Raw genomic sequence first — 144,179 nt, 5'->3', positions numbered from 1 at the left:
GGTATGCCACAACCACTTGGTGGACACTCCGGAATCATCTGCCAGACACGCCAGAACCAGCTCTCAGAACCACCAGAACCATGTGCCAGACACGCCGGAAGCACCTGCTGAGCATGCCTGAGCCAAATGCTCGACTTGCAAGAAACACCTGCCAGACACGCCAAAATCACCTGCCGGGTACGCCAGAACCACGTGGCGGACACTCCGGAATCACCTGTCGGGCATGCCGGAACCAACTCTCAGACGTGCCAGAACCTCGTGCCGGTCACGCCAGAACCACCTTCCGGACACGCCGGAACCACCGGCTCGACTCGCCGGAACCACCGCCGGACATGCAAAATGACCTGCAGGCTACGCCAGAACCACTTGGCGAACACTCCGGAATCACCTGTCGGGCATGCCGCAACCGCCTCTCAGACTTGCCAGAACCATGTTCCGGACACGCCGGTACCACCTGCAGAGTATGCCGGAACCACCTGATCCACTCCTCAGAACCACCTGCTGGACACGCCACAATCACCTGCCGACTACGCCAGAACCACTCGGCAGACACGCCGGAACCACCTGCCGGGCATGCCGGAACCACCTGTCGGACATGCCGGAACCAGCGGCTCGACTCGCCGGAACCATTGCCGGACATGCAAAATCACCTGCCGGCTATGCCAGAACCACTTGGGGAACACTCCGGAATCACCTGCCGGGCATGGCGGAACCACCTCTCAGACATGCCGGAACCACATGCCGATGACAACGGAAGCCCCTGCCGAGCACGCCAGAACCACCTGCTCGACTCGCCAAAACCAACTACTGGACATGCCAAAATCAACTTCCGGCTACTCCACAAGCATTTGGTGAACACTTCGGAATCACCTGCCGGGCTGACTGGAACCACCTGCCGGTCACGCCAACATCACCTGCCAGCTATGCCAGAACCACTTGGCGGACACCATGGAAACACCTGTCGGGCCGGCCGGAACCACCTATCAGACATGCCAGAACCATGTGCCTGAGATGCCGGAACCACTCCCCGAACAGACCGAAACCACCTGCCAGAACCGCCTGAACCACCTGCCGAGCACGCCGGAACCACCAACTCGACTCGCCGGAACCACCTACCTGACACGCTAAAATCACCTGCCGGGTATGCCACAACCACTTGGTGGACACTCCGGAATCATCTGCCGGACATGCCAGAACCAGCTCTCAGACACACCAGAACCACGTGCCGGACACGCCAGAACCACCTGCCGGAAAGACCGGAAACACCTGCTGGACACGCCAGAACCACTCGGCAGACACTCCGGAATCACATGCCAGGCATCCCGGAACCACCTGTCAGAGGTGCCAGAACCAAATGCCGGACACTGTGGTATCACCTTCCGGGCATGCCAGAACAACCTCTCAGAGGTGACAGAATCACATGCCGGACACTCCGGAATCACCTGCCGTGCCTGCCGGAACCACCTGATCCACATCTCAGAACCACCTGCTGGACATGCCGGAATCACCTGCCGGACATGCCGGAACAACCTCTCAGACATGCCGGAACCACATGCCAATGAAACCGCAAGCACCTGCCGAGCACGCCAGAACGACCTGCTTGACTCGCCAAAACCACCTGCAGGACACGCCGAAATCACCTGCCAGCTAGGCCACAACCATTTGGTGAACTCTTCGGAATCACCTGCCGGGCTTTCTGGAGCAACGTGCCGGTCACACAAACATCACCTGCCAGCTATGCCAGAACCACTTGGCGGACACCATGGAAACACCTGTCGGGCCGGCCGGAACCACCTATCAGACGTGCCAGAACCATGTGCCTGAGACGCCGGAACCTCACCCCGAACAGACCGAAACCACCTGCCAGACCCGCCTGAACCTCCTGCCGAGCATGCCGGAACCACCTACTCGACTCGCTGGAACCACCTACCTGACACGCTAAAATCACCTGCCGGGTATGCCACAACCACTTGGTGGACACTCCGGAATCATATGCCAAAGATGCCAGAACCAGCTCTCAGACACACCAGAACCACCTGCAAGACACGCCGGAAGCACCTGCTGAGCATGCCTGAGCCAAATGCTCGACTTTCAAGAAACACCTGCCAGACACGCCAAAATCACCTGCCGGGTACGTCAGAACCACGTGGCGGACACTCCGGAATCACCTGTCGGGCACGCCGGAACCAACTCTCAGACGTGCCAGAACCTCGTGCCGGTCACGCCAGAACCACCTGCCGGACACACCGGAACACCAGCTCGACTCGCGGAACCACCGCCGGACATGCAAAATGACCTGCCGGCTACGCCAGAACCACTTGGCGAACACTCCGGAATCACCTGCCGGGCATGCCGGAACCACCTGCCGGACATGCCGGAACCAGCGGCTCGACTCGCCGGAACCATTGCCGGACATGCAAAATCACCTGCCGGCTATGCCAGAACCACTTGGGGAACACTCCAGAATCACCTGCCGGGCATGGCGGAACCACCTCTCAGACATGCCGGAACCACATGCTGATGACACCGGAAGCACCTGCCGAGCACGCCAGAACCACCTGCTCGACTCGCCAAAACCACCTGCCGGACATGCCAAAATCAACTTCCGGCTACTCCACAAGCATTTGGTGAACACTTCGGAATCACCTGCCGGGCTGTCTGGAACCACCTGCCGGTTACGCCAACATCAAATGCCAGCTATGCCAGAACCACTTGGCGGACACCATGGAAACACCTGTCGGGCCGGCCAGAACCACCTATCAGACGTGAAAGAACCATGTGCCTGAGCTGCCGGAACCACTCCCCGAACAGACCGAAACAACCTGCCAGACCCGCCTGAACCACCTGCCGAGCACGCCAGAACCACCTGCTCGACTCGCCAAAACCACCTGCTGGACACGCCAAAATCACCTGCCGGCTACGCCACAACCATTTGGTGAACTCTTCGGAATCACCTGCCGGGCTTGCTGGAACCACCTGCTGGTCACGCCAACATCACCTGCCAGCTATGCCAGAACCACTTGGCGGACACCATGGAAACACCTGTCGGGCCGGCCGGAACCACCTCTCAGACGTGCCAGAACCATGAGCCTGAGATGCCGGAACCACTCCCCGAACAGACCAAAACCACCTGCCAGACCCGCCTGAACCCCATGGCGAGCACGCCTGATCCACCTGCTCAACTAGCCGGAACCACCTTCCTGACACGCCAAAATCACCTGCCAGGTATACAAGAACCGCTTGGTGGACACTCCGGAATCATCTGCCGGAGATGCCAGAACCAGCTCTCAGACACACCAGAACCACGTGCCAGAGACGCCGGAAGCACCAGCTGAGCATGCCTGAGCCACCTGCTCGACTCGCAAGATACACCTGTCGGACAGGCGTAAATCACCCGCCGGGTACGCCAGAAACACTTGGCAGACGCTCCGGAATCACCTGTCGGGCGTGCCGGAACCACCTCTCAGACTTGCCAGAACCATGTTCTGGACACGCCGGTACCACCTGCCGAGTATGCCGGAACCAGCTGATCCACTCCCCAGAACCACCTAGTGGACACGCCAAAATCAACTGCCGGCTACGCCAGAACCACTCGGCAGACACTCCGGAATCACAGGCCAGGTATTCCGGAACCACCTCTCAGAGGTGCCAGAACCAAATGCCGGACACTCCGGTATCACCTGCCGGGCATGCCGGAACCACCTCTCAGAGGTGCCAGAACCACATGCCGGACACTCCGGAATCACCTGCCAGACATGCTGGAACCACGTGCTGGACATGCCGGAACCACCTGCCGGACATGCCGGAACCACCTGCCGGACATTCCAGAACCACCGGCTCGACTCGCCGGAACCATTGCCGGACATGCAAAATCACCTGCCGGCTACGCCAGAACCACTTGGCGAACACTCCGGAATCACCTGCCGGGCATGGCGGAACCACCTCTCAGACATGCCAGAACCTCATGCCAATGACAACGGAAGCACCTGCCGAGCCCGCCAGATCCACCTGCTCGACTCGCCAAAACCACCTGCTGGACACGCCAAAATCACCTGCCGGCTACGCCACAAACATTTGGTGAACTCTTGGAATCACCTGCTTGGCTGGCTGGAACCACCTGCGGGTCACGCCAACATCACCTGCCAGCTATGCCAGAACCACTTGGCGGACACCATGGAAACACATGTCGGGCCGGCCGGAACCACCTATCAGACGTGCCAGAACCATGTGCCTGAGATGCCGGAACCACACCCTGAACAGACCGAAACCACCTGCCAGACCCGCCTGAACCACCTGCCGAGCACGCCGGAACCACCTACTCGACTCGCCGGATCCAGCTACATGATACGCTAAAATCACCTGCCGGGTATGCCACAACCACTTGGTGGACACTCCGGAATCATCTGCCGGACATGCCAGAACCAGCTTTCAGACACACCAGAACCACGTGCCAGACACGCCGGAAGCACCTGCTGAGCATGCCTGAGCCAAATGCTCGACTTGCCAGAAACACCTGCCAGACACGCCAAAATCACCTGCCGGGTACGCCAGAACCACGTGTCGGACACTCTGGAATCACCTGTCGGGCATGCCGGAACCAGCTCTCAGACGTGCCAGAACCTCGTGCCGGTCACGCCAGAATCACCTGCCGGACAGACCGGAAACACCTGCTGGATACGCCGCAACCACCGGCTCGACTCGCCGGAACCACCGCCGGACATGCAAAATGACCTGCCGGCTACGCCAGAACCACTTGGCGAACACTCCGGAATCACCTGTCGGGCATGCCGGTACCACCTCTCAGACTTGCCAGAACCATGTTCCGGACACGCCGGTACAACCTGCCGAGTATGCCGGAACCACCTGATCCACTCCACAGAACCACCTGCTGGATACGCCAGAATCACCTGCCGGCTACTCCAGAACCACTCGGCAGACACTCCGTAACCAACTGCCAGGCTTGCCGGAACCACCTCTCAGAGGTGCCAGAACCACATGCCGGACACTCCAGAATCACCTTCCGGGGATGCCGGAACCACCTCTCAGAGGTGCCAAAACCACATGCCGGACAATCCGGAATCACCTGCCGGGCATACCGGAACCACCTGCTGGACATGCCAGAACCACCGGCTCGACTCGCCGGAACCAGTGCCGGACAGGCAAAAGAACCTGCCGGCTACGCCAGAACCACTTGGCGAACACTCCGGAATCACCTGCCGGGCATGGCGGAACCACCTCTCAGACATGCCGGAACCGCATGCCAATGACACCGGAAGCACCTGCCGAGCACGACAGAACCACCTGCTTGACTCGCCAAAACCACCCGCTGGACACGCCAAAATCACCTGCCGGCTACGCCAGAACCACTCGTCAGACACTCCGGAATCACCTGCCGGTCTGGCTGGAACCACCTGTCGGTCACGCCAACATCACCTTTCACCTACGCCAGAACCACTTGGAGGACACTCCGGAAACACCTGTCGGGCCGGCCAGAACCACCTCTCAGACGTGCCAGAACCATGTGCCTGAGATGCCGGAACCATTCCCCGAACAGACCGAAACCACCTGCCAGACCCGCCTGAACCCCCTGTCGAGCACGCCTGATCCACCTGCTCAACTAGCCGGAACCACCTTCCTGACACGCCAAAATCACCTTCCAGGTATACCAGAACCACTTGGTGGACACTCCGGAATCATCTGCCGGACATGCCAGAACCAGCTCTCAGACACACCAGAACCACGTGCCAGAGACGCCGGAAGCACCAGCTGAGCATGCCTCAGCCACCTGCTTGACTCGCAAGATACACCTGTCGGACAGGCGAAAATCACCCGCCGGGTACGCCAGAAACACTTGGCGGACGCTCCGGAATCACCTGTCGGGCGTGCCGGAACCACCTCTCAGACTTGCCAGAACCAAGTTCTGGACACGCCGGTACCACCTGCCGAGTATGCCAGAACCAGCTGATCCACTCCCCAGAACCACCTAGTGGACACGCCAAAATCAACTGCCGGCTACGCCAGAACCACTCGGCAGACACTCCGGAATCACATGACAGGCATTCCGGAACCACCTCTCAGAGGTGCCAGAACCAAATGCCGGACACTCCGGTATCACCTGCCGTGCATGCCGGAACCACCTCTCAGAGGTTCCAGAACCACATGCTGGACACTCCGGAATCACCTGCCGGGCATGCTGGAACCACGTTCTGGACATGCCGGAACCACCTGCCGGACATGCCGGAACCACCTGCCGGACATGCCGGAACCACCGGATCGACTCGCCGGATCCATTGCCGGACATGCAAAATCACCTGCCGGCTACGCCAGAACCACTTGGCGAACACTCCGGTATCACCTGCCGGTCATGCCGGAACCACCTGCCGGACATGCCGGAACCACCGGCTCGACTCGCCGGAACCATTGCCGGACATGCAAAATCACCTGCCGGCTACGCCAGAACCACTTGGCGAACAGTCCGGAATCACCTGCCGGGCATGGCGGAACCACCTCTCAGACATGCCGGAACCACATGCTAATGACACCTGAAGCACCCGCCGAGCACGCCAGAACAACCTGCTTGACTCGCCAAAACCACCTGCAGGACACGCCAAAATCACCTGCCGGCTAGGCCACAACCATTTGGTGAAATCTTCGGAATCACCTGACGGGCTTTCTGGAACCACGTGCCGGTCACACAAACATCACCTGCCAGCTATGCCAGAACCACTTGGCGGACACCATGGAAACACCTGTCGGGCCGGCCGGAACCACCTATCAGACGTGCCAGAACCATGTGCCTGAGATGCCGGAACCACACCCTGAACAGACCGAAACCACCTGCCAGACCCGCCTGAACCACCTGTCGAGCACGCCGGAACCACCTACTCGACTCGCCGGATCCAGCTACATGACACGCTAAAATCACCTGCCGGGTATGCCACAACCACTTGGTGGACACTCCGGAATCATCTGCCGGACATGCCAGAACCAGCTTTCAGACACACCAGAACCACGTGCCAGACACGCCGGAAGCACCTGCTGAGCATGCCTGAGCCAAATGCTCGACTTGCAAGAAACACCTGCCAGACACGCCAAAATCACCTGCCGGGTACGCCAGAACCACATGTCGGACACTCTGGAATCACCTGTCGGGCATGCCGGAACCAGCTCTCCGACGTGCCAGAACCTCGTGCCGGTCACACCAGAATCACCTGCCGGACAGACCGGAAACACCTGCTGGATACGCTGCAACCACCGGCTCGACTCGCCGGAACCACCGCCGGACATGCAAAATGACCTGCCGGCTACGCCAGAACCACTTGGCGAACACTCCGGAATCACCTGTCGGGCATGCCGGTACCACCTCTCAGACTTGCCAGAACCATGTTCCGGACACGCCGGTACCACCTGCCGAGTATGCCGGAACCACCTGATCCACTCCACAGAACCACCTGCTGGATACGCCAGAATCAACTGCCGGCTATGCCAGAACCACTCGGCAGACACTCCGGAATCACATGACAGGCATTCCGGAACCACCTCTCGGAGGTGCCAGAACCAAATGCCGGAGACTCCGGTATCACCTGCCGTGCATGCCGGAACCACCTCTCAGAGGTTCCAGAACCACATGCCGGACACTCCGGAATCACCTGCCGGGCATGCTGGAACCACGTTCTGGACATGCCGGAACCACCTGCCGGACATGCCGGAACCACCTGCCGGACATTCCGGAACCACCGGATCGACTCGCCGGATCCATTGCCGGACATGCAAAATCACCTGCCGGCTACGCCAGAACCACTTGGCGAACACTCCGGTATCACCTGCCGGTCATGCCGGAACCACCTGCCGGACATGCCGGAACCACCGGCTCGACTCGCCGGAACCATTGCCGGACATGCAAAATCACCTGCCGGCTACGCCAGAACCACTTGGCGAACACTCCGGAATCACCTGCCGGGCATGGCGGAACCACCTCTCAGACATGCCGGAACCACATGCTAATGACACCTGAAGCACCCGCCGAGCACGCCAGAACAACCTGCTTGACTCGCCAAAACCACCTGCTGGACACGCCAAAATCACATGCCGGCTAGGCCACAACCATTTGGTGAACTCTTCGGAATCACCTGCCGGGCTTTCTGGAACCACGTGCCGGTCACACAAACATCACCTGCCAGCTATGCCAGAACCACTTGGCGGAAACCATGGAAACACCTGTCGGGCCGGCCGGAACCACCTATCAGACGTGCCAGAACCATGTGCCTGAGACGCCGGAACCACACCCCGAACAGACCGAAACCACCTGCCAGACCTGCCTGAACCACCTGCCGAGCACGCCGGAACCACCTACTCGACTCGCTGGAACCACCTACCTGACACGCTAAAATCACCTGCCAGGTATGCCACAACCACTTGGTGGACACTCCGGAATCATCTGCCGGACATGCCAGAACCAGCTCTCAGACACACCAGAACCACGTGCCAGAGACGCCGGAAGCACCAGCTGAGCATGCCTGAGCCACCTGCTCGACTCGCAAGATACACCTGTCGGACAGGCGTAAATCACCCGCCGGGTACGCCAGAAACACTTGGCAGACGCTCCGGAATCACCTGTCGGGCGTGCCGGAACCACCTCTCAGACTTGCCAGAACCATGTTCCGGACACGCCGGTACCACCTGCCGAGTATGCCGGAACCACCCGATCCACTCCACAGAACCACCTGCTGGATACGCCAGAATCACCTGCCGGCTACTCCAGAACCACTCGGCAGACACTCCGTAACCAACTGCCGGGCTTGCCGGAACCACCTCTCAGAGGTGCCAGAACCACATGCCGGACACTCCGGAATCACCTGCCGGGGATGCCGGAACCACCTCTCAGAGGTGCCAAAACCACATGCCGGACAATCCGGAATCACCTGCCGGGCATACCGGAACCACCTGCTGGACATGCCAGAACCACCGGCTCGACTCGCCGGAACCAGTGCCGGACAGGCAAAAGAACCTGCCGGCTACGCCAGAACCACTTGGCGAACACTCCGGAATCACCTGCCGGGCATGGCGGAACCACCTCTCAGACATGCCGGAACCGCATGCCAATGACACCGGAAGCACCTGCCGAGCACGACAGAACCACCTGCTTGACTCGCCAAAACCACCCGCTGGACACGCCAAAATCATCTGCCGGCTACGCCAGAACCACTCGTCAGACACTCCGGAATCACCTGCCGGTCTGGCTGGAACCACCTGTCGGTCACGCCAACATCACCTTTCACCTATGCCAGAACCACTTGGAGGACACTCCGGAAACACCTGTCGGGCCGGCCAGAACCACCTCTCAGACGTGCCAGAACCATGTGCCTGAGATGCCGGAACCACTCCCCGAACAGACCGAAACCACCTGCCAGACCCGCCTGAACCCCCTGTCGAGCACGCCTGATCCACCTGCTCAACTAGCCGGAACCACCTTCCTGACACGCCAAAATCACCTTCCAGGTATACCAGAACCACTTGGTGGACACTCCGGAATCATCTGCCGGACATGCCAGAACCAGCTCTCAGACACACCAGAACCACGTGCCAGAGAGGCCGGAAGCACCAGCTGAGCATGCCTCAGCCACCTGCTTGACTCGCAAGATACACCTGTCGGACAGGCGAAAATCACCCGCCGGGTATGCCAGAAACACTTGGCGGACGCTCCGGAATCACCTGTCGGGCGTGCCGGAACCACCTCTCAGACTTGCCAGAACCAAGTTCTGGACACGCCGGTACCACCTGCCGAGTATGCCAGAACCAGCTGATCCACTCCCCATAACCACCTAGTGGACACGCCAAAATCAACTGCCGGCTACGCCAGAACCACTCGGCAGACACTCCGGAATCACATGACAGGCATTCCGGAACCACCTCTCGGAGGTGCCAGAACCAAATGCCGGAGACTCCGGTATCACCTGCCGTGCATGCCGGAACCACCTCTCAGAGGTTCCAGAACCACATGCCGGACACTCCGGAATCACCTGCCGGGCATGCTGGAACCACGTTCTGGACATGCCGGAACCACCTGCCGGACATGCCGGAACCACCTGCCGGACATTCCGGAACCACCGGATCGACTCGCCGGATCCATTGCCGGACATGCAAAATCACCTGCCGGCTACGCCAGAACCACTTGGCGAACACTCCGGTATCACCTGCCGGGCATGCCGGAACCACCTGCCGGACATGCCGGAACCACCAGCTCGACTCACCGGAACCATTGCCGGACATGCAAAATCACCTGCCGGCTACGCCAGAACCACTTGGCGAACACTCCGGAATCACCTGCCGGGCATGGCGGAACCACCTCTCAGACATGCCGGAACCACATGCTAATGACACCTGAAGCACCTGCCGAGCACGCCAGAACAACCTGCTTGACTCGCCAAAACCACCTGCTGGACACGCCAAAATCACCTGCCGGCTAGGCCACAACAATTTGGTGAACTCTTCGGAATCACCTGCCGGGCTTTCTGGAACCACGTGCCGGTCACACAAACATCACCTGCCAGCTATGCCAGAACCACTTGGCGGACACCATGGAAACACCTGTCGGGCCGGCCGGAACCACCTATCAGACGTGCCAGAACCATGTGCCTGAGACGCCGGAACCACACCCCGAACAGACCGAAACCACCTGCCAGACCCGCCTGAACCACCTGCCGAGCACGCCGGAACCACCTACTCGACTCGCTGGAACCACCTACCTGACACGCTAAAATCACCTGCCAGGTATGCCACAACCACTTGGTGGACACTCCGGAATCATCTGCCGGACATGCCAGAACCAGCTCTCAGACACACCAGAACCACGTGCCAGAGACGCCGGAAGCACCAGCTGAGCATGCCTGAGCCACCTGCTCGACTCGCAAGATACACCTGTCGGACAGGCGTAAATCACCTGCCGGGTACGCCAGAAACACTTGGCAGACGCTCCGGAATCACCTGTCGGGCGTGCCGGAACCACCTCTCAGACTTGCCAGAACCAAGTTCTGGACACGCCGGTACCACCTGCCGAGTATGCCAGAACCAGCTGATCCACTCCCCATAACCACCTAGTGGACACGCCAAAATCAACTGCCGGCTACGCCAGAACCACTCGGCAGACACTCCGGAATCACATGACAGGCATTCCGGAACCACCTCTCGGAGGTGCCAGAACCAAATGCCGGAGACTCCGGTATCACCTGCCGTGCATGCCGGAACCACCTCTCAGAGGTTCCAGAACCACATGCCGGACACTCCGGAATCACCTGCCGGGCATGCTGGAACCACGTTCTGGACATGCCGGAACCACCTGCCGGACATGCCGGAACCACCTGCCGGACATTCCGGAACCACCGGATCGACTCGCCGGATCCATTGCCGGACATGCAAAATCACCTGCCGGCTACGCCAGAACCACTTGGCGAACACTCCGGTATCACCTGCCGGTCATGCCGGAACCACCTGCCGGACATGCCGGAACCACCAGCTCGACTCACCGGAACCATTGCCGGACATGCAAAATCACCTGCCGGCTACGCCAGAACCACTTGGCGAACACTCCGGAATCACCTGCCGGGCATGGCGGAACCACCTCTCAGACATGCCGGAACCACATGCTAATGACACCTGAAGCACCTGCCGAGCACGCCAGAACAACCTGCTTGACTCGCCAAAACCACCTGCTGGACACGCCAAAATCACCTGCCGGCTAGGCCACAACAATTTGGTGAACTCTTCGGAATCACCTGCCGGGCTTTCTGGAACCACGTGCCGGTCACACAAACATCACCTGCCAGCTATGCCAGAACCACTTGGCGGACACCATGGAAACACCTGTCGGGCCGGCCGGAACCACCTATCAGACGTGCCAGAACCATGTGCCTGAGACGCCGGAACCACACCCCGAACAGACCGAAACCACCTGCCAGACCCGCCTGAACCACCTGCCGAGCACGCCGGAACCACCTACTCGACTCGCTGGAACCACCTACCTGACACGCTAAAATCACCTGCCAGGTATGCCACAACCACTTGGTGGACACTCCGGAATCATCTGCCGGACATGCCAGAACCAGCTCTCAGACACACCAGAACCACGTGCCAGAGACGCCGGAAGCACCAGCTGAGCATGCCTGAGCCACCTGCTCGACTCGCAAGATACACCTGTCGGACAGGCGTAAATCACCTGCCGGGTACGCCAGAAACACTTGGCAGACGCTCCGGAATCACCTGTCGGGCGTGCCGGAACCACCTCTCAGACTTGCCAGAACCATGTTCTGGACACGCCGGTACCACCTGCCGAGTATGCCGGAAGCAGCTGATCCACTCCCCAGAACCACCTAGTGGACACGCCAAAATCAACTGCCGGCTACGCCAGAACCACTCGGCAGACACTCCGGAATCACAGGCCAGGTATTCCGGAACCACCTCTCAGAGGTGCCAGAACCAAATGCCGGACACTCTGGTATCACCTGCCGGGCATGCCGGAACCACCTCTCAGAGGTGCCAGAACCACATGCCGGACACTCCGGAATCACCTGCCAGGCATGCTGGAACCACGTGCTGGACATGCCGGAACCACCTGCCGGACATGCCGGAACCACCTGCCGGACATTCCAGAACCACCGGCTCGACTCGCCGGAACCATTGCCGGACATGCAAAATCACCTGCCGGCTACGCCAGAACCACTTGGCGAACACTCCGGAATCACCTGCCGGGCATGGCGGAACCACCTCTCAGACATGCCAGAACCTCATGCCAATGACACCGGAAGCACCTGCCGAGCCCGCCAGATCCACCTGCTCGACTCGCCAAAACCACCTGCTGGACACGCCAAAATCACCTGCCGGCTACGCCACAAACATTTGGTGAACTCTTTGGAATCACCTGCTTGGCTGGCTGGAACCACCTGCGGGTCACGCCAACATCACCTGCCAGCTATGCCAGAACCACTTGGCGGACACCATGGAAACACCTGTCGGGCCGGCCGGAACCACCTATCAGACGTGCCAGAACCATGTGCCTGAGATGCCGGAACCACACCCTGAACAGACCGAAACCACCTGCCAGACCCGCCTGAACCACCTGCCGAGCACGCCGGAACCACCTACTCGACTCGCCGGATCCAGCTACATGACACGCTAAAATCACCTGCCGGGTATGCCAGAACCACTTGGTGGACACTCCGGAATCATCTGCCGGACATGCCAGAACCAGCTTTCAGACACACCAGAACCACGTGCCAGACACGCCAGAAGCACCTGCTGAGCATGCCTGAGCCAAATGCTCGACTTGCCAGAAACACCTGCCAGACACGCCAAAATCACCTGCCGGGTACGCCAGAACCACATGTCGGACACTCTGGAATCACCTGTCGGGCATGCCGGAACCAGCTCTCCGACGTGCCAGAACCTCGTGCCGGTCACACCAGAATCACCTGCCGGACAGACCGGAAACACCTGCTGGATACGCCGCAACCACAGGCTCGACTCGCCGGAACCACCGCCGGACATGCAAAATGACCTGCCGGCTACGCCAGAACCACTTGGCGAACACTCCGGAATCACCTGTCGGGCATGCCGGTACCACCTCTCAGACTTGCCAGAACCATGTTCCGGACACGCCGGTACCACCTGCCGAGTATGCCGGAACCACCTGATCCACTCCACAGAACCACCTGCTGGATACGCCAGAATCACCTGCCGGCTACTCCAGAACCACTCGGCAGACACTCCGTAACCAACTGCCGGGCTTGCCGGAACCACCTCTCAGAGGTGCCAGAACCACATGACGGACACTCCGGAATCACCTGCCGGGCATGCCGGAACCACCTCTCAGAGGTGCCAAAACCACATGCCGGACAATCCGGAATCACCTGCCGGGCATACCGGAACCACCTGCTGGACATGCCAGAACCACCGGCTCGACTCGCCGGAACCAGTGCCGGACAGGCAAAAGAACCTGCCGGCTACGCCAGAACCACTTGGCGAACACTCCGGAATCACCTGCCGGGCATGGCGGAACCACCTCTCAGACATGCCGGAACCGCATGCCAATGACACCGGAAGCACCTGCCGAGCACGACAGAACCACCTGCTTGACTCGCCAAAACCACCCGCTGGACACGCCAAAATCACTCGCCGGCTACGCCAGAACCACTCGGCAGACACTCCGGAATCACCTGCCGGTCTGGCTGGAACCACCTGTCGGTCACGCCAACATCACATTTCACCTACGCCAGAACCACTTGGAGGACACTCCGGAAACACCTGTCGGGCCGGCCAGAACCACCTCTCAGACGTGCCAGAACCATGTGCCTGAGATGCCGGAACCACTCCCCGAACAGACCGAAACCACCTGCCAGACCCGCCTGAACCCCCTGTCGAGCACGCCTGATCCACCTGCTCAACTAGCCGGAACCACCTTCCTGACACGCCAAAATCACCTTCCAGGTATACCAGAACCACTTGGTGGACACTCCGGAATCATCTGCCGGACATGCCAGAACCAGCTCTCAGACACACCAGAACCACGTGCCAGAGACGCCGGAAGCACCAGCTGAGCATGCCTCAGCCACCTGCTTGACTCGCAAGATACACCTGTCGGACAGGCGAAAATCACCCGCCGGGTATGCCAGAAAAACTTGGCGGACGCTCCGGAATCACCTGTCGGGCGTGCCGGAACCACCTCTCAGACTTGCCAGAACCAAGTTCTGGACACGCCGGTACCACCTGCCGAGTATGCCAGAACCAGCTGATCCACTCCCCAGAACCAACTCTTGGACACGCCAAAATCAACTGCCGGCTACGCCAGAACCACTCGGCAGACACTCCGGAATCACATGACAGGCATTCCGGAACCACCTCTCAGAGGTGCCAGAACCAAATGCCGGACACTCCGGAATCACCTGCCGGGCATGCTGGAACCACGTTCTGGACATGCCGGAACCACCTGCCGGACATGCCGGAACCACCTGCCGGACATTCCGGAACCACCAGCTCGACTCGCCGGATCCATTGTCGGACATGCAAAATCACCTGCCGGCCTCGCCAGAACCACTCGGCAGACACGCCGGAACCACCTGCCGGGCATTCCGGAACCACCTCTCAGAGGTGCCAGAACCACATGCCGGACACTCCGGAATCACCTGCCGGGCATGCCAGAACCACCTGCCGGACATGCCGGAACCAGCGGCTCGACTCGCCGGAACCATTGCCGGACATGCAAAATCACCTGCCGGCTATGCCAGAACCACTTGGGGAACACTCCGGAATCACCTGCCGGGCATGGCGGAACCACCTCTCAGACATGCCGGAACCACATGCCGATGACACAGGAAGCACCTGCCGAGCACGCCAGAACCACCTGCTCGACTCGCCAAAACCACCTGCTGGACATGCCAAAATCAACTTCCGGCTACTCCACAAGCATTTGGTGAACATTCGGAATCACATGCCGGGCTGACTGGAACCACCTGCCGGTCACGCCAACATCACCTGCCAGCTATGCCAGAACCACTTGGCGGACACCATGGAAACACCTGTCGGGCCGGCCGGAACCACCTATCAGACGTGCCAGAACCATGTGCCTGAGATGCCTGAACCACTCCCCGAACAGACCGAAACCACCTGCCAGACCCGCCTGAACCACCTGCCGAGCACGCCGGAACCACCTACTCTACTCGCCGGAACCACCTACCTGACACGCTAAAATCACCTGCCGGGTATGCCACAACCACTTGGTGGACACTCCGGAATCATCTGCCAGACACGCCAGAACCAGCTCTCAGACACACCAGAACCACCTGCCAGACACGCCGGAAGCACCTGCTGAGCATGCCTGAGCCAAATGCTCGACTTGCAAGAAACACCTGCCAGACACGCCAAAATCACCTGCCGGGTACGCCAGAACCACGTGGCGGACACTCCGGAATCACCTGTCAGGCATGCCGGAACCAACTCTCAGACGTGCCAGAACCTCGTGCCGGTCACGCCAGAACCACCTGCCGGACACACCGGAACCACCGGCTCGACTCGCGGAACCACCGCCGGACATGCAAAATGACCTGCCGGCTACGCCAGAACCACTTGGCGAACACTCCGGAATCACCTGTCGGGCATGCCGGTACCACCTCTCAGACTTGCCAGAACCATGTTCCGGACACGCCGGTACCACCTGCCGAGTATGCCGGAACCACCTGATCCACTCCACAGAACCACCTGCTGGATACGCCAGAATCACATGCCGGCTACTGCAGAACCACTCGGCAGACACTCCGTAACCAACTGCCGGGCTTGCCGGAACCACCTCTCAGAGGTGCCAGAACCACATGCCGGACACTCCGGAATCACCTGCCGGGCATGCCGGAACCACCTCTCACAGGTGCCAGAACCACATGCCGAACACTCCGGAATCACCTGCCGGGCATGGGGGAACCACATCTCAGAGGTGCCAGAACCACATGCCGGACACTCCGGATTCACCTGCCGGGCATGACGGAACCATCTCTCAGCCGTGCCAGAACCATGTTCCGGACACGCTGGTACCACCTGCCGATCTCGCCGGAACCACCTGCTGGACACGCCAAAATCACCTGCCAGCTACGCCAGAACCACACGGCAGACACTCCGGAATCACCTGCCGTGCTGGCTGGAACCACCTGCCGGTCACGCCAACGTCGCCTTTCACCTACGCCAGAACCACTTGGCGGACACTCCGGAAACACCTCTCCGGCCGGCCGGAACCACCTCTCAGACGTGCCAGAACCATGTGCCTGAGATGCCGGAACCACTCCCCGAACAGACCGGAACCACCTGCCAGACCCGCATGAACCACCTGGCGAGCACGCCTGATCCACCTGCTCAACTAGCCGGAACCACCTTCCTGACACGCCAAAAGCAACTGCCTGCTACGCGGCAACCATTTGGTGAACTCTTCGGAATCACCTGACGGGCTGGCTCCAGAACCACTCGGCAGACACTCCGGAACCACCTGCCGGGCATGCCGGAACCACCTCTCAGAGGTGCCAGAACCAAATGCCGGACTCCGGTATCACCTGCCGGGCATGCCGGAACCACCTGCCGGACATGCCGGAACCACCGGCTCGACTCGCCGGAACCATTGCCGGACATGCAAAATCACCTGCCGGCTTCGCCAGAACCACTTGGCGGACACTCCGGAAACACCTGTCGGGCCGGCCGTAACCACCTCCCAGACGTGCCAGAACCATGTGCCTGAGATGCCGGAACCACTCCCCGAACAGACCGAAACCACCTGCCAGACCCACCTGAACCGCCTGGAGAGCACGCCTGATCCATCTGCTCAACTAGCCGGAACCACCTTCCTGACACGCCAAAATAACCTGCCGGCTACGTCTCAACCATTTGGTGAACTCTTAGGAATCACCTGCCGGGCTGGCTCCAGAACCACTCGGCAGACACTTCGGAACCACCTACCGGGCATGCCGGAACCACCTCTCAGACATGCCGGAACCACATGCCAATGACACCGGAAGCACCTGCAGAGCACCCGAGAACCACCTACTCGACTCGCCAAAACCACCTGCTGGACACGCCAAAATCACCTGCCGGCTACGCCACAACCATTTGGTGAACACTTCGGAGTCACCTGCCGGGCTTGCTGGAACCACCTGCCGGTCACGCCAACATCACCTGCCAGCTATGCCAGAACCACTTGGCGGACACGATGGAAACACCTGTCGGGCCGGCCAGAACCACCTCTCAGACATGCCAGAACCATGAGCCTGAGATGCCAGAACCACTCCCCGAACAGACCAAAAGCACCTGCCAGACCCGCCTGAACCCCCTGGTGAGCACGCCTGATCCACCTGCTCAACTAGCCGGAACCAACTTCCTGACACGCCAAAATCACCTGCCAGTTATACGAGAACCACTTGGTGGACACTCCGGAATCATCTGCCGGAGATGCCAGAACCAGCTCTGAGACACATCAGAACCACGTGCCAGAGACGCCGGAAGCACCAGCTGAGCATGCCTGAGCCACCTGCTCGACTCGCAAGATACACCTCTCGGACAGGCGTAAATCACCTACCGGGCACGACAGAAACACTTGGCGGACGCTCCGGAATCACCTGTCGGGCGTGCCGGAACCACCTCTCAGACTTGCCAGAACCATGTTCCGGACACGCCGGTACCACCTGCAGAGTATGCCGGAACCACCTGATCCACTCCTCAGAACCACCTGCTGGACACGCCACAATCACCTGCCGACTACGCCAGAACTACTCGGCAGACACGCCGGAACCACCTGCCGGGCATGCTGGAACCACCTCTCAGAGGTGCCAGAACCACATGCCGGACACTCCGGAATCACCTGCCGGGCATGCCGGAACCACCTGCCGGACATGCCGGAACCAGCGGCTCGACTCGCCGGAACCATTGCCGGACATGCAAAATCACCTGCCGGCTATGCCAGAACCACTTGGGGAACACTCCGGAATCACCTGCCGGGCATGGCGGAACCACCTCTCAGACATGCCGGAACCACATGCCGATGACACCGGAAGCACCTGCCGAGCACGCCAGAACCACGTGGCGGACACTCCGGAATCACCTGTCGGGCACGCCGGAACCAACTCTCAGACGTGCCAGAACCTCGTGCCGGTCACGCCAGAACCACCTGCCGGACACACCGGATCCACCGGCTCGACTCGCGGAACCACCGCCGGACATGCAAAATGACCTGCCGGCTACGCCAGAACCACTTGGCGAACACTCCGGAATCACCTGTCGGGCATGCCGGAACCGCATCTCAGACTTGCCAGAACCATGTTCCGGACACGCCGGTACCACCTGCCGAGAATGCCGGAACCACCTGATCCACTCCCCAGAACCACCTGCTGGACACGCCAGAATCACCTGCCGGCTACGCCAGAACCACTAGGCAGACACTCCGGAACCACCTGCCGGGCATGCTGGAACCACCTCTCAGAGGTGCCAGAACCACATGCCGAACACTCCGGAATCACCTGCCGGGCATGGGGGAACCACATCTCAGAGGTGCCAGAACCACATGCCGGACACTCCGGATTCACCTGCCGGGCATGACGGAACCATCTCTCAGCCGTGCCAGAACCATGTTCCGGACACGCTGGTACCACCTGCCGATCTCGCCGGAACCACATGCTGGACACGCCAAAACCACCTGCCAGCTACGCCAGAACCACACGGCAGACACTCCGGAATCACCTGCCGGATTGGCTGGAACCACCTACCGGTCACGCCAACGTCGCCTTTCACCTACGCCAGAACCACTTGGCGGACACTCCGGAAACACCTCTCCGGCCGGCCGGAACCACCTCTCAGACGTGCCAGAACCATGTGCCTGAGATGCCGGAACCACTCCCCGAACAGACCGAAACCACCTGCCAGACCCGCATGAACACCCTGGCGAGCACGCCTGATCCACCTGCTCAACTAGCCGGAACCACCTTCCTGACACGCCAAAATCACCTGCCAGGTATACCAGAACCACTTGGTGGACACTCCGGAATCCTCTGCCGGACATGCCAGAACCAGCTCTCAGACACAGCAGAACCACGTGCCAGAGACGCCGGAAGCACCAGCTGAGCATGCCTGAGCCACCTGCTCGACTCGCAAGATACACCTCTCGGACAGGCGTAAATCACCTACCGGGCACGACAGAAACACTTGGCGGACGCTCCGGAATCACCTGTCGGGCGTGCCGGAACCACCTCTCAGACTTGCCAGAACCATGTTCTGGACACGCCGGTACCACCTGCCGAAAATGCCAGAACCAGCTGATCCACTCCCCAGAACCACCTAGTGGACACGCCAAAATCACCGGCCGGGTACGCAAGAACCACGTGGCGGACACGCCGGAATCACCTGTCGGCATGCCGGAACCAACTCTCAGACGTGCCAGAACCATGTGCCTGAGATGCCGGAACCACTCCCCGAACAGACCGAAACCTCCTGCCAGACCCGCCTGAACCACCTGCCGAGCACGCCGGAACCGCCTACTCGACTCGCCGGAACCACCTACCTGACACGCTAAAATCACCTGCCGGGTATGCCACAACCACTTGTTGGACACTCCGGGATCATCTGCCGGACATGCCAGAACCAGCTCTCAGACACAGCAGAACCACGTGCCAGACACGCCGGAAGCACCTGCTGAGCATGCCTGAGCCTAATGCTCGACTTGCAAGAAACGTTTGTCAGACACGCCAAAATCACCTGCCGGGTACGCCAGAACCATTCAGCAGACACTCCGGAATCACCTGCCGGGCATGCCGGAACCATCTCTCAGATTTGCCAGAACCATGTTCCGGACATGCCGGAACCACCTGCCGAGCTCGGGGGAACCACCTGCTGGACACGCCAAAATCACCTGCCGGCTACGCCAGAACCACTCGGCAGTCACTCGGGAATCACATGCCAGGCATTCCGGAACCACCTCTCAGAGGTGCCAGAACCAAATGTCGGACACTCCTGTATCACCTGCCGGGCATGCCGGAACCACGTCTCAGAGGTGCCAGAACCACATGCCGGACACTCCGGAATCACATGCCGGGCATGCCGGAACCACCTGCTGGACATGCCGGAACCACCGGCTCGACTCGCCGGAACCATTGCCGGACATGCAAAATCACCTGCCGGCTACGCCAGAACCACTTGGCGAACACTCCGGAATCACCTGCCGGGCATGGCGGAACCACCTCTCAGACATGCCGGAACCACATGCCAATGACACCGGAAGCACCTGCCGAGCTCGCCGGAACGACCTGCTGGACACGCCAAAATCAGCTGCCGGCTACTCCAGAACCATTCAGCAGACACTCCGGAATCACCTGCTGGGCTGGCTGGAACCACATGCCGGTCACACCAACATGACCTTTCAGCTACGCCGGAACCACTTGGCGGACACTACGGAAACACCTGTAGGGCCGGCCGGAACCACCTCTCAGACGTGCCAGAACCATGTGCCTGAGATGCCGGAACCACACCCCGAACAGACCGAAACCACCTGCCAGACCCGCCTGAACCACCTGCCGTGCCCGCCGGAACCACCTACTCGACTCGCCGGAACCACCTACCTGACACGCTAAAATCACCTGCCGGGTATGCCACAACCACTTGGTGGACACTCCGGAATCATCTGCCGGACATGCCAGAACCAGCTCTCAGACACACCAGAACCACGTGCCAGACACGCCGGAAGCACCTCCTGAGCATGCCTGAGCCAAATGCTCGACTTGGAAGAAACACCTGCCAGACACGCCAAAATCACCTGCCGGGTATGCCAGAACCGGGTGGCGGACACTCCGGAATCACCTGTCGGGCATGCCGGAACCAACTCTCAGACGTGCCAGAACCTCGTGCCGGTCACGCCAGAACCACCTGTCGGACACGCCAGAACCACCGGCTCGACTCGCGGAACCACCACCGGACATGCAAAATGACCTGCCGGCTACGCCAGAACCACTTGGCGAACACTCCGGAATCACCTGTCAGGCATGCCGGAACCACCTCTCAGACTTGCCAGAACCATGTTCCGGACACGCCGGTACCACCTGCAGAGTATGCCGGAACCACCTGATCCACTCCTCACAACCACCTGCTGGACACGCCACAATCACCTGCCGACTACGCCAGAACCACTCGGCAGACACGCCGGAACCACCTGCCGGGCATGCTGGAACCACCTCTCAGAGGTGCCAGAACCACATGCCGGACACTCCGGAATCACCTGCCGGGCATGCCGGAACCACCTGCCGGACATGCCGGAACCAGCGGCTCGACTCGCCGGAACCATTGCCGGACATGCAAAATCACCTGCCGGCTATGCCAGAACCACTTGGGGAACACTCCGGAATCACCTGCCGGGCATGGCGGAACCACCTCTCAGACATGCCGGAACCACATGCCGATGACACCGGAAGCACCTGCCGAGCACGCCAGAACCACGTGGCGGACACTCCGGAATCACCTGTCGGGCACGCCGGAACCAACTCTCAGACGTGCCAGAACCTCGTGCCGGTCACGCCAGAACCACCTGCCGGACACACCGGATCCACCGGCTCGACTCGCGGAACCACCGCCGGACATGCAAAATGACCTGCCGGCTACGCCAGAACCACTTGGCGAACACTCCGGAATCACCTGTCGGGCATGCCGGAACCGCATCTCAGACTTGCCAGAACCATGTTCCGGACACGCCGGTACCACCTGCCGAGAATGCCGGAACCACCTGATCCACTCCCCAGAACCACCTGCTGGACACGCCAGAATCACCTGCCGGCTACGCCAGAACCACTAGGCAGACACTCCGGAACCACCTGCCGGGCATGCTGGAACCACCTCTCAGAGGTGCCAGAACCACATGCCGAACACTCCGGAATCACCTGCCGGGCATGGGGGAACCACATCTCAGAGGTGCCAGAACCACATGCCGGACACTCCGGATTCACCTGCCGGGCATGACGGAACCATCTCTCAGCCGTGCCAGAACCATGTTCCGGACACGCTGGTACCACCTGCCGATCTCGCCGGAACCACATGCTGGACACGCCAAAACCACCTGCCAGCTACGCCAGAAACACACGGCAGACACTCCGGAATCACCTGCCGGATTGGCTGGAACCACCTACCGGTCACGCCAACGTCGCCTTTCACCTACGCCAGAACCACTTGGCGGACACTCCGGAAACACCTCTCCGGCCGGCCGGAACCACCTCTCAGACGTGCCAGAACCATGTGCCTGAGATGCCGGAACCACTCCCCGAACAGACCGAAACCACCTGCCAGACCCGCATGAACACCCTGGCGAGCATGCCTGATCCACCTGCTCAACTAGCCGGAACCACCTTCCTGACACGCCAAAATCACCTGCCAGGTATACCAGAACCACTTGGTGGACACTCCGGAATCATCTGCCGGACATGCCAGAACCAGCTCTCAGACACACCAGAACCACGTGCCAGAGACGCCGGAAGCACCAGATGAGCATGCCTGAGCCACCTGCTCGACTCGCAAGAAACACCTGTCGGACATGCCAAAATCACCTGCCGGGTACGCCAGAAACACTTGGCGGACGCTCCGGAATCACTGTCGGGCGTGCCGGAACCACCTCTCAGACTTGCCAGAACCATGTTCTGGACACGCCGGTACCACCTGCCGAGTATGCCGGAACCAGCTGATCCACTCCCCAGAACCACCTAGTGGACACGCCAAGAGCAACTGCCGGCTACGCCGGAACCACCGGCTCGACTCGCCGGAACCACCGCTGGACATGCAAAATGACCTGCCGGCTACGCCAGAACCACTTGGCGAACACTCCGGAATCACCTGTCGGGCATGCCTGAACCACCTCTCAGAGGTGCCAGGACCAAATGACGGAGACTGCGGAATCACCTGCCGGGCATGCCGGAACCACCTGCCGGACATGCCGGAACCACCGGCTCGACTCGCCGGAACCATTGCCGGCCATGCAAAATCACCTGCCGGCTACGCCAGAACCACTTGGCGAACACTCCGGAATCACCTGCCGGGCATGGCGGAACCACCTCTCAGACATGCCGGAACCACATGCCAATGACACCGGAAGCACCTGCCGAGCACGCCAGAACCACCTGCTCGACTCGCCAAAACCACCTGCTGGACATGCAAAAATCAGATTCCGGCTACGCCACAACCATTTGGTGAAAACTTCGGAATCACCTGCCGGGCTGGCTGGAACCACCTGCCGGTCACGCCAACGCCACCTGCCTGCTATGCCAGAACTACTTGGCGGACACCAAGGAAACACCTGTCGGGCCGGCCGGAACCACCTATCAGACGTGCCAGAACCATGTGCCTGAGATGCCGGAACCACACACCGAACAGACGGAAACCACCTGCCAGACCCGCCTGAACCACCTGCCGAGCACGCCGGAACCACCAACTCGACTCGCCGGAACCACCTACCTGACACGCTAAAATCACCTGCCGGGTATGCCACAGCCACTTGGTGGACACTCCGGAATAATCTGCCGGACATGCCAGAACCAGCTCTCAGACACACCAGAACCACGTGCCGGACAGGCCGGAAGCACCTGCTTATCATGCCTGAGCCACATGCTCGACTTGCAAGAAACACCTGCCAGACACGCCAAAATCACCTGCCGGGTACGCCAGAACCACGTGGCGGACACTCCGGAATCACCTGTCGGGCATGCCGGAACCAACTCTCAGACGTGCCAGAACCTCGTGCCGGACACGCCAGAGCCACCTGCCGGAAAGCCCGGAAACACCTGCTGGACACGACAGAACCACTCGGCAGACACTCCGGAATCACATGCCAGGCATCCCGGAACCACCTGTCAGAGGTGCCAGAACCAAATGCCGGACACTGTGGTATCACCTGCCGGGCATGCCAGAACAACCTCTCAGAGGTGACAGAATCACATGCCGGACACTCCGGAATCACCTGCCGTGCCTGCCGGAACCACCTGATCCACTTCTCAGAACCACCTGCTGGACATGCCGGAATCACCTGCCGGACATGCCGGAACCACCGGCTCGACTCGCCGGAACCATTGCCGGACATGCAAAATCACCTGCCGGCTACGCCAGAACCACTTGGCGAACACTCCGGAATCACCTGCCGGGCATGGCGGAACCACCTCTCAGACATGCCCGAACCACATGCCAATGAAACCGCAAGCACCTGCCGAGCACGCCAGAACGACCTGCTTGACTCGCCAAAACCACCTGCAGGACATGCCGAAATCACCTGCCGGCTAGGCCACAACAATTTGGTGAACTCTTTGGAATCACCTGCCGGGCTTTCTGGAACCACGTGCCGGTCACACAAAGATCACCTGCCAGCTATGCCAGAACCACTTGGCGGACACCATGGAAACACCTGTCGGGCCGGCCGGAACCACCTATCAGACGTGCCAGAACGATGTGCCTGAGACGCCGGAACCACACCCCGAACAGACCGAAACCACCTGCCAGACCCGCCTGAACCACCTGCCGAGCACGCCAGAACCACCTGCTCGACTCGCCAAAACCACCTGCTGGACACGCCAGAATCACCTGCCGACTACGCCAGAACCACTAGGCACACACTCCGGAACCACCTGCCGGGCATGCCGGAACCACCTCTCAGAGGTGCCAGAACCAAATGCCGAACACTCCGGAATCACCTGCCGGGCATGGGGGAACCACATCTCAGAGGTGCCAGAACCACATGCCGGACACTCTGGATTCACCTGCCGGGCATGACGGAACCATCTCTCAGCCGTGCCAGAACCATGTTCCGGACACGCTGGTACCACCTGCCGATCTCGCCGGAACCACCTGCTGGACACGCCAAAATCACCTGCCAGCTACGCCAGAACCACACGGCAGACACTCCGGAATCACCTGCCGGGCTGGCTGGAACCACCTACCGGTCACGCCAACGTGGCCTTTCACCTACGCCAGATCCACATGCCGGACACTCCAGAATCACCTGCCGGGCATGCCGGAACCATCTCTAAGACGTGCCAGAACCATGTTCCGGACACGCTGGTACCACCTGCCGAGCTCGCCGGAACCACTTGCTGGACACGCCAAAATCACCTGCCGGCTACGCCAGAACCACGTGGCAGACACTCCGGAATCACCTGCCGAGCTGGCTGGAACCACCTGCTGGTCATGCCAACATCACTTTCAGCTACACCAGAACCACTTGGCAGACACTCCGGAAACACCTGTCGGGCCGACCGGAACCACCTCTCAGACGTCCCAGAACCATGTGCCTGAGATGCCGGAACCACTCCCCAAACAGACCGAAACCACCTGCCAGACCCGCCTGAACCCCCTGGCGAGCACGCCTGATCCACCTGCTCAACTAGCCGGAACCACCTTCCTGACACGCCACAATCACCTGCCAGGTATACCAGAACGACTTGGTGGACACTCCGGAATCATCTGGCGCACATGCCAGAACCAGCTCTCAGACACAAAAGAACCACGTGCCAGAGACGCCGGAAGCACCAGCTGACCATGCCTGATCCACCTGCTCGACTCGCAAGAAACACCTGTCGGACATGCCAAAATCACCTGCCGGGTACGCCAGAAACACTTGGCGGTCGCTCCGGAATCACCTGTCTGGCGTGCCGGAACCACCTCTCAGACTTGCCAGAACCATGTTCTGGAGACGCCGGTACCACCTGCCGAGTATGCCGGAACCAGCTGATCCACTCCCCAGAACCACCTAGTGGACACGCCAAGATCAACTGCCGGCTACGCCAGAACCACTCGGCAGACACTCCAGAATCACAGGCCAGGCATTCCGGAACCACCTCTCAGAGGTGCCAGAACCAAATGCCGGAGACTCTGGTATCACCTTCCGGGCATGCTGGAACCACGTGCTGGACATGCCCTAACCACCTGCCGGATATGCCGGAACCACCTGCCGGACATTCCGGAACCACCGGCTCGACGCGCCGGAACCATTGCCGGACATGCAAAATCACCAGCCGGCTATGCCAGAACCACTTGGCGAACAGTCCGGTATCACCTGCCGGGCCTGCCGGAGCCACCTCTCAGAGGTGCCACAACCACATGCCGGACACTCCGGAATCACCTGCCGGGCATGCTGGAACCACCTGCCGGACATGCCGGAACCACCTGCCGGACATTCCGGAACCACCGGCTCGACTCTCCGGAACCATTGGCGGACATGCAAAATCACCTGCCGGCTACTCCTGAACCACTTGGCGAACAATCCGGAATCACCTGCCGGGCATGGCGGAACCACCTCTCAGACATGCCGGAACCGCATGCCAATGACACCGGAAGCACCTGCCGAGCACGCCAGAACCACCTGCTCGACTCGCCAAAACCACCTGCTGGACACGCCAAAATCACCTTCCGGCTACGCCACGACCATTTGGTGAACACTTTGGAATCACCTGCTTTGCTTGCTGGAACCACCTGCCGGTCACGCCAACATCACCTGCCAGCTATGCCAGAACCACTTGGCGGACACCATGGAAACACCTGTCGGGCCGGCCGGAACCACCTATCAGACGTGCCAGAACCATGTTCCTGAGATGCCGGAACCACACCCCGAAGAGACCGAAACCACCTGCCAGACCCGCCTGAACCACCTGCCGAGCACGCCGGAACCACCTACTCGACTCGCCGGATCCAGCTACATGACACACTAAAATCACCTGCCGGGTATGCCACAACCACTTGGTGGACACTCCGGAATCATCTGCCGGACATGCCACAACCAGCTCTCAGAAACACCAGAACCACGTGCCAGACACGCCGGAAGCACCTGCTGAGCATGCCTGAGCCAAATGCTCGACTTGCCTGAAACACCTGCCAGACACGCCAAAATCACCTGCCGGGTATGCCAGAACCACGTGGCGGACACTCTGGAATCACCTGTCGGGCATGCCGGAACCAACTCTCAGACGTGCCAGAACCTCGTGCCGGTCACGCCAGAATCACCTGCCGGACAGTCCGGAAACACCTGCTGGATACGCCGCAACCACCGGCTCGACTCGCCGGAACCTCCGCCGGACATGCAAAATGACCTGCCGGCTACGCCAGAACCACTTGGCGAACACTCCGGAATCACCTGTCGGGCATGCCGGTACCACGTCTCAGACTTGCCAGAACCATGTTCCGGACACGCCGGTACCACCTGCCGAGTATGCCGGAACCACCTGATCCACTCCCCAGAACCACCTGCTGGATACGCCAGAATCACCTGCCGGCTACTCCAGAACCACTCGGCAGAAACTCCGTAACCGACTGCCGGGCTTGCCGGAACCACCTCTCAGAGGTGCCAGAACCACATTCCGGACACTCCGGAATCACCTGCCGGGCATGCCGGAACCACGTCTCAGAGGTACCAAAACCACATGCCGGACACTCCGGAATCACCTGCCGGTCATACCGGAACCACCTGCTGGACATGCCGGAACCACCGGCTCGACTCGCCGGAACCATTGCCGGACATGCAAAATCACCTGCCGGCTACGCCAGAACCACTTGGCGAACACTCCGGAATCACCTGTCGGGCATGCAGGAAACAACTCTCAGACGTGCCAGAACCTCGTGCCGGTCACGCCAGAACCACCTGCCGGACACTCCGGAACCACCGCCTCGACTCGCCGGAACCACCGCCGGACACGCAAATTGACCTGCCGGCTACGCCAGAACCACTTGGCGAACACTCTGGAATCACCTGTCGGGCATGCCGGAACAGCCTCTCAGATTTGCCAGAACCGCATGCCGGACACTCCGGAATCACCTGCCGGGCATGCCGGAACCACCTATCAGAGGTGCCATAACCACATGCCGGACACTCCGGAATCACCTGCCGGGCATGCCGGAACCATCTCTCAGACGTGACAGAACCAAGTTCCGGACACGCTGGTACCACCTGCCGAGCTCGCCGGAACCACCTGCTGGACACGCCAAAATCACCTGCCAGCTACGCCAGAACCACTTGGCGAACACTCCGGAATCACCTGCCGGGCATGGCGGAACCACCTCTCAGACATGCCGGAACCACATGCCAATGACAACGGAAGCACCTGCCGAGCACGCCAGAACCACCTGCTCGACTCGCCAAAACCACCCGCTGGACACACCAAAATCACCTGCCGGCTACGCCAGAACCACTCGGCAGACACTCCGGAATCACCTGCCGGGCTGTCTGGAACCTCATGCCGGTCACGCCAACATCACCTTTCACCTACGCCAGAACCACTTGGCGGACACTCCGGAAACACCTGTCGGGCCGGCCGGAACCACCTATCAGACGTGGCAGAACCATGTGCCTGAGATGCCGGAACCACTCCCCGAACAGACCGAAACCACCTGCCAGACCCGCCTGAAACCCCTGGCGAGCACGCCTGATCCACCTGCTCAACTAGCTGGAACCAACTTCCTGACACGCAAAAATCACCTGCCAGATATACCAGAACCACTTGGTGGACACTCCGGAATCATCTGCCGGACATGCCAGAACCAGCTCTCAGACACACCAGAACCACGTGCCAGAGACGCCGGAAGCACCAGCTGAGCATGCCTGAGCCACCTGCTCGACGTACAAGAAACACCTGTCGGACATGCCAAATCACCTGCCGGGTACGCCAGAAACACTTGGCGGACGCTCCGGAATCACCTGACGGGCATGCCGGAACCACCTCTCAGAGGTGCCAGAACCACATGCCGGAAACTCCGGTATCACCTGCCGGGCATGCCGGAACCACCTCTCAGAGGTGCCAGAACCACATGCTGGACACTCCGGAATCACCTGCGGGGCATGCCGGAACCACCTCTCAGACTTGCCAGAACCATGTTCCGGACACACCGGTACCACCTGCCGAGTATGCCAGAACCAGCTGATCCACTCCCCAGAACCATCTGCTGGACACCCCAGAATCACCTGCCGGCTACGCCAGAACCACTCGGCAGACACTACGGAACCACCTGCTGGGCATGCCGGAAACACCTGCTGGACATGCCGGAACCACGGGCTCGACTCGCCGGAACCATTGCCGGACATGCTAAATCACCTGCCGGCTACGCCAGAACCACTTGGCGAACACTCCAGAATCACCTGCCGGGCATGGCGGAACCACCTCTCAGACATGCCGGAACCACATGCCAATGACACCGGAAGCACCTGCCGAGCACGCCAGAACCACCTGCTCGACTCGCCAAAACCGCCTGCTGGACACGCCAAAATCACCTGCCGGCTACGCCAGAACAACTCGGCAGACACTCCGGAATCACCTGCCGGGCTGGCTGGAACCACCTGCCGGTCACGCCAACATCACCTGCCAGCTATGCCACAACCACTTGGCGGAAACCATGGAAACACCTGTCGGTCCAGCCGGAACCACCTCTCAGACGTGCCAGAACCATGTGCCTGAGATGCCGGAACCACACACTGAAAAGACCGAAACCTCCTGCCAGACCCGCCTGAACCACCTGACGAGCACGGCGGAACCACCTACTCGACTCGCCGGAACCACCTACCTGACACGCAAAAATCACCTGCCGGGTATGCCACAACCACTTGGTGGACACTCCGGAATCATCTGCCGGACATGCCAGAACCAGCTCTCAGACACACCAGAACCACGTGCCAGACACGCCGGATGCACCTACTGATCATGCCTGAGCCAAATGCTCGACTTGCCAGAAACACCTGCCAGACACGCCAAAATCACCTGCCGGGTACGCCAGGACCACGTGGCGGACACTCCGGAATCACCTTTCGGGCATGCCGGAACCAACTCTCAGACGTGCCAGAACCTCGTGCCGGACACGCCAGAACCACCTGCTGGACACCCCGGAAACACCTGCTGGACACGCCGGAACCACCGGCTCGACACGCCGGAACCACCGCCGGACATGCAAAATGACCTGCCGGCTACGCCAGAACCACTTGGCGAACACTCCGGCATCACCTGTCGGGCATGCCGGAACCACCTCTCAGAGGTGCCAGAACCACATTCCGGACACTCCGGTATCACCTGCCGGGCATGCCGGAACCACCTCTCAGAGGTGCCAGAACCACATGCTGGACACTCCGGAATCATCTGCCGGAAATGCCAGAACCAGCCCTGTGACACACCAAAACCACGTGCAAGACACGCCGGAAGCACCTGCTGAGCATGCCTGAGCCAAATGCTCGACTTGCAAGAAACACCTGCCAGACACACCAAAATCACCTGCCGGCTACACCAGAACCACGTGGCGGACACTCCGGAATCACCTTTCGGGCATGCCGGAACCAACTCTCAGACGTGCCAGAACCTCGTGCCGGTCACGCCAGAACCACCTGCCGGACACACCGGAACCACCAGCTCGACTCGAGGAACCACCGCCGGACATGCAAAATGACCTGCCGGCTACGCCAGAACCACTTGGCGAACACTCCGGAATCACCTGTCGGGCATGCTGGAACCGCCTCTCAGACTTGCCAGAACCATGTTCCGGACACGCCGGTACCACCCGCCGAGAATGCCGGAACCACCTGATCCACTCCCCAGAACCACTTGCTGGACACGCCAGAATCACCTGCTGACTACGCCAGAACCACTAGGCAGACACTCCGGAACCACCTGCCGGGCATGCCGGAACCACATCTCAGAGGTGCCAGAACCACATGCCGAACACTCCGGAATCACCTGCCGGGCATGGGGGAACCACATCTCAGAGGTGCCAGAACCACATGCCGGACACTCCGGATTCACCTGCCGGGCATGACGGAACCATCTCTCAGCCGTGCCAGAACCATGTTCCGGACACGCTGGTACCACCTGCCGATCTCGCCGGAACCACCTGCTGGACACGCCATAATCACCTGCCAGCTACGCCAGAACCACACGGCACACACTCTAGAATCACCTGCCGGGCTGGCTGGAACCACCTACCGGTCACGCCAACGTCGCCTTTCACCTACGCCAGAACCACTTGGCGGACACTCCGGAAACACCTCTCCGGCCGGCCGGAACCACCTCTCAGACGTGCCAGAACCATGTGCCTGAGATGCCGGAACCACTCCCCGAACAGACCGAAACCACCTGCCAGACCCGCATGAACCCCCTGGCGAGCACGCCGGATCCACCTGCTCAACTAGCCGGAACCACCTTCCTGACACGCCAAAATCACCTGCCAGGTATGCCCGAACCACTAGGTGGACACTCCGGAATCATCTGCCGGACATGCCAGAACCAGCTCTCAGACACACCAGAACCACGTGCCAGAGACGCCGGAAGCACCAGCTGAGCATGCCTGAGCCACCTGCTCGACTCGCAAGAAACACCTGTCGGACGTGCCAAAATCACCTGCCGGGTACGCCAGAAACACTTGGCGGACGCTCCGGAATCACCTGTCGGGCGTGCCGGAACCACCTCTCAGACTTGCCAGAACCATGTTCTGGACACGCCGGTACCACCTGCCGAGTATGCCGGAACCAGCTGATCCACTCCCCAGAACCACCTAGTGGACACGCCAAGAGCAACTGCCGGCTACGCCGGAACCACCAGCTCGACTCGCCGGAACCACCGCTGGACATGCAAAATGACCTGCCGGCTACGCCAGAACCACTTGGCGAACACTCCGGAATCACCTGTCGGGCATGCCTGAACCACCTCTCAGAGGTGCCAGGACCAAATGACGGAGACTGCGGAATCACCTGCCGGGCATGCAGGGAACCACCTGCCGGACATGCCGGAACCACCGGCTCGACTCGCCGGAACCATTGCCGGACATGCAAAATCACCTGCCGGCTACGCCAGAACCACTTGGCGAACACTCCGGAATCACCTGCCGGGCATGGCGGAACCACCTCTCAGACATGCCAGAACCACATGCCAATGACACCGGAAGCACCTGCCGAGCACGCCAGAACCACCAACTCGACTCGCCGGAACCACCTGATGGACATGCAAAAATCAGATTCCGGCTACGCCACAACCATTTGGTGAAAACTTCGGAATCACCTGCCGGGCTGGCTGGAACCACCTGCCGGTCACGCCAAAGTCACCTGCCTGCTATGCCAGAACCACTTGGCGGACACCATGGAAACACCTGTCGTGCCGGCCGGAACCACCTATCTGACGTGCCAGAACCATGTGCCTGAGATGCCGGAACCACACACCGAACAGACCGAAACCACCTGCCAGACCCGCCTGAACCACCTGCCGAGCACGCCGGAACCACCAACTCGACTCGCCGGAACCACCTACCTGACACGCTAAAATCACCTGCCGGGTGTGCCACAACCACTTGGTGGACACTCCGGAATCATCTGCCGGACATGCCAGAACCAGCTCTCAGACACACCAGAACCACGTGCCAGACACGTCGGAAGCACGTGCTGAGCATGCCTGAGCCACATGCTCGACTTGCAAGAAAAACCTGCCAGACACGCCAAAATCACCTGCCGGGTACGCCAGAACCACGTGGCGGACACTCCGGAATCACCTGTCGGGCATGCCAGAACCAACTCTCAGACGTGCCAGAACCTCGTGCCGGACACGCCAGAACCACCTGCCGGAAAGACCGGAAACACCTGCTGGACACGCCAGAACCACTCGGCAGACACTCCGGAATCACATGCCAGGCATCCCGGAACCACCTGTCAGAGGTGCCAGAACCAAATGGCGGACACTGTGGTATCACCTGCCGGGCATGCCAGAACAACCTCTCAGAGGTGACAGAATCACATGCCGGACACTCCGGAATCACCTGCCGTGCCTGCCGGAACCACCTGATCCACTTCTCAGAACCACCTGCTGGACATGCCGGAATCACCTGCCGGACATGCCGGAACCACCGGCTCGACTCGCCGGAACCATTGCCGGACATGCAAAATCACCTGCCGGCTACGCCAGAACCACTTGGCGAACACTCCAGAATCACCTGCCGGGCATGGCGGAACCACCTCTCAGACATGCCGGAACCACATGCCAATGACACCGGAAGCACCTGCCGAGCACGCCAGAACGACCTGCTTGACTCGCCAAAACCACCTGCAGGACACGCCGAAATCACCTGCCGGCTAGGCCACAACCATTTGGTGAACTCTTCGGAATCACCTGCCGGGCTTTCTGGAACCACGTGCCGGTCACACAAACATCACCTGCCAGCTATGCCAGAACCACTTGGCGGACACCATGGAAACACCTGTTGGGCCGGCCGGAACCACCTATCAAACGTGCCAGAACCATGTGCCTGAGACGCCGGAACCACACCCCGAACAGACCGAAACCACCTGCCAGACCCGCCTGAACCACCTGCCGAGCACTCCGGAACCACCTACTCGACTCGCTGGAACCACATACCTGACACGCTAAAATCACCTGCCAGGTATGCCACAACCACTTGCTGGACACTCTGGAATCATCTGCCAGACATGCCAGAACCAGCTCTCAGACACACCAGAACCATGTGCCAGACACGCCAGAAGCACCTCCTGAGCATGCCTGAGCCAAATGCTCGACTTGCAAGAAACACCTGCCAGACACGCCAAAATCACCTGCCGGGTACGCCAGAACCACGTGGCGGACACTCCGGAATCACCTGTCGGGCATGCCGGAACCAACTCTCAGACGTGCCAGAACCTCGTGCCGGTCACGCCAGAACCACCTGCCGGACACGCCAGAACCACCGGCTCGACTCGCCGGAACCACCGCCGGACATGCAAAATGACCTGCCGGCTACGCCAGAACCACTTGGCGAACACTCCGGAATCACCTGTCGGGCATGCCGGAACCACCTCTCAGACTTGCCAGAACCATGTTCCGGACACGCCGGTACCACCTGCAGAGAATGCCGGAACCACCTGATGCACTCCTCAGAACCACCTGCTGGACACGCCACAATCACCGGCCGACTACGCCAGAACCACTCGGCAGACACGCCGGAACCACCTGCCGGGCATGCCGGAACCACCTCTCAGAGGTGCCAGAACCACATGCCGGACACTCCGGAATCACCTGCCGGGCATGCCGGAACCACCTGCCGGACATGCCGGAACCAGCGGCTCGACTCGCCGGAACCATTGCCGGACATGCAAAATCACCTGCCGGCTATGCCAGAACCACTTGGGGAACACTCCGGAATCACCTGCCGGGCATGGCGGAACCACCTCTCAGACATGCCGGAACCACATGCCGATGACACCAGAAGCACCTGCCGAGCACGCCAGAACCACCTGCTCGACTCGCCAAAACCACCTGCTGGACATGCCAAAATCAACTTCCGGCTACTCCACAAGCATTTGGTGAACACTTCGGAATCACCTGCCGGGCTGACTGGAACCACCTGCCGGTCACGCCAACATCACCTGCCAGCTATGCCAGAACCACTTGGCGGACACCATGGAAACACCTGTTGGGCCGGCCGGAACCACCTATCAGGCGTGCCAGAACCATGTGCCTGAGATGCCGGAACCACTCCCCGAACAGACCGAAACCACCTGCCAGACCCGCCTGAACCACCTGCCGAGCACGCCGGAACCACCTACTCGACTCGCTGGAACCACCTAGCTGACACGCTAAAATCACCTGCCGGGTATGCCACAACCACTTGGTGGACACTCCGGAATCATCTGCCAGACATGCCAGAACCAGCTCTCAGACACACCAGAACCACCTGCCAGACACGCCGGAAGCACCTGCTGAGCATGCCTGAGCCAAATGCTCGACTTGCAAGAAACACCTGCCAGACACGCCAAAATCACCTGCCGGGTACGCCAGAACCACGTGGCGGACACTCCGGAATCACCTATTGGGCATGCCGGAACCAACTCTCAGACGTGCCAGAACCTCGTGCCGGTCACGCCAGAACCACCTGCCGGACACACCGGAACCACCAGCTCGACTCGCGGAACCACCGCCGGACATGCAAAATGACCTGCCGGCTACGCCAGAACCACTTGGCGAACACTCCGGAATCACCTGTCGGGCATGCTGGAACCGCCTCTCAGACTTGCCAGAACCATGTTCCGGACACGCCGGTACCACCCGCCGAGAATGCCGGAACCACCTGATCCACTCCCCAGAACCACCTGCTGGACACGCCAGAATCACCTGCTGACTACGCCAGAGCCACTAGGCAGACACTCCGGAACCACCTGCCGGGCATGCCGGAACCACATCTCAGAGGTGCCAGAACCACATGCCGAACACTCCGGAATCACCTGCCGGGCATGGGGGAACCACATCTCAGAGGTGCCAGAACCACATGCCGGACACTCCGGATTCACCTGCCGGGCATGACGGAACCATCTCTCAGCCGTGCCAGAACCATGTTCCGGACACGCTGGTACCACCTGCCGATATCGCCGGAACCACCTGCTGGACACGCCAAAATCACCTGCCAGCTACGCCAGAACCACACGGCACACACTCTGGAATCACCTGCCGGGCTGGCTGGAACCACCTACCGGTCACGCCAACGTCGCCTTTCACCTACGCCAGAACCACTTGGCGGACACTCCGGAAACACCTCTCCGGCCGGCCGGAACCACCTCTCAGACGTGCCAGAACCATGTGCCTGAGATGCCGGAACCACTCCCCGAACAGACCGAAACCACCTGCCAGACCCGCATGAACCCCCTGGCGAGCACGCCTGATCCACCTGCTCAACTAGCCGGAACCACCTTCCTGACACGCCAAAATCACCTGCCAGGTATGCCCGAACCACTAGGTGGACACTCCGGAATCATCTGCCGGACATGCCAGAACCAGCTCTCAGACACACCAGAACCACGTGCCAGAGACGCCGGAAGCACCAGCTGAGCATGCCTGAGCCACCTGCTCGACTCGCAAGAAACACCTGTCGGACGTGCCAAAATCACCTGCCGGGTATGCCAGAAACACTTGGCGGATGCTCCGGAATCACCTGTCGGGCGTGCCGGAACCACCTCTCAGACTTGCCAGAACCATGTTCTGGACACGCCGGTACCACCTGCCGAGTATGCCGGAACCAGCTGATCCACTCCCCAGAACCACCTAGTGGACACGCCAAGAGCAACTGCCGGCTACGCCGGAACCACCGGCTCGACTCGCCGGAACCACCGCTGGACATGCAAAATGACCTGCCGGCTACGCCAGAACCACTTGGCGAACACTCCGGAATCACCTGTCGGGCATGCCTGAACCACCTCTCAGAGGTGTCAGGACCAAATGACGGAGACTGCGGAATCACCTGCCGGGCATGCCGGAACCACCTGCCGGACATGCCGGAACCACCGGCTCGACTCGCCGGAACCCTTGCCGGCCATGCAAAATCACCTGCCGGCTACGCCAGAACCACTTGGCGAACACTCCGGAATCACCTGCCGGGCATGGCGGAACCACCTCTCAGACATGCCAGAACCACATGCCAATGACACCGGAAGCACCTGCTGAGCACGCCAGAACCACCAACTCGACTCGCCGGAACCACCTGATGGACATGCAAAAATCAGATTCCGGCTACGCCACAACCATTTGGTGAAAACTTCGGAATCACCTGCCGGGCTGGCTGGAACCACCTGCCGGTCACGCCAAAGTCACCTGCCTGCTATGCCAGAACCACTTGGCGGACACCATGGAAACACCTGTCGGGCCGGCCGGAACCACCTATCAGACGTGCCAGAACCATGTGCCTGAGAAGCCGGAACCACTCCCCGAACAGACCGAAACCACCTGCCAGACCCGCCTGAACCACCTGCCGAGCACGCCGGAACCACCAACTCGACTCGCCGGAACCACCTACCTGACACGCTAAAATCACCTGCCGGGTATGCCACAACCACTTGGTGGACACTCCGGAATAATCTGCCGGACATGCCAGAACCAGCTCTCAGACACACCAGAACCACGTGCCGGACAGGCCGGAAGCACCTGCTGATCATGCCTGAGCCACATGCTCGACTTGCAAGAAACACCTGCCAGACACGCCAAAATCACCTGCCGGGTACGCCAGAACCACGTGGCGGACACTCCGGAATCACCTGTCGGGCATGCCGGAACCAACTCTCAGACGTGCCAGAACCTCGTGCCGGACACGCCAGAACCACCTGCCGGAAAGACCGGAAACACCTGCTGGACACGCCAGAACCACTCGGCAGACACTCCGGAATCACATGCCAGGCATCCCGGAACCACCTGTCAGAGGTGCCAGAACCAAATGCGGTCACTGTGGTATCACCTGCCGGGCATGCCAGAACAAACTCTCAGAGGTGACAGAATCACATGCCGGACACTCCGGAATCACCTGCCGTGCCTGCCGGAACCACCTGATCCACTTCTCAGAACCACCTGCTGGACACGCCACAATCACCTGCCGACTACGCCAGAACCACTCGGCAGACACGCCGGAACCACCTGCCGGGCATGCCGGAACCACCTCTCAGAGGTGCCAGAACCACATGCCGGACACTCCGGAATCACCTGCCGGGCATGCCGGAACCACCTGCCGGACATGCCGGAACCAGCGGCTCGACTCGCCGGAACCATTGCCGGACATGCAAAATCACCTGCCGGCTATGCCAGAACCACTTGGGGAACACTCCGGAATCACCTGCCGGGCATGGCGGAACCACCTCTCAGACATGCCGGAACCACATGCCGATGACACCGGAAGCACCTGCCGAGCACGCCAGAACCACCTGCTCGACTCGCCAAAACCACCTGCTGGACATGCCAAAATCAACTTCCGGCTACGCCACAACCATTTGGTGAAAACTTCGGAATCACCTGCCGGGCTGGCTGGAACCACCTGCTGGTCACGCCAACGTCACCTGCCTGCTATGCCAGAACCACTTGGCGGAAACCATGGAAACACCTGTCGGGCCGGCCGGAACCACCTATCAGACGTGCCAGAACCATGTGCCTGAGATGCCGGAACCACACACCGAACAGACCGAAACCACCTGCCAGACCCGCCTGAACCACCTGCCGAGAACGCCGGAACCACCAACTCGACTCGCCGGAACCACCTACCTGACACGCTAAAATCACCTGCCGGGTATGCCACAACCACTTGGTGGACACTCCGGAATAATCTGCCGGACATGCCAGAACCAGCTCTCAGACACACCAGAACCACGTGCCGGACAGGCCGGAAGCACCTGCTGATCATGCCTGAGCCGCATGCTCGACTTGCAAGAAACACCTGCCAGACACGCCAAAATCACCTGCCGGGTACGCCAGAACCACGTGGCGGACACTCCGGAATCACCTGTCGGGCATGCCGGAACCAACTCTCAGACGTGCCAGAACCTCGTGCCGGACACGCCAGAACCACCTGCCGGAAAGACCGGAAACACCTGCTGGACACGCCAGAACCACTCGGCAGACACTCCGGAATCACATGCCAGGCATCCCGGAACCACCTGTCAGAGGTGCCAGAACCAAATGCCGGACACTGTGGTATCACCTGCCGGGCATGCCAGAACAAACTCTCAGAGGTGACAGAATCACATGCCGGACACTCCGGAATCACCTGCCGTGCCTGCCGGAACCACCTGATCCACTTCTCAGAACCACCTGCTGGACATGCCGGAATCACCTGCCGGACATGCCGGAACCACCGGCTCGACTCGCCGGAACCATTGCCGGACATGCAAAATCATCTGCCGGCTACGCCAGAACCACTTGGGGAACACTCCGGAATCACCTGCCGGGCATGGCGGAACCACCTCTCAGACATGCCGGAACCACATGCCAATGAAACCGCAAGCACCTGCCGAGCACGCCAGAACGACCTGCTTGACTCGCCAAAACCACATGCAGGACATGCCGAAATCACCTGCCGGCTAGGCCACAACCATTTGGTGAACTCTTCGGAATCACCTGCCGGGCTTTCTGGAACCACGTGCCGGTCACACAAACATCACCTGCCAGCTATGCCAGAACCACTTGGCGGACACCATGGAAACACCTGTCGGGCCGGCCGGAACCACCTATCAGACGTGCCAGAACCATGTGCCTGAGACGCCGGAACCACACCCCGAACAGACCGAAACCACCTGCCAGACCCGCCTGAACCACCTGCCGAGCACGCCGGAACCACCTACTCGACTCGCTGGAACCACCTACCTGACACGCTAAAATCACCTGCCAGGTATGCCACAACCACTTGGTGGACACTCCGGAATCATCTGCCAGACATGCCAGAACCAGCTCTCAGACACACCAGAACCACCTGCCAGACACGCCGGAAGCACCTGCTGAGCATGCCTGAGCCAAATGCTCGACTTGCAAGAAACACCTGCCAGACACGCCAAAATCACCTGCCGGGTACGCCAGAACCACGTGGCGGACACTCCGGAATCACCTGTCGGGCATGCCGGAACCAACTCTCAGACGTGCCAGAACCTCGTGCCGGTCACGCCAGAACCACCTGCTGGACACGCCAGAACCACCGGCTCGACTCGCCGGAACCACCGCCGGACATGCAAAATGACCTGCCGGCTACGCCAGAACCACTTGGCGAACACTCCGGAATCACCTGTCGGGCATGCCGGAACCACCTCTCAGACTTGCCAGAACCATGTTCCGGACACGCCGGTACCACCTGCAGAGTATGCCGGAACCACCTGATCCACTCCTCAGAACCACCTGCTGGACACGCCACAATCACCTGCCGACTACGCCAGAACCACTCGGCAGACACGCCGGAACCACCTGCCGGGCATGCCGGAACCACCTCTCAGAGGTGCCAGAACCACATGCCGGACACTCCGGAATCACCTGCCGGGCATGCCGGAACCACCTGCCGGACATGCCGGAACCAGCGGCTCGACTCGCCGGAACCATTGCCGGACATGCAAAATCACCTGCCGGCTATGCCAGAACCACTTGGGGAACACTCCGGAATCACCTGCCGGGCATGGCAGAACCACCTCTCAGACATGCCGGAACCACATGCCGATGACACCGGAAGCACCTGCCGAGCACGCCAGAACCACCTGCTCGACTCGCCAAAACCACCTGCTGGACATGCCAAAATCAACTTCCGGGTACTCCACAAGCATTTGGTGAACACTTCGGAATCACCTGCCGGGCTGTCTGGAACCACCTGCTGGTCACGCCAACATCACCTGCCAGCTATGCCAGAACCACTTGGCGGACACCATGGAAACACCTGTCGGGCCGGCCGGAACCACCTATCAGGCGTGCCAGAACCATGTGCCTGAGATGCCGGAACCAGACACCGAACAGTCCGAAACCACCTGCCAGACCCGCCTGAACCACCTGCCGAGCACGCCGGAACCACCAACTCGACTCGCCGGAACCACCTACCTGACACGCTAAAATCACCTGCCGGGTGTGCCACAACCACTTGGTGGACACTCCGGAATCATCTGCCGGACATGCCAGAACCAGCTCTCAGACACACCAGAACCACGTGCCAGACACGCCGGAAGCACCTGCTGAGCATGCCTGAGCCAAATGCTCGACTTGCAAGAAACACCTGCCAGACACGCCAAAATCACCTGCCGGGTATGCCAGAACCACGTGGCGGACACTCCGGAATCACCTGTCGGGCACGCCGGAACCAACTCTCAGACGTGCCAGAACCTCGTGCCGGTCACGCCAGAACCACCTGCCGGACACACCGGAACCACCGGCTCGACTCGCGGAACCACCGCTGGACATGCAAAATGACCTGCCGGCTACGCCAGAACCACTTGGCGAACACTCCGGAATCAGCTGTCGGGCATGCCGGAACCGCATCTCAGACTTGCCAGAACCATGTTCCGGACACGCCGGTACCACCTGCTGAGAATGCCGGAACCACCTGATCCACTCTACAGAACCACCTGCTGGACACGCCAGAATCACCTGCCGACTACGCCAGAACCACTAGGCAGACACTCCGGAAACACCTGCCGGGCATGCTGGAACCACCTCTCAGAGGTGCCAGAACCACATGCCGAACACTCCGGAATCACCTGCCGGACATGTGGGAACCACAACTCAGAGGTGCCAGAACCACATGCCGGACACTCCGGATTCACCTGCCGGGCATGACGGAACCATCTCTCAGCCGTGCCAGAACCATGTTCCGGACACGCTGGTACCACCTGCCGTTCTCGCCGGAACCACCTGCTGGACACCCCAAAATCACCTGCCAGCTACGCCAGAACCACACCGCAGACACTCTGGAATCACCTTCGGGCTGGCTGGAACCATCTACCGCTCACGCCAACGTCGCCTTTCACCTACGCCAGAACCACTTGGCGGACACTCTGGAAACACCTCTCCGGCCGGCCGGAACCACCTCTCAGACGTGCCAGAACCATGTGCCTGAGATGCCGGAACCACTCCCCGAAAAGACCGAAACCACCTGCCAGACCCGCATGAACCCCCTGGCGAGCACGCCCGATCCACCTGCTCAACTAGCCGGAACCACCTTCCTGACACGCCAAAATCACCTGCCAGGTATACCAGAACCACTTGGTGGACACTCCGGAATCATCTGCCGGACATGCCAGAACCAGCTCTCAGACACACCAGAACCACGTGCCAGAGACGCCGGAAGCACCAGCTGAGCATGCCTGAGCCACCTGCTCGACTCGCAAGAAACACCTGTCGGACATGCCAAAATCACCTGCCGGGTATGCCACAACCACTTGGTGGACACTCCGGAATCATCTGCCAGACATGCCAGAACCAGCTCTCAGACACACCAGAACCACCTGCCAGACACGCCGGAAGCACCTGCTGAGCATGCCTGAGCCAAATGCTCGACTTGCAAGAAACACCTGCCAGACACGCCAAAATCACCTGCCGGGTACGCCAGAACCACGTGGCGGACACTCCGGAATCACCTGTCGGGCATGCCGGAACCAACTCTCAGACGTGCCAGAACCTCGTGCCGGTCACGCCAGAACCACCTGCCGGACACGCCAGAACCACCGGCTCGACTCGCCGGAACCACCGCCGGACATGCAAAATGACCTGCCGGCTACGCCAGAACCACTTGGCGAACACTCCGGAATCACCTGTCGGGCATGCCGGAACCACCTCTCAGACTTGCCAGAACCATGTTCCGGACACGCCGGTACCACCTGCAGAGTATGCCGGAACCACCTGTTCCACTCCTCAGAACCACCTGCTGGACACGCCACAATCACCTGCCGACTACGCCAGAACCACTCGGCAGACACGCCGGAACCACCTGCCGGGCATGCCGGAACCACCTCTCAGAGGTGCCAGAACCACATGCCGGACACTCCGGAATCACCTGCCGGGCATGCCGGAACCACCTGCCGGACATGCCGGAACCAGCGGCTCGACTCGCCGGAACCATTGCCGGACATGCAAAATCACCTGCCGGCTATGCCAGAACCACTTGGGGAACACTCCGGAATCACCTGCCGGGCATGGCAGAACCACCTCTCAGACATGCCGGAACCACATGCCGATGACACCGGAAGCACCTGCCGAGCACGCCAGAACCACCTGCTCGACTCGCCAAAACCACCTGCTGGACATGCCAAAATCAACTTCCGGGTACTCCACAAGCATTTGGTGAACACTTCGGAATCACCTGCCGGGCTGTCTGGAACCACCTGCCGGTCACGCCAACATCACCTGCCAGCTATGCCAGAACCACTTGGCGGACACCATGGAAACACCTGTCGGGCCGGCCGGAACCACCTATCAGGCGTGCCAGAACCATGTGCCTGAGATTCCGGAACCAGACACCGAACAGACCGAAACCACCTGCCAGACCCGCCTGAACCACCTGCCGAGCACGCCGGAACCACCAACTCGACTCGCCGGAACCACCTACCTGACACGCTAAAATCACCTGCCGGGTGTGCCACAACCACTTGGTGGACACTCCGGAATCATCTGCCGGACATGCCAGAACCAGCTCTCAGACACACCAGAACCACGTGCCAGACACGCCGGAAGCACCTGCTGAGCATGCCTGAGCCAAATGCTCGACTTGCCAGAAACACCTGCCAGACACGCCAAAATCACCTGCCGGGTACGCCAGAACCACGTGGCGGACACTCCGGAATCACCTGTCGGGCACGCCGGAACCAACTCTCAGACGTGCCAGAACCTCGTGCCGGTCACGCCAGAACCACCTGCCGGACACACCGGAACCACCGGCTCGACTCGCGGAACCACCGCCGGACATGCAAAATGACCTGCCGGCTACGCCAGAACCACTTGGCGAACACTCCGGAATCACCTGTCGGGCATGCCGGAACCGCATCTCAGACTTGCCAGAACCATGTTCCGGACACGCCGGTACCACCTGCCGAGAATGCCGGAACCACCTGATCCACTCCACAGAACCACCTGCTGGACACGCCAGAATCACCTGCCGACTACGCCAGAACCACTAGGCAGACACTCCGGAAACACCTGCCGGGGATGCCGGAACCACCTCTCAGAGGTGCCAGAACCACATGCCGAACACTCCGGAATCACCTGCCGGGCATGGGGGAACCACATCTCAGAGGTGCCAGAACCACATGCCGGACACTCCGGATTCACCTGCCGGGCATGACGGAACCATCTCTCAGCCGTGCCAGAACCATGTTCCGGACACGCTGGTACCACCTGCCGATCTCGCCGGAACCACCTGCTGGACACGCCAAAATCACCTGCCAGCTACGCCAGAACCACACCGCAGACACTCTGGAATCACCTTCGGGCTGGCTGGAACCACCTACCGGTCACGCCAACGTCGCCTTTCACCTACGCCAGAACCACTTGGCGGACACTCTGGAAACACCTCTCCGGCCGGCCGGAACCACCTCTCAGACGTGCCAGAACCATGTGCCTGAGATGCCGGAACCACTCCCCGAACAGACCGAAACCACCTGCCAGACCCGCATGAACCCCCTGGCGAGCACGCCTGATCCACCTGCTCAACTAGCCGGAACCACCTTCCTGACACGCCAAAATCACCTGCCAGGTATACCAGAACCACTTGGTGGACACTCCGGAATCATCTGCCGGACATGCCAGAACCAGCTCTCAGACACACCAGAACCACGTGCCAGAGACGCCGGAAGCACCAGCTGAGCATGCCTGAGCCACCTGCTCGACTCGCAAGAAACACCTGTCGGACATGCCAAAATCACCTGCCGGGTACGCCAGAAACACTTGGCGGACGCTCCGGAATCACTGTCGGGCGTGCCGGAACCACCTCTCAGACTTGCCAGAACCATGTTCTGGACACGCCGGTACCACCTGCCGAGTATCCCGGAACCAGCTGATCCACTCCCCAGAACCACCTAGTGGACACGCCAAGAGCAACTGCCGGCTACGCCGGAACCACCGGCTCGACTCGCCGGAACCACCGCTGGACATGCAAAATGACCTGCCGGCTACGCCAGAACCACTTGGCGAACACTCCGGAATCACCTGTCGGGAATGCCTGAACCACCTCTCAGAGGTGCCAGGACCAAATGACGGAGACTGCGGAATCACCTGCCGGGCATGCCAGAACCACCTGCCGGACATGCCGGAACCACCGGCTCGACTCGCCGGAACCATTGCCGGCCATGCAAAATCACCTGCCGGCTACGCCAGAACCACTTGGCGAACACTCCGGAATCACCTGCCGGGCATGGCGGAACCACCTCTCAGACATGCCGGAACCACATGCCAATGACACCGGAAGCACCTGCCGAGCACGCCAGAACCACCTGCTCGACTCGCCAAAACCACCTGCTGGACATGCCAAAATCAGATTCCGACTACGCCACAACCATTTGGTGAAAACTTCGGAATCACCTGCCGGGCTGGCTGGAACCACCTGCCGGTCACGCCAACGTCACCTGCCTGCTATGCCAGAACCACTTGGCGGACACCATGGAAACACCTGTCGGGCCGGCCGGAACCACCTATCAGACGTGCCAGAACCATGTGCCTGAGAAGCCGGAACCACTCCCCGAACAGACCGAAACCACCTGCCAGACCCGCCTGAACCACCTGCCGAGCACGCCGGAACCACCTACTCGACTCGCTGGAACCACCTACCTGACACGCTAAAATCACCTGCCGGGTATGCCACAACCACTTGGTGGACACTCCGGAATCATCTGCCAGACATGCCAGAACCAGCTCTCAGACACACCAGAACCACCTGCCAGACACGCCGGAAGCACCTGCTGAGCATGCCTGAGCCAAATGCTCGACTTGCAAGAAACACCTGCCAGACACGCCAAAATCACCTGCCGGGTACGCCAGAACCACGTGGCGGACACTCCGGAATCACCTGTCGGGCATGCCGGAACCAACTCTCAGACGTGCCAGAACCTCGTGCCGGTCACGCCAGAACCACCTGCCGGACACACCGGAACCACCGGCTCGACTCGCGGAACCACCGCCGGGCATGCAAAATGACCTGCCGGCTACGCCAGAACCACTTGGCGAACACTCCGGAATCACCTGTCGGGCATGCCGGAACCACCTCTCAGACTTGCCAGAACCATGTTCCGGACACGCCGGTACCACCTGCAGAGTATGCCGGAACCACCTGATCCACTCCTCAGAACCACCTGCTGGACACGCCACAATCACCTGCCGACTACGCCAGAACCACTCGGCAGACACGCCGGAACCACCTGCCGGGCATGCCGGAACCACCTCTCAGAGGTGCCAGAACCACATGCCGGACACTCCGGAATCACCTGCCGGGCATGCCGGAACCACCTGCCGGACATGCCGGAACCAGCGGCTCGACTCGCCGGAACCATTGCCGGACATGCAAAATCACCTGCCGGCTATGCCAGAACCACTTGGGGAACACTCCGGAATCACCTGCCGGGCATGGCGGAACCACCTCTCAGACATGCCGGAACCACATGCCGATGACACAGGAAGCACCTGCCGAGCACGCCAGAACCACCTGCTCGACTCGCCAAAACCACCTGCTGGACATGCCAAAATCAACTTCCGGCTACTCCACAAGCATTTGGTGAACATTCGGAATCATATGCCGGGCTGACTGGAACCACCTGCCGGTCACGCCAAAATCACCTGCCAGCTATGCCAGAACCACTTGGCGGACACCATGGAAACACCTGTCGGGCCGGCCGGAACCACCTATCAGACGTGCCAGAACCATGTGCCTGAGATGCCGGAACCACTCCCCGAACAGACCGAAACCACCTGCCAGACCCGCCTGAACCACCTGCCGAGCACGCCGGAACCACCTACTCGACTCGCTGGAACCACCTACCTGACACGCTAAAATCATCTGCCGGGTATGCCACAACCACTTGGTGGACACTCCGGAATCATCTGCCAGACACGCCAGAACCAGCTCTCAGACACACCAGAACCACCTGCCAGACACGCCGGAAGCACCTGCTGAGCATGCCTGAGCCAAATGCTCGACTTGCAAGAAACACCTGCCAGACACGCCAAAATCACCTGCCGGGTACGCCAGAACCACGTGGCGGACACTCCGGAATCACCTGTCGGGCACGCCGGAACCAACTCTCAGACGTGCCATAACCTCGTGCCGGTCACGCCAGCACCACCTGCCGGACACACCGGAACCACCGGCTCGACTCGCGGAACCACCGCCGGACATGCAAAATGACCTGCCGGCTACGCCAGAACCACTTGGCGAACACTCCGGAATCACCTGTCGGGCATGCCGGAACCGCATCTCAGACTTGCCAGAACCATGTTCCGGACACGCCGGTACCACCTGCCGAGAATGCCGGAACCACCTGATCCACTCCACAGAACCACCTGCTGGACACGCCAGAATCACCTGCCGACTACGCCAGAACCACTAGGCAGACACTCCGGAAACACCTGCCGGGCATGCTGGAACCACCTCTCAGAGGTGCCAGAACCACATGCCGAACACTCCGGAATCACCTGCCGGGCATGGGGGAACCACATCTCAGAGGTGCCAGAACCACATGCCGGACACTCCGGATTCACCTGCCGGGCATGACGGAACCATCTCTCAGCCGTGCCAGAACCATGTTCCGGACACGCTGGTACCACCTGCCAATCTCGCCGGAACCACCTGCTGGACACGCCAAAATCACCTGCCAGCTACGCCAGAACCACACCGCAGACACTCTGGAATCACCTTCGGGCTGGCTGGAACCACCTACCGGTCACGCCAACGTCGCCTTTCACCTACGCCAGAACCACTTGGCGGACACTCTGGAAACACCTCTCCGGCCGGCCGGAACCACCTCTCAGACGTGCCAGAACCATGTGCCTGAGATGCCGGAACCACTCCCCGAACAGACCGAAACCACCTGCCAGACCCGCATGAACCCCCTGGCGAGCACGCCTGATCCACCTGCTCAACTAGCCGGAACCACCTTCCTGACACGCCAAAATCACCTGCCAGGTATACCAGAACCACTTGGTGGACACTCCGGAATCATCTGCCGGACATGCCAGAACCAGCTCTCAGACACACCAGAACCACGTGCCAGAGACGCCGGAAGCACCAGCTGAGCATGCCTGAGCCACCTGCTCGACTCGCAAGAAACACCTGTCGGACATGCCAAAATCACCTGCCGGGTACGCCAGAAACACTTGGCGGACGCTCCGGAATCACTGTCGGGCGTGCCGGAACCACCTCTCAGACTTGCCAGAACCATGTTCTGGACACGCCGGTACCACCTGCCGAGTATCCCGGAACCAGCTGATCCACTCCCCAGAACCACCTAGTGGACACGCCAAGAGCAACTGCCGGCTACGCCGGAACCACCGGCTCGACTCGCCGGAACCACCGCTGGACATGCAAAATGACCTGCCGGCTACGCCAGAATCACTTGGCGAACACTCCGGAATCACCTGTCGGGCATGGCGGAACCACCTCTCAGACATGCCGGAACCACATGCCAATGACACCGGAAGCACCTGCCGAGCACGCCAGAACCACCTGCTCGACTCGCCAAAACCACCTGCTGGACATGCCAAAATCAGATTCCGGCTACGCCACAACCATTTGGTGAAAACTTCGGAATCACCTGCCGGGCTGGCTGGAACCACCTGCCGGTCACGCCAACGTCACCTGCCTGCTATGCCAGAACCACTTGGCGGACACCATGGAAACACCTGTCGGGCCGGCCGGAACCACCTATCAGACGTGCCAGAACCATGTGCCTGAGAAGCCGGAACCACTCCCCGAACAGACCGAAACCACCTGCCAGACCCGCCTGAACCACCTGCCGAGCACGCCGGAACCACCTACTCGACTCGCTGGAACCACCTACCTGACACGCTAAAATCACCTGCCGGGTATGCCACAACCACTTGGTGGACACTCCGGAATCATCTGCCAGACATGCCAGAACCAGCTCTCAGACACACCAGAACCACCTGCCAGACACGCCGGAAGCACCTGCTGAGCATGCCTGAGCCAAATGCTCGACTTGCAAGAAACACCTGCCAGACACGCCAAAATCACCTGCCGGGTACGCCAGAACCACGTGGCGGACACTCCGGAATCACCTGTCGGGCATGCCGGAACCAACTCTCAGACGTGCCAGAACCTCGTGCCGGTCACGCCAGAACCACCTGCCGGACACACCGGAACCACCGGCTCGACTCGCGGAACCACCGCCGGACATGCAAAATGACCTGCCGGCTACTCCAGAACCACTGGGCGAACACTCCGGAATCACCTGTCGGGCATGCCGGAACCACCTCTCAGACTTGCCAGAACCATGTTCCGGACACGCCGGTACCACCTGCAGAGTATGCCGGAACCACCTGATCCACTCCTCAGAACCACCTGCTGGACACGCCACAATCACCTGCCGACTACGCCAGAACCACTCGGCAGACACGCCGGAACCACCTGCCGGGCATGCCGGAACCACCTCTCAGAGGTGCCAGAACCACATGCCGGACACTCCGGAATCACCTGCCGGGCATGCCGGAACCACCTGCCGGACATGCCGGAACCAGCGGCTCGACTCGCCGGAACCATTGCCGGACATGCAAAATCACCTGCCGGCTATGCCAGAACCACTTGGGGAACACTCCGGAATCACCTGCCGGGCATGGCGGAACCACCTCTCAGACATGCCGGAACCACATGCCGATGACACAGGAAGCACCTGCCAAGCACGCCAGAACCACCTGCTCGACTCGCCAAAACCACCTGCTGGACATGCCAAAATCAACTTCCGGCTACTCCACAAGCATTTGGTGAACATTCGGAATCATATGCCGGGCTGACTGGAACCACCTGCCGGTCACGCCAAAATCACCTGCCAGCTATGCCAGAACCACTTGGCGGACACCATGGAAACACCTGTCGGGCCGGCCGGAACCACCTATCAGACGTGCCAGAACCATGTGCCTGAGATGCCGGAACCACTCCCCGAACAGACCGAAACCACCTGCCAGACCCGCCTGAACCACCTGCCGAGCACGCCGGAACCACCTACTCGACTCGCTGGAACCACCTACCTGACACGCTAAAATCATCTGCCGGGTATGCCACAACCACTTGGTGGACACTCCGGAATCATCTGCCAGACACGCCAGAACCAGCTCTCAGACACACCAGAACCACCTGCCAGACACGCCGGAAGCACCTGCTGAGCATGCCTGAGCCAAATGCTCGACTTGCAAGAAACACCTGCCAGACACGCCAAAATCACCTGCCGGGTACGCCAGAACCACGTGGCGGACACTCCGGAATCACCTGTCGGGCACGCCGGAACCAACTCTCAGACGTGCCAGAACCTCGTGCCGGTCACGCCAGAACCACCTGCCGGACACACCGGAACCACCGGCTCGACTCGCGGAACCACCGCCGGACATGCAAAATGACCTGCCGGCTACGCCAGAACCACTTGGCGAACACTCCGGAATCACCTGTCGGGCATGCCGGAACCGCATCTCAGACTTGCCAGAACCATGTTCCGGACACGCCGGTACCACCTGCCGAGAATGCCGGAACCACCTGATCCACTCCACAGAACCACCTGCTGGACACGCCAGAATCACCTGCCGACTACGCCAGAACCACTAGGCAGACACTCCGGAAACACCTGCCGGGCATGCTGGAACCACCTCTCAGAGGTGCCAGAACCACATGCCGAACACTCCGGAATCACCTGCCGGGCATGGGGGAACCACATCTCAGAGGTGCCAGAACCACATGCCGGACACTCCGGATTCACCTGCCGGGCATGACGGAACCATCTCTCAGCCGTGCCAGAACCATGTTCCGGACACGCTGGTACCACCTGCCGATCTCGCCGGAACCACCTGCTGGACACGCCAAAATCACCTGCCAGCTACGCCAGAACCACACCGCAGACACTCTGGAATCACCTTCGGGCTGGCTGGAACCACCTACCGGTCACGCCAACGTCGCCTTTCACCTACGCCAGAACCACTTGGCGGACACTCTGGAAACACCTCTCCGGCCGGCCGGAACCACCTCTCAGACGTGCCAGAACCATGTGCCTGAGATGCCGGAACCACTCCCCGAACAGACCGAAACCACCTGCCAGACCCGCATGAACCCCCTGGCGAGCACGCCTGATCCACCTGCTCAACTAGCCGGAACCACCTTCCTGACACGCCAAAATCACCTGCCAGGTATACCAGAACCACTTGGTGGACACTCCGGAATCATCTGCCGGACATGCCAGAACCAGCTCTCAGACACACCAGAACCACGTGCCAGAGACGCCGGAAGCACCAGCTGAGCATGCCTGAGCCACCTGCTCGACTCGCAAGAAACACCTGTCGGACATGCCAAAATCACCTGCCGGGTACGCCAGAAACACTTGGCGGACGCTCCGGAATCACTGTCGGGCGTGCCGGAACCACCTCTCAGACTTGCCAGAACCATGTTCTGGACACGCCGGTACCACCTGCCGAGTATCCCGGAACCAGCTGATCCACTCCCCAGAACCACCTAGTGGACACGCCAAGAGCAACTGCCGGCTACGCCGGAACCACTGGCTCGACTCGCCGGAACCACCGCTGGACATGCAAAATGACCTGCCGGCTACGCCAGAATCACTTGGCGAACACTCCGGAATCACCTGTCGGGCATGGCGGAACCACCTCTCAGACATGCCGGAACCACATGCCAATGACACCGGAAGCACCTGCCGAGCACGCCAGAACCACCTGCTCGACTCGCCAAAACCACCTGCTGGACATGCAAAAATCAGATTCCGGCTACGCCACAACAATTTGGTGAAAACTTCGGAATCACCTGCCGGGCTGGCTGGAACCACCTGCCGGTCACGCCAACGTCACCTGCCTGCTATGCCAGAACCACTTGGCGGACACCATGGAAACACCTGTCGGGCCGGCCGGAACCACCTCTCAGACGTGCCAGAACCATGTGCCTGAGAAGCCGGAACCACTCCCCGAACAGACCGAAACCACCTGCCAGACCCGCCTGAACCACCTGCCGAGCACGCCGGAACCACCTACTCGACTCGCTGGAACCACCTACCTGACACGCTAAAATCACCTGCCGGGTATGCCACAACCACTTGGTGGACACTCCGGAATCATCTGCCAGACACGCCAGAACCAGCTCTCAGACACACCAGAACCACCTGCCAGACACGCCGGAAGCACCTGCTGAGCATGCCTGAGCCAAATGCTCGACTTGCAAGAAACACCTGCCAGACACGCCAAAATCACCTGCCGGGTACGCCAGAACCACGTGGCGGACACTCCGGAATCACCTGTCGGGCATGCCGGAACCAACTCTCAGACGTGCCAGAACCTCGTGCCGGTCACGCCAGAACCACCTGCCGGACACACCGGAACCACCGGCTCGACTCGCGGAACCACCGCCGGACATGCAAAATGACCTGCCGGCTACGCCAGAACCACTTGGCGAACACTCCGGAATCACCTGTCGGGCATGCCGGAACCGCCTCTCAGACTTGCCAGAACCATGTTCCGGACACGCCGGTACCACCTGCCGAGAATGCCGGAACCACCTGATCCACTCCCCAGAACCACCTGCTGGACACGCCAGAATCACCTGCCGACTACGCCAGAACCACTAGGCAGACACTCCGGAACCACCTGCCGGGCATGCTGGAACCACCTCGCAGAGGTGCCAGAACCACATGCCGAACACTCCGGAATCACCTGCCGGGCATGGGGGAACCACATCTCAGAGGTGCCAGAACCACATGCCGGACACTCCGGATTCACCTGCCGGGCATGACGGAACCATCTCTCAGCCGTGCCAGAACCATGTTCCGGACACGCTGGTACCACCTGCCGATCTCGCCGGAACCACCTGCTGGACACGCCAAAATCACCTGCCAGCTACGCCAGAACCACACGGCAGACACTCCGGCATCACCTGCCGGGCTGGCTGGAACCACCTACCGGTCACGCCAACGTCGCCTTTCACCTACGCCAGAACCACTTGGCGGACACTCCGGAAACACCTCTCCGGCCGGCCGGAACCACCTCTCAGACGTGCCAGAACCATGTGCCTGAGATGCCGGAACCACTCCCCGAACAGACCGAAACCACCTGCCAGACCCGCATGAACCCCCTGGCGAGCACGCCTGATCCACCTGCTCAACTAGCCGGAACCACCTTCCTGACACGCCAAAAGCAACTGCCTGCTACGCCACAACCATTTGGTGAACTCTTCGGAACCACCTGCCGGGCATGCCGGAACCACCTCTCAGACATGCCGTTACCACATGCCAATGACACCGGAAGCACCTGCCGAGCACGCCAGAACCACCTGCTCGACTCGCCAAAACCACCTGCTGGACACGCCAAAATCACCTGCCGGCTACGCCACAACCATTTGGTGAACTCTTCGGAATCACCTGCCGGGCTTGCTGGAACCACCTGCTGCTCACGCAACCATCACCTGCCAGCTATGCCAGAACCACTTGGCGGACACCATGGAAACACCTGTCGGGCCGGCCGGAACCACCTCTCAGACGTGCCAGAACCATGAGCCTGAGATGCCGGAACCACTCCCCGAACAGATCAAAACCACCTGCCAGACCCGCCTGAACCCCATGGCGAGCACGCCTGATCGACCTGCTCAAATAGCCGGAACCACCTTCCTGACACGCCAAAATCACCTGCCAGGTATACAAGAACCGCTTGGTGGACACTCCGGAATCATCTGCCGGAGATGCCAGAACCAGCTCTCAGACACACCAGAACCACGTGCCAGAGACGCCGGAAGCACCAGCTGAGCATGCCTGAGCCACCTGCTCGACTCGCAAGATACACCTGTCGGACAGGCGTAAATCACCCGCCGGGTACGCCAGAAACACTTGGCGGACGCTCCGGAATCACCTGTCGGGCGTGCCGGAACCACCTCTCAGACTTGCCAGAACCATGTTCTGGACACGCCGGTACCACCTGCCGAGTATGCCGGAACCAGCTGATCCACTCCACAGAACCACATAGTGGACACGCCAAAATCAACTGCCGGCTACGCCAGAACCACTCGGCAGACACTCCGGAATCACAGGCCACGCATTCCGGAACCACCTCTCAGAGGTGCCAGAACCAAATGCCGGACACTCCGGTATCACCTGCCGGGCATGCCGGAACCACCTCTCAGAGGTGCCAGAACCACATGCCGGACACTCCGGAAGCACCTGCCAGGCATGCTGGAACCACGTGCTGGACATGCCGGAACCACCTGCCGGACATGCCGGAACCACCTGCCGGACATTCCAGAACCACCGGCTCGCCTCGCCGGAACCATTGCCGGACATGCAAAATCACCTGCCGGCTACGCCAGAACCACTTGGCGAACACTCCGGAATCACCTGCCGGGCATGGCGGAACCACCTCTCAGACATGCCGGAACCGCATGCCAATGACACCGGAATCACCTGCCGAGCACGCCAGATCCACCTGCTCGACTCGCCAAAACCACCTGCTGGACATGCCAAAATCAACTTCCGGCTACTCCACAAGCATTTGGTGAACACTTCGGAATCACCTGCCGGGCTGTCTGGAACCACCTGCCGGTCACGCCAAAATCACCTGCCAGCTATGCCAGAACCACTTGGCGGACACCATGGAAACACCTGTCAGGCCGGCCGGAACCACCTATCAGACGTGCCAGAACCATGTGCCTGAGATGCCGGAACCACTCCCCGAACAGACCGAAACCACTTGCTAGACCCGCCTGAACCACCTGCCGAGCACGCCGGAACCACCTACTCGACTCGCTGGAACCACCTACCTGACACGCTAAAATCACCTGCCGGGTATGCCACAACCACTTGGTGGACACTCCGGAATCATCTGCCAGACATGCCAGAACCAGCTCTCAGACACACCAGAACCACCTGCCAGACACGCCGGAAGCACCTGCTGAGCATGCCTGAGCCAAATGCTCGACTTGCAAGAAACACCTGCCAGACACGCCAAAATCACCTGCCGGGTACGCCAGAACCACGTGGCGGACACTCCGGAATCACCTGTCGGGCATGCCGGAACCAACTCTCAGACGTGCCAGAACCTCGTGCCGGTCACGCCAGAACCACCTGCCGGACACACCGGAACCACCGGCTCGACTCGCGGAACCACCGCCGGACATGCAAAATGACCTGCCGGCTACTCCAGAACCACTGGGCGAACACTCCGGAATCACCTGTCGGGCATGCCGGAACCACCTCTCAGACTTGCCAGAACCATGTTCCGGACACGCCGGTACCACCTGCAGAGTATGCCGGAACCACCTGATCCACTCCTCAGAACCACCTGCTGGACACGCCACAATCACCTGCCGACTACGCCAGAACCACTCGGCAGACACGCCGGAACCACCTGCCGGGCATGCCGGAACCACCTCTCAGAGGTGCCAGAACCACATGCCGGACACTCCGGAATCACCTGCCGGGCATGCCGGAACCACCTGCCGGACATGCCGGAACCAGCGGCTCGACTCGCCGGAACCATTGCCGGACATGCAAAATCACCTGCCGGCTATGCCAGAACCACTTGGGGAACACTCCGGAATCACCTGCCGGGCATGGCGGAACCACCTCTCAGACATGCCGGAACCACATGCCGATGACACAGGAAGCACCTGCCAAGCACGCCAGAACCACCTGCTCGACTCGCCAAAACCACCTGCTGGACATGCCAAAATCAACTTCCGGCTACTCCACAAGCATTTGGTGAACATTCGGAATCATATGCCGGGCTGACTGGAACCACCTGCCGGTCACGCCAAAATCACCTGCCAGCTATGCCAGAACCACTTGGCGGACACCATGGAAACACCTGTCGGGCCGGCCGGAACCACCTATCAGACGTGCCAGAACCATGTGCCTGAGATGCCGGAACCACTCCCCGAACAGACCGAAACCACCTGCCAGACCCGCCTGAACCACCTGCCGAGCACGCCGGAACCACCTACTCGACTCGCTGGAACCACCTACCTGACACGCTAAAATCATCTGCCGGGTATGCCACAACCACTTGGTGGACACTCCGGAATCATCTGCCAGACACGCCAGAACCAGCTCTCAGACACACCAGAACCACCTGCCAGACACGCCGGAAGCACCTGCTGAGCATGCCTGAGCCAAATGCTCGACTTGCAAGAAACACCTGCCAGACACGCCAAAATCACCTGCCGGGTACGCCAGAACCACGTGGCGGACACTCCGGAATCACCTGTCGGGCACGCCGGAACCAACTCTCAGACGTGCCAGAACCTCGTGCCGGTCACGCCAGAACCACCTGCCGGACACACCGGAACCACCGGCTCGACTCGCGGAACCACCGCCGGACATGCAAAATGACCTGCCGGCTACGCCAGAACCACTTGGCGAACACTCCGGAATCACCTGTCGGGCATGCCGGAACCGCATCTCAGACTTGCCAGAACCATGTTCCGGACACGCCGGTACCACCTGCCGAGAATGCCGGAACCACCTGATCCACTCCACAGAACCACCTGCTGGACACGCCAGAATCACCTGCCGACTACGCCAGAACCACTAGGCAGACACTCCGGAAACACCTGCCGGGCATGCTGGAACCACCTCTCAGAGGTGCCAGAACCACATGCCGAACACTCCGGAATCACCTGCCGGGCATGGGGGAACCACATCTCAGAGGTGCCAGAACCACATGCCGGACACTCCGGATTCACCTGCCGGGCATGACGGAACCATCTCTCAGCCGTGCCAGAACCATGTTCCGGACACGCTGGTACCACCTGCCGATCTCGCCGGAACCACCTGCTGGACACGCCAAAATCACCTGCCAGCTACGCCAGAACCACACCGCAGACACTCTGGAATCACCTTCGGGCTGGCTGGAACCACCTACCGGTCACGCCAACGTCGCCTTTCACCTACGCCAGAACCACTTGGCGGACACTCTGGAAACACCTCTCCGGCCGGCCGGAACCACCTCTCAGACGTGCCAGAACCATGTGCCTGAGATGCCGGAACCACTCCCCGAACAGACCGAAACCACCTGCCAGACCCGCATGAACCCCCTGGCGAGCACGCCTGATCCACCTGCTCAACTAGCCGGAACCACCTTCCTGACACGCCAAAATCACCTGCCAGGTATACCAGAACCACTTGGTGGACACTCCGGAATCATCTGCCGGACATGCCAGAACCAGCTCTCAGACACACCAGAACCACGTGCCAGAGACGCCGGAAGCACCAGCTGAGCATGCCTGAGCCACCTGCTCGACTCGCAAGAAACACCTGTCGGACATGCCAAAATCACCTGCCGGGTACGCCAGAAACACTTGGCGGACGCTCCGGAATCACTGTCGGGCGTGCCGGAACCACCTCTCAGACTTGCCAGAACCATGTACTGGACACGCCGGTACCACCTGCCGAGTATCCCGGAACCAGCTGATCCACTCCCCAGAACCACCTAGTGGACACGCCAAGAGCAACTGCCGGCTACGCCGGAACCACCGGCTCGACTCGCCGGAACCACCGCTGGACATGCAAAATGACCTGCCGGCTACGCCAGAATCACTTGGCGAACACTCCGGAATCACCTGTCGGGCATGGCGGAACCACCTCTCAGACATGCCGGAACCACATGCCAATGACACCGGAAGCACCTGCCGAGCACGCCAGAACCACCTGCTCGACTCGCCAAAACCACCTGCTGGACATGCAAAAATCAGATTCCGGCTACGCCACAACAATTTGGTGAAAACTTCGGAATCACCTGCCGGGCTGGCTGGAACCACCTGCCGGTCACGCCAACGTCACCTGCCTGCTATGCCAGAACCACTTGGCGGACACCATGGAAACACCTGTCGGGCCGGCCGGAACCACCTCTCAGACGTGCCAGAACCATGTGCCTGAGAAGCCGGAACCACTCCCCGAACAGACCGAAACCACCTGCCAGACCCGCCTGAACCACCTGCCGAGCACGCCGGAACCACCTACTCGACTCGCTGGAACCACCTACCTGACACGCTAAAATCACCTGCCGGGTATGCCACAACCACTTGGTGGACACTCCGGAATCATCTGCCAGACACGCCAGAACCAGCTCTCAGACACACCAGAACCACCTGCCAGACACGCCGGAAGCACCTGCTGAGCATGCCTGAGCCAAATGCTCGACTTGCAAGAAACACCTGCCAGACACGCCAAAATCACCTGCCGGGTACGCCAGAACCACGTGGCGGACACTCCGGAATCACCTGTCGGGCATGCCGGAACCAACTCTCAGACGTGCCAGAACCTCGTGCCGGTCACGCCAGAACCACCTGCCGGACACACCGGAACCACCGGCTCGACTCGCGGAACCACCGCCGGACATGCAAAATGACCTGCCGGCTACGCCAGAACCACTTGGCGAACACTCCGGAATCACCTGTCGGGCATGCCGGAACCGCCTCTCAGACTTGCCAGAACCATGTTCCGGACACGCCGGTACCACCTGCCGAGAATGCCGGAACCACCTGATCCACTCCCCAGAACCACCTGCTGGACACGCCAGAATCACCTGCCGACTACGCCAGAACCACTAGGCAGACACTCCGGAACCACCTGCCGGGCATGCTGGAACCACCTCGCAGAGGTGCCAGAACCACATGCCGAACACTCCGGAATCACCTGCCGGGCATGGGGGAACCACATCTCAGAGGTGCCAGAACCACATGCCGGACACTCCGGATTCACCTGCCGGGCATGACGGAACCATCTCTCAGCCGTGCCAGAACCATGTTCCGGACACGCTGGTACCACCTGCCGATCTCGCCGGAACCACCTGCTGGACACGCCAAAATCACCTGCCAGCTACGCCAGAACCACACGGCAGACACTCCGGCATCACCTGCCGGGCTGGCTGGAACCACCTACCGGTCACGCCAACGTCGCCTTTCACCTACGCCAGAACCACTTGGCGGACACTCCGGAAACACCTCTCCGGCCGGCCGGAACCACCTCTCAGACGTGCCAGAACCATGTGCCTGAGATGCCGGAACCACTCCCCGAACAGACCGAAACCACCTGCCAGACCCGCATGAACCCCCTGGCGAGCACGCCTGATCCACCTGCTCAACTAGCCGGAACCACCTTCCTGACACGCCAAAAGCAACTGCCTGCTACGCCGCAACCATTTGGTGAACTCTTCGGAACCACCTGCCGGGCATGCCGGAACCACCTCTCAGACATGCCGTTACCACATGCCAATGACACCGGAAGCACCTGCCGAGCACGCCAGAACCACCTGCTCGACTCGCCAAAACCACCTGCTGGACACGCCAAAATCACCTGCCGGCTACGCCACAACCATTTGGTGAACTCTTCGGAATCACCTGCCGGGCTTGCTGGAACCACCTGCTGCTCACGCAACCATCACCTGCCAGCTATGCCAGAACCACTTGGCGGACACCATGGAAACACCTGTCGGGCCGGCCGGAACCACCTCTCAGACGTGCCAGAACCATGAGCCTGAGATGCCGGAACCACTCCCCGAACAGATCAAAACCACCTGCCAGACCCGCCTGAACCCCATGGCGAGCACGCCTGATCGACCTGCTCAAATAGCCGGAACCACCTTCCTGACACGCCAAAATCACCTGCCAGGTATACAAGAACCGCTTGGTGGACACTCCGGAATCATCTGCCGGAGATGCCAGAACCAGCTCTCAGACACACCAGAACCACGTGCCAGAGACGCCGGAAGCACCAGCTGAGCATGCCTGAGCCACCTGCTCGACTCGCAAGATACACCTGTCGGACAGGCGTAAATCACCCGCCGGGTACGCCAGAAACACTTGGCGGACGCTCCGGAATCACCTGTCGGGCGTGCCGGAACCACCTCTCAGACTTGCCAGAACCATGTTCTGGACACGCCGGTACCACCTGCCGAGTATGCCGGAACCAGCTGATCCACTCCACAGAACCACATAGTGGACACGCCAAAATCAACTGCCGGCTACGCCAGAACCACTCGGCAGACACTCCGGAATCACAGGCCACGCATTCCGGAACCACCTCTCAGAGGTGCCAGAACCAAATGCCGGACACTCCGGTATCACCTGCCGGGCATGCCGGAACCACCTCTCAGAGGTGCCAGAACCACATGCCGGACACTCCGGAAGCACCTGCCAGGCATGCTGGAACCACGTGCTGGACATGCCGGAACCACCTGCCGGACATGCCGGAACCACCTGCCGGACATTCCAGAACCACCGGCTCGCCTCGCCGGAACCATTGCCGGACATGCAAAATCACCTGCCGGCTACGCCAGAACCACTTGGCGAACACTCCGGAATCACCTGCCGGGCATGGCGGAACCACCTCTCAGACATGCCGGAACCGCATGCCAATGACACCGGAATCACCTGCCGAGCACGCCAGATCCACCTGCTCGACTCGCCAAAACCACCTGCTGGACATGCCAAAATCAACTTCCGGCTACTCCACAAGCATTTGGTGAACACTTCGGAATCACCTGCCGGGCTGTCTGGAACCACCTGCCGGTCACGCCAAAATCACCTGCCAGCTATGCCAGAACCACTTGGCGGACACCATGGAAACACCTGTCAGGCCGGCCGGAACCACCTATCAGACGTGCCAGAACCATGTGCCTGAGATGCCGGAACCACTCCCCGAACAGACCGAAACCACTTGCTAGACCCGCCTGAACCACCTGCCGAGCACGCCGGAACCACCTACTCGACTCGCTGGAACCACCTACCTGACACGCTAAAATCACCTGCCGGGTATGCCACAACCACTTGGTGGACACTCCGGAATCATCTGCCAGACATGCCAGAACCAGCTCTCAGACACACCAGAACCACCTGCCAGACACGCCGGAAGCACCTGCTGAGCATGCCTGAGCCAAATGCTCGACTTGCAAGAAACACCTGCCAGACACGCCAAAATCACCTGCCGGGTACGCCAGAACCACGTGGCGGACACTCCGGAATCACCTGTCGGGCACGCCGGAACCAACTCTCAGACGTGCCAGAACCTCGTGCCGGTCACGCCAGAACCACCTGCCGGACACACCGGAACCACCGGCTCGACTCGCGGAACCACCGCCGGACATGCAAAATGACCTGCCGGCTACGCCAGAACCACTTGGCGAACACTCCGGAATCACCTGTCGGGCATGCCGGAACCGCATCTCAGACTTGCCAGAACCATGTTCCGGACACGCCGGTACCACCTGCCGAGAATGCCGGAACCACCTGATCCACTCCACAGAACCACCTGCTGGACACGCCAGAATCACCTGCCGACTACGCCAGAACCACTAGGCAGACACTCCGGAAACACCTGCCGGGCATGCTGGAACCACCTCTCAGAGGTGCCAGAACCACATGCCGAACACTCCGGAATCACCTGCCGGGCATGGGGGAACCACATCTCAGAGGTGCCAGAACCACATGCCGGACACTCCGGATTCACCTGCCGGGCATGACGGAACCATCTCTCAGCCGTGCCAGAACCATGTTCCGGACACGCTGGTACCACCTGCCGATCTCGCCGGAACCACCTGCTGGACACGCCAAAATCACCTGCCAGCTACGCCAGAACCACACCGCAGACACTCTGGAATCACCTTCGGGCTGGCTGGAACCACCTACCGGTCACGCCAACGTCGCCTTTCACCTACGCCAGAACCACTTGGCGGACACTCTGGAAACACCTCTCCGGCCGGCCGGAACCACCTCTCAGACGTGCCAGAACCATGTGCCTGAGATGCCGGAACCACTCCCCGAACAGACCGAAACCACCTGCCAGACCCGCATGAACCCCCTGGCGAGCACGCCTGATCCACCTGCTCAACTAGCCGGAACCACCTTCCTGACACGCCAAAATCACCTGCCAGGTATACCAGAACCACTTGGTGGACACTCCGGAATCATCTGCCGGACATTCCAGAACCAGCTCTCAGACACACCAGAACCACGTGCCAGAGACGCCGGAAGCACCAGCTGAGCATGCCTGAGCCACCTGCTCGACTCGCAAGAAACACCTGTCGGACATGCCAAAATCACCTGCCGGGTACGCCAGAAACACTTGGCGGACGCTCCGGAATCACTGTCGGGCGTGCCGGAACCACCTCTCAGACTTGCCAGAACCATGTTCTGGACACGCCGGTACCACCTGCCGAGTATCCCGGAACCAGCTGATCCACTCCCCAGAACCACCTAGTGGACACGCCAAGAGCAACTGCCGGCTACGCCGGAACCACCGGCTCGACTCGCCGGAACCACCGCTGGACATGCAAAATGACCTGCCGGCTACGCCAGAACCACTTGGCGAACACTCCGGAATCACCTGTCGGGCATGGCGGAACCACCTCTCAGACATGCCGGAACCACATGCCAATGACACCGGAAGCACCTGCCGAGCACGCCAGAACCACCTGCTCGACTCGCCAAAACCACCTGCTGGACATGCAAAAATCAGATTCCGGCTACGCCACAACCATTTGGTGAAAACTTCGGAATCACCTGCCGGGCTGGCTGGAACCACCTGCCGGTCACGCCAACGTCACCTGCCTGCTATGCCAGAACCACTTGGCGGACACCATGGAAACACCTGTCGGGCCGGCCGGAACCACCTATCAGACGTGCCAGAACCATGTGCTTGAGAGGCCGGAACCACACACCGAACAGACCGAAACCCCCTGCCAGACCCGCCTGAACCACCTGCCGAGCACGCCGGAACCACCAACTCGACTCGCCGGAACCACCTACGTGACACGCTAAAATCACCTGCCGGGCATGCCACAACCACTTGGTGGACACTCCGGAATAATCTGCCGGACATGCCAGAACCAGCTCTCAAAACCACCAGAACCATGTGCCAGACACGCCGGAAGCACCTGCTGAGCATGCCTGAGCCAAATGCTCGACTTGCAAGAAACACCTGCCAGACACGCCAAAATCACCTGCCGGGTACGCCAGAACCACGTGGCGGACACTCCGGAATCACCTGTCGGGCATGCCGGAACCAACTCTCAGACGTGCCAGAACCTCGTGCCGGTCACGCCAGAACCACCTTCCGGAAACGCCAGAACCACCGGCTCGACTCGCCGGAACCACCGCCGGACATGCAAAATGACCTGCAGGCTACGCCAGAACCACTTGGCGAACACTCCGGAATCACCTGTCGGGCATGCCGCAACCACCTCTCAGACTTGCCAGAACCATGTTCCGGACACGCCGGTACCACCTGCAGAGTATGCCGGAACCACCTGATCCACTCCTCAGAACCACCTGCTGGACACGCCACAATCACCTGCCGACTATGCCAGAACCACTCGGCAGACACGCCGGAACCACCTGCCGGGCATGCCGGAACCACCTCTCAGAGGTGCCAGAACCACATGCCGGACACTCCGGAATCACCTGCCGGGCATGCCGGAACCACCTGTCGGACATGCCGGAACCAGCGGCTCGACTCGCCGGAACCATTGCCGGACATGCAAAATCACCTGCCGGCTATGCCAGAACCACTTGGGGAACACTCCGGAATCACCTGCCGGGCATGGCGGAACCACCTCTCAGACATGCCGGAACCACATGCCGATGACAACGGAAGCCCCTGCCGAGCACGCCAGAACCACCTGCTCGACTCGCCAAAACCAACTACTGGACATGCCAAAATCAACTTCCGGCTACTCCACAAGCATTTGGTGAACACTTCGGAATCACCTGCCGGTCTGACTGGAACCACCTGCCGGTCACGCCAACATCACCTGCCAGCTATGCCAGAACCACTTGGCGGACACCATGGAATCACCTGCCGTGCCTGCCGGAACCACCTGATCCACATCTCAGAACCACCTGCTGGACATGCCGGAATCACCTGCCGGACATGCCGGAACAACCTCTCAGACATGCCGGAACCACATGCCAATGAAACCGCAAGCACCTGCCGAGCACGCCAGAACGACCTGCTTGACTCGCCAAAACCACCTGCAGGACACGCCGAAATCACCTGCCAGCTAGGCCACAACCATTTGGTGAACTCATCGGAATCACCTGCCGGGCTTTCTGGAGCAACGTGCCGGTCACACAAACATCACCTGCCAGCTATGCCAGAACCACTTGGCGGACACCATGGAAACACCTGTCGGGCCGGCCGGAACCACCTATCAGACGTGCCAGAACCATGTGCCTGAGACGCCGGAACCACACCCCGAACAGACCGAAACCACCTGCCAGACCCGCCTGAACCTCCTGCCGAGCACGCCGGAACCACCTACTCGACTCGCTGGAACCACCTACCTGACACGCTAAAATCACCTGCCGGGTATGCCACAACCACTTGGTGGACACTCCGGAATCATATGCCAAAGATGCCAGAACCAGCTCTCAGGCACACCAGAACCACCTGCAAGACACGCCGGAAGCACCTGCTGAGCATGCCTGAGCCAAATGCTCGACTTGCAAGAAACACCTGCCAGACACGCCAAAATCACCTGCCGGGTACGTCAGAACCACGTGGCGGACACTCCGGAATCACCTGTCGGGCACGCCGGAACCAACTCTCAGACGTGCCAGAACCTCGTGCCGGTCACGCCAGAACCACCTGCCGGACACACCGGAACACCAGCTCGACTCGCGGAACCACCGCCGGACATGCAAAATGACCTGCCGGCTACGCCAGAACCACTTGGCGAACACTCCGGAATCACCTGTCGGGCATGCCGGAACCGCCTCTCAGACTTGCCAGAACCATGTTTCGGACACGCCGGTACCACCTGCCGAGAATGCCGGAACCACCTGATCCACTCCCCAGAACCACCTGCTGGACACGCCAGAATCACCTGCCGACTACGCCAGAACCACTAGGCAGACACTCCGGAACCACCTGCCGTGCATGCCGGAACCACCTCTCTGAGGTGCCAGAACCACATGCCGAACACTCCGGAATAACCTGCCGGGCATGGGGGAACCACATCTCAGAAGTGCCAGAACCACATGCCGGACACTCCGGATTCACCTGCCGGGCATGACGGAACCATCTCTCAGCCGTGCCAGAACCATGTTCCGGACACGCTGGTACCACCTGCCGATCTCGCCGGAACCACCTGCTGGACACGACAAAATCACCTGCCAGCTACGCCAGAACCACACGGCAGACACTCTGGAATCACCTGCCGGGCTGGCTGGAACCACCTACAGGTCACGCAAACGGCGCCTTTCACCTACGCCAGAACCACTTGGCGGACACTCCGGAAACACCTCTCCGGCCGGCCGGAACCACCTCTCAGACGTGCCAGAACCATGTGCCTGAGATGCCGGAACCACTCCCCGAACAGACCGAAACCACCTGCCAGACCCGCATGAACCCCGTGGCGAGCACGCCTGATCCACCTGCTCAACTAGCCGGAACCACCTTCTTGACACGCCAAAATCACCTGCCAGGTATACAAGAACCACTTGGTGGACACTCCGGAATCATCTGCCGGACATGCCAGAACCAGCTCTCAGACACACCAGAACCACGTGCCAGAGACGCCGGAAGCACCTGCTGAGCATGCCTTAGCCCCCTGCTCGACTCACAAGAAACACCTGTCGGACATGCCAAAATCACCTGCCGGGTACGCCAGAAACACTTGGCGGACGCTCCGGAATCACCTGTCGGGCGTGCCGGAACCACCTCTCAGACTTGCCAGAACCATGTTCTGGACACGCCGGTACCACCTGCCGTGTATGCCGGAACCAGCTGATCCACTCCCCAGAACCACCTAGTGGACACGCCAAGAGCAACTGCTGGCTACGCCGGAACCACCGGCTCGACTCGCCGGAACCACCGCTGGACATGCAAAATGACCTGCCGGCTACGCCAGAACCACTTGGCGAACACTCCGGAATCACCTGTCGGGCATGCCGGAACCACCTCTCAGAGGTGCCAGGACCAAATGCCGGACACTGCGGAATCACCTGCCGGCATGCCGGAACCACCTGCCGGACATGCCGGAACCACCGGCTCGACTCGCCGGAACCATTGCCGGCCATGCAAAATCACCTGCCGGCTACGCCAGAACCACTTGGCGAACACTCCGGAATCACCTGCCGGGCATGGCGGAACCACCTCTCAGACATGCCGGATCCACATGCCAATGACACCGGAAGCACCTGCCGAGCACGCCAGAACCACCTGCTCGACTCGCCAAAACCACCTGCTGGACATGCAAAAATCAGATTCCGGCTACGCCACAACCATTTGGTGAAAACTTCGGAATCACCTGCCGGGCTGGCTGGAACCACCTGCCGGTCACGCCAACGTCACCTGCCTGCTATGCCAGAACCACTTGGCGGACACCATGGAAACACCTGTCGGGCCGGCCGGAACCACCTATCAGACGTGCCAGAACCATGTGCCTGAGATGCCGGAACCACACACCGAACAGACCGAAACCACCTGCCAGAACCGCCTGAACCACCTGCCGAGCACGCCGGAACCACCAACTCGACTCGCCGGAACCACCTACCTGACACGCTAAAATCACCTGCCGGGTATGCCACAACCACTTGGTGGACACTCCGGAATCATCTGCCGGACATGCCAGAACCAGCTCTCAGACACACCAGAACCACGTGCCGGACACGCCAGAACCACCTGCCGGAAAGACCGGAAACACCTGCTGGACACGCCAGAACCACTCGGCAGACACTCCGGAATCACATGCCAGGCATCCCGGAACCACCTGTCAGAGGTGCCAGAACCAAATGCCGGACACTGTGGTATCACCTGCCCGGCATGCCAGAACAACCTCTCAGAGGTGACAGAATCACATGCCGGACACTCCGGAATCACCTGCCGTGCCTGCCGGAACCACCTGATCCACATCTCAGAACCACCTGCTGGACATGCCGGAATCACCTGCCGGACATGCCGGAACCACCTCTCAGACATGCCGGAACCACATGCCAATGAAACCGCAAGCACCTGCCGAGCACGCCAGAACGACCTGCTTGACTCGCCAAAACCACCTGCAGGACACGCCGAAATCACCTGCCAGCTAGGCCACAACCATTTGGTGAACTCTTCGGAATCACCTGCCGGGCTTTCTGGAGCAACGTGCCGGTCACACAAACATCACCTGCCAGCTATGCCAGAACCACTTGGCGGACACCATGGAAACACCTGTCGGGCCGGCCGGAACCACCTATCAGACGTGCCAGAACCATGTGCCTGAGACGCCGGAACCACACCCCGAACAGACCGAAACCACCTGCCAGACCCGCCTGAACCTCCTGCCGAGCACGCCGGAACCACCTACTCGACTCGCTGGAACCACCTACCTGACACGCTAAAATCACCTGCCAGGTATGCCACAACCACTTGGTGGACACTCCGGAATCATCTGCCGGACATGCCAGAACCAGCTTTCAGACACACCAGAACCATGTGCCAGACACGCCGGAAGCACCTGCTGAGCATGCCTGAGCCAAATGCTCGACTTGCAAGAAACACCTGCCAGACACGCCAAAATCACCTGCCGGGTACGCCAGAACCACGTGGCGGACACTCCGGAATCACCTGTCGGGCATGCCGGAACCAACTCTCCGACGTGCCAGAACCTCGTGCCGGTCACGCCAGAACCACCTGCCGGACACGCCAGAACCACCGGCTCGACTCGCCGGAACCACCGCCGGACATGCAAAATGACCTGCCGGCTACGCCAGAACCACTTGGCGAACACTCCGGAATCACCTGTCGGGCATGCCGGAACCACCTCTCAGACTTGCCAGAACCATGTTCCGGACACGCCGGTACCACCTGCAGAGTATGCCGGAACCACCTGATCCACTCCTCATAACCACCTGCTGGACACGCCACAATCACCTGCAGACTACGCCAGAACCACTCGGCAGACACGCCGGAACCACCTGCCGGGCATGCCGGAACCACCTCTCAGAGGTGCCAGAACCACATGCCGGACACTGCGGAATCACCTGCCGGGCATGCCGGAACCACCTGCCGGACATGCCGGAACCAGCGGCTCGACTCGCCAGAACCATTGCCGGACATGCAAAATCACCTGCCGGCTATGCCAGAACCACTTGGGGAACACTCCGGAATCACCTGCCGGGCATGGCCGAACCACCTCTCAGACATGCCGGAACCACATGCTGATGACACCGGAAGCACCTGCCGAGCACGCCAGAACCACCTGCTCGACTCGCCAAAACCACCTGCCGGACATGCCAAAATCAACTTCCGGCTACTCCACAAGCATTTGGTGAACACTTCGGAATCACCTGCCGGGCTGTCTGGAACCACCTGCCGGTTACGCCAACATCAAATGCCAGCTATGCCAGAACCACTTGGCGGACACCATGGAAACACCTGTCGGGCCGGCCAGAACCACCTATCAGACGTGAAAGAACCATGTGCCTGAGCTGCCGGAACCACTCCCCGAACAGACCGAAACCACCTGCCAGACCCGCCTGAACCACCTGCCGAGCACGCCAGAACCACCTGCTCGACTCGCCAAAACCACCTGCTGGAAACGCCAAAATCACCTGCCGGCTACGCCACAACCATTTGGTGAACTCTTCGGAATCACCTGCCGGGCTTGCTGGAACCACCTGCTGGTCACGCAAACATCACCTGCCAGCTATGCCAGAACCACTTGGCGGACACCATGGAAACAGCTGTCGGGCCGGCCGGAACCACCTCTCAGACGTGCCAGAACCATGAGCCTGAGATGCCGGAACCACTCCCCGAACAGACCAAAACCACCTGCCAGACCCGCCTGAACCCCATGGCGAGCACGCCTGATCGACCTGCTCAAATAGCCGGAACCACCTTCCTGACACGCCAAAATCACCTGCCAGGTATACAAGAACCGCTTGGTGGACACTCCGGAATCATCTGCCGGAGATGCCAGAACCAGCTCTCAGACACACCAGAACCACGTGCCAGAGACGCCGGAAGCACCAGCTGAGCATGCCTGAGCCACCTGCTCGACTCGCAAGATACACCTGTCGGACAGGCGTAAATCACCCGCCGGGTACGCCAGAAACACTTGGCAGACGCTCCGGAATCACCTGTCGGGCGTGCCGGAACCACCTCTCAGACTTGCCAGAACCATGTTCTGGACACGCCGGTACCACCTGCCGAGTATGCCGGAACCAGCTGATCCACTCCCCAGAACCACCTAGTGGACACGCCAAAATCAACTGCCGGCTACGCCAGAACCACTCGGCAGACACTCCGGAATCACAGGCCAGGTATTCCGGAACCACCTCTCAGAGGTGCCAGAACCAAATGCCGGACACTCCGGTATCACCTGCCGGGCATGCCGGAACCACGTCTCAGAGGTGCCAGAACCACATGCCGGACACTCCGGAATCACCTGCCAGACATGCTGGAACCACGTGCTGGACATGCCGGAACCACCTGCCGGACATGCCGGAACCACCGGCTCGACTCGCCGGAACCATTGCCGGACATGCAAAATCACCTGCCGGCTACGCCAGAACCACTTGGCGAACACTCCGGAATCACCTGCCGGGCATGGCGGAACCACCTCTCAGACATGCCAGAACCTCATGCCAATGACAACGGAAGCACCTGCCGAGCCCGCCAGATCCACCTGCTCGACTCGCCAAAACCACCTGCTGGACACGCCAAAATCACCTGCCGGCTACGCCACAAACATTTGGTGAACTCTTGGAATCACCTGCTTGGCTGGCTGGAACCACCTGCGGGTCACGCCAACATCACCTGCCAGCTATGCCAGAACCACTTGGCGGACACCATGGAAACACATGTCGGGCCGGCCGGAACCACCTATCAGACGTGCCAGAACCATGTGCCTGAGATGCCGGAACCACACCCTGAACAGACCGAAACCACCTGCCAGACCCGCCTGAACCACCTGCCGAGCACGCCGGAACCACCTACTCGACTCGCAGGATCCAGCTACATGATACGCTAAAATCACCTGCCGGGTATGCCACAACCACTTGGTGGACACTCCGGAATCATCTGCCGGACATGCCGGAACCAGCTTTCAGACACACCAGAACCACGTGCCAGACACGCCGGAAGCACCTGCTGAGCATGCCTGAGCCAAATGCTCGACTTGCCAGAAACACCTGCCAGACACGCCAAAATCACCTGCCGGGTACGCCAGAACCACGTGTCGGACACTCTGGAATCACCTGTCGGGCATGCCGGAACCAGCTCTCCGACGTGCCAGAACCTCGTGCCGGTCACGCCAGAATCACCTGCCGGACAGACCGGAAACACCTGCTGGATACGCCGCAACCACCGGCTCGACTCGCCGGAACCACCGCCGGACATGCAAAATGACCTGCCGGCTACGCCAGAACCACTTGGCGAACACTCCGGAATCACCTGTCGGGCATGCCGGTACCACCTCTCAGACTTGCCAGAACCATGTTCCGGACACGCCGGTACAACCTGCCGAGTATGCCGGAACCACCTGATCCACTCCACAGAACCACCTGCTGGATACGCCAGAATCACCTGCCGGCTACTCCAGAACCACTCGGCAGACACTCCGTAACCAACTGCCAGGCTTGCCGGAACCACCTCTCAGAGGTGCCAGAACCACATGCCGGACACTCCAGAATCACCTTCCGGGGATGCCGGAACCACCTCTCAGAGGTGCCAAAACCACATGCCGGACAATCCGGAATCACCTGCCGGGCATACCGGAACCACCTGCTGGACATGCCAGAACCACCGGCTCGACTCGCCGGAACCAGTGCCGGACAGGCAAAAGAACCTGCCGGCTACGCCAGAACCACTTGGCGAACACTCCGGAATCACCTGCCGGGCATGGCGGAACCACCTCTCAGACATGCCGGAACCGCATGCCAATGACACCGGAAGCACCTGCCGAGCACGACAGAACCACCTGCTTGACTCGCAAAAACCACCCGCTGGACACGCCAAAATCACCTGCCGGCTACGCCAGAACCACTCGTCAGACACTCCGGAATCACCTGCCGGTCTGGCTGGAACCACCTGTCGGTCACGCCAACATCACCTTTCACCTACGCCAGAACCACTTGGAGGACACTCCGGAAACACCTGTCGGGCCGGCCAGAACCACCTCTCAGACGTGCCAGAACCATGTGCCTGAGATGCCGGAACCACTCCCCGAACAGACCGAAACCACCTGCCAGACCCGCCTGAACCCCCTGTCGAGCACGCCTGATCCACCTGCTCAACTAGCCGGAACCACCTTCCTGACACGCCAAAATCACCTTCCAGGTATACCAGAACCACTTGGTGGACACTCCGGAATCATCTGCCGGACATGCCAGAACCAGCTCTCAGACACACCAGAACCACGTGCCAGAGACGCCGGAAGCACCAGCTGAGCATGCCTCAGCCACCTGCTTGACTCGCAAGATACACCTGTCGGACAGGCGAAAATCACCCGCCGGGTACGCCAGAAACACTTGGCGGACGCTCCGGAATCACCTGTCGGGCGTGCCGGAACCACCTCTCAGACTTGCCAGAACCAAGTTCTGGACACGCCGGTACCACCTGCCGAGTATGCCAGAACCAGCTGATCCACTCCCCAGAACCACCTAGTGGACACGCCAAAATCAACTGCCGGCTACGCCAGAACCACTCGGCAGACACTCCGGAATCACATGACAGGCATTCCGGAACCACCTCTCAGAGGTGCCAGAACCAAATGCCGGACACTCCGGTATCACCTGCCGTGCATGCCGGAACCACCTCTCAGAGGTTCCAGAACCACATGCTGGACACTCCGGAATCACCTGCCGGGCATGCTGGAACCACGTTCTGGACATGCCGGAACCACCTGCCGGACATGCCGGAACCACCTGCCGGACATGCCGGAACCACCGGATCGACTCGCCGGATCCATTGCCGGACATGCAAAATCACCTGCCGGCTACGCCAGAACCACTTGGCGAACACTCCGGTATCACCTGCCGGTCATGCCGGAACCACCTGCCGGACATGCCGGAACCACCGGCTCGACTCGCCGGAACCATTGCCGGACATGCAAAATCACCTGCCGGCTACGCCAGAACCACTTGGCGAACAGTCCGGAATCACCTGCGGGGCATGGCGGAACCACCTCTCAGACATGCCGGAACCAAATGCTAATGACACCTGAAGCACCCGCCGAGCACGCCAGAACAACCTGCTTGACTCGCCAAAACCACCTGCAGGACACGCCAAAATCACCTGCCGGCTAGGCCACAACCATTTGGTGAAATCTTCGGAATCACCTGACGGGCTTTCTGGAACCACGTGCCGGTCACACAAACATCACCTGCCAGCTATGCCAGAACCACTTGGCGGACACCATGGAAACACCTGTCGGGCCGGCCGAAACCACCTATCAGACGTGCCAGAACCATGTGCCTGAGATGCCGGAACCACACCCTGAACAGACCGAAACCACCTGCCAGACCCGCCTGAACCACCTGTCGAGCACGCCGGAACCACCTACTCGACTCGCCGGATCCAGCTACATGACACGCTAAAATCACCTGCCGGGTATGCCACAACCACTTGGTGGACACTCCGGAATCATCTGCCGGACATGCCAGAACCAGCTTTCAGACACACCAGAACCACGTGCCAGACACGCCGGAAGCACCTGCTGAGCATGCCTGAGCCAAATGCTCGACTTGCAAGAAACACCTGCCAGACACGCCAAAATCACCTGCCGGGTACGCCAGAACCACATGTCGGACACTCTGGAATCACCTGTCGGGCATGCCGGAACCAGCTCTCCGACGTGCCAGAACCTCGTGCCGGTCACACCAGAATCACCTGCCGGACAGACCGGAAACACCTGCTGGATACGCTGCAACCACCGGCTCGACTCGCCGGAACCACCGCCGGACATGCAAAATGACCTGCCGGCTACGCCAGAACCACTTGGCGAACACTCCGGAATCACCTGTCGGGCATGCCGGTACCACCTCTCAGACTTGCCAGAACCATGTTCCGGACACGCCGGTACCACCTGCCGAGTATGCCGGAACCACCTGATCCACTCCACAGAACCACCTGCTGGATACGCCAGAATCAACTGCCGGCTACGCCAGAACCACTCGGCAGACACTCCGGAATCACATGACAGGCATTCCGGAACCACCTCTCGGAGGTGCCAAAACCAAATGCCGGAGACTCCGGTATCACCTGCCCTGCATGCCGGAACCACCTCTCAGAGGTTCCAGAACCACATGCCGGACACTCCGGAATCACCTGCCGGGCATGCTGGAACCACGTTCTGGACATGCCGGAACCACCTGCCGGACATGCCGGAACCACCTGCCGGACATTCCGGAACCACCGGATCGACTCGCCGGATCCATTGCCGGACATGCAAAATCACCTGCCGGCTACGCCAGAACCACTTGGCGAACACTCCGGTATCACCTGCCGGTCATGCCGGAACCACCTGCCGGACATGCCGGAACCACCGGCTCGACTCGCCGGAACCATTGCCGGACATGCAAAATCACCTGCCGGCTACGCCAGAACCACTTGGCGAACACTCCGGAATCACCTGCTGGGCATGGCGGAACCACCTCTCAGACATGCCGGAACCACATGCTAATGACACCTGAAGCACCCGCCGAGCACGCCAGAACAACCTGCTTGACTCGCCAAAACCACCTGCTGGACACGCCAAAATCACCTGCCGGCTAGGCCACAACCATTTGGTGAACTCTTCGGAATCACCTGCCGGGCTTTCTGGAACCACGTGCCGGTCACACAAACATCACCTGCCAGCTATGCCAGAACCACTTGGCGGACACCATGGAAACACCTGTCGGGCCGGCCGGAACCACCTATCAGACGTGCCAGAACCATGTGCCTGAGACGCCGGAACCACACCCCGAACAGACCGAAACCACCTGCCAGACCCGCCTGAACCACCTGCCGAGCACGCCGGAACCACCTACTCTACTCGCTGGAAGCACCTACCTGACACGCTAAAATCACCTGCCAGGTATGCCACAACCACTTGGTGGACACTCCGGAATCATCTGCCGGACATGCCAGAACCAGCTCTCAGACACACCAGAACCACGTGCCAGAGACGCCGGAAGCACCAGCTGAGCATGCCTGAGCCACCTGCTCGACTCGCAAGATACACCTGTCGGACAGGCGTAAATCACCCGCCGGGTACGCCAGAAACACTTGGCAGACGCTCCGGAATCACCTGTCGGGCGTGCCGGAACCACCTCTCAGACTTGCCAGAACCATGTTCCGGACACGCCGGTACCACCTGCCGAGTATGCCGGAACCACCCGATCCACTCCACAGAACCACCTGCTGGATACGCCAGAATCACCTGCAGGCTACTCCAGAACCACTCGGCAGACACTCCGTAACCAACTGCCGGGCTTGCCGGAACCACCTCTCAGAGGTGCCAGAACCACATGCCGGACACTCCGGAATCACCTGCCGGGGATGCCGGAACCACCTCTCAGAGGTGCCAAAACCACATGCCGGACAATCCGGAATCACCTGCCGGGCATACCGGAACCACCTGCTGGACATGCCAGAACCACCGGCTCGACTCGCCGGAACCAGTGCCGGACAGGCAAAAGAACCTGCCGGCTACGCCAGAACCACTTGGCGAACACTCCGGAATCACCTGCCGGGCATGGCGGAACCACCTCTCAGACATGCCGGAACCGCATGCCAATGACACCGGAAGCACTTGCCGAGCACGACAGAACCACCTGCTTGACTCGCCAAAACCACCCGCTGGACACGCCAAAATCATCTGCCGGCTACGCCAGAACCACTCGTCAGACACTCCGGAATCACCTGCCGGTCTGGCTGGAACCACCTGTCGGTCACGCCAACATCACCTTTCACCTACGCCAGAACCACTTGGAGGACACTCCGGAAACACCTGTCGGGCCGGCCAGAACCACCTCTCAGACGTGCCAGAACCATGTGCCTGAGATGCCGGAACCACACCCTGAACAGACCGAAACCTCCTGCCAGACCCGCCTGAACCACCTGCCGAGCACGCCGGAACCACCTACTCGACTCGCAGGATCCAGCTACATGATACGCTAAAATCACCTGCCGGGTATGCCACAACCACTTGGTGGACACTCCGGAATCATCTGCCGGACATGCCGGAACCAGCTTTCAGACACACCAGAACCACGTGCCAGACACGCCGGAAGCACCTGCTGAGCATGCCTGAGCCAAATGCTCGACTTGCCAGAAACACCTGCCAGACACGCCAAAATCACCTGCCGGGTACGCCAGAACCACGTGTCGGACACTCTGGAATCACCTGTCGGGCATGCCGGAACCAGCTCTCCGACGTGCCAGAACCTCGTGCCGGTCACGCCAGAATCACCTGCCGGACAGACCGGAAACACCTGCTGGATACGCCGCAACCACCGGCTCGACTCGCCGGAACCACCGCCGGACATGCAAAATGACCTGCCGGCTACGCCAGAACCACTTGGCGAACACTCCGGAATCACCTGTCGGGCATGCCGGTACCACCTCTCAGACTTGCCAGAACCATGTTCCGGACACGCCGGTACAACCTGCCGAGTATGCCGGAACCACCTGATCCACTCCACAGAACCACCTGCTGGATACGCCAGAATCACCTGCCGGCTACTCCAGAACCACTCGGCAGACACTCCGTAACCAACTGCCAGGCTTGCCGGAACCACCTCTCAGAGGTGCCAGAACCACATGCCGGACACTCCAGAATCACCTTCCGGGGATGCCGGAACCACCTCTCAGAGGTGCCAAAACCACATGCCGGACAATCCGGAATCACCTGCCGGGCATACCGGAACCACCTGCTGGACATGCCAGAACCACCGGCTCGACTCGCCGGAACCAGTGCCGGACAGGCAAAAGAACCTGCCGGCTACGCCAGAACCACTTGGCGAACACTCCGGAATCACCTGCCGGGCATGGCGGAACCACCTCTCAGACATGCCGGAACCGCATGCCAATGACACCGGAAGCACCTGCCGAGCACGACAGAACCACCTGCTTGACTCGCAAAAACCACCCGCTGGACACGCCAAAATCACCTGCCGGCTACGCCAGAACCACTCGTCAGACACTCCGGAATCACCTGCCGGTCTGGCTGGAACCACCTGTCGGTCACGCCAACATCACCTTTCACCTACGCCAGAACCACTTGGAGGACACTCCGGAAACACCTGTCGGGCCGGCCAGAACCACCTCTCAGACGTGCCAGAACCATGTGCCTGAGATGCCGGAACCACTCCCCGAACAGACCGAAACCACCTGCCAGACCCGCCTGAACCCCCTGTCGAGCACGCCTGATCCACCTGCTCAACTAGCCGGAACCACCTTCCTGACACGCCAAAATCACCTTCCAGGTATACCAGAACCACTTGGTGGACACTCCGGAATCATCTGCCGGACATGCCAGAACCAGCTCTCAGACACACCAGAACCACGTGCCAGAGACGCCGGAAGCACCAGCTGAGCATGCCTCAGCCACCTGCTTGACTCGCAAGATACACCTGTCGGACAGGCGAAAATCACCCGCCGGGTACGCCAGAAACACTTGGCGGACGCACCAGAATCACCTGTCGGGCGTGCCGGAACCACCTCTCAGACTTGCCAGAACCAAGTTCTGGACACGCCGGTACCACCTGCCGAGTATGCCAGAACCAGCTGATCCACTCCCCAGAACCACCTAGTGGACACGCCAAAATCAACTGCCGGCTACGCCAGAACCACTCGGCAGACACTCCGGAATCACATGACAGGCATTCCGGAACCACCTCTCAGAGGTGCCAGAACCAAATGCCGGACACTCCGGTATCACCTGCCGTGCATGCCGGAACCACCTCTCAGAGGTTCCAGAACCACATGCTGGACACTCCGGAATCACCTGCCGGGCATGCTGGAACCACGTTCTGGACATGCCGGAACCACCTGCCGGACATGCCGGAACCACCTGCCGGACATGCCGGAACCACCGGATCGACTCGCCGGATCCATTGCCGGACATGCAAAATCACCTGCCGGCTACGCCAGAACCACTTGGCGAACACTCCGGTATCACCTGCCGGTCATGCCGGAACCACCTGCCGGACATGCCGGAACCACCGGCTCGACTCGCCGGAACCATTGCCGGACATGCAAAATCACCTGCCGGCTACGCCAGAACCACTTGGCGAACAGTCCGGAATCACCTGCGGGGCATGGCGGAACCACCTCTCAGACATGCCGGAACCAAATGCTAATGACACCTGAAGCACCCGCCGAGCACGCCAGAACAACCTGCTTGACTCGCCAAAACCACCTGCAGGACACGCCAAAATCACCTGCCGGCTAGGCCACAACCATTTGGTGAAATCTTCGGAATCACCTGACGGGCTTTCTGGAACCACGTGCCGGTCACACAAACATCATCTGCCAGCTATGCCAGAACCACTTGGCGGACACCATGGAAACACCTGTCGGGCCGGCCGGAACCACCTATCAGACGTGCCAGAACCATGTGCCTGAGATGCCGGAACCACACCCTGAACAGACCGAAACCACCTGCCAGACCCGCCTGAACCACCTGTCGAGCACGCCGGAACCACCTACTCGACTCGCCGGATCCAGCTACATGACACGCTAAAATCACCTGCCGGGTATGCCACAACCACTTGGTGGACACTCCGGAATCATCTGCCGGACATGCCAGAACCAGCTTTCAGACACACCAGAACCACGTGCCAGACACGCCGGAAGCACCTGCTGAGCATGCCTGAGCCAAATGCTCGACTTGCAAGAAACACCTGCCAGACACGCCAAAATCACCTGCCGGGTACGCCAGAACCACATGTCGGACACTCTGGAATCACCTGTCGGGCATGCCGGAACCAGCTCTCCGACGTGCCAGAACCTCGTGCCGGTCACACCAGAATCACCTGCCGGACAGACCGGAAACACCTGCTGGATACGCTGCAACCACCGGCTCGACTCGCCGGAACCACCGCCGGACATGCAAAATGACCTGCCGGCTACGCCAGAACCACTTGGCGAACACTCCGGAATCACCTGTCGGGCATGCCGGTACCACCTCTCAGACTTGCCAGAACCATGTTCCGGACACGCCGGTACCACCTGCCGAGTATGCCGGAACCACCTGATCCACTCCACAGAACCACCTGCTGGATACGCCAGAATCAACTGCCGGCTACGCCAGAACCACTCGGCAGACACTCCGGAATCACATGACAGGCATTCCGGAACCACCTCTCGGAGGTGCCAAAACCAAATGCCGGAGACTCCGGTATCACCTGTCCTGCATGCCGGAACCACCTCTCAGAGGTTCCAGAACCACATGCCGGACACTCCGGAATCACCTGCCGGGCATGCTGGAACCACGTTCTGGACATGCCGGAACCACCTGCCGGACATGCCGGAACCACCTGCCGGACATTCCGGAACCACCGGATCGACTCGCCGGATCCATTGCCGGACATGCAAAATCACCTGCCGGCTACGCCAGAACCACTTGGCGAACACTCCGGTATCACCTGCCGGTCATGCCGGAACCACCTGCCGGACATGCCGGAACCACCGGCTCGACTCGCCGGAACCATTGCCGGACATGCAAAATCACCTGCCGGCTACGCCAGAACCACTTGGCGAACACTCCGGAATCACCTGCTGGGCATGGCGGAACCACCTCTCAGACATGCCGGAACCACATGCTAATGACACCTGAAGCACCCGCCGAGCACGCCAGAACAACCTGCTTGACTCGCCAAAACCACCTGCTGGACACGCCAAAATCACATGCCGGCTAGGCCACAACCATTTGGTGAACTCTTCGGAATCACCTGCCGGGCTTTCTGGAACCACGTGCCGGTCACACAAACATCACCTGCCAGCTATGCCAGAACCACTTGGCGGACACCATGGAAACACCTGTCGGGCCGGCCGGAACCACCTATCAGACGTGCCAGAACCATGTGCCTGAGACGACGGAACCACACCCCGAACAGACCGAAACCACCTGCCAGACCCGCCTGAACCACCTGCCGAGCACGCCGGAACCACCTACTCTACTCGCTGGAAGCACCTACCTGACACGCTAAAATCACCTGCCAGGTATGCCACAACCACTTGGTGGACACTCCGGAATCATCTGCCGGACATGCCAGAACCAGCTCTCAGACACACCAGAACCACGTGCCAGAGACGCCGGAAGCACCAGCTGAGCATGCCTGAGCCACCTGCTCGACTCGCAAGATACACCTGTCGGACAGGCGTAAATCACCCGCCGGGTACGCCAGAAACACTTGGCAGACGCTCCGGAATCACCTGTCGGGCGTGCCGGAACCACCTCTCAGACTTGCCAGAACCATGTTCCGGACACGCCGGTACCACCTGCCGAGTATGCCGGAACCACCCGATCCACTCCACAGAACCACCTGCTGGATACGCCAGAATCACCTGCAGGCTACTCCAGAACCACTCGGCAGACACTCCGTAACCAACTGCCGGGCTTGCCGGAACCACCTCTCAGAGGTGCCAGAACCACATGCCGGACACTCCGGAATCACCTGCCGGGGATGCCGGAACCACCTCTCAGAGGTGCCAAAACCACATGCCGGACAATCCGGAATCACCTGCCGGGCATACCGGAACCACCTGCTGGACATGCCAGAACCACCGGCTCGACTCGCCGGAACCAGTGCCGGACAGGCAAAAGAACCTGCCGGCTACGCCAGAACCACTTGGCGAACACTCCGGAATCACCTGCCGGGCATGGCGGAACCACCTCTCAGACATGCCGGAACCGCATGCCAATGACACCGGAAGCACTTGCCGAGCACGACAGAACCACCTGCTTGACTCGCCAAAACCACCCGCTGGACACGCCAAAATCATCTGCCGGCTACGCCAGAACCACTCGGCAGACACTCCGGAATCACCTGCCGGTCTGGCTGGAACCACCTGTCGGTCACGCCAACATCACCTTTCACCTACGCCAGAACCACTTGGAGGACACTCCGGAAACACCTGTCGGGCCGGCCAGAACCACCTCTCAGACGTGCCAGAACCATGTGCCTGAGATGCCGGAACCACTCCCCGAACAGACCGAAACCACCTGCCAGACCCGCCTGAACCCCCTGTCGAGCACGCCTGATCCACCTGCTCAACTAGCCGGAACCACCTTCCTGACACGCCAAAATCACCTTCCAGGTATACCAGAACCACTTGGTGGACACTCCGGAATCATCTGCCGGACATGCCAGAACCAGCTCTCAGACACACCAGAACCACGTGCCAGAGACGCCGGAAGCACCAGCTGAGCATGCCTCAGCCACCTGCTTGACTCGCAAGATACACCTGTCGGACAGGCGAAAATCACCCGCCGGGTATGCCAGAAACACTTGGCGGACGCTCCGGAATCACCTGTCGGGCGTGCCGGAACCACCTCTCAGACTTGCCAGAACCAAGTTCTGGACACGCCGGTACCACCTGCCGAGTATGCCAGAACCAGCTGATCCACTCCCCAGAACCACCTAGTGGACACGCCAAAATCAACTGCCGGCTACGCCAGAACCACTCGGCAGACACTCCGGAATCACATGACAGGCATTCCGGAACCACCTCTCGGAGGTGCCAGAACCAAATGCCGGAGACTCCGGTATCACCTGCCGTGCATGCCGGAACCACCTCTCAGAGGTTCCAGAACCACATGCCGGACACTCCGGAATCACCTGCCGGGCATGCTGGAACCACGTTCTGGACATGCCGGAACCACCTGCCGGACATGCCGGAACCACCTGCCGGACATTCCGGAACCACCGGATCGACTCGCCGGATCCATTGCCGGACATGCAAAATCACCTGCCGGCTACGCCAGAACCACTTGGCGAACACTCCGGTATCACCTGCCGGTCATGCCGGAACCACCTGCCGGACATGCCGGAACCACCGGCTCAACTCACCGGAACCATTACCGGACATGCAAAATCACCTGCCGGCTACGCCAGAACCACTTGGCGAACACTCCGGAATCACCTGCCGGGCATGGCGGAACCACCTCTCAGACATGCCGGAACCACATGCTAATGACACCTGAAGCACCCGCCGAGCACGCCAGAACAACCTGCTTGACTTGCCAAAACCACCTGCTGGACACGCCAAAATCACCTGCCGGCTAGGCCACAACAATTTGGTGAACTCTTCGGAATCACCTGCCGGGCTTTCTGGAACAACGTGCCGGTCACACAAACATCACCTGCCAGCTATGCCAGAACCACTTGGCGGACACCATGGAAACAACTGTCGGGCCGGCCGGAACCACCTATCAGACGTGCCAGAACCATGTGCCTGAGACGCCGGAACCACACCCCGAACAGACCGAAACCACCTGCCAGACCCGCCTGAACCACCTGCCGAGCACGCCGGAACCACCTACTCGACTCGCTGGAACCACCTACCTGACACGCTAAAATCACCTGCCAGGTATGCCACAACCACTTGGTGGACACTCCGGAATCATCTGCCGGACATGCCAGAACCAGCTCTCAGACACACCAGAACCACGTGCCAGAGACGCCGGAAGCACCAGCTGAGCATGCCTGAGCCACCTGCTCGACTCGCAAGATACACCTGTCGGACAGGCGTAAATCACCCGCCGGGTACGCCAGAAACACTTGGCAGACGCTCCGGAATCACCTGTCGGGCGTGCCGGAACCACCTCTCAGACTTGCCAGAACCATGTTCTGGACACGCTGGTACCAGCTGCCGAGTATGCTGGAACCAGCTGATCCACTCCCCAGAACCACCTAGTGGACACGCCAAAATCAACTGCCGGCTACGCCAGAACCACTCGGCAGACACTCCGGAATCACAGGCCAGGTATTCCGGAACCACCTCTCAGAGGTGCCAGAACCAAATGCCGGACACTCTGGTATCACCTGCCGGGCATGCCGGAACCACCTCTCAGAGGTGCCAGAACCACATGCCGGACACTCCGGAATCACCTGCCAGGCCTGCTGGAACCACGTGCTGGACATGCCGGAACCACCTGCCGGACATGCCGGAACCACCTGCCGGACATTCCAGAACCACCGGCTCGACTCGCCGGAACCATTGCCGGACATGCAAAATCACCTGCCGGCTACGCCAGAACCACTTGGCGAACACTCCGGAATCACCTGCCGGGCATGGCGGAACCACCTCTCAGACATGCCAGAACCTCATGCCAATGACACCGGAAGCACCTGCCGAGCACGCCAGAACCACCTGCTCGACTCGCCAAAACCACCTGCTGGACACGCCAAAATCACCTGCCGGCTACGCCACAAACATTTGGTGAATTCTTTGGAATCACCTGCTTGGCTGGCTGGAACCACCTGCGGGTCACGCCAACATCACCTGCCAGCTATGCCAGAACCACTTGGCGGACACCATGGAAACACCTGTCGGGCCGGCCGGAACCACCTATCAGACGTGCCAGAACCATGTGCCTGAGATGCCGGAACCACACCCTGAACAGACCGAAACCACCTGCCAGACCCGCCTGAACCACCTGTCGAGCACGCCGGAACCACCTACTCGACTCGCCGGATCCAGCTACATGACACGCTAAAATCACCTGCCGGGTATGCCACAACCACTTGGTGGACACTCCGGAATCATCTGCCGGACATGCCAGAACCAGCTTTCAGACACACCAGAACCACGTGCCAGACACGCCGGAAGCACCTGCTGAGCATGCCTGAGCCAAATGCTCTACTTGCCAGAAACACCTGCCAGACACGCCAAAATCACCTGCCGGGTACGCCAGAACCACATGTCGGACACTCTGGAATCACCTGTCGGGCATGCCGGAACCAGCTCTCCGACGTGCCAGAACCTCGTGCCGGTCACACCAGAATCACCTGCCGGACAGACCGGAAACACCTGCTGGATACGCCGCAACCACAGGCTCGACTCGCCGGAACCACCGCCGGACATGCAAAATGACCTGCCGGCTACGCCAGAACCACTTGGCGAACACTCCGGAATCACCTGTCGGGCATGCCGGTACCACCTCTCAGACTTGCCAGAACCATGTTCCGGACACGCCGGTACCACCTGCCGAGTATGCCGGAACCACCCAATCCACTCCACAGAACCACCTGCTGGATACGCCAGAATCACCTGCCGGCTACTCCAGAACCACTCGGCAGACACTCCGTAACCAACTGCCGGGCTTGCCGGAACCAACTCTCAGAGGTGCCAGAACCACATGCCGGACACTCCGGAATCACCTGCCGGGGATGCCGGAACCACCTCTCAGAGGTGCCAAAACCACATGCCGGACAATCCGGAATCACCTGCCGGGCATACCGGAACCACCTGCTGGAAATGCCAGAACCACCGGCTCGACTCGCCGGAACCAGTGCCGGACAGGCAAAAGAACCTGCCGGCTACGCCAGAACCACTTGGCGAACACTCCGGAATCACCTGCCGGGCATGGCGGAACCACCTCTCAGACATGCCGGAACCGCATGCCAATGACACCGGAAGCACTTGCCGAGCACGACAGAACCACCTGCTTGACTCGCCAAAACCACCCGCTGGACACGCCAAAATCATCTGCCGGCTACGCCAGAACCACTCGTCAGACACTCCGGAATCACCTGCCGGTCTGGCTGGAACCACCTGTCGGTCACGCCAACATCACCTTTCACCTACGCCAGAACCACTTGGAGGACACTCCGGAAACACCTGTCGGGCCGGCCAGAACCACCTCTCAGACGTGCCAGAACCATGTGCCTGAGATGCCGGAACCACTCCCCGAACAGACCGAAACCACCTGCCAGACCCGCCTGAACCCCCTGTCGAGCACGCCTGATCCACCTGCTCAACTAGCCGGAACCACCTTCCTGACACGCCAAAATCACCTTCCAGGTATACCAGAACCACTTGGTGGACACTCCGGAATCATCTGCCGGACATGCCAGAACCAGCTCTCAGACACACCAGAACCACGTGCCAGAGACGCCGGAAGCACCAGCTGAGCATGCCTCAGCCACCTGCTTGACTCGCAAGATACACCTGTCGGACAGGCGAAAATCACCCGCCGGGTATGCCAGAAACACTTGGCGGACGCTCCGGAATCACCTGTCGGGCGTGCCGGAACCACCTCTCAGACTTGCCAGAACCAAGTTCTGGACACGCCGGTACCACCTGCCGAGTATGCCAGAACCAGCTGATCCACTCCCCAGAACCACCTAGTGGACACGCCAAAATCAACTGCCGGCTACGCCAGAACCACTCGGCAGACACTCCGGAATCACATGACAGGCATTCCGGAACCACCTCTCGGAGGTGCCAGAACCAAATGCCGGAGACTCCGGTATCACCTGCCGTGCATGCCGGAACCACCTCTCAGAGGTTCCAGAACCACATGCCGGACACTCCGGAATCACCTGCCGGGCATGCTGGAACCACGTTCTGGACATGCCGGAACCACCTGCCGGACATGCCGGAACCACCTGCCGGACATTCCGGAACCACCGGATCGACTCGCCGGATCCATTGCCGGACATGCAAAATCACCTGCCGGCTACGCCAGAACCACTTGGCGAACACTCCGGTATCACCTGCCGGTCATGCCGGAACCACCTGCCGGACATGCCGGAACCACCGGCTCAACTCACCGGAACCATTACCGGACATGCAAAATCACCTGCCGGCTACGCCAGAACCACTTGGCGAACACTCCGGAATCACCTGCCGGGCATGGCGGAACCACCTCTCAGACATGCCGGAACCACATGCTAATGACACCTGAAGCACCCGCCGAGCACGCCAGAACAACCTGCTTGACTTGCCAAAACCACCTGCTGGACACGCCAAAATCACCTGCCGGCTAGGCCACAACAATTTGGTGAACTCTTCGGAATCACCTGCCGGGCTTTCTGGAACCACGTGCCGGTCACACAAACATCACCTGCCAGCTATGCCAGAACCACTTGGCGGACACCATGGAAACACCTGTCGGGCCGGCCGGAACCACCTATCAGACGTGCCAGAACCATGTGCCTGAGACGCCGGAACCACACCCCGAACAGACCGAAACCACCTGCCAGACCCGCCTGAACCACCTGCCGAGCACGCCGGAACCACCTACTCGACTCGCTGGAACCACCTACCTGACACGCTAAAATCACCTGCCAGGTATGCCACAACCACTTGGTGGACACTCCGGAATCATCTGCCGGACATGCCAGAACCAGCTCTCAGACACACCAGAACCACGTGCCAGAGACGCCGGAAGCACCAGCTGAGCATGCCTGAGCCACCTGCTCGACTCGCAAGATACACCTGTCGGACAGGCGTAAATCACCCGCCGGGTACGCCAGAAACACTTGGCAGACGCTCCGGAATCACCTGTCGGGCGTGCCGGAACCACCTCTCAGACTTGCCAGAACCATGTTCTGGACACGCTGGTACCAGCTGCCGAGTATGCTGGAACCAGCTGATCCACTCCCCAGAACCACCTAGTGGACACGCCAAAATCAACTGCCGGCTACGCCAGAACCACTCGGCAGACACTCCGGAATCACAGGCCAGGTATTCCGGAACCACCTCTCAGAGGTGCCAGAACCAAATGCCGGACACTCTGGTATCACCTGCCGGGCATGCCGGAACCACCTCTCAGAGGTGCCAGAACCACATGCCGGACACTCCGGAATCACCTGCCAGGCCTGCTGGAACCACGTGCTGGACATGCCGGAACCACCTGCCGGACATGCCGGAACCACCTGCCGGACATTCCAGAACCACCGGCTCGACTCGCCGGAACCATTGCCGGACATGCAAAATCACCTGCCGGCTACGCCAGAACCACTTGGCGAACACTCCGGAATCACCTGCCGGGCATGGCGGAACCACCTCTCAGACATGCCAGAACCTCATGCCAATGACACCGGAAGCACCTGCCGAGCACGCCAGAACCACCTGCTCGACTCGCCAAAACCACCTGCTGGACACGCCAAAATCACCTGCCGGCTACGCCACAAACATTTGGTGAATTCTTTGGAATCACCTGCTTGGCTGGCTGGAACCACCTGCGGGTCACGCCAACATCACCTGCCAGCTATGCCAGAACCACTTGGCGGACACCATGGAAACACCTGTCGGGCCGGCCGGAACCACCTATCAGACGTGCCAGAACCATGTGCCTGAGATGCCGGAACCACACCCTGAACAGACCGAAACCACCTGCCAGACCCGCCTGAACCACCTGCCGAGCACGCCGGAACCACCTACTCGACTCGCCGGATCCAGCTACATGACACGCTAAAATCACCTGCCGGGTATGCCACAACCACTTGGTGGACACTCCGGAATCATCTGCCGGACATGCCAGAACCAGCTTTCAGACACACCAGAACCACGTGCCAGACACGCCGGAAGCACCTGCTGAGCATGCCTGAGCCAAATGCTCTACTTGCCAGAAACACCTGCCAGACACGCCAAAATCACCTGCCGGGTACGCCAGAACCACATGTCGGACACTCTGGAATCACCTGTCGGGCATGCCGGAACCAGCTCTCCGACGTGCCAGAACCTCGTGCCGGTCACACCAGAATCACCTGCCGGACAGACCGGAAACACCTGCTGGATACGCCGCAACCACAGGCTCGACTCGCCGGAACCACCGCCGGACATGCAAAATGACCTGCCGGCTACGCCAGAACCACTTGGCGAACACTCCGGAATCACCTGTCGGGCATGCCGGTACCACCTCTCAGACTTGCCAGAACCATGTTCCGGACACGCCGGTACCACCTGCCGAGTATGCCGGAACCACCTGATCCACTCCACAGAACCACCTGCTGGATACGCCAGAATCACCTGCCGGCTACTCCAGAACCACTCGGCAGACACTCCGTAACCAACTGCCGGGCTTGCCGGAACCAACTCTCAGAGGTGCCAGAACCACATGCCGGACACTCCGGAATCACCTGCCGGGGATGCCGGAACCACCTCTCAGAGGTGCCAAAACCACATGCCGGACAATCCGGAATCACCTGCCGGGCATACCGGAACCACCTGCTGGAAATGCCAGAACCACCGGCTCGACTCGCCGGAACCAGTGCCGGACAGGCAAAAGAACCTGCCGGCTACGCCAGAACCACTTGGCGAACACTCCGGAATCACCTGCCGGGCATGGCGGAACCACCTCTCAGACATGCCGGAACCGCATGCCAATGACACCGGAAGCACCTGCCGAGCACGACAGAACCACCTGCTTGACTCGCCAAAACCACCCGCTGGACACGCCAAAATCACTCGCCGGCTACGCCAGAACCACTCGGCAGACACTCCGGAATCACCTGCCCGTCTGGCTGGAACCACCTGTCGGTCACGCCAACATCACATTTCACCTACGCCAGAACCACTTGGAGGACACTCCGGAAACACCTGTCGGGCCGGCCAGAACCACCTCTCAGACGTGCCAGAACCATGTGCCTGAGATGCCGGAACCACTCCCCGAACAGACCGAAACCACCTGCCAGACCCGCCTGAACCCCCTGTCGAGCACGCCTGATCCACCTGCTCAACTAGCCGGAACCACCTTCCTGACACGCCAAAATCACCTTCCAGGTATACCAGAACCACTTGGTGGACACTCCGGAATCATCTGCCGGACATGCCAGAACCAGCTCTCAGACACACCAGAACCACGTGCCAGAGACGCCGGAAGCACCAGCTGAGCATGCCTCAGCCACCTGCTTGACTCGCAAGATACACCTGTCGGACAGGCGAAAATCACCCGCCGGGTACGCCAGAAAAACTTGGCGGACGCTCCGGAATCACCTGTCGGGCGTGCCGGAACCACCTCTCAGACTTGCCAGAACCAAGTTCTGGACACGCCGGTACCACCTGCCGAGTATGCCAGAACCAGCTGATCCACTCCCCAGAACCAACTCTTGGACACGCCAAAATCAACTGCCGGCTACGCCAGAACCACTCGGCAGACACTCCGGAATCACATGACAGGCATTCCGGAACCACCTCTCAGAGGTGCCAGAACCAAATGCCGGACACTCCGGAATCACCTGCCGGGCATGCTGGAACCACGTTCTGGACATGCCGGAACCACCTGCCGGACATGCCGGAACCACCTGCCGGACATTCCGGAACCACCAGCTCGACTCGCCGGATCCATTGCCGGACATGCAAAATCACCTGCCGGCCTCGCCAGAACCACTCGGCAGACACGCCGGAACCACCTGCCGGGCATTCCGGAACCACCTCTCAGAGGTGCCAGAACCACATGCCGGACACTCCGGAATCACCTGCCGGGCATGCCAGAACCACCTGCCGGACATGCCGGAACCAGCGGCTCGACTCGCCGGAACCATTGCCGGACATGCAAAATCACCTGCCGGCTATGCCAGAACCACTTGGGGAACACTCCGGAATCACCTGCCGGGCATGGCGGAACCACCTCTCAGACATGCCGGAACCACATGCCGATGACACAGGAAGCACCTGCCGAGCACGCCAGAACCACCTGCTCGACTCGCCAAAACCACCTGCTGGACATGCCAAAATCAACTTCCGGCTACTCCACAAGCATTTGGTGAACATTCGGAATCACATGCCGGGCTGACTGGAACCACCTGCCGGTCACGCCAACATCACCTGCCAGCTATGCCAGAACCACTTGGCGGACACCATGGAAACACCTGTCGGGCCGGCCGGAACCACCTATCAGACGTGCCAGAACCATGTGCCTGAGATGCCTGAACCACTCCCCGAACAGACCGAAACCACCTGCCAGACCCACCTGAACCACCTGCCGAGCACGCCGGAACCACCTACTCTACTCGCCGGAACCACCTACCTGACACGCTAAAATCACCTGCCGGGTATGCCACAACCACTTGGTGGACACTCCGGAATCATCTGCCAGACACGCCAGAACCAGCTCTCAGACACACCAGAACCACCTGCCAGACACGCCGGAAGCACCTGCTGAGCATGCCTGAGCCAAATGCTCGACTTGCAAGAAACACCTGCCAGACACGCCAAAATCACCTGCCGGGTACGCCAGAACCACGTGGCGGACACTCCGGAATCACCTGTCAGGCATGCCGGAACCAACTCTCAGACGTGCCAGAACCTCGTGCCGGTCACGCCAGAACCACCTGCCGGACACACCGGAACCACCGGCTCGACTCGCGGAACCACCGCCGGACATGCAAAATGACCTGCCGGCTACGCCAGAACCACTTGGCGAACACTCCGGAATCACCTGTCGGGCATGCCGGTACCACCTCTCAGACTTGCCAGAACCATGTTCCGGACACGCCGGTACCACCTGCCGAGTATGCCGGAACCACCTGATCCACTCCACAGAACCACCTGCTGGATACGCCAGAATCACATGCCGGCTACTGCAGAACCACTCGGCAGACACTCCGTAACCAACTGCCGGGCTTGCCGGAACCACCTCTCAGAGGTGCCAGAACCACATGCCGGACACTCCGGAATCACCTGCCGGGCATGCCGGAACCACCTCTCAGAGGTGCCAGAACCACATGCTGAACACTCCGGAATCACCTGCCGGGCATGGGGGAACCACATCTCAGAGGTGCCAGAACCACATGCCGGACACTCCGGATTCACCTGCCGGGCATGACGGAACCATCTCTCAGCCGTGCCAGAACCATGTTCCGGACACGCTGGTACCACCTGCCGATCTCGCCGGAACCACCTGCTGGACACGCCAAAATCACCTGCCAGCTACGCCAGAACCACACGGCAGACACTCCGGAATCACCTGCCGTGCTGGCTGGAACCACCTGCCGGTCACGCCAACGTCGCCTTTCACCTACGCCAGAACCACTTGGCGGACACTCCGGAAACACCTCTCCGGCCGGCCGGAACCACCTCTCAGACGTGCCAGAACCATGTGCCTGAGATGCCGGAACCACTCCCCGAACAGACCGGAACCACCTGCCAGACCCGCATGAACCACCTGGCGAGCACGCCTGATCCACCTGCTCAACTAGCCGGAACCACCTTCCTGACACGCCAAAAGCAACTGCCTGCTACGCGGCAACCATTTGGTGAACTCTTCGGAATCACCTGACGGGCTGGCTCCAGAACCACTCGGTAGACACTCCGGAACCACCTGCCGGGCATGCCGGAACCACCTCTCAGAGGTGCCAGAACCAAATGCCGGACTCCGGTATCACCTGCCGGGCATGCCGGAACCACCTGCCGGACATGCCGGAACCACCGGCTCGACTCGCCGGAACCATTGCCGGACATGCAAAATCACCTGCCGGCTTCGCCAGAACCACTTGGCGGACACTCCGGAAACACCTGTCGGGCCGGCCGTAACCACCTCCCAGACGTGCCAGAACCATGTGCCTGAGATGCCGGAACCACTCCCCGAACAGACCGGAACCACCTGCCAGACCCGCATGAACCACCTGGCGAGCACGCCTGATCCACCTGCTCAACTAGCCGGAACCACCTTCCTGACACGCCAAAAGCAACTGCCTGCTACGCGGCAACCATTTGGTGAACTCTTCGGAATCACCTGACGGGCTGGCTCCAGAACCACTCGGCAGACACTCCGGAACCACCTGCCGGGCATGCCGGAACCACCTCTCAGAGGTGCCAGAACCAAATGCCGGACTCCGGTATCACCTGCCGGGCATGCCGGAACCACCTGCCGGACATGCCGGAACCACCGGCTCGACTCGCCGGAACCATTGCCGGACATGCAAAATCACCTGCCGGCTTCGCCAGAACCACTTGGCGGACACTCCGGAAACACCTGTCGGGCCGGCCGTAACCACCTCCCAGACGTGCCAGAACCATGTGCCTGAGATGCCGGAACCACTCCCCGAACAGACCGAAACCACCTGCCAGACCCACCTGAACCGCCTGGAGAGCACGCCTGATCCATCTGCTCAACTAGCCGGAACCACCTTCCTGACACGCCAAAATAACCTGCCGGCTACGTCTCAACCATTTGGTGAACTCTTAGGAATCACCTGCCGGGCTGGCTCCAGAACCACTCGGCAGACACTTCGGAACCACCTACCGGGCATGCCGGAACCACCTCTCAGACATGCCGGAACCACATGCCAATGACACCGGAAGCACCTGCAGAGCACCCGAGAACCACCTACTCGACTCGCCAAAACCACCTGCTGGACACGCCAAAATCACCTGCCGGCTACGCCACAACCATTTGGTGAACACTTCGGAGTCACCTGCCGGGCTTGCTGGAACCACCTGCCGGTCACGCCAACATCACCTGCCAGCTATGCCAGAACCACTTGGCGGACACGATGGAAACACCTGTCGGGGCGGCCGGAACCACCTCTCAGACATGCCAGAACCATGAGCCTGAGATGCCAGAACCACTCCCCGAACAGACCAAAACCACCTGCCAGACCCGCCTGAACCCCCTGGTGAGCACGCCTGATCCACCTGCTCAACTAGCCGGAACCAACTTCCTGACACGCCAAAATCACCTGCCAGTTATACAAGAACCACTTGGTGGACACTCCGGAATCATCTGCCGGAGATGCCAGAACCAGCTCTGAGACACATCAGAACCACGTGCCAGAGACGCCGGAAGCACCAGCTGAGCATGCCTGAGCCACCTGCTCGACTCGCAAGATACACCTCTCGGACAGGCGTAAATCACCTACCGGGCACGACAGAAACACTTGGCGGACGCTCCGGAATCACCTGTCGGGCGTGCCGGAACCACCTCTCAGACTTGCCAGAACCATGTTCCGGACACGCCGGTACCACCTGCAGAGTATGCCGGAACCACCTGATCCACTCCTCAGAACCACCTGCTGGACACGCCACAATCACCTGCCGACTACGCCAGAACTACTCGGCAGACACGCCGGAACCACCTGCCGGGCATGCTGGAACCACCTCTCAGAGGTGCCAGAACCACATGCCGGACACTCCGGAATCACCTGCCGGGCATGCCGGAACCACCTGCCGGACATGCCGGAACCAGCGGCTCGACTCGCCGGAACCATTGCCGGACATGCAAAATCACCTGCCGGCTATGCCAGAACCACTTGGGGAACACTCCGGAATCACCTGCCGGGCATGGCGGAACCACCTCTCAGACATGCCGGAACCACATGCCGATGACACCGGAAGCACCTGCCGAGCACGCCAGAACCACGTGGCGGACACTCCGGAATCACCTGTCGGGCACGCCGGAACCAACTCTCAGACGTGCCAGAACCTCGTGCCGGTCACGCCAGAACCACCTGCCGGACACACCGGATCCACCGGCTCGACTCGCGGAACCACCGCCGGACATGCAAAATGACCTGCCGGCTACGCCAGAACCACTTGGCGAACACTCCGGAATCACCTGTCGGGCATGCCGGAACCGCATCTCAGACTTGCCAGAACCATGTTCCGGACACGCCGGTACCACCTGCCGAGAATGCCGGAACCACCTGATCCACTCCCCAGAACCACCTGCTGGACACGCCAGAATCACCTGCCGGCTACGCCAGAACCACTAGGCAGACACTCCGGAACCACCTGCCGGGCATGCTGGAACCACCTCTCAGAGGTGCCAGAACCACATGCCGAACACTCCGGAATCACCTGCCGGGCATGGGGGAACCACATCTCAGAGGTGCCAGAACCACATGCCGGACACTCCGGATTCACCTGCCGGGCATGACGGAACCATCTCTCAGCCGTGCCAGAACCATGTTCCGGACACGCTGGTACCACCTGCCGATCTCGCCGGAACCACATGCTGGACACGCCAAAACCACCTGCCAGCTACGCCAGAACCACACGGCAGACACTCCGGAATCACCTGCCGGATTGGCTGGAACCACCTACCGGTCACGCCAACGTCGGCTTTCACCTACGCCAGAACCACTTGGCGGACACTCCGGAAACACCTCTCCGGCCGGCCGGAACCACCTCTCAGACGTGCCAGAACCATGTGCCTGAGATGCCGGAACCACTCCCCGAACAGACCGAAACCACCTGCCAGACCCGCATGAACACCCTGGCGAGCACGCCTGATCCACCTGCTCAACTAGCCGGAACCACCTTCCTGACACGCCAAAATCACCTGCCAGGTATACCAGAACCACTTGGTGGACACTCCGGAATCCTCTGCCGGACATGCCAGAACCAGCTCTCAGACACAGCAGAACCACGTGCCAGAGACGCCGGAAGCACCAGCTGAGCATGCCTGAGCCACCTGCTCGACTCGCAAGATACACCTCTCGGACAGGCGTAAATCACCTACCGGGCACGACAGAAACACTTGGCGGACGCTCCGGAATCACCTGTCGGGCGTGCCGGAACCACCTCTCAGACGTGCCAGAACCATGTGCCTGAGATGCCGGAACCACTCCCCGAACAGACCGAAACCACCTGCCAGACCCGCCTGAACCACCTGCCGAGCACGCCGGAACCACCAACTCGACTCGCCGGAACCACCTACCTGACACGCTAAAATCACCTGCCGGGTATGCCACAGCCACTTGGTGGACACTCCGGAATAATCTGCCGGACATGCCAGAACCAGCTCTCAGACACACCAGAACCACGTGCCGGACAGGCCGGAAGCACCTGCTTATCATGCCTGAGCCACATGCTCGACTTGCAAGAAACACCTGCCAGACACGCCAAAATCACCTGCCGGGTACGCCAGAACCACGTGGCGGACACTCCGGAATCACCTGTCGGGCATGCCGGAACCAACTCTCAGACGTGCCAGAACCTCGTGCCGGACACGCCAGAGCCACCTGCCGGAAAGACCGGAAACACCTGCTGGACACGCCAGAACCACCCGGCAGACACTCCGGAATCACATGCCAGGCATCCCGGAACCACCTGTCAGAGGTGCCAGAACCAAATGCCGGACACTGTGGTATCACCTGCCGGGCATGCCAGAACAACCTCTCAGAGGTGACAGAATCACATGCCGGACACTCCGGAATCACCTGCCGTGCCTGCCGGAACCACCTGATCCACTTCTCAGAACCACCTGCTGGACATGCCGGAATCACCTGCCGGACATGCCGGAACCACCGGCTCGACTCGCCGGAACCATTGCCGGACATGCAAAATCACCTGCCGGCTACGCCAGAACCACTTGGCGAACACTCCGGAATCACCTGCCGGGCATGGCGGAACCACCTCTCAGACATGCCCGAACCACATGCCAATGAAACCGCAAGCACCTGCCGAGCACGCCAGAACGACCTGCTTGACTCGCCAAAACCACCTGCAGGACACGCCGAAATCACCTGCCGGCTAGGCCACAACCATTTGGTGAACTCTTTGGAATCACCTGCCGGGCTTTCTGGAACCACGTGCCGGTCACACAAACATCACCTGCCAGCTATGCCAGAACCACTTGGCGGACACCATGGAAACACCTGTCGGGCCGGCCGGAACCACCTATCAGACGTGCCAGAACGATGTGCCTGAGACGCCGGAACCACACCCCGAACAGACCGAAACCACCTGCCAGACCCGCCTGAACCACCTGCCGAGCACGCCGGAACAACCTACTCGACTCGCTGGAACCACCTACCTGACACGCTAAAATCACCTGCCCGGTATGCCACAACCACTTGGTGGACACTCCGGAATCATCTGCCGGACATGCCAGAACCAGCTCTCAGACACACCAGAACCATGTGCCAGACACGCCGGAAGCACCTGCTGAGCATGCCTGAGCCAAATGCTCGACTTGCAAGAAACACCTGCCAGACACGCCAAAATCACCTGCCGGGTACGCCAGAACCACGTGGCGGACACTCCGGAATCACCTGTCGGGCATGCCGGAACCAACTCTCAGACGTGCCAGAACCTCGTGCCGGTCACGCCAGAACCACCTGCCGGACACGCCAGAACCACCGGCTCGACTCGCCGGAACCACCGCCGGACATGCAAAATGACCTGCCGGCTACGCCAGAACCACTTGGCGAACACTCCGGAATCACCTGTCGGGCATGCCGGAACCACCACTCAGACTTGCCAGAACCATGTTCCGGACACGCCGGTACCACCTGCAGAGTATGCCGGAACCACCTGATCCACTCCTCAGAACCACCTGCTGGACACGCCACAATCACCTGCCGACTACGCCAGAACCACTCGGCAGACACGCCGGAACCACCTGCCGGGCATGCCGGAACCACCTCTCAGAGGTGCCAGAACCACATGCCGGACACTCCGGAATCACCTGCCGGGCATGCCGGAACAACCTGCCGGACATGCCGGAACCAGCAGCTCGACTCGCCGGAACCATTGCCGGACATGCAAAATCACCTGCCGGCTATGCCAGAACCACTTGGGGAACACTCCGGAATCACCTGCCGGGCATGGCGGAACCACCTCTCAGACATGCCGGAACCACATGCCGATGACACCGGAAGCACCTGCCGAGCACGCCAGAACCACCTGCTCGACTCGCCAAAACCACCTGCTGGACACGCCAGAATCACCTGCCGACTACGCCAGAACCACTAGGCACACACTCCGGAACCACCTGCCGGGCATGCCGGAACCACCTCTCAGAGGTGCCAGAACCAAATGCCGAACACTCCGGAATCACCTGCCGGGCATGGGGGAACCACATCTCAGAGGTGCCAGAACCACATGCCGGACACTCTGGATTCACCTGCCGGGCATGACGGAACCATCTCTCAGCCGTGCCAGAACCATGTTCCGGACACGCTGGTACCACCTGCCGATCTCGCCGGAACCACCTGCTGGACACGCCAAAATCACCTGCCAGCTACGCCAGAACCACACGGCAGACACTCCGGAATCACCTGCCGGGATGACTGGAACCACCTACCGGTCACGCCAACGTGGCCTTTCACCTACGCCAGATCCACATGCCGGACACTCCAGAATCACCTGCCGGGCATGCCGGAACCATCTCTAAGACGTGCCAGAACCATGTTCCGGACACGCTGGTACCACCTGCCGAGCTCGCCGGAACCACCTGCTGGACACGCCAAAATCACCTGCCGGCTACGCCAGAACCACGTGGCAGACACTCCGGAATCACCTGCCGAGCTGGCTGGAACCACCTGCCGGTCATGCCAACATCACTTTCAGCTACACCAGAACCACTTGGCAGACACTCCGGAAACACCTGTCGGGCCGACCGGAACCACCTCTCAGACGTCCCAGAACCATGTGCCTGAGATGCCGGAACCACTCCCCAAACAGACCGAAACCACCTGCCAGACCCGCCTGAACCCCCTGGCGAGCACGCCTGATCCACCTGCTCAACTAGCCGGAACCACCTTCCTGACACGCCACAATCACCTGCCAGGTATACCAGAACGACTTGATGGACACTCCGGAATCATCTGGCGCACATGCCAGAACCAGCTCTCAGACACAAAAGAACCACGTGCCAGAGACGCCGGAAGCACCAGCTGACCATGCCTGATCCACCTGCTCGACTCGCAAGAAACACCTGTCGGACATGCCAAAATCACCTGCCGGGTACGCCAGAAACACTTGGCGGTCGCTCCGGAATCACCTGTCTGGCGTGCCGGAACCACCTCTCAGACTTGCCAGAACCATGTTCTGGAGACGCCGGTACCACCTGCCGAGTATGCCGGAACCAGCTGATCCACTCCCCAGAACCACCTAGTGGACACGCCAAGATCAACTGCCGGCTACGCCAGAACCACTCGGCAGACACTCCAGAATCACAGGCCAGGCATTCCGGAACCACCTCTCAGAGGTGCCAGAACCAAATGCCGGAGACTCTGGTATCACCTTCCGGGCATGCTGGAACCACGTGCTGGACATGCCGGAACCACCTGCCGGATATGCCGGAACCACCTGCCGGACATTCCGGAACCACCGGCTCGACGCGCCGGAACCATTGCCGGACATGCAAAATCACCAGCCGGCTATGCCAGAACCACTTGGCGAACAGTCCGGTATCACCTGCCGGGCCTGCCGGAGCCACCTCTCAGAGGTGCCACAACCACATGCCGGACACTCCGGAATCACCTGCCGGGCATGCCGGAACCACCTGCCGGACATGCCGGAACCACCTGCCGGACATTCCGGAACCACCGGCTCGACTCGCCGGAACCATTGCCGGACATGCAAAATCACCTGCCGGCTACTCCTGAACCACTTGGCGAACAATCCGGAATCACCTGCCGGGCATGGCGGAACCACCTCTCAGACATGCCGGAACCGCATGACAATGACACCGGAAGCACCTGCCGAGCACGCCAGAACCACCTGCTCGACTCGCCAAAACCACCTGCAGGACACGCCGAAATCACCTGCCGGCTAGGCCACAACCATTTGGTGAACTCTTTGGAATCACCTGCCGGGCTTTCTGGAACCACGTGCCGGTCACACAAACATCACCTGCCAGCTATGCCAGAACCACTTGGCGGACACCATGGAAACACCTGTCGGGCCGGCCGGAACCACCTATCAGACGTGCCAGAACGATGTGCCTGAGACGCCGGAACCACACCCCGAACAGACCGAAACCACCTGCCAGACCCGCCTGAACCACCTGCCGAGCACGCCGGAACCACCTACTCGACTCGCTGGAACCACCTACCTGACACGCTAAAATCACCTGCCCGGTATGCCACAACCACTTGGTGGACACTCCGGAATCATCTGCCGGACATGCCAGAACCAGCTCTCAGACACACCAGAACCATGTGCCAGACACGCCGGAAGCACCTGCTGAGCATGCCTGAGCCAAATGCTCGACTTGCAAGAAACACCTGCCAGACACGCCAAAATCACCTGCCGGGTACGCCAGAACCACGTGGCGGACACTCCGGAATCACCTGTCGGGCATGCCGGAACCAACTCTCAGACGTGCCAGAACCTCGTGCCGGTCACGCCAGAACCACCTGCCGGACACGCCAGAACCACCGGCTCGACTCGCCGGAACCACCGCCGGACATGCAAAATGACCTGCCGGCTACGCCAGAACCACTTGGCGAACACTCCGGAATCACCTGTCGGGCATGCCGGAACCACCACTCAGACTTGCCAGAACCATGTTCCGGACACGCCGGTACCACCTGCAGAGTATGCCGGAACCACCTGATCCACTCCTCAGAACCACCTGCTGGACACGCCACAATCACCTGCCGACTACGCCAGAACCACTCGGCAGACACGCCGGAACCACCTGCCGGGCATGCCGGAACCACCTCTCAGAGGTGCCAGAACCACATGCCGGACACTCCGGAATCACCTGCCGGGCATGCCGGAACAACCTGCCGGACATGCCGGAACCAGCAGCTCGACTCGCCGGAACCATTGCCGGACATGCAAAATCACCTGCCGGCTATGCCAGAACCACTTGGGGAACACTCCGGAATCACCTGCCGGGCATGGCGGAACCACCTCTCAGACATGCCGGAACCACATGCCGATGACACCGGAAGCACCTGCCGAGCACGCCAGAACCACCTGCTCGACTCGCCAAAACCACCTGCTGGACACGCCAGAATCACCTGCCGACTACGCCAGAACCACTAGGCACACACTCCGGAACCACCTGCCGGGCATGCCGGAACCACCTCTCAGAGGTGCCAGAACCAAATGCCGAACACTCCGGAATCACCTGCCGGGCATGGGGGAACCACATCTCAGAGGTGCCAGAACCACATGCCGGACACTCTGGATTCACCTGCCGGGCATGACGGAACCATCTCTCAGCCGTGCCAGAACCATGTTCCGGACACGCTGGTACCACCTGCCGATCTCGCCGGAACCACCTGCTGGACACGCCAAAATCACCTGCCAGCTACGCCAGAACCACACGGCAGACACTCCGGAATCACCTGCCGGGATGACTGGAACCACCTACCGGTCACGCCAACGTGGCCTTTCACCTACGCCAGATCCACATGCCGGACACTCCAGAATCACCTGCCGGGCATGCCGGAACCATCTCTAAGACGTGCCAGAACCATGTTCCGGACACGCTGGTACCACCTGCCGAGCTCGCCGGAACCACCTGCTGGACACGCCAAAATCACCTGCCGGCTACGCCAGAACCACGTGGCAGACACTCCGGAATCACCTGCCGAGCTGGCTGGAACCACCTGCCGGTCATGCCAACATCACTTTCAGCTACACCAGAACCACTTGGCAGACACTCCGGAAACACCTGTCGGGCCGACCGGAACCACCTCTCAGACGTCCCAGAACCATGTGCCTGAGATGCCGGAACCACTCCCCAAACAGACCGAAACCACCTGCCAGACCCGCCTGAACCCCCTGGCGAGCACGCCTGATCCACCTGCTCAACTAGCCGGAACCACCTTCCTGACACGCCACAATCACCTGCCAGGTATACCAGAACGACTTGATGGACACTCCGGAATCATCTGGCGCACATGCCAGAACCAGCTCTCAGACACAAAAGAACCACGTGCCAGAGACGCCGGAAGCACCAGCTGACCATGCCTGATCCACCTGCTCGACTCGCAAGAAACACCTGTCGGACATGCCAAAATCACCTGCCGGGTACGCCAGAAACACTTGGCGGTCGCTCCGGAATCACCTGTCTGGCGTGCCGGAACCACCTCTCAGACTTGCCAGAACCATGTTCTGGAGACGCCGGTACCACCTGCCGAGTATGCCGGAACCAGCTGATCCACTCCCCAGAACCACCTAGTGGACACGCCAAGATCAACTGCCGGCTACGCCAGAACCACTCGGCAGACACTCCAGAATCACAGGCCAGGCATTCCGGAACCACCTCTCAGAGGTGCCAGAACCAAATGCCGGAGACTCTGGTATCACCTTCCGGGCATGCTGGAACCACGTGCTGGACATGCCGGAACCACCTGCCGGATATGCCGGAACCACCTGCCGGACATTCCGGAACCACCGGCTCGACGCGCCGGAACCATTGCCGGACATGCAAAATCACCAGCCGGCTATGCCAGAACCACTTGGCAAACAGTCCGGTATCACCTGCCGGGCCTGCCGGAGCCACCTCTCAGAGGTGCCACAACCACATGCCGGACACTCCGGAATCACCTGCCGGGCATGCCGGAACCACCTGCCGGACATGCCGGAACCACCTGCCGGACATTCCGGAACCACCGGCTCGACTCGCCGGAACCATTGCCGGACATGCAAAATCACCTGCCGGCTACTCCTGAACCACTTGGCGAACAATCCGGAATCACCTGCCGGGCATGGCGGAACCACCTCTCAGACATGCCGGAACCGCATGACAATGACACCGGAAGCACCTGCCGAGCACGCCAGAACCACCTGCTCGACTCGCCTAAACCACCGGCTGGACACGCCAAAATCACCTTCCGGCTACGCCACGACCATTTGGTGAACACTTTGGAATCACCTGCTTTGCTTGCTGGAACCACCTGCCGGTCACGCCAACATCACCTGCCAGCTATGCCAGAACCACTTGGCGGACACCATGGAAACACCTGTCGGGCCGGCCGGAACCACCTATCAGACGTGCCAGAACCATGTTCCTGAGATGCCGGAACCACACCCCGAACAGACCGAAACCACCTGCCATACCCGCCTGAACCACCTGCCGAGCACACTGGAACCACCTTCTCGACTCGCTGGAGCCACCTACCTGACACGCTAAAATCACCGGCCGGGTATGCCACAACCACTTGGTGGACAATCCGGAATCATCTGCCGGACATGCCAGAACCAGATCTCAGACACACCAGAACCACGTGCAAGACACGCCGGAAGCACCTGCTGAGCATGCCTGAGCCAAATGCTCGACTTGCAAGAAACACCTGCCAGACACACCAAAATCACCTGCCGGCTACACCAGAACCACGTGGCGGACACTCCGGAATCACCTTTCGGGCATGCCGGAACCAACTCTCAGACGTGCCAGAACCTCGTGCCGGTCACGCCAGAACCACCTGCCGGACACACCGGAACCACCAGCTCGACTCGCGGAACCACCGCCGGACATGCAAAATGACCTGCCGGCTACGCCAGAACCACTTGGCGAACACTCCGGAATCACCTGTCGGGCATGCTGGAACCGCCTCTCAGACTTGCCAGAACCATGTTCCGGACACGCCGGTACCACCCGCCGAGAATGCCGGAACCACCTGATCCACTCCCCAGAACCACCTGCTGGACACGCCAGAATCACCTGCTGACTACGCCAGAACCACTAGGCAGACACTCCGGAACCACCTGCCGGGCATGCCGGAACCACATCTCAGAGGTGCCAGAACCACATGCCGAACACTCCGGAATCACCTGCCGGGCATGGGGGAACCACATCTCAGAGGTGCCAGAACCACATGCCGGACACTCCGGATTCACCTGCCGGGCATGACGGAACCATCTCTCAGCCGTGCCAGAACCATGTTCCGGACACGCTGGTACCACCTGCCGATCTCGCCGGAACCACCTGCTGGACACGCCAAAATCACCTGCCAGCTACGCCAGAACCACACGGCACACACTCTGGAATCACCTGCCGGGCTGGCTGGAACCACCTACCGGTCACGCCAACGTCGCCTTTCACCTACGCCAGAACCACTTGGCGGACACTCCGGAAACACCTCTCCGGCCGGCCGGAACCACCTCTCAGACGTGCCAGAACCATGTGCCTGAGATGCCGGAACCACTCCCCGAACAGACCGAAACCACCTGCCAGACCCGCATGAACCCCCTGGCGAGCACGCCTGATCCACCTGCTCAACTAGCCGGAACCACCTTCCTGACACGCCAAAATCACCTGCCAGGTATGCCCGAACCACTAGGTGGACACTCCGGAATCATCTGCCGGACATGCCAGAACCAGCTCTCAGACACACCAGAACCACGTGCCAGAGACGCCGGAAGCACCAGCTGAGCATGCCTGAGCCACCTGCTCGACTCGCAAGAAACACCTGTCGGACGTGCCAAAATCACCTGCCGGGTACGCCAGAAACACTTGGCGGACGCTCCGGAATCACCTGTCGGGCGTGCCGGAACCACCTCTCAGACTTGCCAGAACCATGTTCTGGACACGCCGGTACCACCTGCCGAGTATGCCGGAACCAGCTGATCCACTCCCCAGAACCACCTAGTGGACACGCCAAGAGCAACTGCCGGCTACGCCGGAACCACCGGCTCGACTCGCCGGAACCACCGCTGGACATGCAAAATGACCTGCCGGCTACGCCAGAACCACTTGGCGAACACTCCGGAATCACCTGTCGGGCATGCCTGAACCACCTCTCAGAGGTGCCAGGACCAAATGACGGAGACTGCGGAATCACCTGCCGGGCATGCCGGAACCACCTGCCGGACATGCCGGAACCACCGGCTCGACTCGCCGGAACCATTGCCGGACATGCAAAATCACCTGCCGGCTACGCCAGAACCACTTGGCGAACACTCCGGAATCACCTGCCGGGCATGGCGGAACCACCTCTCAGACATGCCAGAACCACATGCCAATGACACCGGAAGCACCTGCCGAGCACGCCAGAACCACCAACTCGACTCGCCGGAACCACCTGATGGACATGCAAAAATCAGATTCCGGCTACGCCACAACCATTTGGTGAAAACTTCGGAATCACCTGCCGGGCTGGCTGGAACCACCTGCCGGTCACGCCAAAGTCACCTGCCTGCTATGCCAGAACCACTTGGCGGACACCATGGAAACACCTGTTGTGCCTGCCGGAAGCACCTATCTGACGTGCCAGAACCATGTGCCTGAGATGCCGGAACCACACAATGAACAGACCGAAACCACCTGCCAGACCCGCCTGAACCACCTGCCGAGCACGCCGGAACCACCAACTCGACTCGCCGGAACCACCTACCTGACACGCTAAAATCACCTGCCGGGTGTGCCACAACCACTTGGTGGACACTCCGGAATCATCTGCCGGACATGCCAGAACCAGCTCTCAGACACACCAGAACCACGTGCCAGACACGCCAGAAGCACGTGCTGAGCATGCCTGAGCCACATGCTCGACTTGCAAGAAAAACCTGCCAGACACGCCAAAATCACCTGCCGGGTACGCCAGAACCACGTGGCGGACACTCCGGAATCACCTGTCGGGCATGCCAGAACCAACTCTCAGACGTGCCAGAACCTCGTGCCGGACACGCCAGAACCACCTGCCGGAAAGACCGGAAACACCTGCTGGACACGCCAGAACCACTCGGCAGACACTCCGGAATCACATGCCAGGCATCCCGGAACCACCTGTCAGAGGTGCCAGAACCAAATGCCGGACACTGTGGTATCACCTGCCGGGCATGCCAGAACAACCTCTCAGAGGTGACAGAATCACATGCCGGACACTCCGGAATCACCTGCCGTGCCTGCCGGAACCACCTGATCCACTTCTCAGAACCACCTGCTGGACATGCCGGAATCACCTGCCGGACATGCCGGAACCACCGGCTCGACTCGCCGGAACCATTGCCGGACATGCAAAATCACCTGCCGGCTACGCCAGAACCACTTGGCGAACACTCCAGAATCACCTGCCGGGCATGGCGGAACCACCTCTCAGACATGCCGGAACCACATGCCAATGAAACCGCAAGCACCTGCCGAGCACGCCAGAACGACCTGCTTGACTCGCCAAAACCACCTGCAGGACACGCCGAAATCACCTGCCGGCTAGGCCACAACCATTTGGTGAACTCTTCGGAATCACCTGCCGGGCTTTCTGGAACCACGTGCCGGTCACACAAACATCACCTGCCAGCTATGCCAGAACCACTTGGCGGACACCATGGAAACACCTGTCGGGCCGGCCGGAACCACCTATCAGACGTGCCAGAACCATGTGCCTGAGACGCCGGAACCACACCCCGAACAGACCGAAACCACCTGCCAGACCCGCCTGAACCACCTGCCGAGCACTCCGGAACCACATACTCGACTCGCTGGAACCACATACCTGACACGCTAAAATCACCTGCCAGGTATGCCACAACCACTTGCTGGACACTCTGGAATCATCTGCCAGACATGCCAGAACCAGCTCTCAGACACACCAGAACCATGTGCCAGACACGCCGGAAGCACCTCCTGAGCATGCCTGAGCCAAATGCTCGACTTGCAAGAAACACCTGCCAGACACGCCAAAATCACCTGCCGGGTACGCCAGAACCACGTGGCGGACACTCCGGAATCACCTGTCGGGCATGCCGGAACCAACTCTCAGACGTGCCAGAACCTCGTGCCGGTCACGCCAGAACCACCTGCCGGACACGCCAGAACCACCGGCTCGACTCGCCGGAACCACCGCCGGACATGCAAAATGACCTGCCGGCTACGCCAGAACCACTTGGCGAACACTCCGGAATCACCTGTCGGGCATGCCGGAACCACCTCTCAGACTTGCCAGAACCATGTTCCGGACACGCCGGTACCACCTGCAGAGTATGCCGGAACCACCTGATGCACTCCTCAGAACCACCTGCTGGACACGCCACAATCACCGGCCGACTACGCCAGAACCACTCGGCAGACACGCCGGAACCACCTGCCGGGCATGCCGGAACCACCTCTCAGAGGTGCCAGAACCACATGCCGGACACTCCGGAATCACATGCCGGGCATGCCGGAACCACCTGCCGGACATGCCGGAACCAGCGGCTCGACTCGCCGGAACCATTGCCGGACATGCAAAATCACCTGCCGGCTATGCCAGAACCACTTGGGGAACACTCCGGAATCACCTGCCGGGCATGGTGGAACCACCTCTCAGACATGCCGGAACCACATGCCGATGACACCAGAAGCACCTGCCGAGCACGCCAGAACCACCTGCTCGACTCGCCAAAACCACCTGCTGGACATGCCAAAATCAACTTCCGGCTACTCCACAAGCATTTGGTGAACACTTCGGAATCACCTGCCGGGCTGACTGGAACCACCTGCCGGTCACGCCAACATCACCTGCCAGCTATGCCAGAACCACTTGGCGGACACCATGGAAACACCTGTTGGGCCGGCCGGAACCACCTATCAGGCGTGCCAGAACCATGTGCCTGAGATGCCGGAACCACTCCCCGAACAGACCGAAACCACCTGCCAGACCCGCCTGAACCACCTGCCGAGCACGCCGGAACCACCTACTCGACTCGCTGGAACCACCTAGCTGACACGCTAAAATCACCTGCCGGGTATGCCACAACCACTTGGTGGACACTCCGGAATCATCTGTCAGACATGCCAGAACCAGCTCTCAGACACACCAGAACCACCTGCCAGACACGCCGGAAGCACCTGCTGAGCATGCCTGAGCCAAATGCTCGACTTGCAAGAAACACCTGCCAGACACGCCAAAATCACCTGCCGGGTACGCCAGAACCACGTGGCGGACACTCCGGAATCACCTATTGGGCATGCCGGAACCAACTCTCAGACGTGCCAGAACCTCGTGCCGGTCACGCCAGAACCACCTGCCGGACACACCGGAACCACCAGCTCGACTCGCGGAACCACCGCCGGACATGCAAAATGACCTGCCGGCTACGCCAGAACCACTTGGCGAACACTCCGGAATCACCTGTCGGGCATGCTGGAACCGCCTCTCAGACTTGCCAGAACCATGTTCCGGACACGCCGGTACCACCCGCCGAGAATGCCGGAACCACCTGATCCACTCCCCAGAACCACCTGCTGGACACGCCAGAATCACCTGCTGACTACGCCAGAACCACTAGGCAGACACTCCGGAACCACCTGCCGGGCATGCCGGAACCACCTCTCAGAGGTGCCAGAACCACATGCCGAACACTCCGGAATCACCTGCCGGGCATGGGGGAACCACATCTCAGAGGTGCCAGAACCACATGCCGGACACTCCGGATTCACCTGCCGGGCATGACGGAACCATCTCTCAGCCGTGCCAGAACCATGTTCCGGACACGCTGGTACCACCTGCCGATATCGCCGGAACCACCTGCTGGACACGCCAAAATCACCTGCCAGCTACGCCAGAACCACACGGCACACACTCTGGAATCACCTGCCGGGCTGGCTGGAACCACCTACCGGTCACGCCAACGTCGCCTTTCACCTACGCCAGAACCACTTGGCGGACACTCCGGAAACACCTCTCCGGCCGGCCGGAACCACCTCTCAGACGTGCCAGAACCATGTGCCTGAGATGCCGGAACCACTCCCCGAACAGACCGAAACCACCTGCCAGACCCGCATGAACCCCCTGGCGAGCACGCCTGATCCACCTGCTCAACTAGCCGGAACCACCTTCCTGACACGCCAAAATCACCTGCCAGGTATGCCCGAACCACTAGGTGGACACTCCGGAATCATCTGCCGGACATGCCAGAACCAGCTCTCAGACACACCAGAACCACGTGCCAGAGACGCCGGAAGCACCAGCTGAGCATGCCTGAGCCACCTGCTCGACTCGCAAGAAACACCTGTCGGACGTGCCAAAATCACCTGCCGGGTACGCCAGAAACACTTGGCGGATGCTCCGGAATCACCTGTCGGGCGTGCCGGAACCACCTCTCAGACTTGCCAGAACCATGTTCTGGACACGCCGGTACCACCTGCCGAGTATGCCGGAACCAGCTGATCCACTCCCCAGAACCACCTAGTGGACACGCCAAGAGCAACTGCCGGCTACGCCGGAACCACCGGCTCGACTCGCCGGAACCACCGCTGGACATGCAAAATGACCTGCCGGCTACGCCAGAACCACTTGGCGAACACTCCGGAATCACCTGTCGGGCATGCCTGAACCACCTCTCAGAGGTGTCAGGACCAAATGACGGAGACTGCGGAATCACCTGCCGGGCATGCCGGAACCACCTGCCGGACATGCCGGAACCACCGGCTCGACTCGCCGGAACCATTGCCGGACATGCAAAATCACCTGCCGGCTACGCCAGAACCACTTGGCGAACACTCCGGAATCACCTGCCGAGCATGGCGGAACCACCTCTCAGACATGCCAGAACCACATGCCAATGACACCGGAAGCACCTGCTGAGCACGCCAGAACCACCAACTCGACTCGCCGGAACCACCTGATGGACATGCAAAAATCAGATTCCGGCTACGCCACAACCATTTGGTGAAAACTTCGGAATCACCTGCCGGGCTGGCTGGAACCACCTGCCGGTCACGCCAAAGTCACCTGCCTGCTATGCCAGAACCACTTGGCGGACACCATGGAAACACCTGTCGTGCCGGCCGGAACCACCTATCTGACGTGCCAGAACCATGTGCCTGAGATGCCGGAACCACACAATGAACAGACCGAAACCACCTGCCAGACCCGCCTGAACCACCTGCCGAGCACGCCGGAACCATCAACTCGACTCGCCGGAACCACCTACCTGACACGCTAAAATCACCTGCCGGGTATGCCACAACCACTTGGTGGACACTCCGGAATAATCTGCCGGACATGCCAGAACCAGCTCTCAGACACACCAGAACCACGTGCCGGACAGGCCGGAAGCACCTGCTGATCATGCCTGAGCCACATGCTCGACTTGCAAGAAACACCTGCCAGACACGCCAAAATCACCTGCCGGGTACGCCAGAACCACGTGGCGGACACTCCGGAATCACCTGTCGGGCATGCCGGAACCAACTCTCAGACGTGCCAGAACCTCGTGCCGGACACGCCAGAACCACCTGCCGGAAAGACCGGAAACACCTGCTGGACACGCCAGAACCACTCGGCAGACACTCCGGAATCACATGCCAGGCATCCCGGAACCACCTGTCAGAGGTGCCAGAACCAAATGCGGTCACTGTGGTATCACCTGCCGGGCATGCCAGAACAAACTCTCAGAGGTGACAGAATCACATGCCGGACACTCCGGAATCACCTGCCGTGCCTGCCGGAACCACCTGATCCACTTCTCAGAACCACCTGCTGGACACGCCACAATCACCTGCCGACTACGCCAGAACCACTCGGCAGACACGCCGGAACCACCTGCCGGGCATGCCGGAACCACCTCTCAGAGGTGCCAGAACCACATGCCGGACACTCCGGAATCACCTGCCGGGCATGCCGGAACCACCTGCCGGACATGCCGGAACCAGCGGCTCGACTCGCCGGAACCATTGCCGGACATGCAAAATCACCTGCCGGCTATGCCAGAACCACTTGGGGAACACTCCGGAATCACCTGCCGGGCATGGCGGAACCACCTCTCAGACATGCCGGAACCACATGCCGATGACACCGGAAGCACCTGCCGAGCACGCCAGAACCACCTGCTCGACTCGCCAAAACCACCTGCTGGACATGCCAAAATCAACTTCCGGCTACTCCACAAGCATTTGGTGAACACTTCGGAATCACCTGCCGGGCTGACTGGAACCACCTGCCGGTCACGCCATCATCACCTGCCAGCTATGCCAGAACCACTTGGCGGACACCATGGAAACACCTGTTGGGCCGGCCGGAACCACCTATCAGGCGTGCCAGAACCATGTGCCTGAGATGCCGGAACCAGACACTGAACAGACCGAAACCACCTGCCAGACCCGCCTGAACCACCTGCCGAGCACGCCGGAACCACCAACTCGACTCGCCGGAACCACCTACCTGACACGCTAAAATCACCTGCCGGGTGTGCCACAACCACTTGGTGGACACTCCGGAATCATCTGCCGGACATGCCAGAACCAGCTCTCAGACACACCAGAACCACGTGCCAGACACGCCGGAAGCACCTGCTGAGCATGCCTGAGCCACATGCTCGACTTGCAAGAAAAACCTGCCAGACACGCCAAAATCACCTGCCGGGTACGCCAGAACCACGTGGCGGACACTCCGGAATCACCTGTCGGGCATGCCAGAACCAACTCTCAGACGTGCCAGAACCTCGTGCCGGACACGCCAGAACCACCTGCCGGAAAGACCGGAAACACCTGCTGGACACGCCAGAACCACTCGGCAGACACTCCGGAATCACATGCCAGGCATCCCGGAACCACCTGTCAGAGGTGCCAGAACCAAATGGCGGACACTGTGGTATCACCTGCCGGGCATGCCAGAACAACCTCTCAGAGGTGACAGAATCACATGCCGGACACTCCGGAATCACCTGCCGTGCCTGCCGGAACCACCTGATCCACTTCTCAGAACCAACTGCTGGACATGCCGGAATCACCTGCCGGACATGCCGGAACCACCGGCTCGACTCGCCGGAACCATTGCCGGACATGCAAAATCACCTGCCGGCTACGCCAGAACCACTTGGCGAACACTCCAGAATCACCTGCCGGGCATGGCGGAACCACCTCTCAGACATGCCGGAACCACATGCCAATGAAACCGCAAGCACCTGCCGAGCACACCAGAACGACCTGCTTGACTCGCCAAAACCTGTCGGGCATGCCGGAACCAACTCTCAGACGTGCCAGAACCTCGTGCCGGTCACGCCAGAACCACCTGCCGGACACACCGGAACCACCGGCTCGACTCGCGGAACCACCGCCGGACATGCAAAATGACCTGCCGGCTACGCCAGAACCACTTGGCGAACACTCCGGAATCACTTGTCGGGCATGCCGGAACCGCCTCTCAGACTTGCCAGAACCATGTTCCGGACACGCCGGTACCACCTGCCGAGAATGCCGGAACCACCTGATGCACTCCCCAGAACCACCTGCTGGACACGCCAGAATCACCTGCCGACTACGCCAGAACCACTAGGCAGGCACTCCGGAACCACCTGCCGGGCATGCCGGAACCACCTCTCAGAGGTGCCAGAACCGCATGCCGAACACTCCGGAATCACCTGCCGGGCATGGGGGAACCACATCTCAGAGGTGCCAGAACCACATGCCGGACACTCCGGATTCACCTGCTGGGCATGACGGAACCATCTCTCAGCCGTGCCAGAACCATGTTCCGGACACGCTGGTACCACCTGCCGATCTCGCCGGAACCACCTGCTGGACACGCCAAAATCACCTGCCAGCTACGCCAGAACCACACGGCAGACACTCCGGCATCACCTGCCGGGCTGGCTGGAACCACCTACCGGTCACGCCAACGTCGCCTTTCACCTACGCCAGAACCACTTGGCGAAACTCCGGAAACACCTCTCGGGCCGGCCGGAGCCACCTCACAGACGTGCCAGAACCATGTGCCTGAGATGCCGGAACCACTCCCCGAACAGACCGAAACCACCTGCCAGACCCGCATGAACCCGCTGGCGAGCACGACTGATCCCCCTGCTCAACTAGCCGGAACCACCTTCCTGACACGCCAAAAGCAACTGCCTGCTACGCCGCAACCATTTGGTGAACTCTTCGGAATCACCTGACGGGCTGGCTCCAGAACCACTAGGCAGACCTCCGGAACCACCTGCCGGGCATGCCGGAACCACCTCTCAGAGGTGCCAGAACCAAAGGCCGGACTCCGGTATCACCTGCCGGGCATGCCGGAACCCCCTGTCGAGCATGCCTGATCCACGTGCTCAACTAGCCGGAACCACCTTCCTGACACGCCAAAATCACCTGCCAGGTATACCAGAACCACTTGGTGGACACTCCGGAATCATCTGCCGGACATGCCAGAACCAGCTCTCAGACACACCAGAACCACGTGCCAGAGACGCCGGAAGCACCAGCTGAGCATGCCTCAGCCACCTGCTTGACTCGCAAGATACACCTGTCGGACAGGCGAAAATCACCCGCCGGGTACGCCAGAAACACTTGGCGGACGCTCCGGAATCACCTGTCAGGCGTGCCGGAACCACCTCTCAGACTTGCCAGAACCATGTTCTGGACACGCCGGTACCACCTGCCGAGTATGCCGGAACCAGCTGATCCACTCCCCAGAACCACCTAGTGGACACGCCAAAATCAACTGCCGGCTACGCCAGAACCACTCGGCAGACACTCCGGAATCACATGACAGGCATTCCGGAACCACCTCTCAGAGGTGCCAGAACCAAATGCCGGAGACTCCGGTATCACCTGCCGTGCATGCCGGAACCACCTCTCAGAGGTTCCAGAACCACATGCCGGACACTCCGGAATCACCTGCCGGGCATGCTGGAACCACGTGCTGGACATGCCGGAACCACCTGCCGGACAAGCCGGAACCACCTGCCGGACATTCCGGAACCACCGGCTCGACTCGCCGGATCCATTGCCGGACATGCAAAATCACCTGCCGGCTACGCCAGAACCACTTTGCGAACACTCCGGTATCACCTGCCGGTCATGCCGGAACCACCTGCCGGACATGCCGGAACCACCGGCTCGACTCGCCGGAACCATTGCCGGACATGCAAAATCACCTGCCGGCTACGCCAGAACCACTTGGCGAACACTCCGGAATCACCTGCCGGGCATGGCGGAACCAACTCTCAGACGTGCCAGAACCTCGTGCCGGTCACGCCAGAACCACCTGCCGGACACACCGGAACCACCGGCTCGACTCGCGGAACCACCGCCGGACATGCAAAATGACCTGCCGGCTACGCCAGAACCACTTGGCGAACACTCCGGAATCACCTGTCGGGCATGCCGGAACCACCTCTCAGACTTGCCAGAACCATGTTCCGGACACGCCGGTACCACCTGCAGAGTATGCCGGAACCACCTGATCCACTCCTCAGAACCACCTGCTGGACACGCCACAATCACCTGCCGACTACGCCAGAACCACTCGGCAGACACGCCGGAACCACCTGCCGGGCATGCCGGAACCACCTCTCAGAGGTGCCAGAACCACATGCCGGACACTCCGGAATCACCTGCCGGGCATGCCGGAACCACCTGCCGGACATGCCGGAACCAGCGGCTCGACTCGCCGGAACCATTGCCGGACATGCAAAATCACCTGCCGGCTATGCCAGAACCACTTGGGGAACACTCCGGAATCACCTGCCGGGCATGGCGGAACCACCTCTCAGACATGCCGGAACCACATGCCGATGACACCGGAAGCACCTGCCGAGCACGCCAGAACCACCTGCTTGACACGCCAAAACCACCTGCTGGACATGCCAAAATCAACTTCCGGCTACTCCACAAGCATTTGGTGAACATTCGGAATCACATGCCGGGCTGACTGGAACCACCTGCCGGTCACGCCAACATCACCTGCCAGCTATGCCAGAACCACTTGGCGGACACCATGGAAACACCTGTCGGGCCGGCCGGAACCACCTATCAGACGTGCCAGAACCATGTGCCTGAGATGCCGGAACCACTCCCCGAACAGACCGAAACCACCTGCCAGACCCGCCTGAACCACCTGCCGAGCACGCCGGAACCACCTACTCGACTCGCTGGAACCACCTACCTGACACGCTAAAATCACCTGCCGGGTATGCCACAACCACTTGGTGGACACTCCGGAATCATCTGCCAGACACGCCAGAACCAGCTCTCAGACACACCAGAACCACCTGCCAGACACGCCGGAAGCACCTGCTGAGCATGCCTGAGCCAAATGCTCGACTTGCAAGAAACACCTGCCAGACACGCCAAAATCACCTGCCGGGTACGCCAGAACCACGTGGCGGACACTCCAGAATCACCTGTCGGGCATGCCGGAACCAACTCTCAGACGTGCCAGAACCTCGTGCCGGTCACGCCAGAACCACCTGCCGGACACACCGGAACCACCGGCTCGGTTCGTGGAACCAACGCCGGACATGCAAAATGACCTGCCGGCTACGCCAGAACCACTTGGCGAACACTCCGGAATCACCTGTCGGGCATGCCGGAACCGCCTCTCAGACTTGCCAGAAGCATGTTACGGACATGCCGGTACCACCTGCCGAGAATGCCGGAACCAACTGCTCCACTCCCCAGAACCACCTGCTGGACACGCCAGAATCACCTGCCGACTACGCCAGAACCACTAGGCAGACACTCCGGAACCACCTGCCGGGCATTCTGGAACCAACTCTCAGAGGTGCCAGAACCACATGCCGAACACTCCGGAATCACCTGCCGGGCATGGGGGAACCACATCTCAGAGGTGCCAGAACCACATGCCGGACACTCCGGATTCACCTGCCGGGCATGAGGGAACCATCTCTCAGCCGTGCCAGAACCATGTTCCGGACACGCTGGTACCACCTGCCGATCTCGCCGGAACCACCTGCTGGACACGCCAAAATCACCTGCCAGCTACGCCAGAACCACATGGCAGACACTCCGGAATCACCTGCCGGGCTGGCTGGAACCACCTACCGGTCACGCCAACGTCGCCTTTCACCTACGCCAGAACCACTTGGCGGACACTCCGGAAACACCTCTCCGGCCGGCCGGAACCACCTCTCAGACGTGCCAGAACCATGTGCCTGAGATGCCGGAACCACTCCCCGAACAGACCGAAACCACCTGCCAGACCCGCCTGAACCCCCTGGCGAGCACGCCTGATCCACCTGCTCAACTAGCCGGAACCACCTTCCTGACACGCCAAAAGCAACTGCCTGCTGCGCCGCAACCATTTGGTGAACTCTTCGGAACCACCTGCCGGGCATGCCGGAACGACCTCTGAGACATGCCGTTACCACATGCCAATGACACCGGAAGCACCTGCCGAGCAAGCCAGAACCACCTGCTCGACTCGCCAAAACCACCTGCTGGACACGCCAAAATCACCTGCCGGCTACGCCACAACCATTTGGTGAAATCTTCGGAATCACCGGCCGGGCTTGCTGGAACCACCTGCTGGTCACGCCAACATCACCTGCCAGCTATGCCAGAACCACTTGGCGGACACCATGGAAACACCTGTCGGGCCGGCCGGAACCACCTCTCAGACGTGCCAGAACCATGAGCCTGAGATGCCGGAACCACTCCCCGAACAGACCAAAACCACCTGCCAGACCCGCCTCAACCCCCTGGCGAGCACGCCTTATCCACCTGCTCAACTAGCCAGAACCACCTTCCTGACACGCCAAAATCACCTGCCAGGTATACAAGAACCGCTTGGTGGACACTCCGGAATCATCTGCCGGAGATGCCAGAACCAGCTCTCAGACACACCAGAACTACGTGCCAGAGACGCCGGAAGCACCAGCTGAGCATGCCTGAGCCACCTGCTCGACTCGCAAGATACACCTGTCGGACAGGCGTAAATCACCCGCCGGGTACGCCAGAAACACTTGGCAGACGCTCCGGAATCACCTGTCGGGCGTGCCGGAACCACCTCTCAGACTTGCCAGAACCATGTTCTGGACACGCCGGTACCACCTGCCGAGTATGCCGGAACCAGCTGATCCACTCCCCAGAACCACCTGCTGGACACGCCAAAATCAACTGCCGGCTATGCCAGAACCACTCCGCAGACACTCCGGAATCACAGGCGACGCATTCCGGAACCACCTCTCAGAGGTGCCAGAACCAAATGCCGGACACTCCGGTATCACCTGCCGGGCATGCTGGAACCACCTCTCAGAGGTGCCAGAACCACATGCCGAACACTCCAGAATCACCTGCCAGGCATGCTGGAACCACGTGCTGGACATGCCGGAACCACCTGCCGGACATGCCGGAACCACCTGCCGGACATTCCAGAACCACCGGCTCGACTCGCCGGAACCAGTGCCGGACAGGCAAAATCACCTGCCGGCTATGCCAGAACCACTTGAGGAACACTCCGGAATCACCTGCCGGGCATGGCGGAACCACCTCTCAGACATGCCGGAACCACATGCCGATGACACCGGAAGCACCTGCCGAGCACGCCAGAACCACCTGCTCGACTCGCCAAAACCACCTGCTGGACATGCCAAAATCAACTTCCGGCTACTCCACAAGCATTTGGTGAACACTTCGGAATCACCTGCCGGGCTGACTGGAACCACCTGCCGGTCACGCCAACATCACCTGCCAGCTATGCCAGAACCACTTGGCGGACACCATGGAAACACCTGTCGGGCCGGCCGGAACCAACTATCAGGCGTGCCAGAACCATGTGCCTCAGATGCCGGAACCAGACACCGAACAGACCGAAACCACCTGCCAGACCCGCCTGAACCACCTGCCGAGCACGCCGGAGCCACCAACTCGACTCGCCGGAACCACCTACCTGACACGCTAAAATCACCTGCCGGGTGTGCCACAACCACTTGGTGGACACTCCGGAATCATCTGCCAGACATGCCAAAACCAGCTCTCAGACACACCAGAACCACGTGCCAGACACGCCGGAAGCACCTGCTGAACATGCCTGAGCCACATGCTCGACTTGCAAGAAAAACCTGCCAGGCACGCCAAAATCACCTGCCGGGTACGCCAGAACCACGTGGCGGACACTCCGGAATCACCTGTCGGGCATGCCAGAACCAACTCTCAGAGGTGCCAGAACCTCGTGCCGGTCACGCCAGAACCACCTGCCGGACACACCGGAACCACCAGCTCGACTCGCGGAACCACCGCCGGACATGCAAAATGACCTGCCGGCTACGCCAGAACCACTTGGTGAACACTCCGGAATCACTTGTCGGGCATGCCGGAACCGCCTCTCAGACTTGCCAGAACCATGTTCGGGACACGCCTGTACCACCTGCCGAGAATGCTGGAACCCCCTGATCCACTCCCCAGAACCACCTGCTGGACACGCCAGAATCACCTGCCGACTACGCCAGAACCACTAGGCAGACACTCCGGAACCACCTGCCGGGCATGCCGGAACCACCTCTCAGAGGTTCCAGAACCACATGCCGAACACTCCGGAATCACCTGCCGGGCATGGGGGAACCACATCTCAGAGGTGCCAGAACCACATGCCGGACACTCCGGATTCACCTGCCGGGCATGACGGAACCATCTCTCAGCCGTGCCAGAACCATGTTCCGGACACGCTGGTACCACCTGCCGATCTCGCCGGAACCACCTGCTGGACACGCCATAATCACCTGCCAGCTACGCCAGAACCACACGGCAGACACTCTGGAATCACCTGCCGGGCTGGCTGGAACCACCTAACAGTCACGCCAACGTCGCCTTTCACCTACGCCAGAACCACTTGGAGGACACTCCGGAAACACCTCTCCGGCCGGCCGGAACCACGTCTCAGATGTGCCAGATCCATGTGCCTGAGATGCCGGCACCACTACCCGAACAGACCGAAACCACCTGCCAGACCCGCCTGAACCCCCTGGCGAGCACGCCTGATCCACCTGCTCAACTAGCCGGAACCAACTTCCTGACACGCCATAATCACATGCCGGCTACGCAAAACCATTTGGTGAACTCTTCGGAATCACCTGCCGGGCTTGCTGGAACCACCTGCCGGTCACGCCAACATCACCTGCCAGCTATGCCAGAACCACTTGGTGGACACCATGGAAACAGCTGTCGGGTCGGCCGGAACCACCTCTCAGACGTGCCAGAACCATGAGCCTGAGATGCCGGAACCACACCCCGAACACACCGAAACCACCTGCCAGACCCGCCTGAACCCCCTGGCGAGCACGCCTGATCCACCTGCTCAACTAGCCGGAACCACCTTCCAGACACGCCCAAAACACCTGCCAGGTCTACCAGAACCACTTTGTGGACACTCCGGAATCATCTGCCGGACATGCCAGAACCAGCTCTCAGACACACCGGAACCACGTGCCAGAGACACCGGAAGCACCAGCTGAGCATGCCTGAGCCACCTGCTCTACTCGCAAGAATCATCTGTCGGACATGCCATAATCACCTGCCGGGTATGCCAGAGACACTTGGCCGACGTTGGAATCACCTGTCGGGCGTGCCGGAACCTCCTCTCAGACTTGCCAGAACCATGTTCTGGACACGCCGGTACCACCTGCAGAGTATGCCGGAACCAGCTGATCCACTCCCCAGAACCACCCAGTGGACACGCCAAAATCAACTGCCGGCTACGCCAGAACCACTTGGCGGACACCATGGAAACACCTGTCGGGCCGGCCGGAACCACCTCTCAGACGTGCCAGAACCATGAGCCTGAGATGCCGGAACCACTCCCAGAACAGACCGAAACCACCTGCCAGACCCGCCTGAACCCCCTGGCGTGCACGCCTGATCCACCTGCTCAACTAGCCGGAACCACCTTCCTGACACGCCAAAATCACCTGCCAGGTATACCAGAACCACTTGGTGGACACTCCGGAATCATCTGCCGGAGATGCCAGAACCAGCTCTCAGACACACCAGAACCACGTGCCAGAGACGCCGGAAGCACCAGCTGAGCATGCCTGAGCCACCTGCTCGACTCGCAAGATACACCTGTCCGACAGGCGAAAATCACCTGACGGGTACGCCAGAAACACTTGGCGGACGCTCCGGAATCACCTGTCGGGCGTGCCGGAACCACCTCTCAGACTTGCCAGAACCATGTTCCGGACACGCCGGTACCACCTGCCGAGTATGCCGGAACCAGCTTATCCACTCCCCAGAACCACCTTCTGGACACGCCAGAATCACCTGCCGGCTACGCCAGAACCACTCGGCAGACACTCCGGAACCACCTGCCGGGCATGCCGGAACCACCTCTCAGAGGTGCCAGAACCACATGCCGGACACTCCGGAATCACCTGCCGGGCATGCCGGAACCATCTCTCAGATGTGCCAGAACCATGTTCCGGACGCGCCGCTACCACCTGCCGAGCTCGCCGGAACCACCTGCTGGACACGCCAAAATCACCTGCCGGCTACGCCAGAACCACACGGCAGACACTCCGGAATCACATGCCGGGCTGGCTGGAACCACCTGCCACTCACGCCAACATCACCTTTCAGCTACGCCAGAACCACATGGCGGACACTCCGGAAACACCTCTCCGGTTGGCCGGAACCACCTGTCAGACGTGCCAGAACCATGTGCCTGAGATGCCGGAACCACTCCCCGAACAGACCGAAACCACCTGCCAGACCCGCCTGAACCCCCTGGCGAGAACGCCTGATCCACCTGCTCAACTAGCCGGAACCAACTTCCTGACAGGCCAAAATAACCTGCCGGTACGCCACAACCATTTGGTGAACTCTTCGGAATCACCTGCCGTGCTGGCTCCAGAACCACTCGGAAGACTCTCCAGAACCATCTGCCGGGCATGCCGGAACCACCTCTCAGACATGCCGGAACCACATGCCAATGACACCTGAAGCACCTGCCAAGCACGCCAGAACCACCTGCTCGACTCACCAAAACCACCTGCTGCACACGCCAAAATCAACTGCCGGCTACGCCAGAACCACTCGGCAGACACTCCGGAATCACAGGCCAGGCCTTCCGGAACCACCTCTCAGAGATGCCAGAACCAAATGCCGGAGACTCCGGTATCACCTGCCGGGCATGCCGGAACCACCTCTCAGAGGTGCCAGAACCACATGCCGGACACTCCGGAATCACCTGTCGAGCATGCCGGAACCACGTGCTGGACATGCCGGAACCACCTGACGGACATGCCGGAACCACCTGCCGGACATTCCGGAACCACCGGCTCGACTCGCCGGAACCATTGCTGGACATGCAAAATCACCTACCGGCTATGCCAGAACCACTTGGCGAACACTCTGGTATCACCTGCCGGGCATGCCGGAACCACCTCTCAGAGGTGCCAGAACCACATGCCAGACACTCCGGAATCACCTGCCGGGCATGCCGGAACCACCTGCCGGACATGCCGGAACCACCGGCTCGACTCGCCGGAACCATTGCCGGACATGCAAAATCACCTGCCGGCTATGCCAGAACCACTTGGGGAACACTCCGGAATCACCTGCCGGGCATGGCGGAACCACCTCTCAGACATGCCGGAACCACATGCCAATGACACCGGAAGCACCTGCCGAGCACGCCAGAACCACCTGCTCGACTCGCCAAAACCTCCTGCTGGACACGCCAAAATCACCTGCCGGCTACGCCACAACCATTTGGTGAACACTTCGGAATCACCTGCCGGGCTGGCTGGAACCACCTGCCGGTCACGCCAACGTCACCTGCCAGCTATGCCAGAACCACTTGGCGGACACCATGGAAACACCTGTCGGGCCGGCCGGAACCACCTATCAGACGTGCCAGAACCATGTGCCTGAGATGCCGGAACCACACCCCGAACAGACGAAACCACCTGCCAGACCCGCCTGAACCACCTGCCTAGCACGCCGGAACCACCTACTCGACTCGCTGGAACCACCTACCCGACACGCTAAAATCACCCCCCGGGTATGCCACAACCACTTGGTGGACACTCCGGAATCATCTGCCGGACATGCCAGAACCAGCTCTCAGACACACCAGAACCACGTGCCAGACATGCCGGAAGAACCTGCTGAGCATGCCTGAGCCAAATGCTCGACTTGCAAGAAGCACCTGCCAGACACGCCAAAATCACCTGCCGGGTACGCCAGAACCACGTGGAGGACACTCCGGAATCACCTGCCTAGCATGACGGAACCATCTCTCAGACGTGCCAGAACCATGTTCCGGACACACTGGTACCACCTGCCGAGCTCACCAGAACCACCTTCTGGACGCGCCAAAATCACCTGCCAGCTACGCCAGAACCACACGGCAGAAACTCCGGAATCACCTGCCGGGCTGTGTGGAACCACATCCCGGTCACGCCAATATCACCTACCAGCTATGCCAGAACCACTTGGCGGACACCATGGAAACACCTGTCAGGCCGGCCGGAACCACCTCTCAGACGTGCCAGAATCATGAGCCTGAGATGCCGGAACCACTCCCCGAACAGACCGAAACCACCTCTCAGACCCGCCTGAAGCCCCTGGCAAGCACGCCTGATCCACCTGCTCAACTAGCTGGAACCAACTTCCTGACACGCAAAGATCACTTGCCAGGTATACAAGAACCACTTGGTGGACACTCCGGATCATCTGCCGGAGATGCCTGAACCAGCTCTCAGACACACCAGAACCACGTGCCAGAGACGCCGGAAGCACCAGCTGAGCATGCCTCAGCCACCTGCTCGACTCGCAATATACACCTGTCGGACATGCCAAAATCACCTGCCGGGTACGCCAGAAACACTGGGCGGACGCTCCGGAATCACCTTTCGGCCGTGCCAGAACCACCTCTCAGACTTGCCAGAACCATGTTCTGGACACGCCGGTAACACCTGCCGAGTATGCCAGAACCAGCTGATCCACTCCCCAGAACCATCTAGTGGACAAGCCAAAATCAACTGCCGGCTACGCCAGAACCACTCGGCAGACACTCCGGAATCCCAGGCCAGGCATTTCGGAAGAGCCTCTCAGAGGTGCGAGAACCAAATGCAGAAGACTCCGGTATCACCTCCCGGGCACCCGGAACCACCTCTCAGAGGTGCCAGAACCACATGCCGGACACTCCGGAATCACCTGCAGGGCATGCTGGAACCACGTGATGGACATGCCGTAACCACCTGCAAGACATGCCGGAACCACCTGCTGGACATGCCGGAACCACCGGCTCGACTCGCCGGAACCATTGCCGGACGTGCAAAATCACCTGCCGGCTACGCCAGAACCACTTGGCGAACACTCCGGAATCACCTGCCAGGCATGGCCGAACCACCTCTCAGACATGCCGGAACCACATGCCAATGACACCGGAAGCACCTGCCGAGCACGCCAAAACCACCTGCTCGACTCGCCAAAACCACCTGATGGACACGCCAACATCACCTTTAAGCTACGCCAGAACCACTTGGCGGAAACTCCGGAATCACCTGCCGGGCATGCCGGAACCACCTCTCAGACTTGCCAGAACCATGTTCCGGACACGCCGGTACCACCTGCAGAGTATGCCGGAACCACCTGATCCACTCCTCAGAACCACCTGCTGGACACGCCACAATCACCTGCCGACTACGCCAGAACCACTCGGCAGACACGCCGGAACCACCTGCCGGGCATGCCGGAACCACCTCTCAGAGGTGCCAGAACCACATGCCGGACACTCCGGAATCACCTGCCGGGCATGCCGGAACCACCTGCCGGACATGCCGGAACCAGCGGCTCGACTCGCCGGAACCATTGCCGGACATGCAAAATCACCTGCCGGCTATGCCAGAACCACTTGGGGAACACTCCGGAATCACCTGCCGGGCATGGCGGAACCACCTCTCAGACATGCCGGAACCACATGCCGATGACACCGGAAGCACCTGCCGAGCACGCCAGAACCACCTGCTTGACTCGCCAAAACCACCTGCTGGACATGCCAAAATCAACTTCCGGCTACTCCACAAGCATTTGGTGAACATTCGGAATCACATGCCGGGCTGACTGGAACCACCTGCCGGTCACGCCAACATCACCTGCCAGCTATGCCAGAACCACTTGGCGGACACCATGGAAACACCTGTCGGGCCGGCCGGAACCACCTATCAGACGTGCCAGAACCATGTGCCTGAGATGCCGGAACCACTCCCCGAACAGACCGAAACCACCTGCCAGACCCGCCTGAACCACCTGCCGAGCACGCCGGAACCACCTACTCGACTCGCTGGAACCACCTACCTGACACGCTAAAATCACCTGCCGGGTATGCCACAACCACTTGGTGGACACTCCGGAATCATCTGCCAGACACGCCAGAACCAGCTCTCAGACACACCAGAACCACCTGCCAGACACGCCGGAAGCACCTGCTGAGCATGCCTGAGCCAAATGCTCGACTTGCAAGAAACACCTGCCAGACACGCCAAAATCACCTGCCGGGTACGCCAGAACCACGTGGCGGACACTCCAGAATCACCTGTCGGGCATGCCGGAACCAACTCTCAGACGTGCCAGAACCTCGTGCCGGTCACGCCAGAACCACCTGCCGGACACACCGGAACCACCGGCTCGGTTCGTGGAACCAACGCCGGACATGCAAAATGACCTGCCGGCTACGCCAGAACCACTTGGCGAACACTCCGGAATCACCTGTCGGGCATGCCGGAACCGCCTCTCAGACTTGCCAGAAGCATGTTACGGACATGCCGGTACCACCTGCCGAGAATGCCGGAACCAACTGCTCCACTCCCCAGAACCACCTGCTGGACACGCCAGAATCACCTGCCGACTACGCCAGAACCACTAGGCAGACACTCCGGAACCACCTGCCGGGCATTCTGGAACCAACTCTCAGAGGTGCCAGAACCACATGCCGAACACTCCGGAATCACCTGCCGGGCATGGGGGAACCACATCTCAGAGGTGCCAGAACCACATGCCGGACACTCCGGATTCACCTGCCGGGCATGAGGGAACCATCTCTCAGCCGTGCCAGAACCATGTTCCGGACACGCTGGTACCACCTGCCGATCTCGCCGGAACCACCTGCTGGACACGCCAAAATCACCTGCCAGCTACGCCAGAACCACATGGCAGACACTCCGGAATCACCTGCCGGGCTGGCTGGAACCACCTACCGGTCACGCCAACGTCGCCTTTCACCTACGCCAGAACCACTTGGCGGACACTCCGGAAACACCTCTCCGGCCGGCCGGAACCACCTCTCAGACGTGCCAGAACCATGTGCCTGAGATGCCGGAACCACTCCCCGAACAGACCGAAACCACCTGCCAGACCCGCCTGAACCCCCTGGCGAGCACGCCTGATCCACCTGCTCAACTAGCCGGAACCACCTTCCTGACACGCCAAAAGCAACTGCCTGCTGCGCCGCAACCATTTGGTGAACTCTTCGGAACCACCTGCCGGGCATGCCGGAACGACCTCTGAGACATGCCGTTACCACATGCCAATGACACCGGAAGCACCTGCCGAGCAAGCCAGAACCACCTGCTCGACTCGCCAAAACCACCTGCTGGACACGCCAAAATCACCTGCCGGCTACGCCACAACCATTTGGTGAAATCTTCGGAATCACCGGCCGGGCTTGCTGGAACCACCTGCTGGTCACGCCAACATCACCTGCCAGCTATGCCAGAACCACTTGGCGGACACCATGGAAACACCTGTCGGGCCGGCCGGAACCACCTCTCAGACGTGCCAGAACCATGAGCCTGAGATGCCGGAACCACTCCCCGAACAGACCAAAACCACCTGCCAGACCCGCCTCAACCCCCTGGCGAGCACGCCTTATCCACCTGCTCAACTAGCCAGAACCACCTTCCTGACACGCCAAAATCACCTGCCAGGTATACAAGAACCGCTTGGTGGACACTCCGGAATCATCTGCCGGAGATGCCAGAACCAGCTCTCAGACACACCAGAACTACGTGCCAGAGACGCCGGAAGCACCAGCTGAGCATGCCTGAGCCACCTGCTCGACTCGCAAGATACACCTGTCGGACAGGCGTAAATCACCCGCCGGGTACGCCAGAAACACTTGGCAGACGCTCCGGAATCACCTGTCGGGCGTGCCGGAACCACCTCTCAGACTTGCCAGAACCATGTTCTGGACACGCCGGTACCACCTGCCGAGTATGCCGGAACCAGCTGATCCACTCCCCAGAACCACCTGCTGGACACGCCAAAATCAACTGCCGGCTATGCCAGAACCACTCCGCAGACACTCCGGAATCACAGGCGACGCATTCCGGAACCACCTCTCAGAGGTGCCAGAACCAAATGCCGGACACTCCGGTATCACCTGCCGGGCATGCTGGAACCACCTCTCAGAGGTGCCAGAACCACATGCCGAACACTCCAGAATCACCTGCCAGGCATGCTGGAACCACGTGCTGGACATGCCGGAACCACCTGCCGGACATGCCGGAACCACCTGCCGGACATTCCAGAACCACCGGCTCGACTCGCCGGAACCATTGCCGGACATGCAAAATCACCTGCCGGCTACGCCAGAACCACTTGGCGAACACTCCGGAATCACCTGCCGGGCATGGCGGAACCACCTCTCAGACATTCCAGAACCACATGCCAATGACACCGGAAGCACCTGCCCAGCCCGCCAGATCCACCTGCTCGACTCGCCAAAACCACCTGCTGGACACGCCAAAATCACCTGCCGGCTACGCCACAAACATTTGGTGAACTCTTTGGAATCACCTGCTTGGCTGGCTGGAACCACCTGTGGGTCACGCCAAAATCACCTGCCAGCTATGCCAGAACCAATTGGCGGACACCATGGAAACACATGTCGGGCCGGCCGGAACCACCTATCAGACGTGCCAGAACCATGTGCCTGAGATGCCGGAACCACTCCCCGAACAGACCGAAACCACCTGCCAGACCCGCCTGAACCACCTGCCGAGCACGCCGGAACCACCTACTCGACTCGCCGGATCCAGCTACATGACTCGCTAAAATCACCTGCCGGGTATGCCACAACCACTTGGTGGACACTCCGGAATCATCTGCCGGACATGCCAGAACCAGCTTTCAGACACACCAGAAGCACGTGCCAGACACGCCGGAAGCACCTGCTGAGCATGCCTGAGCCAAATGCTCGACTTGCCAGAAACACCTGCCAGACACGCCAAAATCACCTGCCGGGTACGCCAGAACCACGTGGTGGACACTCTGGAATCACCTGTCGGGCATGCCGGAACCAGCTCTCCGACGTGCCTGAACCTCGTGCCGGTCACGCCAGAATCACCTGCTGGACAGACCGGAAACACCTGCTGGATACGCCGCAACCACCGGCTCGACTCGCCGGAAGCACAGCCGGACATGCAAAATGACCTGCCGGCTACGCCAGAACCACTTGGCGAACACTCCGGAATCACCTGTCGGGCATGCCGGTACCACCTCTCAGAGTTGCCAGAACCATGTTCCGGACACGCCGGTACCACCTGCCGAGTATGCCGGAACCACCTGATCCACTCCACAGAACCACCTGCTGGATACGCCAGAATCACCTGCCGGCTACTCCAGAACCACTCGGCAGACACTCCGTAACCAACTGCCGTGCTTGCCGGAACCACCTCTCAGAGGTGCCAGAACCACATGCCGGACACTCCGGAATCACCTGCCGGGCATGCCGGAACCACCTCTCAGAGGTGCCAAAACCACATGCCGGACAATCCGGAATCACCTGCCGGGCATACCGGAACCACCTGCTGGACATGCCAGAACCACCGGCTCGACTCGCCGGAACCAGTGCCGGACAGGCAAAATCACCTGCCGGCTATGCCAGAACCACTTGAGGAACACTCCGGAATCACCTGCCGGGCATGGCGGAACCACTTCTCAGACATGCCGGAACCACATGCCGATGACACCGGAAGCACCTGCCGAGCACGCCAGAACCACCTGCTCGACTCGCCAAAACCACCTGCTGGACATGCCAAAATCAACTTCCGGCTACTCCACAAGCATTTGGTGAACACTTCGGAATCACCTGCCGGGCTGACTGGAACCACCTGCCGGTCACGCCAACATCACCTGCCAGCTATGCCAGAACCACTTGGCGGACACCATGGAAACACCTGTCGGGCCGGCCGGAACCAACTATCAGGCGTGCCAGAACCATGTGCCTCAGATGCCGGAACCAGACACCGAACAGACCGAAACCACCTGCCAGACCCGCCTGAACCACCTGCCGAGCACGCCGGAGCCACCAACTCGACTCGCCGGAACCACCTACCTGACACGCTAAAATCACCTGCCGGGTGTGCCACAACCACTTGGTGGACACTCCGGAATCATCTGCCAGACATGCCAAAACCAGCTCTCAGACACACCAGAACCACGTGCCAGACACGCCGGAAGCACCTGCTGAACATGCCTGAGCCACATGCTCGACTTGCAAGAAAAACCTGCCAGGCACGCCAAAATCACCTGCCGGGTACGCCAGAACCACGTGGCGGACACTCCGGAATCACCTGTCGGGCATGCCAGAACCAACTCTCAGAGGTGCCAGAACCTCGTGCCGGTCACGCCAGAACCACCTGCCGGACACACCGGAACCACCAGCTCGACTCGCGGAACCACCGCCGGACATGCAAAATGACCTGCCGGCTACGCCAGAACCACTTGGTGAACACTCCGGAATCACTTGTCGGGCATGCCGGAACCGCCTCTCAGACTTGCCAGAACCATGTTCGGGACACGCCTGTACCACCTGCCGAGAATGCTGGAACCCCCTGATCCACTCCCCAGAACCACCTGCTGGACACGCCAGAATCACCTGCCGACTACGCCAGAACCACTAGGCAGACACTCCGGAACCACCTGCCGGGCATGCCGGAACCACCTCTCAGAGGTTCCAGAACCACATGCCGAACACTCCGGAATCACCTGCCGGGCATGGGGGAACCACATCTCAGAGGTGCCAGAACCACATGCCGGACACTCCGGATTCACCTGCCGGGCATGACGGAACCATCTCTCAGCCGTGCCAGAACCATGTTCCGGACACGCTGGTACCACCTGCCGATCTCGCCGGAACCACCTGCTGGACACGCCATAATCACCTGCCAGCTACGCCAGAACCACACGGCAGACACTCTGGAATCACCTGCCGGGCTGGCTGGAACCACCTAACAGTCACGCCAACGTCGCCTTTCACCTACGCCAGAACCACTTGGAGGACACTCCGGAAACACCTCTCCGGCCGGCCGGAACCACGTCTCAGATGTGCCAGATCCATGTGCCTGAGATGCCGGCACCACTACCCGAACAGACCGAAACCACCTGCCAGACCCGCCTGAACCCCCTGGCGAGCACGCCTGATCCACCTGCTCAACTAGCCGGAACCAACTTCCTGACACGCCATAATCACATGCCGGCTACGCAAAACCATTTGGTGAACTCTTCGGAATCACCTGCCGGGCTTGCTGGAACCACCTGCCGGTCACGCCAACATCACCTGCCAGCTATGCCAGAACCACTTGGTGGACACCATGGAAACAGCTGTCGGGTCGGCCGGAACCACCTCTCAGACGTGCCAGAACCATGAGCCTGAGATGCCGGAACCACACCCCGAACACACCGAAACCACCTGCCAGACCCGCCTGAACCCCCTGGCGAGCACGCCTGATCCACCTGCTCAACTAGCCGGAACCACCTTCCAGACACGCCCAAAACACCTGCCAGGTCTACCAGAACCACTTTGTGGACACTCCGGAATCATCTGCCGGACATGCCAGAACCAGCTCTCAGACACACCGGAACCACGTGCCAGAGACACCGGAAGCACCAGCTGAGCATGCCTGAGCCACCTGCTCTACTCGCAAGAATCATCTGTCGGACATGCCATAATCACCTGCCGGGTATGCCAGAGACACTTGGCCGACGTTGGAATCACCTGTCGGGCGTGCCGGAACCTCCTCTCAGACTTGCCAGAACCATGTTCTGGACACGCCGGTACCACCTGCAGAGTATGCCGGAACCAGCTGATCCACTCCCCAGAACCACCCAGTGGACACGCCAAAATCAACTGCCGGCTACGCCAGAACCACTTGGCGGACACCATGGAAACACCTGTCGGGCCGGCCGGAACCACCTCTCAGACGTGCCAGAACCATGAGCCTGAGATGCCGGAACCACTCCCAGAACAGACCGAAACCACCTGCCAGACCCGCCTGAACCCCCTGGCGTGCACGCCTGATCCACCTGCTCAACTAGCCGGAACCACCTTCCTGACACGCCAAAATCACCTGCCAGGTATACCAGAACCACTTGGTGGACACTCCGGAATCATCTGCCGGAGATGCCAGAACCAGCTCTCAGACACACCAGAACCACGTGCCAGAGACGCCGGAAGCACCAGCTGAGCATGCCTGAGCCACCTGCTCGACTCGCAAGATACACCTGTCCGACAGGCGAAAATCACCTGACGGGTACGCCAGAAACACTTGGCGGACGCTCCGGAATCACCTGTCGGGCGTGCCGGAACCACCTCTCAGACTTGCCAGAACCATGTTCCGGACACGCCGGTACCACCTGCCGAGTATGCCGGAACCAGCTTATCCACTCCCCAGAACCACCTTCTGGACACGCCAGAATCACCTGCCGGCTACGCCAGAACCACTCGGCAGACACTCCGGAACCACCTGCCGGGCATGCCGGAACCACCTCTCAGAGGTGCCAGAACCACATGCCGGACACTCCGGAATCACCTGCCGGGCATGCCGGAACCATCTCTCAGATGTGCCAGAACCATGTTCCGGACGCGCCGCTACCACCTGCCGAGCTCGCCGGAACCACCTGCTGGACACGCCAAAATCACCTGCCGGCTACGCCAGAACCACACGGCAGACACTCCGGAATCACATGCCGGGCTGGCTGGAACCACCTGCCACTCACGCCAACATCACCTTTCAGCTACGCCAGAACCACATGGCGGACACTCCGGAAACACCTCTCCGGTTGGCCGGAACCACCTGTCAGACGTGCCAGAACCATGTGCCTGAGATGCCGGAACCACTCCCCGAACAGACCGAAACCACCTGCCAGACCCGCCTGAACCCCCTGGCGAGAACGCCTGATCCACCTGCTCAACTAGCCGGAACCAACTTCCTGACAGGCCAAAATAACCTGCCGGTACGCCACAACCATTTGGTGAACTCTTCGGAATCACCTGCCGTGCTGGCTCCAGAACCACTCGGAAGACTCTCCAGAACCATCTGCCGGGCATGCCGGAACCACCTCTCAGACATGCCGGAACCACATGCCAATGACACCTGAAGCACCTGCCAAGCACGCCAGAACCACCTGCTCGACTCACCAAAACCACCTGCTGCACACGCCAAAATCAACTGCCGGCTACGCCAGAACCACTCGGCAGACACTCCGGAATCACAGGCCAGGCCTTCCGGAACCACCTCTCAGAGATGCCAGAACCAAATGCCGGAGACTCCGGTATCACCTGCCGGGCATGCCGGAACCACCTCTCAGAGGTGCCAGAACCACATGCCGGACACTCCGGAATCACCTGTCGAGCATGCCGGAACCACGTGCTGGACATGCCGGAACCACCTGACGGACATGCCGGAACCACCTGCCGGACATTCCGGAACCACCGGCTCGACTCGCCGGAACCATTGCTGGACATGCAAAATCACCTACCGGCTATGCCAGAACCACTTGGCGAACACTCTGGTATCACCTGCCGGGCATGCCGGAACCACCTCTCAGAGGTGCCAGAACCACATGCCAGACACTCCGGAATCACCTGCCGGGCATGCCGGAACCACCTGCCGGACATGCCGGAACCACCGGCTCGACTCGCCGGAACCATTGCCGGACATGCAAAATCACCTGCCGGCTATGCCAGAACCACTTGGGGAACACTCCGGAATCACCTGCCGGGCATGGCGGAACCACCTCTCAGACATGCCGGAACCACATGCCAATGACACCGGAAGCACCTGCCGAGCACGCCAGAACCACCTGCTCGACTCGCCAAAACCTCCTGCTGGACACGCCAAAATCACCTGCCGGCTACGCCACAACCATTTGGTGAACACTTCGGAATCACCTGCCGGGCTGGCTGGAACCACCTGCCGGTCACGCCAACGTCACCTGCCAGCTATGCCAGAACCACTTGGCGGACACCATGGAAACACCTGTCGGGCCGGCCGGAACCACCTATCAGACGTGCCAGAACCATGTGCCTGAGATGCCGGAACCACACCCCGAACAGACGAAACCACCTGCCAGACCCGCCTGAACCACCTGCCTAGCACGCCGGAACCACCTACTCGACTCGCTGGAACCACCTACCCGACACGCTAAAATCACCCCCCGGGTATGCCACAACCACTTGGTGGACACTCCGGAATCATCTGCCGGACATGCCAGAACCAGCTCTCAGACACACCAGAACCACGTGCCAGACATGCCGGAAGAACCTGCTGAGCATGCCTGAGCCAAATGCTCGACTTGCAAGAAGCACCTGCCAGACACGCCAAAATCACCTGCCGGGTACGCCAGAACCACGTGGAGGACACTCCGGAATCACCTGCCTAGCATGACGGAACCATCTCTCAGACGTGCCAGAACCATGTTCCGGACACACTGGTACCACCTGCCGAGCTCACCAGAACCACCTTCTGGACGCGCCAAAATCACCTGCCAGCTACGCCAGAACCACACGGCAGAAACTCCGGAATCACCTGCCGGGCTGTGTGGAACCACATCCCGGTCACGCCAATATCACCTACCAGCTATGCCAGAACCACTTGGCGGACACCATGGAAACACCTGTCAGGCCGGCCGGAACCACCTCTCAGACGTGCCAGAATCATGAGCCTGAGATGCCGGAACCACTCCCCGAACAGACCGAAACCACCTCTCAGACCCGCCTGAAGCCCCTGGCAAGCACGCCTGATCCACCTGCTCAACTAGCTGGAACCAACTTCCTGACACGCAAAGATCACTTGCCAGGTATACAAGAACCACTTGGTGGACACTCCGGATCATCTGCCGGAGATGCCTGAACCAGCTCTCAGACACACCAGAACCACGTGCCAGAGACGCCGGAAGCACCAGCTGAGCATGCCTCAGCCACCTGCTCGACTCGCAATATACACCTGTCGGACATGCCAAAATCACCTGCCGGGTACGCCAGAAACACTGGGCGGACGCTCCGGAATCACCTTTCGGCCGTGCCAGAACCACCTCTCAGACTTGCCAGAACCATGTTCTGGACACGCCGGTAACACCTGCCGAGTATGCCAGAACCAGCTGATCCACTCCCCAGAACCATCTAGTGGACAAGCCAAAATCAACTGCCGGCTACGCCAGAACCACTCGGCAGACACTCCGGAATCCCAGGCCAGGCATTTCGGAAGAGCCTCTCAGAGGTGCGAGAACCAAATGCAGAAGACTCCGGTATCACCTCCCGGGCACCCGGAACCACCTCTCAGAGGTGCCAGAACCACATGCCGGACACTCCGGAATCACCTGCAGGGCATGCTGGAACCACGTGATGGACATGCCGTAACCACCTGCAAGACATGCCGGAACCACCTGCTGGACATGCCGGAACCACCGGCTCGACTCGCCGGAACCATTGCCGGACGTGCAAAATCACCTGCCGGCTACGCCAGAACCACTTGGCGAACACTCCGGAATCACCTGCCAGGCATGGCCGAACCACCTCTCAGACATGCCGGAACCACATGCCAATGACACCGGAAGCACCTGCCGAGCACGCCAAAACCACCTGCTCGACTCGCCAAAACCACCTGATGGACACGCCAACATCACCTTTAAGCTACGCCAGAACCACTTGGCGGAAACTCCGGAATCACCTGCCGGGCATGCCGGAACCATCTCTCAGACGTGCCAGAACCATGTTCCGGAAATGCCGGAACCACCTGCCGAGCTCGCCGGAACCACCTGCTGGACACGCCAAAATCACCTGCCGGCTACGCCAGAACCACTCGGCAGACACTCCGGAATCACATGCCGGGCATTCCGGAACCACCTCTCACATGGGCCAGAACCAAATGCTGGACACTCCGGTATCACCTGCCGGGCATGGCGGAACCACCTCTCAGAGGTGCCAGAACCATGTTCCGGACACGCCGGTACCACCTGCCGAGCTCGCCGGAACCTCCTGCTCGACACTGCAAAATCACCTGCCAGCTACGCCAGAACCACTCGGCAGACACTCCGGAATCACCTGCCGGGCTGTGTGGAACCACCTGCCGGTCACGCCAACATCACCTTTCTGCTACGCCAGAACCACTTGGCGGTCACCATGGAAACACCTGTCGGGCCGGCCGGAACCACCTCTCAGACGTGCCAGAACCATGTGCCTGAGATGCCGGAACCACTCCCCGAACAGACCGAAACCACCTGCCAGACCCGCCTGAACCCCCTGGCGAGCACGCCTGATCCACCTGCTCAACTAGCCGGAACCACCTTCCAGACACGCCAAAATCACTTGCCAGGTCTACCAGAACCACTTGGTGGACACTCCGGAATCATCTGCCAGAAATGCCAGAACCAGCCCTCTGACACACCAGAACCACGTGCCAGACACGCCGGAAGCACCTGCTGATCATGCCTGAGCCACATGCTCGACTTGCAAGAAACACCTGCCAGACACGCCAAAATCACCTGCCGGGTACGCCAGAACCACGTGGCTCACACTCCGGAATCACCTGTCGGTCATGCCGGAACCAACTCTCAGACGTGCCAGAACCTCGTGCCGGACACGCCAGAAGCACGTGCCGGACAGACCGGAAACACCTGCCGGACACGCCGGAACAACCGGCTTGACTCGCCAGAACCACCACCGGACATGCAAAATGACCTGACGGCTACACCAGAACCACTTGGCGAACACTCCGGAATCACCTGCCGGGCATGCTGGAACGACGTGCTGGACATGCCGGAACCACCTGCCGGACATGCCGGAACCACCGGCTCGACTCGCCGGAACCACCGCCGGACATGCAAAATGACCTGCAGGCTACGCCTGAACCACTTGGCGAACACTCCAGAATCACCTCTCGGGCATGCCGGATCCGGCTCTCATACTTGCCAGAACCATGTTCCGGACACGCCGGGACCACCTGCCGAGAATGCCGGAACCACCTGATCCACTCCCCAGAACCACCTGCTGGACACGCCAGAATCAGCTGCCGACTATGCCAGAACCACTCGGCAGACACTCTGGAACCACCTGCAGGGCATGCCGGACCCACCTCTCAGAGGTGCCAGAACCACATGTCGGACACTCCGGAATCACCTGCCGGGCATGACGGAACCATCTCTCAGACGTGAGAGAACCATGTTCCGGACACGCTGGTACCACCTGCCGAGCTGGCCAGAACCACCTGCTGGACACGCCAAAATCACCTGCCAGCTACGCCAGAACCTCAAGGCAGACACTCCGGAATCACCTGCCGGGCTGGCTGGAACGACCTGCCGGTCACGTCAACATCACCTTTCAGCTAAGCCAGAACCACTTGGCGGACACTCCGGAAACACCTCTCCGGCCGGCAGGAAACACCTCTCAGACGTGCCAGAACCATGTGCCTAAGATGCCGGAACCACTCCCCGAACAGACCGAAACCACCTGCCAGACCCGCCTGAACCCCCTGGCGAGCACGCCTGATCCACCTGCTCAACTCGCCGGAACCACCTTCCAGACACGCCAAAATCACCTGCCAGGTCTACCAGAACCACTTGGTGGACACTCCGGAATCATCTGACAGAAATGCCAGAACCAGCCCTCTCACACTCCAGAACCACGTGCCGGACACGCCGGAAGCACCTGCTGATCATGCCTGAGATACATGCTCGACTTGCAAGAAACACCTGTCAGACACCCCAAAATAACCTGCCGGGTACGCCAGAACCACGTGGCGGACTCTCCGGAATCACCTGTCGGGCATGCCGGAACCAACTCTCAGACGTGCCAGAACCTCGTGCCGGACACGCCAGAACCACGTGCCGGACAGACCGGAAACACCTGCCGGACACGCCGGAACCACCGGCTTGACTCGCCAGAACCACCGCCGGACATGCAAAATGACCTGCCGGCTACGCCAGAACCACTTGGCGAACACTCCGGAATCACCTGTCGGGCATGCCGGAACCACCTCTCAGACGTGCCAGAACCATGTTCCGGACACGCCGGTACCACCTGCAGAGTATGCCGGAACCACCTGATCCACTCCTCAGAACCACCTGCTGGACACGCCACAATCACCTGCCGAGTACGCCAGAACCACTCGGCAGAAACGCCGGAACCACCTGCCGGGCATGACGGAACCACCTCTCAGAGGTGCCAGAACCACATGCCGGACACTCCGGAATCACCTGCCGGGCATGCCGGAACCACCTGCCGGACATGCCGGAACCAGCGGCTCGACTCGCCGGAACCATTGCCGGACATGCAAAATCAACTGCCGGCTATGCCAGAACCACTTGGGGAACACTCCAGAATCACCTGCCGGGCATGGCGGAACCACCTCTCAGACATGCCGGAACCACATGCCGATGACACCGGAAGCACCTGCCGAGAACTCCAGAACCACCTGCTCGACTCGCCAAAACCACCTGCTGGACACGCCAAAATCACATGCCGGCTACGCCACAACCATTTGGTGAAAACTTCGGAATCACCTGCCGGGCTGGCTGGAACCACCTGCCGGTCACGCCAACGTCACCTGCCTGCTATGCCAGAACCACTTGGCGGACACCATGGAAACACCTGTCGGGCCGGCCGGAACCACCTATCAGACGTGCCAGAACCATGTGCCTGAGATGCCGGAACCACACACCGAACAGACCGAAACCACCTGCCAGACCCGCCTGAACCACCTGCCGAGCACGCCGGAACCACCAACTCGACTCGCCGGAACCACCTACCTGACACGCTAAAATCACCTGCCGGGTATGCCACAACCACTTGGTGGACACTCTGGAATAATCTGCCAGACATGCCAGAACCAGCTCTCAGACACACCACAACCACGTGCCGGACAGGCCGGAAGCACCTGCTGATCATGCCTGAGCCACATGCTCGACTTGCGAGAAACACCTGCCAGACACGCCAAAATCACCTGCCGGGTACGCCAGAACCACGTGGCGGACACTCCGGAATGACCTGTCGGGCATGCCGGAACCAACTCTCAGACGTGCCAGAACCTCGTGCCGGACACGCCAGAACCACGTGCCGGAAAGACCGGAAACACCTGCTGGACACGCCAGAACCACTCGGCAGACACTCCGGAATCACATGCCAGGCATCCCGGAACCACCTGTCAGAGGTGCCAGAACCAAATGCCGGACACTGTGGTATCACCTGCCGGGCATGCCAGAACAAACTCTCAGAGGTGACAGAATCACATGCCGGACACTCCGGAATCACCTGCCGTGCCTGCCGGAACCACCTGATCCACTTCTCAGAACCACCTGCTGGACATGCCGGAATCACCTGCCGGACATGCCGGAACCACCGGCTCGACTCGCCGGAACCATTGCCGGACATGCAAAATCACCTGCCGGCTACGCCAGAACCACTTGGCGAACACTCCGGAATCACCTGCCGGGCATGGCGGAACCACCTCTCAGACATGCCGGAACCACATGCCAATGAAACCGCAAGCACCTGCCGAGCACGCCAGAACGACCTGCTTGACTCGCCAAAACCACCTGCAGGACACGCCGAAATCACCTGCCGGATAGGCCACAACCATTTGGTGAACTCTTCGGAATCACCTGCCGGGCTTTCTGAAACCACGTGCCGGTCACACAAACATCACCTGCCAGCTATGCCAGAACCACTTGGCGGACACCATGGAAACACCTGTCGGGCCGGCCGGAACCACCTATCAGACGTGCCAGAACCATGTGCCTGAGACGCCGGAACCACACTCCGAACAGACCGAAACCACCTGCCAGACCCGCCTGAACCACCTGCCGAGCACGCCGGAACCACCTACTCGACTCGCTGGAACCACCTACCTGACACGCTAAAATCACCTGCCGGGTATGCCACAGCCACTTGGTGGACACTCCGGAATCATCTGCCGGACATGCCAGAACCAGCTCTCAGACACACCAGAACCATGTGCCAGACACGCCGGAAGCACCTGCTGAGCATGCCTGAGCCAAATGCTCGACTTGCAAGAAACACCTGCCAGACACGCCAAAATCACCTGCCGGGTACGCCAGAACCACGTGGCGGACACTCCGGAATCACCTGTCGGGCATGCCGGAACCAACTCTCAGACGTGCCAGAACCTCGTGCCGGTCACGCCAGAACCACCTGCCGGACACGCCAGAACCACTGGCTCGAGTCGCCGGAACCACCGCCGGACATGCAAAATGACCTGCCGGCTACGCCAGAACCACTTGGCGAACACTCTGGAATCACCTGTCGGGCATGCCGGAACCACCTCTCAGACTTGCCAGAACCATGTTCCGGACACGCCGGTACCACCTGCAGAGTATGCCGGAACCACCTGATCCACTCCTCAGAACCACCTGCTGGACACGCCAGAATCACCTGCCGACTACGCCAGAACCACTCGGCAGACACGCCGGAACCACCTGCCGGGCATGCCGGTACCACCTCTCAGAGGTGCCAGAACCACATGCCGGACACTCCGGAATCACCTGCCGGGCATGCCAGAACCACCTGCCGGACATGCCGGAACCAGCGGCTCGACTCGCCGGAACCATTGCCGGACATGCAAAATCACCTGCCGGCTATGCCAGAACCACTTGGGGAACACTCCGGAATCACCTGCCGGGCATGGCGGAACCACCTCTCAGACATGCCGGAACCACATGCCAATGACACCGGAAGCACCTGCCGAGCACGCCAGAACCACCTGCTCGACTCGCCAAAACCACCTGCTGGACATGCCAAAATCAACTTCCGGCTACTCCACAAGCATTTGGTGAACACTTCGGAATCACCTGCCGGGCTGTCTGGAACCACCTGCCGGTCACGCCAACATCACCTGCCAGCTATGCCAGAACCACTTGGCGGACACCATGGAAACACCTGTCGGGCCGGCCGGAACCACCTATCAGGCGTGCCAGAACTATGTGCCTGAGATGCCGGAACCACACCCCGAACAGACCGAAACCACCTGCCAGACCCGCCTGAACCACCTGCCGAGCACGCCGGAACCACCTACTCGACTCGCCGGATCCAGCTACATGACACGCTAAAATCACCTGCCGGGTGTGCCACAACCACTTGGTGGACACTCCGGAATCATCTGCCGGACATGCCAGAACCAGCTCTCAGACACACCAGAACCACATGCCAGACACGCCGGAAGCACCTGCTGAGCATGCCTGAGCCACATGCTCTACTTGCAAAAAAACCTGCCAGGCACGCCAAAATCACCTGCCGGGTACGCCAGAACCACGTGGCGGACACTCCGGAATCACCTGTCGGGCATGCCAGAACCAACTCTCAGAGGTGCCAGAACCTCGTGCCGGTCACGCCAGAACCACCTGCCGGACACACCGGAACCACCAGCTCGACTCGCGGAACCACCACCGGACATGCAAAATGACCTGCCGGCTACGCCAGAACCACTTGGTGAACACTCCGGAATCACCTGTCGGGCATGCCGGAACCGCCTCTCAGACTTGCCAGAACCATGTTCGGGACACGCCGGTACCACCTGCCGAGAATGCCGGAACCACCTGATCCACTCCCCAGAACCACCTGCTGGACACGCCAGAATCACCTGCCGACTACGCCAGAACCACTAGGCAGACACTCCGGAACCACCTGCCGGGCATGCCGGAACCACCTCTCAGAGGTGCCAGAACCACATGCCGAACACTCCGGAATCACCTGCCGGGCATGGGGGAACCACATCTCAGAGGTGCCAGAACCACATGCCGGACACTCCGGATTCACCTGCCGGACATGACGGAACCATCTCTCAGCCGTGCCAGAACCATGTTCCGGACACGCTGGTACCACCTGCCGATCTCGCCGGAACCACCTGCTGGACACGCCATAATCACCTGCCAGCTACGCCAGAACCACACCGCAGACAATCTGGAATCACCTGCCGGGCTGGCTGGAACCACCTACCGGTCACGCCAACGTCGCCTTTCACCTACGCCAGAATCACTTGGAGGACACTCCGGAAACACCTCTCCGGCCGGCCGGAACCACCTCTAAGACGTGCCAGAACCATGTGCCTGAGATGCCGGAACCACTCCCCGAACAGACCGAAACCACCTGCCAGACCCGCATGAACCCCCTGGCGAGCACGCCTGATCCACCTGCTCAACTAGCCGGAACCACCTTCCTGACACGCCAAAATCACCTGCCACGTATACCAGAACCACTTGGTGGACACTCCGGTATTATCTGCCGGACATGCCAGAACCAGCTCTCAGACACACCAGAACCACGTGCCACAGACGCCGGAAGCACCAGCTGAGCATGCCTGAGCCACCTGCTCAACTCGCAAGAAACACCTGTCGGACATGCCAAAATCACCTGCCGGGTTCGCCAGAAACACTTGGCGGACGCTCCGGAATCACCTGTCGGGCGTGCCGGAACCACCTCTCAGACTTGCCAGAACCATGTTCTGGACACGCCGGTACCACCTGCCGAGTATGCCGGAACCAGCTGATCCACTCCCCAGAACCACCTAGTGGACACGCCAAGAGCAACTGCCGGCTACGCCGGAACCACCGGCTCGAGTCGCCGGAACCACCGCTGGACATGCAAAATGACCTGCCGGCTACGCCAGAACCACTTGGCGAACACTCCGGAATCACCTGTCGGGCATGCCGGAACCACCTCACAGAGGTGCCAGGACCAAATGACGGAGACTGCGGAATCACCTGCCGGGCATGCCGGAACCACCTGCCGGACATGCCGGAACCACCGGCTCGACTCGCCGGAACCATTGCCGGACATGCAAAATCACCTGCCGGCTACGCCAGAACCACTTGGCGAACACTCCGGAATCACCTGCCGGGCATGGCGGAACCACCTCTCAGACATGCCGGAACCACATGCCAATGACACCGGAAGCACCTGCCGAGCACGCCAGAACCACCTGCTCGACTCGCCAAAACCACCTGCTGGACATGCAAAAATCAGATTCCGGCTACGCCACAACCATTTGGTGAAAACTTCGGAATCACCTGCCGGGCTGGCAGGAACCACCTGCCGGTCACGCCAACGTCACCTGCCTGCTATGCCAGAACCACTTGGCGGACACCATGGAAACACCTGTCGGGCCGGCCGGAACCACCTATCAGACGTGCCAGAACCATGTGCCTGAGATGCCGGAACCACTCCCCGAACAGACCGAAACCACCTGCCAGACCCGCCTGAACCACCTGCCGAGCACGCCGGAACCACCAACTCGACTCGCCGGAACCACCTACCTGACACGCTAAAATCACCTGCCGGGTATGCCACAACCACTTGGTGGACACTCCGGGATAATCTGCCGGACATGCCAGAACCAGCTCTCAGACACACCAGAACCACGTGCCGGACAGGCCGGAAGCACCTGCTGATCATGCCTGAGCCGCATGCTCGACTTGCAAGAAACACCTGCCAGACACGCCAAAATCACCTGCCGGGTACGCCAGAACCACGTGGCGGACACTCCGGAATCACCTGTCGGGCATGCCGGAACCAACTCTCAGACGTGCCAGAACCTCGTGCCGGACACGCCAGAACCACCTGCCGGAAAGACCGGAAACACCTGCTGGACACGCCAGAACCACTCGGCAGACACTCCGGAATCACATGCCAGGCATCCCGGAACCACCTGTCAGAGGTGCCAGAACCAAATGCCGGACACTGTGGTATCACCTGCCGGGCATGCCAGAACAAACTCTCAGAGGTGACAGAATCACATGCCGGACACTCCGGAATCACCTGCCGTGCCTGACGGAACCACCTGATCCACTTCTCAGAACCACCTGCTGGACATGCCGGAATCACCTGCCGGACATGCCGGAACCACCGGCTCGACTCGCCGGAACCATTGCCGGACATGCAAAATCATCTGCCGGCTACGCCAGAACCACTTGGCGAACACTCCGGAATCACCTGCCGGGCATGGCGGAACCACCTCTCAGACATGCCGGAACCACATGCCAATGAAACCGCAAGCACCTGCCGAGCCCGCCAGATCCACCTGCTTGACTCGCCAAAACCACCTGCAGGACACGCCGAAATCACCTGCCGGCTAGGCCACAACCATTTGGTGAACTCTTCGGAATCACCTGCCGGGCTTTCTGGAACCACGTGCCGGTCACACAAACATCACCTGCCAGCTATGCCAGAACCACTTGGCGGACACCATGGAAACACCTGTCGGGCCGGCAGGAACCAACTATCAGACGTGCCAGAACCATGTGCCTGAGACGCCGGAACCACACCCCGAACAGACCGAAACCACCTGCCAGACCCGCCTGAACCACCTGCCGAGCACGCCGGAACCACCTACTCGACTCGCTGGAACCACCTACCTGACACGCTAAAATCACCTGCCAGGTATGCCACAACCACTTGGTGGACACTCCGGAATCATCTGCCGGACATGCCAGAACCAGCTCTCAGACACACCAGAACCATGTGCCAGACACGCCGGAAGCACCTGCTGAGCATGCCTGAGCCAAATGCTCGACTTGCAAGAAACACCTGCCAGACACGCCAAAATCACCTGCCGGGTACGCCAGAACCACGTGGCGGACACTCCGGAATCACCTGTCGGGCATGCCGGAACCAACTCTCAGACGTGCCAGAACCTCGTGCCGGTCACGCCAGAACCACCTGCCGGACACACCGGAACCACCGGCTCGACTCGCGGAACCACCGCCGGACATGCAAAATGACCTGCCGGCTACGCCAGAACCACTTGGCGAACACTCCGGAATCACCTGTCGGGCATGCCGGAACCACCTCTCAGACTTGCCAGAACCATGTTCCGGACACGCCGGTACCACCTGCAGAGTATGCCGGAACCACCTGATCCACTCCTCAGAACCACCTGCTGGACACGCCACAATCACCTGCCGACTACGCCAGAACCACTCGGCAGACACGCCGGAACCACCTGCCGGGCATGCCGGAACCACCTCTCAGAGGTGCCAGAACCACATGCCGGACACTCCGGAATCACCTGCCGGGCATGCCAGAAACACCTGCCGGACATGCCGGAACCAGCGGCTCGACTCGCCGGAACCATTGCCGGACATGCAAAATCACCTGCCGGCTATGCCAGAACCACTTGGGGAACACTCCGGAATCACCTGCCGGGCATGGCGGAACCACCTCTCAGACATGCCCGAACCACATGCCGATGACACCGGAAGCACCTGCCGAGCACGCCAGAACCACCTGCTCGACTCGCCAAAACCACCTGCTGGACATGCCAAAATCAACTTCCGGGTACTCCACAAGCATTTCGTGAACACTTCGGAATCACCTGCCGGGCTGTCTGGAACCACCTGCCGGTCACGCCAACATCACCTGCCAGCTATGCCAGAACCACTTGGCGGACACCATGGAAACACCTGTCGGGCCGGCCGGAACCACCTATCAGGCGTGCCAGAACCATGTGCCTGAGATGCCAGAACCAGACCCCGAACAGACCGAAACCACCTGCCAGACCCGCCTGAACCACCTGCCGAGCACGCCGGAACCACCAACTCGACTCGCCGGAACCACCTACCTGACACGCTAAAATCACCTGCCGGGTGTGCCACAACCACTTGGTGGACACTCCGGAATCACCTGTCGGGCACGCCGTAACAAACTCTCAGACGTGCCAGAACCTCGTGCCGGTCACGCCAGAACCACCTGCCGGACACACCGGAACCACCGGCTCGACTCGCGGAACCACCGCCGGACATGCAAAATGACCTGCCGGCTACGCCAGAACCACTTGGCGAACACTCCGGAATCACCTGCCGGGCATGGCGGAACCACCTCTCAGACATGCCGGAACCACATGCCAATGACACCGGAAGCACCTGCCGAGCACGCCAGAACCACCTGCTCGACTCGCCAAAACCACCTGCTGGACATGCAAAAATCAGATTCCGGCTACGCCACAACCATTTGGTGAACTCTTCGGAATCACCTGCCGGGCTTGCTGGAACCACCTGCTGGTCACGCCAACATCACCTGCCAGCTATGCCAGAACCACTTGGCGGACACCATGGAAACACCTGTCGGGCCGGCCGGAACCACCTCTCAGACGTGCCAGAACCATGAGCCTGAGATGCCGGAACCACTCCCCGAACAGACCAAAACCACCTGCCAGACCCGCCTGAACCACCTGCCGAGCACGCCGGAACCACCTACTCGACTCGCCGGATCCAGCTACATGACACGCTAAAATCACCTGCCGGGTATGCCACAACCACTTGGTGGACACTCCGGAATCATCTGCCGGACATGCCAGAACCAGCTCTCAGACACACCAGAACCACGTGCCAGACACGCCGGAAGCACCTGCTGAGCATGCCTGAGCCAAATGCTCGACTTGCAAGAAACACCTGCCAGACACGCCAAAATCACCTGCCGGGTACGCCAGAACCACGTGGCGGACACTCTGGAATCACCTGTCGGACATGCCGGAACCAGCTCTCTGACGTGCCAGAACCTCGTGCCGGTCACGCCAGAATCACCTGCCGGACAGACCGGAAACACCTGCTGGATACGCCGCAACCACCGGCTCGACTCGCCGGAACCACCGCCGGACATGCAAAATGACCTGCCGGCTACGCCAGAACCACTTGGCGAACACTCCGGAATCACCTGTCGGGCATGCCGGTACCACCTCTCAGACTTGCCAGAACCATGTTCCGGACACGCCGGTACCACCTGCCGAGTATGCCGGAACCACCTGATCCACTCCACAGGACCACCTGCTAGATACGCCAGAATCACCTGCCGGCTACTCCAGAACCACTCGGCAGACACTCCGTAACCAACTGCCGGGCTTGCCGGAACCACCTCTCAGAGGTGCCAGAACCACATGCCGGACACTCCGGAATCACCTGCCGGGCATGCCGGAACCACCTGTCAGAGGTGCCAAAACCACATGCCGGACACTCCGGAATCACCTGTCGGGCATGCCGGAACCAACTCTCAGACGTGCCAGAACCTCGTGCCGGTCACGCCAGAACCACCTGCTGGACACGCCAAAACCACCGGCTCGACTCGCCGGAACCACCGCCGGACATGCAAAATGACCTGCCGGCTACGCCAGAACCACTTGGCGAACACTCCGGAATCACCTGTCGGGCATGCCGGAACCACCTCTCAGACTTGCCAGAACCATGTTCCGGACACGCCGGTACTACCTGCAGAGTATGCCGGAACCACCTGATCCACTCCTCAGAACCACCTGCTGGACACGCCACAATCACCTGCCGACTACGCCAGAACCACTCGGCAGACACGCCGGAACCACCTGCCGGGCATGCCGGAACCACCTCTCAGAGGTGCCAGAACCACATGCCGGACACTCCGGAATCACCTGCCGGGCATGCCGGAACCACCTGCCGGACATGCCGGAACCAGCGGCTCGACTCGCCGGAACCATTGCCGGACATGCAAAATCACCTGCCGGCTACGCCAGAACAACTTGGCGAACACTCCGGAATCACCTGCCGGGCATGGCGGACCCACCTCTCAGACATGCCGGAACCGCATGCCGATGACACCGGAATCACCTGCCGAGCACGCCAGCACCACCTGCTCGACTCGCCAAAACCACCTGCTGGACATGCCAAAATCAACTTCCGGCTACTCCACAAGCATTTGGTGAACACTTCGGAATCACCTGCCGGGCTGTCTGGAACCACCTGCCGGTCACGCCAAAATCACCTGCCAGCTATGCCAGAACCACTTGGCGGACACCATGGAAACACCTGTCGGGCCGGCCGGAACCACCTATCAGACGTGCCAGAACCATGTGCCTGAGATGCCGGAACCACTCCCCGAACAGACCGAAACCACTTGCTAGACCCGCCTGAACCACCTGCCGAGCACGCCGGAACCACCTACTCGACTCGCTGGAACCACCTACCTGACACGCTAAAATCACCTGCCGGGTATGCCACAACCACTTGGTGGACACTCCGGAATCATCTGCCAGACATGCAAGAACCAGCTCTCAGACACACCAGAACCACCTGCCAGACACGCCGGAAGCACCTGCTGAGCATGCCTGAGCCAAATGCTCGACTTGCAAGAAACACCTGCCAGACACGCCAAAATCACCTGCCGGGTATGCCAGAACCACGTGGCGGACACTCCGGAATCACCTGTCGGGCACGCCGGAACCAACTCTCAGACGTGCCAGAACCTCGTGCCGGTCACGCCAGAACCACCTGCCGGACACACCGGAACCACCGGCTCGACTCGCGGAACCACCGCCGGACATGCAAAATGACCTGCCGGCTACGCCAGAACCACTTGGCGAACACTCCGGAATCACCTGTCGGGCATGCCGGAACCGCCTCTCAGACTTGCCAGAACCATGTTCCGGACACGCCGGTACCACCTGCCGAGAATGCCGGAACCACCTGATCCACTCCCCAGAACCACCTGCTGGACACGCCAGAATCACCTGCCGACTACGCCAGAACCACTAGGCAGACACTCCGGAACCACCTGCCGGGCATGGGGGAACCACATCTCAGAGGTGCCAGAACCCCATGCCGGACACTCCGGATTCACCTGCCGGGCATGACGGAACCATCTCTCAGCCGTGCCAGAACCATGTTCCGGACACGCTGGTACCACCTGCCGATCTCGCCGGAACCACCTGCTGGACACGCCAAAATCACCTGCCA

The sequence above is a fragment of the Equus caballus genome, unplaced genomic scaffold (assembly GCF_041296265.1).
Source record: "Equus caballus isolate H_3958 breed thoroughbred unplaced genomic scaffold, TB-T2T haplotype2-0000440, whole genome shotgun sequence".
Classification (NCBI taxonomy): Eukaryota; Metazoa; Chordata; class Mammalia; order Perissodactyla; family Equidae; genus Equus; species Equus caballus.
This window is presented reverse-complemented; position numbering follows the sequence as displayed.